Genomic DNA, 114047 nt, shown 5'->3' with positions numbered 1-114047 from the left:
CCCCCACCTCCTCAGCATAGGGGCAGGTCCAGAATAGGGGCTGCAGCTCAGGGGACCTGCTCATGCTCCACAGCCAGTGAGTTTTTAGGGCTCCCCAGACGACCTGCCCAGCTCACCCCCTCGCACCTCTCTTCACTGAGCCCCCCGGCAAGACCTCCCCTGAGCCACCCCGGCTCCTCTGCCACCTCCTGCAATGACTTGTGACCTCCAGCTCTCTCCTGGGTCTGGTTCCTCGTGTGTGCCAGGGAGATAAGCAGCTCCGGGTGCTCGGCGGGGGTTCAGGGGCTCATCTGCAGCAGGCAGGGGGGCAGGGGGCTGACTAGGCATGAGGGACAGGTGCTATTCTTAGCCAGACCACCGCTTCCTTCCCGAGCAGAGCCAGTGCAGGAGCCCTGCGTGCAGGGAGGACAGCCCACAGCAACCAGGCTCACTCCTGAGCATGGTGACCCTGAGCAAAGGGATGCCATGGCCCGGCGGGTGGGGGTGGAGTGAGACCGTCAGGAGACTGTCAGGAGGGCGCCAGTCTGGGCTGTTGCTGACATGCAGGCCAAGCCCTGCAAGCGCCCTCCATGCCTTGCCCTTGTCTGTGGCGTCCGATTCCCAGAAGCCTCAGTTCCTCCTTCGCCTTTCACCCCCTGGCCCTTCCTTGTGACATGGTGTGTCTGTTGTGGTGTCCAGGGTCCTGGACAGGAGACACTGGGACTGAGCTTGGTGCTTGTGGGTGGCACTGCCAAACTCACTCATCTAAGGCAGGCGCTTCTGCCACAGAACTACCCTGGGCCCACAGGCACACATCTGTTCACTCTTTCCTTGCCATGCCTGGGATCAGTCTCAGGGGCTCACACATGGGAGAGACGTGCTCGATGGTTGTGTCACACTCCAGCCCAGAGGTGTTTTTGTATTTACTCGATTGCTTAGAATTTTAGGTTCACAACAAAATCAAGCAAATAAGCCTTTTCATTGTTTTGGGGTCATGGTTAGTGGGGCTCAGGGGGTGCCATGTGGTGCCTCACCGCTCATGGCAGTGCTCAGGCAACCATATGGGATGCTGGGGATGGAACCTGGGTCTACTGAGGATCAAATCTGGGTTTCCTGCATGCAAGGCCTGTGTCCAGTCTGTTGATCCATCTCCTCCAGCTTCTCATGAGAAAAAAGTGAACGTGGTTGAATGAACAGACTCCTTACCCCTTCCCCCCCTTCACCCTCAATTTGGAGGCACACTCAAAAGTCTGTGCCATTATTTTGGTCTGGAGATGCAGGGAAGCTGAAGATGCCCCACAGGCCCTAGACCCTGTTAGCAACTGCTGGGCTGCCTGAGGTCGGGGGTAGTGCTGGTCTAGCTGGGCAAGGCCACCTGAGCCAACACATCAGAAGGCTATGAAGGCCTCCAGGATTAGTTATTCTCTCTCTCTCTCTCTCTCTCTCTCTCTCTCTTGCTTTTTTGGGTCATACTGGGTGATATTCAGGGGTTACACCTGGCTCTGCACTCAGGAATTACACCATATGCTGAGGAACCATATGGGATATGGGGATTGAACCTGGGTTGGCTGTGTGCAAGGCAAATGCCCAACCTGCTGTACTATCGGTCTGGCCCCTGGACTGTATCTTTTGCCAATCCAGCCAAGGTTCTTTAAGGATAAGTAGTCCTGAAACCAGGGGACACCAAACATGCCCTTTTCCACCCCATTTCAGTATCTTTCAGGGAGAAAGGCTGTAAGTTTAGTCTGAGTCCTCTGCTGCAATGAAGGGGTGAAGAAATAAAACGAAAAATGCAGACTTCTAGGGTAGTTCAATAGGTATGGGAGGCACCCAAAATCTTTTATTTTTTTATTGTTAAAAATTATTACTTTAGTTTTGGTGCCACAGCTGGCAATGCTCAGGGGTTATTCCTGGCTCTACATTCAGGAATCACTCCTGGTGGCGCTCAGGGGATCACACGAGATGCTGGGGATTGAACCCAGGTCTGCCACATGGAAGGCAAAGGCACTCCCCATTGTACTACTGCTCTGGCCCCAGGAAACTGCATCTTAAAAAGCAACCTCATTTGTTGTTGTGTGAAGTCCTAGACCACTGTTAGAGAATACACGCCACTCCTCCCCCCGCCCCCCCCCCCCCAACACACACACAGTGGCCTGAGGATTTTTTTGGGATGTGTTCAGCAGAGTTCAGTGCTCTGAGCACCAGGCCGGATATGAGGCCAGAACCAGGACAGGTTGGGCAGGTTGCCCTGAGCCTGAGGCAACAATGCTGAAGGCCAGGCCAAAGGCTCTGAGGGTGAGGTGGGCACCCCTCCTAAAAGGTACACTGTAGGGTCTGCAGAGACGGGAGAAGGGTGCTTGCCTTGCATGTAGCTGACCCCCATCTTCCACATACAGCCCCTGAGCACCCACAGGACGTGGCCTCCAAACCTCCAGACTGTTGTTGGGAGGAGACCAGCAGCAACTTGGGGGTACTCAGTGGAGCTGGCCTGGACGGTCTCTGAGTCAGAGGACGAGAAGCATGGCAGGAGGGGCTCAAATGGGGAGCAGCACATGCGCTGGGGTGTGGGCCTGAGTCAGACCCCTGAGAACGCATAATGCTGGGGAGCAACTGGTGCAGCTGGGCCCAGCGGGAAGTGAGGCCCGAGACGGTGTGTAGGCAGAGGGCCCTGATGTGCTCTTCCATGCCCATGACACCACGGAAGGAATCTGTGTCCAAAGCACTGCTCCGGGGCCCGGCAATATCAGATCATCCCTGGCAATACCTGGCCTGGCAGTGCCAGCCTGCAGATTTAGTGCCTGGACTGGCCTGCATGCCTGGTCTGGGTCAGCAGCTCTACTCCTGATGGTCATACTTGGCATACAAGGCTTTTGTATGTTTGGCATACAAGGCTTTGTATGTTTCTGAGCATCCTCCCTGCCCGGGGAGTACCGGTCTGAATTAGAAAAAGGTGAGCAATTTCTCCCTAAGTTTCTCCCACTCTCCATGCTACCAATAAACAGTGCTGGCTCTTAAATGCATTGTTCTCTCTGATTGCTGTAGTTCTGTATATGTATATTTAAAGCTACAACACTGGAAAAGCTATGCCATTAACAAACTGTAACCCGGTCATTCAGCAGCTCGGATAACAAAGTCCAGTCTGGTTTATTTCTAACCCAAATATTTCGAATATACAGAAAATTACTGGTACAAAGTTAAACACATCCAGATTTATTTACACAATGCTAAAGAAATTTGAGTTTTCATGTTGTGGACTTTTATTATTGGGGGCAGGGTCTGGCTTTGTTAGGTAACTGACAGGGTTGCTGAAACTTGAATCTCCCACCTCACATGCAAATTCTGTTCCAGAGGAGCAGAAAACTTGGGGTATTAGCGCACATGCAGTAATGATGTAATACTGCTTTACACTTTCCTTGGGAGGCAGCTGTGCCCCAGTTTGGGGAGGGGGGAGAGAAGTTACAGAGCAGGGGGCGGGGGACCACATGCTCAGAAAGGGAACAAGAGACGAGAGGGGACTGGACACCAGGCACAAGGGAACCCTGAGCATTTCTGTGCAAGAGGGTATGGAGGGCATGGCCAGACCCTCCTCCCAAGACGTCCAAGCTGGAGGTGGGCAGAACCCGGGCACATTCAAGTCACCTGACCATAAACTGAGGGCATGCGAAGGGTGCCAACAGCATCAGAGATCAAAGACTTATCAATAAATCGTTAACATGTACACTATACAGTTTATACATGTGTCTATTTACACATCTCTCTATATAAAGATACTGATTAGTTGTGTTATTCTATATAAATGCTCAAGAATGGACTTGTGTGAAAAAATGCACATAGCAAGTTGGAGACGATTTCAAATGAATGCTCTGATTCTTGTTATGATGCAATGGAATCAAGAAATGGATTACGCTCCTGCCTCCTCCAGGATCCCTGCGAGGGCAGCCCACGTCCTTCCCTGCACACCCCTGTGGCCAATCTGAAACTTTGGTTTTGTTCCAAGGACACTGAGTCCGTGTTCATTCTCCTGCCTGAGGGGAGGTAGGAGCAACTGACAAGCAGAACCTCTTCCTATTCAGGCACTTCTGGCATCCAGGCGTCTGCCCCGGAGTGAGGGACACACCAGGCCCCTGTGCAGTCTGGGGCATAGTAGCAGGAGCCAGGATCGCCGGGCCCTGGCGGCCGACAGTCCCACATTCCTTTCTCCGCTGCCAGAGGTGTGAAGGCTTCAGGAGAAAGCTACAGTTTTTGCAGCCAGCACAGAGTGGGGACTGCAGTCAGCAGGTGCCTGGGGGCACACAGAGGCCCAAAGGCGTGAGAGCCACACCAGCAAGGGACAAATGCTGGGCTCTGCTACACCTCCACTCTCCTCTGTGGCAGCCTCTGCAAGACACACTCCAGCAGGCACCTCCCGAGGCGCTGGGCTTGCTGAGAGTGGAAGGTGGAGCCTCCCTGACTTGGTCAAGTGCACTGACCACTCCTGGCGTCAAAGGCTTGTCTCTCTTACAGAGCTCTGCTCTGGTGCCAAGAGCTCCAGAAACGACCTCTCCTGCCACCATTAAGTCTGGGCATTTACATGTCACACTATTCGTTTCAAAGATAATCCTCCCAACCTTACATCAGAAGGACAGATGAGAAGTCTTTATTTTTTCTCCTTAGAAGGGCTCATGGGTTCAGCAGTTCTACTCTGGCCAAGGGCACGCATTTACATAATGGGGGAGCAGGCTCGGGCGGGCCGAAAGAGGGGCCAACCCAGCGTGCCAATCACCCTCAGCCCTGGTGGAAAAGGAGGCTCCGGGGCAGACACTCCTCATGGACACGCTCTCTACCCAGGCCCCTTCGTGAGCTGAGGGGCAGCGACTAAATACACATTTAAAATCGCCTCCAGTTTTGTTTCAGCATGATAAACGGGAGAAGAAAAGGTGGTTGACCAAGGCAGCAAAAAGGTGCGAGATCTGCTCTGAGAGAAATGTCACCGATCCCCGTCCTGAAGAACCATCTGGGAGAGTGTCTGGTGGCGCCCAGTGCTGTGGCAGTGACACATGGGGACTGCCGTGACCATCAACTTGGTGTATGCACCCAGCTCCAAAAGCATGGTGACAGTGGCCCTTGGGGACACCAGGCTGTGCCACAGGGAGGTGCAGCTCTATGGGCATGGCCAGGTTTTCCAGAAGCCCCCGAGACTAAGGGCACAGAGACCTGCTTCATCAGGGCCCACCCAGGGTGGTGCCACCCGCAGCACAGGGCACAGTGCAGAGGGCTCGGCCACCAACAGGCCTTTCCTGAGCACACTCTGGGTGCGATCCTACGGGAGTGGCTGTATCTTTGGAATTATTTTGAATTTAAAAATCAAGAAAAAAAAAAAACACAAGCTTCTTCTAAAATACTAGTACTCTGGCTCTAACACATCTTAGTTCCTCTCACAAAAACTGCCCTTTCTTCATCTCCTCACTAAAGCTCCCGACTCTACATTTCCTGCAGTTTCCAAGCCTCTAAACCCCCCGCCCCCAGTTCCTGCTTCCTCGTCTCCCTGCTGCTGTTAAACCCATTCTGGTGGGGAGAGAACAGCCATCTGCTCCTGCATTCTGACAGAAGTTAATTTGGCACATTTTACTTTTAAAAACTGACTTTCCAGCCATGAACTAGCAGCAAAGTGGCAGTTACCAAGACTGACAGTAACTGTGACCAGCACAGCAGGTACCGAGACTTCCTACTCCCCTGCAGTAACACCTGCTGCAGCTTCCCACTACTCTATGGCCACCCAACGTCACTGATGCTTTACAGTTCATTTACGTCTTACATGCCAAGGGGAAAATTTACCAAGATTTAAGTTCCATACTGAGGGTATGGCCAAGGCATCACCTGGAGTGGATATGGGTTCTTCAGGGCTTCAGTCAGCAGCCAGAAAGCGGGCAGCGGCAGGGTGAGGGGCATGTGGAGAGCCTCATGATAAAAGGGGTTTGTTTCTGAGAGGCCTCAGATCAGAAAGCATGTTCCACCCTGGCTACAACAGCAGCCTAAGAGGAAGCAAGGAAAGGACTGTCCTCAAGAGGCACCCACAAGCCAAGTAGTCAGGGAGGAGGTGGGCAGAGACTGTGCTCGCCCTCCAGGGCTGCGGCCCACACACCGCCGTCCTCCTTGCAAAGCCTGCCCGCTCTGCCTGGGCAGACGCCCAGGCTGCCTGACCCTGTCCTTGAGCAAGGCCACTGGCACACACACAAAGCGAGGCTTGAAAGACCTCGGAAGAAGCAAGAATTTCCCCTTTAATAGGTGCTAAATCTAGTCGATTCTTGACTACCCCACTTCTTCCTGCCCAAAGTTAAAAATATTGCCCTTTATGTTTTCCTGATTTAGAGTCTTGGAAGCACATGGTTAAGTTAGTGGCCAAAGGGCAATTAACAAGGGTGCTGCCTAATGAGACAGGAGAGGAGAAGGATCCCTGTGGGCATGGCCCCAACAGGCGAGGGGCTGCTGCTGCTGGCGGTGGGCTGCGCCCCGAGGGGGAGGGCGAGCGCAGCCTCCGCGTCCAGCTCTGCAGCTGCGGTCACGGCAGAGCTGGGGCAGCACCAGGAGCCGTGAGGTCTGACGCTGGAGCCAGCAGGTGCCCTGGGGTAGGCGCCATGCACGCATGCAGCAGCGGGGTGGGGAAAGCATTCCCCTCACACTCCAGTTCCTTCCCTTGGAGATCCAAGTTTAAGCCAAAAGAGCCCATACTTTGCAGAAAGACAGAATTTGAAATAAAAAGTTAAAGAATTAAAAACCTCTTCCCTCTCTTTACAGCCAAATGTAAGGAGATTTTAGGGAGCCCCACCCCCACCCCCAGATTTCCTTAGTGTCGGTCGGTCCTTTAGGCTTTGATGGAAGCAGCAGAAACGGAGCTGGGTCCCTGGAAATGGGGAATTTATTTCCCTAAGTCGTAGCCACAGGGAGTGTGAGAGGTACTGCGGTTCCACCATCCACGCTTGGCCCAGCTCCTCTGCCGAGTTATTCCAGAAGGTCCTGAAAAGAAAAACAGAACTCTTTGTGGTGCGGTGCCTTTATTGATTCAAATATCCTGTGCCACTTCCCAAGTCTCTGAGCTGGCCAGACCTTACAGGTGCCGAGTTGCTGCTTCCAGCTACCAGCCCCTGGGCTCTGAGGGATCCGGAGCAGGACTGCCAGCTGCCCTTCACCCCGCCTCCCCACGAAGAAACAGCCTCACCTCATCGGAGTCATCATGGTAACTGCGCTTGTTAGCATGGGAGGCCGCGTCCAGAGCGTCCACGCCATCCACGCCGTTGGCCTCTGCATGCTGTTGCAGCACTGAGTACCGGTGCACCAGGAACCTGCAAGGAGAGTGCATGAGACTGGCGGGCAGACCCCCCTCCGCATCGACCAATTTCTGGGTTTGCTTTCATTCTGGGGCTCTGGGGGGCATGTCTAGTAGTTCTCAGGCGCTCACCTTGGTCCTATGCTGAAAAGCGACCCATGGAGATACTGGGGGAATATATGTGGTGCCGGGATTCAAACTGGGTTGGGCTGCGTGCAAAGCCAGTGCCTTCCCTCCTGGACTCTCTCTGATCTGATTTTCTGAGTTTCATGCACTCAGAGAATATGTTATGAATGAATGATGGCAGCAAACCAAGCCAGTCAATGAAAATGACAGAACCTAAGTGGATTTGGGCCTTATGTTTCAGGAGCATCAGCTCTACAAGCTAAGTGTTGGCCCAGGAGAGCCCCACCAAGAGCCTTGGCTGACGTTCTGTTTGAGTTCAGTGACTGGAACGACATCCCTATCTCTTACCTTCCCCCACACACATATTTCTTCACAACGAGCACGCCCGCTATGACTGAGATCAGCATCAGCCCCACAGTGGCCAGGATGATTGGAACCGAATTTGACTTGGAGTGCTAGAGAAAAGCAAAGAAGAAAACACTGTTAGCTGTGCAGCTCTCAGGACTGAACCCAAACCAGCTGATCAGTGCCCTGACTTTGGTGAGCATGACCACCTGCAGACTCCGGCCTGCGGTGATGGCACTCCCACACCACCCCATGAGGAGATGTCTCAGTGCTCCTAGGAAATCACGGCTGGCCACAGGCAACCAAAGCCCCACCTGCCTTAGACAAAGGAAAATGCAGGTGCTCAGTCGGGGAGATGGCACGGCGTTGACCAGCACCACAGTGAGTAGGGCTTGTCTGCACCACACCAGACGCCAGCGTGCTGTGTGCTGAGTTTGAATGGGAGCTAATGGTTACAGTGGGCTGCTGGTGGTGGACACCAGAGGAGAATCCAGGGAACTCGGGTCATGCGCAACCAGGCCGCCCATTGCCTGAGACAGGCCTCTCCTCTGGACTTCACTTTTGCTGTTTTCACAGAGAGCGTCGGTGGGAGATGGCGCACGTGTCCTCAATGCGCTGAGGTGACAGGCCAGGATCCCAGGGCTGGCAGTTACCACCTGGGGATGAGGGTCTCCTGTGAGCCCTTCTTCCCTCTCTCCCTCTCCCTACCCCCCAGTCTCTCTCTCTCCAGGACACCGAGGAGTCTGCCAGGCGCCAGGCACACACACCTGCTTGCTCTTTCCCACTGCCTCTTAGTGTGGCCCTGGGAGGCCTCACGCAGGGCGGGACCCATACCGCATCCTCTCACCCCTCTTACAGATTAGAAAACGGGCCCAGTGTACTGCCCCAGTGGCACTGCTGCTCTGAAAGGTCTCCGCTTTGGCAGTGCTTGCTCCAGGCAGGGAGGGAGTGCTGCACCCCACCAAGCTGCCCCGTGACCAGTTTCTCGGTCAGAGCTCACCCACTGTCGCCTCGGAGCTGTGAGCCAAGTGAGTATCTTTCACCACACAGGGCAGTGGCTAAACCACATTCTAGTCTTTTATAACCAAACTTCTTTTTTGGGGTTGGAGGTTGGGGGGACACACCCAGTCAGCACTTACTCCTGGCTCTGCGCTCAGGATCACTCCTGGCAGGCCCTGGGGGAATAGATGGGGTGCTGGGGAGGGACCTGGGTCAGCTGCACACAGGCCAATGCCGTACCCTTCTGTACCTATCTCTCTGGTCCACAAACTGGGTTTTTCCCTAAATGACTGAACCTCAGAAATTCCCTCAGGTCTATGCTTAGCTCTAAGACTTATATTAACTTAATGGAGCAACAATTTCCCTCCAGCGCAAGTTTTCAGTAGGACAAGCGTATCGCTGGGTCTGTGAACTCTCCATCAGCCTAAAGGTTTGAGTGTGAAGACCACTGAGAGAAGTGGTCTGGCCACTTTGCATCCAGGAGTAAAACCCCAATGCCAGTAACTTTTGACTCTCCCTGGACTAACACAAAAGCCCTGTTGCACAAAAGCCCACAGTCTTCCACGTACTGGCTTTTCCGGACTCAGAAAGTTGCTTATGCACTTCTTTTTCAAGTCTTTGACTTCTCGAACTGGATTCACTCCGCCCTGGCACTTGTCTCCAGGAATCTTCCGGTACCTGAGAGGCAGAGACGCTTGGTTAGCAGCTCACAAGGATGCACCCCTAGATTCTTGCCTGTTTCCTGAGAACAAGGTATGAGAAAAACAGAAAAGCGTGTTGTTCCCCCACCACCTTTCAGGGTGTTTGGGGACTACTCTGGGCTGGCCTGGGCCTGGCCTTTGGCAGGGCTCACCTGCCTGTCTGTCCTCAGAGGCTGATATACCAAGCGGTAGGGCAGCCCATCCCCTGTGGTGCGACCCTGGGCACGGGACGATTTCCTGGGAGGGGAGGCGGGGGCTTGTGCAGGGGCGCTAACGTGGGGCTGTTCAAATGAGAATTCATTACAGCCACCTGGGTCCCCTGGCCATACTCTCAGTGGCCACCTGTGGCCACAGTGGCATGGCCCCAGACACAGCAGATTGGCGGCTTTTCTATCCTCACAGCAGGCGCTGGCATACGTTTTTCTGGAGAGTGCTAAAATTCTACTCAGCTCTCTGTGGAGAGGAGTCGTATCCCTGCTCCCAGTGTGGGAAAAGGCTGCCTTACCCATTGGTCGTCAGGTGCTCTTCTCGTCCATACAGACAAAACTCTAGGTCGTGGCCCTTCAACTCTGGCTGCTCCTCACACTTGGAGTCATTTTCCGGACGGAAGTAGCCAAAATCACTGTAAAAGTCAGCAAAGGGAAACAAAACCAGCCTGTCCCGTAAAGCTGCCAGGAGACAGAAAGCAGCAGGGACGTGGGTGGCGAGTGCCCAGGCTTGGGCTGCTAGGAAGCAGCTTAGGGAGCCTGACACACATCCACAAGGGAAGGGAGACCCGGGGAAACTCACAGAGAGGTCCTGGGAGGGGCCTGACACACTGCGGTGGGCTGCAGTGGGGGGCGGGCAGGAGGCTCAGGCTGAGACCCAGAGGTACGGGGCTGTCAGTGACCCATCTGGACTCGGGGCTCCTCGGCTCCCCTGTCACCTCTAGTGAGGCACCACAGTCCTTCCCACCCCGTGGCTCATGGCCACAAAATCCAAGGGAGCCTTGCCTGGTCTCGGCCACCTCGCCCAACTTCCTTCGACTCCAGGAAACTGCTCCCACTGACTGACCGTGGCACTGCAGCATTGACCTTCTGTTTGTTGTTTCTATTTGTTTGTAGGGGGAGGCGGTAGGGCGGGAGGGGCCTTTCCCAATGGCCCTGTGCGCAGGAGTGACTCCTGGTGGTGCTTGGGGGGTGCAGGAGGTGGCTAAAACCAGGGGGATGGTGTGCAGGACAAGCTGCTTACCCCCACCTCACTGTTTGGTTCTCTGTCACTGGTGCTCATCTTCCTTCCCAAGCCCTAAGCATAATGGTACAAGGTTCTCTTGCTGTGTCTGCTCTTCCCTCATGAGCTTCACTACTTGTGGCTGCGACTAATACATCAGTTTCTCCTCTCCTGTGCTCTAATCTGACACTTCCAAGTACCACCTAAAATAGCAACTTTAACACTATGTGTAGAAACACGCCCTCCCCATCACAGCCGCCTCTTAGGAACATTTCCCATGTCTGTCCGAGGAGTGACCTTCCTTCCTTCATTTCCGTTGAAGATTTGGCCCAGGCCTTCCTGTCTGGAACCTGCTCGCTCCTTTATCATGACAAGGGTGATTCTCGTGGTCTCTCGCCCAGCACACCCTCCTGACCACACTGTCCGCTGTCTTCCCTCCGGCTCTGCAGCCCCTCCCTTCCAGTTCAGGGGAGGAGGCCGACCTCTTCAGCCTCCAAACTCCCACTTCAGTGCCACAACACAGCGACATGCATGGAACCAGCAGATGGGCTGACTCTCACTGTTCTGTGCACAGCTAGTGTCCAGTCAGCATTTGGAGGTGGGAAAGATGCTGCTTATAGTTACAAAAGTGCATAAGGTACTTTTGGCAAATACCTAGCGGAGAGGATGGGGAGAATGAGGACACTGTCTTGGGACCACAGGAGAGCCTCTGGTGAGCATTCCCAGCAGGCAGTGCAAAGTTCCTGGGGCAGAGCCAACCCACTCCCAGGGCACAGGCTTTCTCGCCTCAAGCTTGCGTCACCGGTGTGCAGGTTGGGACCACCTGCCGGCATCATGTCCCAGCTCAGCCACTTCCTGGCCAGGTGTCTGTGGGCAAGTTAGTCCCTTTGTCTGCAGCTACATTCCTCACTGCAAACTGGGAATGACAGCAGTACCTACCGAGCAGGGCTGCCACGCAGTGTGACCTACTCAGGGGCGTCAGCTGTTATCACTACTACTCAATTATCAAATGCAACATGCCCTCCTCAAAGAGGCTGAATTTTATTTTAAAACATCTTTTGGAGGGGGCTGGAGTGGTAGTACAGTGGGGAGGGCATTTGCCTTGCATGCGGCCAACCCTGGTTTGATCTCCCGCATCTCATATGGTCCCCCAAGCACCACCAGGAGTAATTCCTGAGTGCAGAGCCAGGAGTAACCCCTGAGCATTGCTGAATGTGACCCAAAGAAAAAAAAAAGCAAAACATCCTCTGGATGAGGGGTTTGGTATCATACCTGGCAGCACTCAGGGTTTATTCCTGGCTCTGTGCTCAGGACTTACTTACAATGCTCAGGTCAAACTGGGGTCCACAGGCCAGGCAAGTGCCTTCACCCAAGTACTGTCTTTTTGGTCCACGAGTCTTGAGTTTGAAGGTGGAGCCAAACCTATACACCATCTTTGAAACAGTTGATCATGTCACAGGGATACTGCTGAAGGAGCAGATGGCAGGGGTAAGAGGTGAAGCCTGAGCTCAGTGCTGAAGCCAGTGCAGGGTCTCAAGGGACAGTGGGAAGGCTTGCAGGCAGGGCGGCAGCAGGTGCAACGGCATGGAGCTGAGGGGACACGGCAGAAGCTGGGTGCAGCCAGCTAGTCCCAGGGAGACTTCACAGCCTCCAGCCAACCGCAATGCCCTGGGGATGTGAGGGAGCTTCCCGAAGAACCAGAGCCGGGAGACATGTCCATATCTGTGGACCAGTGTTGATCATGGGGCTCACCCAGACCTGTACTCGGAGTCAGCTGCAGTCTGAGAGAATGTGACTGGGGAATGCAACAATCTGCTGGTATTCCTGCCAAATCCACTTTCTTCTCCTGTCAGCATTTTCAGGTTGTGTTGGGGGACTTGGATGACATCCAGCACTTTTCAGGGGCTGTTCCTGGCTTGGTGCCCTGCAGTGATCCCCGGCAGTACTCAAGGGACCATATGAGGTGCAGGGGCATCCAATGGGGGTCAGGGGTGATGCAAGGGCCTTAATCCCTGCACTCTCTCCAGTCCCATGAGACCCATCTCCCCTAAACTACCTATGAAATCCCATAAAAATATGGGAAGAAGTATGAATAGAAACTTCCTCAAAGAAGATATACAACTGGCCAAGCAGGTACATGAAAAAATGCTCTTCCATCCCTGATCATCAGGGAAATGCAAATCAAAATAATAATGAGATGCCACTTCATGCCAGTGAGACTAGCACAAAAAACAAAATCAACCAGTGTTGTCGTGGCAGTGGGGAAAAAGGACCCTCATCCACTGCTGGTGAGAATGTTGACTGGTTCAATCTTTTTGGTAAACAATATGGAAAGTTCTCAAAAAGAACGAAGGCCCTGGACTGGAGAGAGAAGATAGCTACTAAGGTGCTTTCCTTGCACAAACCTGAACCAGGTTTGATCCCTGGCACCATGTACACTTCTCTGAGTCCCATCAAGATTGACTTCTGAGTACAGAGCCAGAAGTAAACCCTGAGCAGCATCAGGTGTGGTCGAAACTACAACCCCCCCTCCTTCTTCCTCTCCCCCCCAAACAAATCCTAAGGGCCAGAGAGACAGCAGGGAGATACTTCCCTTGCATGCAGCTGACCTGGGTTCAATCCCTGGCTCAGAAGAATCAGGAATAAACCCTGAGGAATACTTCATATGACCCCCAAAACAAAGACAAACAAAAACCTTAAACCTAAGAACTGAGCTCCCATATGATCAAGAAAGTCCACTTCCTTGCATCTACCCCAAAAACTGTAATCAGAAAAGACATTTATGCTCCTACATTCACAGCAGCACTACTGACTATCATCAAAATATGAAAACAATCTAAGCGTCCAAGAACAGAAGACTGGATAAAGACTATGGTATCTGCACGCAATGGGACACTACTCGGCTATAAGTAAAGATGACAGAATGACATTTGCTGCTACACAGATGGGTCTGGAGAATATCATGCTGTGTGAAGTTAGTCAGAGGGAGATGAACAGAACAGAATGGTTTCTCTCACATGTGGGATATATAACAAATATGGCGGGTGGGAAGGGCCACAATGGAGCCTGAGATTCACAGATCTGAGCTTAGCCTGGGGCAGGGATGGGAGGGCATGAGCTGAGGGTGGGGAGGGGCACGCATTCTGTTGGAGGGAGTGGAGTTGGAACATTATCTGAAAGAAACCCTAACTTGAGCAGTATGGTGAATCACCATGGTGCCAAAAATAAACACAATACAGAATCAACAGGAAAAGACTTCAATGATATGAAGAGCTTCCTCTTCTGTGTCCTAAGATGCCTTGTTTGAGCTACCTAGAGCTTCCTTGTCCTTGTGGAGCTAACCCAAGCCGGACACATGACTGATCTTTAAGCCAGTCCTGAGGAGAATTCAGGTCCACTGGAGGTCCCTAAACAGACAGGATAGAAGGACCATAAATATGCCACACACATCCCCGTCTCAGGACAAAACCACACTTCCTCTGACTTCAGTTTCCAGGCAAGCCCAAACTCCTATTTCACTGCGGAAGTCAAGCTATGACGCTGTTCTCTGAAGCTCTACTCCACTGCTCCAGTGCCTTGTTCAGCCAACTGCTGTGCACTTTCCCCGTAGGCCCCCCTTCTTTCATTCCACTGCTCATCAGGGTTGCTGGGGCTGCTGCTACTTCTGCTTGGTAACTAAGAGGTTACTACTGATTCAGCTATTAACATCTTTCTTCCCTTTCTCTAGGCTTTAATGTCCTAAGAAGTAGCTTACTGTCATTTTGGGGAAGAAACGTAAGGGAAGGAATTAGAGAACAACTGCCTTTCCCCTCAAGGCTCCGGCCCAGGAAAGGGGCTAAAGGGTCTGAGGAAAGCTGGTACCAGAGAAAGTCCTCCAGGGAGCAGGGACAGATGGACGGCTGCTTGGTGACCACGTAGTCCCGTCCATTCTGACAGACGGATGACTTGCGGAGCCGCAGGTACTGCTCTTTGTAGCCGAGAATGCAGCCGTCACCATAGTCTCCGGGGTCGGTGGAGTGGGCCAGCCATATGGTGTAGTCCTTCTCCTCACCTGCAGGAGAGAGAGGCTGCTGAGAGCGTGCATGGCACAGTGCCCACCCACGAGAGCAAGGGGCCAGGCTCTAGGAAGAACAGGGCGTGGCAGTGTGTTTGTGTATTTGTGTGTGTGTAGGGGTGGGGGTGGGGGTTTTGTCTGATTCAAGCTATGGCTTCCATTTTGGAATTTCAAATCACATTGACCTGGAACTCTTAGCAACTGACGCCAAAGGGAGCAGTTCGCATGTCACTACCCATCTGAACATCAGGAGAAACTGCCCGAGACGGGACACTGCAGTGCGCTTTTCCTGAGTGGCTGCTGTCTGGAGGAGCTGGGCCCCGTGGCCTCAGCCTTCAATCAGCCAGTGTTGTCAGAAACTTCCAGATTGGGTTTGACTTCACCTAGGGATAGTCTGCTTTAAGCAGAAAGGAAAACTATTCCCTCCCTAGACTTTAGGTCTAGATGGCTGGCTATCAAATATATATAATATATATTTATCTCAAATATACATAAAAATATATATCTCAAATATATAAATATTTTTACCGACTCCAAGGTGAGGGCCTACTGACTGCAGGGGAGGGGCATGAGAGCAGCAGTGAGTGTAGTGAGGAGCGGGCTACATTAAGGGTACACCAAGGCAATGGTGAAATGGACCCTCTCTTCATTTCTCATAATGGAGCTGCCTATCTCGAGTTAATGGCTAAACTTATAATTAAAGGAAGACTGAGAGCACTTGCAATGCTGGGATTTGATCCTCATATCATTGTCCTCCCTGTCCCTGTGAAGGAGATCACTTCCATCTTGCCCTTTAGTGATGTTTTGCAAAGAGCTTTAGCTGATTTTTCTAGAGAATTCTCCTCCCACTATCCAGCAGGAAAAACTTGGGACTTTTTCAAACAAACTCCGTTTGTCATTTCCTCCATCATTCGCTCCTCCCCCATTCCTGAAGCCCTGGTATACTACGTTGATGGCTCTGCCTCAGGGAAAGGCGGAATTTCTGGACCCTCCCTAACTACAACAGTAAACACTTAACTATACCTCTGCCCAGCAAGTGGAACTTGCCACTTTGGTCTACTTACTCTCCCATGTGTCAGGGCCCACAAACGTTGTCTCAGACTCAGCTTATGTGGTTGGCCTCTTCCCTGATATCGTAACAGCTTCTTTAAATGCCCCAAACCCTATAGTTCAACAATTGCTTCAGCAGCTACAGGCTCTTTTACAAAAGCACTCTGAACCCATTTTTATTACTCATATCAGATCTCACTCCGGTCTACCTGGTCCTATGACTCAGGGAAATGAAGCTGCTGATCTCTTGGCGGCGCCAATTTTTACCTCTGCCACAGAAGAGCACCAGGCCTTACACACAAATGCCCGCCGCCTTCATGTTCACCATCACATCCCAATGCAAGAAGCCACGCATATTGCTTGTGCTTGCTCTATCTGTGCTCCTTTAAACTGCACCCCCCATGTGGCTGGAGCTAATCCTCGAGGCCTGCAGACCAATGAATTATGGCAAATGGATATTACCCATGTCACATGCTTCCCCAAGAAACCTTTTCTCCATGTAGCCACAGATACCTATTCTCGCTTCCTATGGGCCATCCCCACGTCTTCCAAGAGAACCAAAGTGGTTTTCTCATTTCTACTACAATGTTTTTCTGTCATGGGCGTTCCCTCTGCTATTAAAACTGATAATGGCCCGGCATATACTAGTAAAGCTTTTAAAGCTTTCTGTGAAGAATGGCAAATTAAACACATTACTGGAATTCCTTATAACCCACAAGGACAAGGCATAGTTGAGTGTGCTCATAGGACTCTCAAAACACAGTTATTAAAAAAACAAAAAGGGAGGTATGCCTCCACTTGACTCCTTGTCCTTGACTTGTTCACTTTAAACTTTTTAAGTTTACCTCAAGGAAAGCCATATACAGCAGCTGAAAGGCATTTCCAGGAAGGTGCACAGGCTCAAGAAACTACTAATTCTCCTATTTGGGTTAAAATTTACAAAGAATGGGTAGCAGGGAAACTCCTCATTCAAGGAAAAGGCTATGCTTTTGTTTCAACAGATGATAATTCAACTAAGAAACTCTGCGTCCCGTTGCGTCTCACCAGGAGTCAATTTTACCCACCTGATTTGGCCCTCAGACCATCAAAGACTCCATAACCCTCAAAAACCCAACTCCAAGCCACCGCCAAACCTGTCCTGGCTGAAAATCAAGAAACCGGAGGAGCTTCCGTCAACAGAGGATCTGCCAAAGAAGATGCGATCCCTACAGGTCGGCAGAAGAAACCCCCAGACAAAGGCCCCTAGCCTTTGTAATATATTCTGGGGTCACACCAAGGATCAGGCCTGAAAAGGAGAAGCTACCCCCCAGAGCGCCCTACACTTTCTTTTCCCTTAAAAACCTATTCCTGAGCGATCACCAACTACATTGTAGTCGAAGGCCATGTAGGGGAAGGGAGTTGCGGGCTGAATGAGGGCTAGAGACTGAGCACAGCGGCCACTCAACACCTTTATTGCAAACCACAACAGCTAATTAGAGAGAGAGAACAGAAGGGAATGCCTTGCCACAGTGGCAGGGTGGGGTGGGGGGGAGATGGGATTGGGGAGGGTGGGAGGGACACTGGGTTTACGGGTGGTGGAGAATGGGCACTGGTGAAGGGATGGGTTCCCGAACTTTGTATGAGGGAAGTATAAGCACAAAAGTGTATAAATCTGTAACTGTACCCTCACGGTGATTCTCTAATTAAAAATAAATAAATTTAAAAATTAAAAACAAAACAAAACAAAACAAAAAAACCTATTCCTGGTCATAATGGCAGTCTTGTTCTGCAGTCCTGAGGTAAGTGAAGCTAAACATGTCTATTGGACTTACATTCCTCACCCTCCACTTTTACAGGTTGTGGATTGGACCATGCCAGGACCCCATATTTTGGATTAACAATTCCTTACTTTTACCCTCTCCTTGGAATTCACAGGTGCCTCAGTTTCCAAAAGAGGAAGGAATGACTTTTAATAGGAAAACCTTTTAATTTCTCTCTAGGATAACTGTTCATGTTGGAGTTCCCCCTGTCTCTTTCTCTATCCCTAGGCCTGAGACGTACCAAACCCCAATGGTCGAAGCCTCTGATAACTTTAAAAAAGTGTTTTTTCCAAACATAAGCTAGGTTGCACATATATGACTGCCAGTGAACCTGACCAGAGAAGGCTGCATTCCCCGGCTGAAGGACTCCTGACAGAAGTTGTGATGCTCTTGTTCCAGTGCTCCCTGCCTGATTCAGTACTTCATGAAGTTCATCAGACTCCTATAGCTGCTCCCGTAGGGCTCATTGCTGTGACCACTACTGCTGCTGTTGCAGAAACAACTCTTCAATTTTGATCCAGACACTTCATTTCTTCAGAGTGGGACTAAATGACTCTCATCACTCCTGGACAGTGCAGGACAATTGGATGCTTTACTACAAGCACTGCTCTGGCCAAGGGTCGGACTGAAATTTTACTACAACTTATAAGACTGTATTGTGTTTGGAATTGTTCCTCTATTTCAAATTTTTGTGATTTTGTAAACAGAAAAGGGGGAAATGTAGGATATCACTGGTTTGTCCTTTCTCCCTTGCTATAAAGACTTTAGCTTTATCTGGTAATAATCTCTAAACAATTCTAGACTACATTGGTATGTCCTGCTTCCCTTGCCACTGGGAGCTTAGGTATATCAGTCACACCCATCAAAGTGCTCTCGAGTCACTTCCATTCCTTTGTTTATCTGTAACCACTTCTACCAGTTTATCAGCTCTTCCCCTAATCAGACTCTGTTAATCTGTAAGGTCAGACCTTTCTAGGACACTAAAATTATAAGTTAATATTGCTTTTCTCCTCTCCTTGTGTCCTTTGAATAGTTTACTTTAAAACGATGTCTTTTTGTATGGACAAAGAAAGACAGTTGTTAATATTCTTTGGCAACATGGGATTTAATTGGCTTCAAATATTATTCACTCCCGGGCATCTGCTTTCTCAACTTAAACCTCAGCTGCCCTTACTTCCTAGCACCCTCAAAAGCAGGGTCCTGACAAGGGACGGGACAGACCCAGGGCAAGCGGTGAGTTATGTGCTACCCTGGCATCGAGCTGGGCCTGGCCAAAGTGCCTAATGCTTAACTATATATTAAGAGTTTGGTCATGGACATGTCATGTCATGATCCAAAAGCAATGACGAGACTAGGACCCTGCTAGGGATAGGAAAGACTAATCTGGCCTGAGCACTGTAGTCTGAGATCGAGATGACCCCAGGAGAGCAATTCTATAAGCTTAATACATCTCTTGCTATGTCCATACAAAATTATTAATAATATGAATACTTATATGTTAGTTGGACAAGGAGAGGAGAAACACACCCATGAGATTCCGCTCTTGGGCGGGTGTCCTGCTGAAAGAGAATCTGTCCTAGAAGAAGCATCCCTTAAGGGAAAGAACTTTACCCCTATTGATTGTAAACACACCTATGTATAAGCCCTGGCCCTTGATGCTGGGGGATTTAAGGTGGCTGTATGAGGGGGTTCGGGGGAAGAAGCAGAGAGAGAGATGGGAGTGTTTAGAGAGGAAATTGGAATAAACTGCAATTGAGACCAACCAGCTTGGCTCCGTTCCTTCCTTCGCCTGCCTCATCATCGCCATCAACCTCCCCGGGGTGGGGGAAGCGGCTGGAGACTACTGAACGCGGGAGGCGGCGGGAGAGACACAGCGCCTGCTGCCCTGTGCCCTGTGCCCAGTGCGGTGAGGTGCTCCCTTCCCCTACTCTTTCTTTTTCTTTTTCTTTTTTTTCTTTTTGGGTCACACCTGGTGATGCACAGGGGTTACTCCTGGCTCTGCACTCAGGAATTACTCCTGGCAGTGCTCAGGGGACCATATGGGATGCTGGGAATAGAACCCGGGTCGGCCGTGTGCAAGGCAAACGCCCTCCCCGCTGTGCTATCACTCCAGCCCCTCTTTTTCTTTTTTGTGTTTTTACACAGACAGAAGAATTTAAACTGCAGGAATGACTATCATTTCACATCTCTTGGGCCAAGGGGGGACTGGACTGCTCTTATGACCATTCTACTGCCTGATGACCCCTCCGGAACTTTCTCCATCCTCTTTAACCTGGATTTTTTTATCCAGGCAAAAAGAGACAAAGCCAAATTGGGTATGTAAGAGAATGGGTTTACAAGTTTCTAGTAGAAGGTGTTGCAGGAGACACTCACAGTTCCTCTGAAGAATATCTTTAAAGTCAATGGTGTAGGAGATCCACTGGCGTGTCAGGAAAGATTCCGTGAAACCCCAGATGCTGATATTCATGGATCGAGCTCCAGGTTCTGAAGCCAGGCCAGTGAAGTAGATGGGTTCGCTGGTGAATGAGTAGGTCTGCCAGCACTGACCTTCATCTGTGGAATACCTAAAACCAAGTCAGAAAGTTCATGACAGAGGACCAGCATTTACGGGGTACCAGGAAATCATGCTGGCGGCTCGATCTCAACACCTCAGATTAAGGTGATGGATTACTGATTGGCAATTGCATTTTAATGCCTATAACTAATAGTGTTGGACAAAGTTATCAATCCAAGAGAATATGGAAGAAAAGTATCATCAGTAAAATTCTTCTGAAAACAGAGTGGAGACTCAGGAAGAATGGATGGCTAGATAAATTATTTTATGACTCTACACTTAAGAGGTCATTTCCCATTCAGAGTGCTTAAATACTTCCGTTATATTCTTCCTGGGAAGAGAATGAATAAGAATGAATAATATTTTTAAATGTGTGACAAAAGTGTGTTATAGGGAACTAGAGGAAAAAGCAAAGCCATTTAGTTTGCATTGTTCTAAATGCCACCCCTTCCAGCCCCTTCCCTACATTTCTGTAGAACGTGCGCTTTGGAATGGGTGTCTGGACCGCTGCCCACCATACTGACCAACACCTCCAGGTCCCACCCTGCAGAGTGCAGTGGACTGAGCTCATGCATACTTAATCACATTGATAGGATGGCTGCTGTGCTCAATGGCCACGATGATGCCCCCAGAATCCAGGATGGTGTAATAGTGGGGTCCCTCCAGCATCTTCATCCAGGAGTAACCCCCGTCATCGGAAAGGTACACGTCTGGGACCATCACTGAGATGGCATCCCCCACGCTACCTGCAACATGATCAGTACAAAGTGACAGTGAAACAGAGGGCTCTGCTGGCAGGATAACATTCAACATGCTACTCTATTATTTTTGGTTAAGTCTCATAGGGGGGAAAACGTGCTAAAATATGGGAAAGGAGAAAATCACATAATTGTCTCTGAGGAGGATCTAAGTGTCCTGTGGTGCCGGGACTCCCATAGAGGACTGTGATAGCCACAGAGGGCTTCTCTAGTACTTCTCTGTGAGGTTGCCTGGGTCTCGGGGCTGTGGGCAGCAAGGGCAGCTTACCATGGGCGATGACTATGCCCACAGCATTGGGCTCTGAGAGGGGGGTCATCGGCACGTTGAGTTTCTGGGAGATGCTGTAGGAGGCGTGGATATGAAGGCTGCACTGTGAGGAGAAAGCAGGACTGAGATTCAGACACTGTTCATTCACCTCACAAGTCTCAATCAAGCTTAGCGCATAAGTCACACCCTCAGAGGGCTGTGCAGAGCCTAGAGGCCAGACCTAGTGGGGCACGTGTATTTTAAAGGCAGACCTTGGCAGTATATGGATGTTTTTAAAGTCTGACCTCAAATATGTGTATTTTCCGTCTGTGGTGAAATATATACAATGTAAGATCAACGCTTTAACGATTTTCAGACGTGCCACAATGCAGCACCAAGTCCCTCCCCACTCTGCTCTGCAGCCACTCGCCCTGTCCCCAGAATGTCAGCACCCTGCACATCTGCAAGCTGCACTCATCACACTACACTGCTTCCTGTCCCCTGCAACCCTTCTGCTTTGGGCTACTAGAAATGCAACGACTTGAACCATCTTCTGTCTGTGGGACCATGTAGTCTTTGTCTTTTTTTGACCACCTAATTTCCTTTGGCGTAATGCCTTCCTGGGTGATCCATGTTACAGCATGTGACAGAATTCCTTTCCTTTTGAAGACTGTGTATTATTGTGTTATATAATGAAGGTATATCCCGCTTATCCATTCATTTATCAAAGGCCCGTGGGTTGCTTCTAACAAAGAATGCTGCTAGAGCAAACGTATCTTTGAAATACTGCTATTAATTCTTTTGCGTCTAAATACCAGAAATGAAACTACTGGTTCCTATGGTAACCCTACATTTAATTTTTTGAGGAACCTTCATTCTGTTTTCTACAGTTGTTGCGCTATTTTTCATTCCAACAGTGGATAAGGGTTCAAATTTTCTACATCCTGCCAAAACTTTTTATTTTTTTGTTTTATAAATTATTATTTATAGCTATCATTTAAAAGGATGAGAGGTGATATTTTGTGGTTCTGATTTATGCTTTCCTAATAATTATTGATGTTGAACATCTTGTCAAGTGCCTATATTTTAGAGAAATGTTCATTTAAATCTTTTGTCCATTTCTTTCTTTCTTTTTTTGGAGGGGGTGTGGGTGGGAGTGGGGCACACCCAGTGGTGCTCAGGGCTTACTGGGCTGGTGGGATTATATAGGGTGCCAGGATTGAACGCAATTATATAATATTTATTCATGTGCAACCTGTCTTAGTTTATTTTGCTCCTGTTTTATATCAAAGTCTCCTGTTTCACATTTAGAGTATGGCTACAGAGAGACAGTACAGGGCTTGAGGTGCCTGCCTTGCATGCGCTGATCCAAGCTCGATCCTTGGCACCATATATGGTACCCTGAATACTGCCAGGAGTGATCCCTGAGTAGAGATTCAGGAATAATCCCCGAGCACTGCTGGGTGTGGCCCCAAAGCAACAACAAAAAACCCTTTGAAGTATGAATGCACACAGAAAAACTTGATGAGCATCTCACAAATTTCAGACACTACAAGGTGTGGTATGGCTTGAAGTAAGACTCAGGGCTGGAGAGGCAGTGGAGCGGACTGGTGAACATCACAGACGCAGGAGGCGGGCTCTGTCCCTAGTACTGCCGGGTCCCCTGCACGACCTCCCAGCACAGCTGCCAGCAACAGCCCCCAAACTAAACAACAACAACAACAACAACAACAAAAACACAACAAATGAAACAAGACCCCACACTGCCTTTAAATAGCATTTCTCAGAAATTCTCTGAAGTGTCAAAGAGACTGAAGTCAGTGCTTTATTTCTTAATTTTTTAAATTAGTTTTCTGGGCCACAACTACCAGTGCTCAGGGTTTACTTCCAGCTCTGTGCTCAGGCATCACTCTGTGTGGTGTTCAGAGGAGCACAATTGGAGCCAGGATCAAACTTGGGTGGTCCACGAGCAAGGCAAACATCCTGCCTGCTATACTATCTCTCTGGCCCCGAAGTCCGTGTTTTAAAAGAAAGTCGGGGAGACAGCACAGGGGTCAAGGAACATGCCTGGATATAGCAGACCTCAGTTTGATCCTGGTACTGCATGGTCCCTGAGCACTGCCAGAGCAGCCCTGGAAGCCCCTGAACACCATGGGGTGTGGCCATGGAGAATCCCAAGCACTGCTGGAGTGGTCTACATGGTCCACAGCCCCACATGGTCTGAGCAGCACCACATCCTCATTGAACTGCCCACCTGGTTAGCCGAGAGTTGCTAGAAGGAGCCCCCAGGCATCCCAAGCACCTTTTCAGAGGCTCACTATATCACTATATCACTGTTGTTTGTCGATTTCCTCGAGCGGGCACCAGTAAGGTCTCTATTCTTCCCAGTCCTGAGATTTTAGCAGCCTCTCCTTACTCGTCTTTCCCAAAGATTGAAAGCTCTTTCAGGGTCAGGGAAATGAGACCTATTGCTATTGTTTTTGGCATATCAAATACACCACGGGTAGCTTGCCAGGCTCTGCCATGCGGGCAGGACACTCTCAATAGCTTGCCAGGCTCTCCAAGAAGTATGTATATATCTGTTACTGTATTTTATTTACTTATTTTTGCTTTTTGGGTCACACCCAGCGATGCTCAGGGGTTACTCCTGGCTTTGCACTCAGGAATTAGTCCTGGCGGTGCTTGGAGGACCATATGGGATGCCGGGGATCGAACCTGGGTCGGCCACGTGCAAGGCAAATGCCATATCTGTTACTGTATTTGGGACATGAATACACCATGGGGAGCCTGTCAGGGTCTCCCGTGCGGGCAATAAACTCTCGGTAGCTTGTCAGGTTCTTGAAGAGAGAGAACTAGGCTATTCGATGCAGCTGTGTACTTCGGGAGCTTGGTTTTATAGTCTCTGGATGTTGGCCATTGATGGGATTACACAGCAATGGGGGCAGGCTCTGGGTATGACTGCCTAGCTACTAGAAAATGGGGGATCTGGGTGGAAGAGGCCCAGTCCCGATCCAAGCAGTCTTGGAGATCTCAGCCCTGGGATCAGAGGCTCACCCAGCAAAAAAAAAAAAAAATTAATCAGCCAAAATATTGTTATGTATGTGACACTGCAACAAAAAATGAGGTTCAAGCAAACTCTTAGTGAAGTCAAGAATGATGAGCTCTTACTGAAGGTGATTATTTCTAGTTGACTAGGGGTGGAGATGAACCTGCTTTCAGGAACTACATGAGCACAGCCACAGTGTCTGGGGCTCACACATGAGTTATAGGGATAGAATTGGGGATTCAGGGGCCGAGAGTGGTGGAGAGAACCTTCTTCCATGGGTCAGAGGCATGGGCATCACTGACAGGCACAGATGAATAGTCCCGTGCTGTGAGCAAGCTGAGGGGGCTGGCACTTCAGGGTGGGAAGGCAGAGTGAGGGGGCACTGCAGCTGCCTCACCACTGTGAGGAGAGGAGGCCAGGGCAGGGCCCTGGCCCATAGGTGCACGCTATCTTACACCTGTCCGAGGCTCTTGAAATGAGAATACTAAAGCACCAATCAGTTTCAGGGATTCGAATACAGCTCCCACTATTCCCCAAAGCATTTCTCAAATCTGATCCTAAGAAACAGACACAAATTTGTTTTTTGGTCCACCCCCACTTCCTGCTCAAAAAAAACGGTGCTCAGGACTGACAAAGATCACGCCTGGTGGGCTCAGGGGATCATATGGGATGCAGGCATCAAATCTGGGTCGGCCACATGCAAAGCAAGCACCCTATCCACTATACCATAGCTCCAGCCCGTTTTTCTTTTCCCTTTCTCTTGAGTGTCAAGACTCACAGACTTCGGGCCTTCCTGGAACACCCTCTGTGTTTGCAAGTTCCTGGGTAAGTTCCTCTGCACGTGCACTGCAGGCCCCTCCCATACCCAGCCTCTGGAGCTCAATCAAGTGGACAAAGGCTGAGCTCTTTTCTGCTTTTCTGATCAGCCCAGCCCTGCTCCTGAATGACTGGCTCCTAGCTTTAAGGATGATCCCTAAGTCTCACAGCTGCTTGGCAGCCCATCTGTCCATTGATTTAATTCAGCAATACAGTGAAAGAAAATTTATTAGCTTCCAGTTTTGTTCTTCTCCTTCACATAGTGTGTTTTAATCTGCTCACCAGCGCTTGGAAACCATTGCTCCAAGCTGAGAGAAGTCAACCTGTGGTTTTCAACCTTCTGCAGAACAAAAAGGGTCAACGAGTCCACTGTTGAAAACCACTCTTTTCAGAGACAAAACAATCTCCAGAACTTGAACTTTCTCCACAGTTCCAATTTCCAACCCTATTATTTCATTATTCTCATGTCCAACTTTAGCTGTAGAACCTAATCAAGGGCAAATTATTCTCAATGCTAGCATGGAGGAGGGCAGAGAAGAATGGACTCTGCTCCCAGAACCTAACAACTATGTTAAAACAAACCTTGTTCAGGGCTGGAGAAATAGCACAGCAGGTAGGGCATTTGCCTTGCACACTGCCGACCCAGGTTTGAATCCCAGCATCCCATATAGTCCCCTGAGCACTGCCAGGGGTGATTCCTGAGTGCAGAGCCAGGAGTAACCACTGTGCAGCACTGGGTATGACCCAAAAAGCAAAACAAACAAACAAACCTCGTTCTTGTTTTTTGCTGTGGCATCACATTCGCTGTTCTCAGGCTTCCGCAGGTGCTTCCATCGTCCTCCTTGGTCAAAAGTGATCATAGTCTGGATGGAATTATCTGAATGGGAAGAAAATGGCATTGAGCTTGACACACTGAGGCACACTATTAAATTCAGGTTACCACTGCATCTCTTCTGAGACTGTAAAAAACATCATCATAGCCCTGTGGTCCCATAGGCTGGAAACAGCTGACAAAATGACCCAGGGCTGATGAGCAACTGAGCAACACTCTAAATACAAGATTTAAAAAGGGTTTTCCACCTGAACAGGCCAACCAAATCCAGAAACCATCAGACTGATAATATCCTATTCTTATAGCTGGCTTTTCTTCCTCTTCTCCTCCCCATTCCCTATTTTCAGTTACAGAATTATTTAGTTTTGCTTTTTAGGTCACATCCAGTGGTGCTCAGGGGCTACTCCTGGCTTTGTTTTCAATTTTCTAAGGGAAATAAGAAAGCAAATGAAAGAAAGTTTATTCAAGAACTATTTAAACACCCATAAAGTGAAAATTATGGTAAGTTTTTAGGAAAATATCAGTGAAGAAAATCTAAAAACCTACGAAATGTTCATTCTAGTAGAGTGAGACAAACACTAAACACTGCAAAGAGTAATTTAGTAAATACAAACATTAGTATAGAAACACCTTGAGAAAAAAGATGCACAGCAAAGGGGACTGAAGTGTGTATCTATGAGCAGGAGAAATTTACAATATGACATCAGCACAGATCTCATCCACAAAGTAATAAATAAACAGGGACTGAAAGGAGGAAGGGAAAGAGACAAGAATCTTTGGAATTCTTGGAATTTCCAAGAATGCCTTGGAAAGAGGCAAGAATCAGGTCAGTGTCACCCTCAAAACCAACACTCTGTGAACCTGGTGTAAGAACTATCAGAATGCTGGGTAAAAGGAGTGGGATGAGGAAGGAAGAGAAGGGCTGGAGGCAAGCAGGGGGATGACAGAACCTTCTAATTCACTGCAAGGTCTTCACGAAAGAACCAAAAGTGTCTCCTACCTTCTACCAAAGCATAAATACGTAAGTAAAACAAAAACTTAAAAGAGTCTTTGGACTTGAGAGGAATATGCTTGTGCCACAGTGCCCAAGTGAAGATGAGTTTTGTGGAACCACTGATACGAGAAGAATCTTAGCAGGCTCTCGCTACGCCTCTACTGGGAGGAAGCTACAGGCTGCTCAGCCAGGCTCACTCTAATAGGAATAAATTTCCTTGTCTAGAAGACTCATCTGATGAATGAATGGCATGCAAAACTCTTGCAACAGTAAGATTTCTATCTATAGTTACTTTATCCTGTTCTATTTACCATAACTTATTTAAAACAGTGAAAATCTCTTTGAATAGGCAAACACTGAATGCAGGGCGGATGAGGTCCACACTGTCCCCGACTGATTCAGCTCCCGGCATACTCGGGAAGGCCTGCTGTGGGGACCCACCTTCGGAGAGCACACTTGTTATGTAGACCCCACGGAGGGAAGTTACGTTGGTAAAGTCTGTCTCTCCACCTGTGGTGGTGTAGAGATGCCGGTCCAAGGACTTGGAATAGACAATGCCTCGGTCATCAGAAGTGAAGATTGTGCCATATCCGGTATCTGAAATAGGCAAACAAAGCACTAAGTTTTTGGAGGGAACGGGACCCAAGCAGTCGTCAAACTAACCACAGGCATGACTGACTGACAGCTCATAGCAGCCGACAATTCTCTTCACGATGGAGCCTCAAACCTGAGATTTTACTGAAACTTGAAATGCAACTTTTAAATTCAAGTATTCAGTTTAAAGGCTGGGATGCCAAATTTGTTAAATGAATAAATGAGATGCTACAGCAGTTGTATTCTGGTGGCAGATGAACTGTATTTATATTTATAACTCAGGGCTAGGGAGATAGTTCAGTGGGCTGGAGCACATGCTGAGGCATAGGTTTGATATCCAATACCACATGGTACCCCAAGAACTGCTGGGAGTGACCCCAAAAGCAAAAAAATTTTAAAAATTAGATATATACCTTAATATTTCTAAGTCCTCATACTCTAGGACAATAGTTCTCAGACTAAATGTAGCAAAGGAATATTTTATTTAAATGTCCAATATAGCAATGCTTTTGCAAAATATAATAAAAATTAGTCACTATAGGGGCTGGAGCAAAAGTATAGTGGGCAGGGTGTTTGCCTTGCATGCGACCAACCTGGGTTCGATTCTCAGCATCCAATACAGTCCCCCAAACACCGCCAGGAGTAATTCCTGAGTGCATGAGCTAGGAGTAACCCCTGTACATAGCCAAGTGTGACCCCCCCAAAAAAATTTATCACTATAAAAACAGATTAATTAATCACTATAAAAACAGACAAAACACAATCCCCAAATTTTCTATCACTGGGTAGAAAATTTTCTGTCATTAGATTTAACAGATATAAAATTACTTTATTAAATGACTATAAGAGCTTCTATACTTTAAATTTCTGTGTTTGCAAGGTAACACATCAACACCAGCCTCTAAACACACAACTACATTAGTATGTCAAAATTTTTTAGAAGCAGCCTTTTTTATCAGAGGCTATCTAGAACAATATTCAATAGAATAGCAATAAATTCCTAGGAGTAGGAGAGGGAAAAAATGTAGGCAAGAAAGCTACGCAACGTAGGGCTCAAAGCTTAAATCACCACATTTCAGAATATGCCACAAAGGCCACTGACCTCCGGGTTCATCTACGTGCATGAACACCATGTCATCATTGGCTGCCAGAATAGAATAGAATTGCTCTTGCCCCACAGAAGGAAGCTGTGCCATGCTCCATGTGGTCCCATGGTCTGTTGACACATGAATCCTTCTTGTGGTATCCTGGAACAAATAGCACGATGCCAAGTGTGGGAACATGAGTGGAAACAACATTCATTGAGAATTACAAATAGCACTGAGCATTTCCCCACTGGGACACCAGTCATTAAAATGAAAGGTTCAATATCAACAACCGAAGCAATTTCTAACCTCTAGAAAAGTTTGAGAAAATGCCACAATCCATCCTATTTTAAGAAATGCTATCCCAGTTTTCACTCCCACAGGCCCCAGAAGGTATCACCCTCCCAGCTTTTGTGTGTATGTGTGTGTGTGTGTGCTTGTTTGTTTGAGAGCCATACTTGGCAGTGCTCAGAGGTTACTCCTGACTTTGTACTCAGAAACTGCTCTGGCAGTGTGCAGTGGGGACGGTATGGGATGCCGGAGATCAAACCTCGGGTGGCCATGTGCAAGATAAACCTCCTACTCGCTGCACTATTACTCATGCCCACTGCCCTTCCAGTTCCTGACATCCCAATTTCCTTCAGTAGACTCAGGGTCTGATCATTAGCTTGCCTTCATGTAGGCATATTCATTCCTATGCTGGTTGGTTCAGGTACTTCTTGAAATAATGATTGCTGCATGAAAGTTTCGTCCCAAAAAGACAGTTCTGGCAAATTCCTCCAAATCAGATAATTAAGGGAAGGGTCTACAAAAATGGAAATACAACCCATGCTTGGGTGGTCACAAGGAAAGTCAAGATGTTGCAGGTCCCTACGGACGTCTCCGCAAACAACCACAGTGACTGGCTCAGGTGCAGGCTAGGCAGAGGTCAGGGAGAGGCAGAAATTATGAAGGAGATTGTGCAGTATTTCATTGTTAAGGAGGCAATTAGTAGCTACTTTCTGACAACTAATTTGAAAGAGATCCTAGAAAGGGTCTGGGGTGGTGGCTCAAGGGGCTGGAGAACATGCTCTGCATGCAGGAACCCCTAGTTCAAGCCCCAACATCACATGGAGACCCCGTGGACCCAGTACCATGCAGTGCCCAGAGAAGCCCCTGAGCATGGTCAGTGGTGGCCCCAAACAAAAAATATAAATAAATAAAAGAGCCAGTATGACACAGCAAGAGCATGAGAAATGGTTCTAGTTTCCTTGTGTTAAATACTCTTTAAAACTTAAAGTATGTTTAACCTTTGATCTATTTTAAAGTAACTCCAAGTAAACCTAGATGTTTACTTTGAATGTTACTATTACAGAGAGAAATTGGAGTTTTCATATTGTAGATAGCAGCACTGGAGACAGGAGACTATTTCTGGAATCCACTGATTTCCACTAAGGTGCCACACCAGGTGACCCTAGGCAATTACTTATACAACTTGAGATAATGGTATTAACTTCAAGGGTTTGGGGAAGGATTAGCACAAAATCCTTGGGACAGTTTACCTGGAGTTATTCTATCTACTTCCCCATCTCCAATTCTCTCAAATCCTCTCCAGTAAGTACCTTAAGTTCAGTAACTTATCAAAACTGCTCTCAGAAAAGTCATCAACAACTTCCCCTCTGCCAAATCCAGGGGCTAATCTCAGAATGTCTTAAACTCAACCTTTCAGTAGACCGTGACTTCTGTGATCCCATCCTCCTTCCTCCTTGGTCCACATGGCTTTCACCACCCCACGCTTCCTCCCCTGCAGCTTCTGCTGCTGGTTCCTCATCTTTCCAACCTTTCGGTGCTTTCAGGCTGCATGCAGGCCTCCCACCTCCTCTCTACCTGCTCATTCCTCCAGAAGGTATCATCCAGTCACCTGCCCTAAATGACAAATAATTTTAGGGAGACTCGTATGCCCAAACGCTTGACATTCCCACTTAGATATCTGTGAGGCACCTCATAGCCAAAGTTTGAATTCTTGATTTTCCTCCCACAGACCTGCTCCCCCTTGCTGTCTTTGCCATCACTATAGATTCAGTCACCCAATGGTTCAGCCAGAACTCTTAAATTACCTCTTTTCTCTCCCCTTCACTCACAATCCACATCTATTCCATCAACAAATTCTACTGGCAATGCATTAAAGCTTTATCACTTATCAGCACCCTCATCTGACCACCCACCTTTCCTACTGTTGAACAGCCTCTCAGCTGTTCCGGCAGCTTTCTTCATCCCTGCATGGTAGGCTACTCTGTGAACACCTTAGCTATGAAAAAAAAAAAAAAAAGAAGCAAATCCCACTACGCTCCTTTCACACTGGCCAAGCACTAGAAGAGCAAGCACCAAGCCCTTCTTCAGCCAGGGCAGTTCAGGTCTCTATGATGTGGCCACATGGCCAGGACAGCAAGCTCTCACCTGTTAGGCCTCCCAGAGTCCCTTCAAACCACCCTACCTAAACATGCACACTGCAGTTCCTGTCACTTCTACTTACTACTCTGACTCACATCTCTTCTGAGTGTCAGCCATCCCCTGAGATTACAATGGAGTATTAGTTTCAAATCTGTTTCCCTACTGGAATATAAGCTTCAAGAGTGGGATGATTTTCGGTTTTGCACAGGTGACATCCCGGGACTTAAGACCGGGGCCTGGTACCTAGCAGTCACACTCTTACTGGAGTCTATTCCTACTATTAAAGTGGCCAATGAGCAGGTGAGCAAAGCCCCAACATGGGTTTTCCAGACTCTGAAGCAAATGCCAAAATTCATGCTCTAACAACAGGTCCCAGGGCAGAGTACAGCCTGGAGGAATCAGTCTCAGAAAAATAATCACTCTCTGACCCCACAGACATTTTTTTTTCTTTTTTTGGGTCACACCTGGCGATGCACAGGGGTTACTCCTGGCTCTGCGCTCAGGAATTACCCCTGGCCATGCTCAGGGGACCATATGGGATGCTGGGATTTGAACCCGGGTCAGCCAGGTGCAAGGCAAACGCCCTACCCGCTGTGCTATCTCTCCAGCCCCAACCCCCCAGACATTTTGAATACTTCAACAAGGCAGTACTGGAATGACAGGGCGTGGAGTCAGGCAAATGACAGAAACATCAGACTCTAGAGAGAAAAGGCAAGGACCCACCTTGGCCATCACCGAGGCAAAAAGGAAACGTCCCCCAAGACCAAATGAGTAGATTTTCACACCGATGGTTTTGAAGCTTTTTCCCAAGTCTAAAGTTCTCCATAATTCCAGTGCACCAAGATCAGCTTCTTAAACAAAGCAAAGTATGAATTAAAAACTCACTTATTGGTGAGCTTCTGTTAAAAACAAACCTCTTTCGGAGCTGCCCTTGGTTTCATACTTAAGGTCCTTTTAGCTATAAGGGTTCATTTACATTGAGCTTCATTTTACTTCTATTTTTTACATATTTTTAACACTCATTTTTAGGTTTTAGGCCATGACTGGTGATGCTCAGGACTGACTCTGTGCTCAGGGGTCACTGCTGACAGGGCTCAGGGTACCATATGGGGTGCTGGGGAGGGAATCTGGTCTGCTGCACACTGTACTATCCCTGGACTTCATTTTCTAAATGAGGTTTTGCACTGAACAGACAGAGCTGATTCCAATGAAGTGTTGCCTAAAAATGACTCAGCTGTGCCATCCTTCTTCACTTTCTTCATGACTATTTAAAATTACTTTACTGTACTTGACCCTGTTTTGTTTGAATTTAGTTTTCATTTGATCACCCAATACCCCATTCTGTGCACACTTATCTAGTTAGGTTTCGTGAGAGCAGACGTTCGGTGTCTGTCCTTAGAATTTCATCATCATGGGGTTGGAGCAATAGTACAGTGTGTAAGGTGTTTGCCTTGAAAGCAGCTGACCTGGATTCAATCCCCAGCATCCCACATGGTCCCCTAAGCACCACCATGAGTGATCACTAAGTACAGAGCCAGGAGTAGCCCGAGCATCTCCAGGAGCAATTCCTCAGTGCAGAGGAAATAACCACTGAGCATCTCTAGGTGTGGTGGGGAAAAAAAGGAATTTCATCCTCAGAACTGTGTTTAGCATACTACCACAAGTGCTCAAATGAATGAGTGCATAAATAAAAATCAATTATTTCAGTAAAATTAAATAAGATTTTGCTTTATATTTTAAAACTACCACTGTACAAATTCTAACACACCACAATCCATGTTTTTCCCCCTAAAATAACTACATATTTCTATTTTTTGGGGGGGTAGGAGCCATACTTGGAGGTGCTCAGGGCTTACACCTGGTTCTGTACTCAGGGATCACTCTTGGTGGTGCTCAGGGAACCATATGGGCTTCCTGGGATTGAACCTGGGTCAGGTACATGCAAGGCAAGCATCTACCCGCTGGACTGAACTCACTCTGGCCCCTACATATCTCAATTTTTTATTGTTTGTAGTCTAGTATTTACTTTATGTAAATACATTGTTAGAATCAAGTAGGCTGTTCTATATATAGCCTGCACTTTAATTTTATCTAGCACAGTACGTATAGTAATTTGGTTTTACTTTGAAGATTAAAAACATCATTATAACATTATAGGAGCATGGGCTGGAGAGCCAGAACAAAGATTAAGATGTCTGTTGTGCAAGTCGACCCTGGTTTGATCCCTGCTACCACATATGGTCCCCTGAGCATCATCAGGGATCACTGCCGAGCACAGAGCGAAGAACAGCCCTGAGCAGCACCAGGTGTGTTCTAAGCCCCACAGAGCACATTACAGGAGCAGGGGCCGGGGAGACAGTGCCAAGAGCCAAGTGTGCACGCACAGTTTGCACATGGGAGACCCCAGCTAGATTCTTGGCTCCACATGGCCCCCTGAGCACTGCTGGGAGAGAGTCCTGACTGTACTGGGAGAAGCCCTGAGTACAGCTGGGTGGTCAAAAACAAACAAAAACAAAATTCTAGGAACACAAAAGGACCTTTGATGTTTCTACCTCAATCAGCCCAGTATATTCTACCATGAACAGATTAATAGGCTGCTTTTGTCTGTCACTAAGTATACTTACTGCAGGAGCCATTCGAAAAGGTGGTAAAGAAGATGATATTTCTTGGTCCCCTGCATTGAGGCAAAGACAGGGAAAAGACATGGTTCGAGATGGTTATTGGACTGTGTCAATCTTAGTCACAAAACTTCAAGCAAGTCTAACAAGCTTAATGTCCTGAAGCAGTCACTGGATCGACCCCCAGGATTCGAGTCACCTATTCCTGTACTGATGGCCTCAGCAGCCAAGGTTCCCCACAGTCCAGCCCCAGGCACGCCCCACCCACGAGTCCACCTCTCCTTTATGGGAACTTTTCAACTGGCAAAATGGAGCTGCTCCAGTTCTGACTCTGTCTCTTGGTTTTGCTCATCCTATTTCCTTCTTAAAATGTTTTTCTCTCGTGGAACCAAATCTCAGTGTAAAACCCAGGTCTTCTGTGAAGCTTTCCCTGTTATTCCAACCAGAAAAGCACTTTTGCTGCAGCCGTCTGTCTGGTGCAGTGGCCGTGGGTCTCCGCCAGGGGCATTTCATTCCCCAAGGAGCATCTGACAACATCTGGAGACATTTCTGGCTGGCACAACTGGGGGAGTTGTTGCAAAAATCTCATGGGCAGCGGCCAGAGATATTGCTAAACACCCTAGAATGCCCAGCGCAGCTGTGATGACAGGTGCTGCAGCTGAGGAGAGTAGCTGTGACTCCTGCAGAGCTGTGCCAATTCATGTCAGCCACCGGGCACTGGCAGGCCTACGGTCTAGTGACTTTAATTATACAGTATTTGCCATATCTTGCCTACTAAACTATAGGTTTGCTCTAGGTCAGGTATTATGTTTTATGCTTTGTTTTTTCCCCTTGGAGCCTAGTTTGATGCTTTGCGTGAGCTAAATAATTCAGCTTCTTTATCTCAAACAGACAACTGGGTCAGAGGTTGAATTATTTAAATTCTGACTTGGAAAGGGAGTTTGTAGGAAGCCAGACTTGGAGCTTAAGAGTGCTGAGAAATCACCAATAGCAAAAGGTACTGGGTCTATGCACAGCTCTTTAGAGCTTCAGATGGAGCCTTTCAGAATTATAGCTCTAAAAGTAAGTAAACAATGATCAGCAGCCCAGTTATCTTCTAAACTACACACACACACACACACACATAAGCTACAAAAGCAAAAGAACATTATAGAGAATACAAAAAATTACTCAGAAATATAGCTTTAAAGATAATTTTCTTGGCTTTTAAAAAAATGTGGCTTCTTTTACTTTTACTGGGCTATAGCATAGCACTGTCTTCCCGCTGCTCACTGATTTGCTGGAGCAGGCACCAGTAATGTCTCCATTGTGAGACTTGTTACTGTTTTTGGCATATCAAATACGCCACGGATAGCTTGCCAGGCTCTGCCGTGCAGGTGGGATACTCTCGGTAACTTGCTGGGTTATCCGAGAGGGCCAGAGGAATTGAACCCGGGTTGGCCGCATGCAAGGCAAATAAATGCCCCACCCGCTGTGCTATCGCTCCAGTACTGAGCTATATATAACTGATAACACTCTTAAGATATATTAAGTTGTGATGGTTTGGTATACAGATGTGAAGTTAAGTTTAGGACCACCAGAAGTGGAACAATCTGTTAACTAAACCACTTTAAAAAGAACTTCTTTCTGATAATACCACATAAGGTACAAAAACAATTTAAGTCCACAAAACAAAAGCAGGTGTGGTGTGGGTGCCAGTGTGGGGCTGCACAAACCTCATTTAAATCAGCATCTTCTAGAAAAGGCCACTTGATTTAAGCGATTTTTTATATTTTAGCTAATTTTGGTAAGACATATTTTAGGCACTGTCTTATAGCTCACATTTCTCTGACTCGCTCAAGGGAGGACATTAGATTCTAAACTCTTCCTTGACATGCTGGGTTGCAGTCCCTGAATGCCAGCCCAGTGGAGCTGAAACACACTGTTCCCATTAGGGGTCACTGAGGTGTGCACGTGCTCCTATCAGCCAGCTCGCCCTGGGACAGCGCTCTCTGTCTCTGCTTGCACCCAACTCGGGCAAGGACTCAGAGTCCAGCATGTGCTTCTCAGCACTCGCGGCCCCTCCCTGGCAGCAAGCTGCCCTCTACCAGGAAACCAGAGGGACAAACTTGTTCAAATTAGTCAAAGAGAAGTCACTTAAGGCTCAGAGCCTCATCAGAAGTTGAGAAGAATGAAACCTCTTCACTCAAGTCTTACTCAACATCCCCACACATTTCTAAAACAAATCACCTTTCACAGAAGGAAAAGAACTAAATCCCAGAGAGATTAAGCAACTGGCCAGCAGCAGAGCCAGGTGAGAACAAAGGGGCCTTGACTCCAAGAGCCCCCTCCACGCTAACAGCTTTAAATAGGTGTGGAGCAGGGGGAAGGGTGCCAAGAGAAGTGCCAGCGTGAACCTGGCAGTCTGGAAGCTCTGGATACTGACCCCGAAATCCACTCCCACAACAGAAATAGATCTACAGATGAGGGAGTGGAAACTGACATTGCATATAAGTCCTCAAACCAACGCTGTATTTGATCTGTCCCAACTGATATCAGTACTCATGGAGAACCTTCCTTTCGCAGGGCACAGCCCCTCAATCACTGGTGTGATCTGAGCTTTCTATTCTAGCACTGAGTGGGTAAGTCTTCTCTCCCTGTGCCTCCAGGTCAGGGGATGCGCGCAGGCATGCTCACATACCCCTTAGGGCATCCTGAAGAGTACTCAGCACACAGGAAGTGCTCAATATTGATTCCTGTGACTTCTGGCAACACTGTCAGGAAAGATCTGGGACTCTGCACAGATAGGGTCTTCTGTTACTCACCATTTGGCCAAACACACTGCTTTGTGGATTTCTTCCCATTTTCCCCCAAAATTCTTGGACACCCACAGGCCATTCTGAAAGATTATAAATGACTTATCAAAATTCCAGCTTTATCCTGTGCAGCTGCTTGCATGACCTTTAATAACTCATCTCCAGTCATTCAGGACAGTAAAAACACACACTGATGCTCCACCCAAGCTGCCGGAGCTCCACACACACATATGGTTTATGGGGCCTCTCGAGGGTCTGGGAAGTCCAAATAACAAACGCTTCTGAAGTGTCTACTATGTGCCTGGCACCGGACCGGATACTCCACTGGGGATATGAAGATGAAGAAGACACACACTTCCTGATCTCAAGAAGCAAGTGGTGCAAAAAAAAAGAAACCTTGACACCACGTGGTTAAGTGGAATGGAAACAGGCTCTGGTGTAAGAGAGGGGAGAGGAGGGAACACGAATCCAAGATGATTTGTCAGGAGGAGAGCAATGTAATCAAAAGAAGGCAAATGAACAGATAAGACACTTTTGCACAGAGACCAGTACCAGCAAAGGCAGAGAGGTGATAAAATACTGCAGTGTGTGAGGGAGCTAAAAGTCTTCAGATATTGAGGAAGCACAAAGTCCAAGGCGAGGAAAGAAGAGTTAATGTAGGGGTGATGGGGGCGGAGGAGGGGAGAGGCAGTGTTCTATGCTGTGCGGAGGAATCTGGTCTCTACTTTAAAAGAGGCACTTGGGGAAAAAATGTCAAGCAGGGGGCTGACATAGTTTTACTTTTCTTGGTGGAGCATTTGTATTACATTGGAAAAGGTGGATTTCAGAGGGTCCAAAGTAGAAGCGGGAAAAGCAATGAATAACTGCTACCTTGGTTGATTAAGAATCACTGAGGCTTATCAAATGCTTCCTTTTCAGCAGGTCCGACTTTAGGGGGGGAGAAACTCCAAACAATAATAGTGAGTTTTTGTTGAAATATTGAATGTAATCAAAGTAAAGTGAAAGTAAAGTGAAATTTATCAGTTACACAGGCGGGGTGGGGGGCTGCGGAGGTGGGGGGGGTGGGAGGAAGGTATACTGTGATTCTTGGTGGTGGAATATGTGCACTGGTGAAGGGATGGGTGTTTGAGCATTGTATAACTGAGACTTAAACCTGAAAGCTTTATAACTTTCCACATGGTGATTCAATAAAAGAATAAATTTTTAAAAAAAGGAAATGTAATTTAGAAATATATTTGTATATAATAGTAGCACTGATACCAATAAATATTAAAAGTTGGTAAAAGATAAAAAAAAATAGAATCACTGAGGCTTGAGCCATAGCAACAGGATATTGGGTAAGGGCACTTATTTGCCTTGCACATGGTCCATACGGCTTCAATCCCAGCATCCCATATAGTCCCCTCAGAGCACTGCCAGGAGTAATTCCTCAGTGCTGAGCCAGGAGTAAGCCCTGAGCACTGCTGGGTGTGGCAAGAGAAGAGGGAGAGATGGAGTGAAAGAGGAGGGGGGAGAGAGAGGGAGAGAGTATGTGTTACTGAGGCTCTAAGCCCCCCCTTTTATTTTGCTTTTTGAGTTACATCCGCCGATGCACAAGGGTTACTCCTGGCTTTGCACTCAGGAATTACTGGTGGTGCTCAGAGGACCATATGGGATGCTGGGAATCAAACCCAGGTCAGCTGCGTGCAAGGCAAATACCCTACCCACTCCAGTCCCCTCTAAACCCTAACTTCTTAAATGATGGATCATGTAAGAATTTTTCAAAAGTCTGAGAAGCCCTGCTCTAAAGCATGGTCAGGAGGAATACGTTCAAAAAGAATTTAGTAGCATGATTCAGCAGAAGTGTAAGATTTCCTGTACAGAGTGGGGCAGGAGAAAAAGGGGAGGGGGAGGAGGGGTAGAAAGAGAGAGACAGACACCCATCACCAACAGATAAGATGCACTGTGGAAACTTTAGTGAGTATTAAGGGGGAAATGTGTCAGGGAGAAGAGTACACAGTGAGTTTCAGACTGAGTCTGAGGTGCCTGAGAGTGAAACAGAGCCACTGAGGGTGGGTGGGAGCAGTCAGTGGAGTCAGTGGGGAAGCCAGTGGAGAAGCGCAGTGAGAGGGACTTAAGAACCCGGGAGTGTACTTCATGGCTGGTGCTTGGAATGGGAGGAGTGGAAGGGATGGCACAGAGTGAAATAAGCAATGGGGATCTGGGCAGGTAAGAAAGCAGCCAAGGGGAGGGTCAGGAAGGTGGGAGGGCCCTAGAAGCATGGTGCCACAGCAGGCAAGCAAGTGGGGCTGCCAGGAAGGAGGGGGTAGCCAACATTTGCAAATGCAGCGAAGACTTACAACATAGTAACAGATGAAGCCAGTTACACTGGCAACACACTGGGGACAGTGCTCCTGGGCCCGCCAGACTCGGTGTGAGGAGAGCCCGGGTAACGCTACCATGAAATGGGGCTGAGCTAGAGAGGTCCCCCCTGTGTCCCCTCTCCTCCTCCCCACTCTTGCTTTTCCTCCTCTGCTAGTGCTCATCTCCCAGCATTTCCAACTGAATAAATTCTACGTACAAAGACAGAAATGGGACTGGCATCACCACTAATGGATCCATCTTCTCCATCACATTAGCTATACTTCAACTTGCCCTCCTTTGGAAGAAATTTCAGGAATAAAAGCAGATCCTGCCTGCATGTCCCTCAGGCTAGCTGCGCTGGTGGGGGGCCTAGCTTGGGGGACTCTTGTCTCCCTGGAAGGGTCTTCAGCTCAAGCTGCTTGAGGCTGACTTCTTTGGAACCACTACTGAGGCTGAAAGCTTTCCAAGTGGGCGAGTTTCCTTTTTCTGGCTTCTGTGATCTCTCTCTCTCTCTCTCTCTCTCTCTCTCTCTCTCTCTCTCTCTCTCTCTCTCTCTCTCTCTCACTTTTTTGGCTTTTTGGGTAACACCCAGTGATGCATAAGGGTTACTCCTGGCTCTGCACTCAGGAATTAACTCCTGGCAGTGCTCAGGGGACCATATGGGATGCTGGGAATCAAACCCGGGTCGGCCGTGTGCAAGGCAAATGCCCTACCCTCTGTGCTATCACTCTAGCCCCTCCTGTGGTCTCTCCGAGTCAGTCCTTCAGCCTGACTCTGTCCATGAGGACTCAGAGCCTAGACTTCTGGTGTCCATCATCCTACCTAGGCCGCCCCTCTGCGCATCCCATTGTGTCCACAGGCCAGGACCCTGTGCTTGGTCCAGGACAGTCATCGGAGCAACTGCGCTCATATTTCAGTATGCAGTGGAGGGCATGGTTTAAAGACACCAACCACCTTTCGATCAAAGGTCACTGACTCACTGCAGTCTGGATCGGGGTGCAAGAATATATATCTTACACCCATCACCCAGGGATTATCTGATGCCACTCATCAGTAGACCACCCTCGAAGAAATGGGATGAACAGGAGCCATAGAAAGGTAGTATAATTATAGTGATCACAGCCTGGCAACTCAGCTGCCTGAATATCCATGATGACAGCCTTATCCTGCAGGAAAGGAAGAGCTGAATGAGCTTCCCAGAGGCCTTTCAGAAGAGAAGAGAGCGGGTGAGGGAGGGGCACTGGCTTCCGGGATATGTATCTGCATGTGGTATTGTCTTTGGATATTAACGCACAAGTGTCAGAGACAGAAGTTAATATCCTAATATGCTTTAAAAACTAACAACAACAAAAATCCTGACCATAGGAAGGAATCATAACAACACTGGGAACTTGACAATTTAGGTTTTTGTGCCACGTCCCCATCCCCACCCCTGGGAGTTTGAAATACATGCTTGTCCCTTGCAGGAGCAGAAAAATCACATTAAACTGTTTTTTTTTTTTTTTAGTTCATCATGCCAACAGCACACACATAAATATCCACTATAAACAAGTGAACTGATAACTAGACACCATACTTTTCTAAAACAGACAGCAAGGAAAAGTGTGCCCTTTACCAAATGGGGACACATTGCAAAAAGTTTGACTTCCTTTGACAGGAAGTCACTAGAAAGCATCACGACAAGGTCCTCTGAAACAGTGTCTCCTGAGACTATCAAACTAGACTTACTTCAGTGCTGAGAGCTAAAAGATAGTCAGAATTCTCAGGACTGTACATCATCTGAGTGAGAGGATGGAAAGGAAGATTGATCTGAACAAAGTTCTTGGCAAAATCTGATGATCGGAAGATGCGGCCTCCTCGACTTCCTCCTGACACTTCTGCTGTCAAAATCACCTGATCAGGAAGAAGGGAGCTCAGAATCAGAACAAACATGGAAAGCACAGAAAGTTCTCACTCTGTTTTCACACCAGTTAGAACATTTTAGCTCTAAACTTCTTATAAAGAGATGTAAAGGGTTATAAACTTATACAGTATTACAGAGTTATAAACACAGATTAGTTGGTTTTACATGCTCAAGTATAGTCTCCTTGTTTTGTTTTGGGCCACATCAGGCAGTGTTCATTTGGGGTGCTGGGGATCAAACCCAGGCTATGTAGAAGATGAGCATTTTATACCTGCTGTACTATCTCTGCACTATCTCTCCAGTCTTCTTAAGCACAGTATTTAAATCATTCTGAGTTGAGTTAGTGCCACACACCAATAAATCTGAGCATGACCAATTTAAAATTACCCGGTTTCCCAAGACTAAAATGCTGTCTTGCTAAGCATACACTGGAACAAAGACAATAGAAAATTATGAGTTGGTGCATCCTGGACAGGAGCCAGAAAAAAAAATGGTGTGCTAAATTCAATATGCACTGAATTATTTTTAATTTTAAAATATAACATCAATAAGGAAAATATATTGCTGTGCAGCATCATAATGGTGGGTCACCCCAACATTAGTGTCTAACAGCCCCGCCCTTGGTTGTCAAGTTCAGCTTTACCTATGCTTAAATGCCTCTCACCTTCCCAGAGTTCTCAGGACCAATCGCCATGCCAAATTCTGTCCGAATGAAGGTGTTGTTGATCAGATTTGTAATATCCTTGAAGTTCTTTCCATAGTCCTCACTGAGAGAAGAAAACAGACACAGAGAATACAGTGTTCATGGGTGCTGCTGGGCTCCTGCCCAAATTCCATTCCACCCCTCGCCCCCACCTGTGCACCCACATTCCTGAGACCTGCCCCTCCCCCACAAGGTCACCAGCGTCAGAGGAGCTATGTCCATCCTTAGCCCTGGTGGTGGCCTGAGTAGCCTGAAGGAAATTCTGTAGTTTCACCTGGTAGAGGCTAAATATCCTATAAAGCACAGGGCAGTTACCAACTTTCTAAAGAACCTGGTCCCAAACGACAGCCATACCAACGCAATGAGTCCCCAGCACTGTCATATATGGATACAAAGCAATTCTGGCAGGAGATGATGAAGATGATTCAAGCTTCGTCTACAGCTTGAAGATGAAGCCAACGAAAGTGGGGAGCAATGCTGAGGTGATTCTGGAATTCTAAAGAACAGAGACTCGGACACTGGACTGGACCGACCCTGAAACCTATCCCTCTGTACTTATTTAGTTATGAGTCATTAATTCTCTTATTTTAACTAGCTAGTTATCCTTTTGTGGCATGTGGGGAGTGGAGGAGGGGGTGCTCCCAAGCAGTGCTCAGGAGACCAGAGGCCACTCCTGGCAACACGCAGTGAGCTGATACAGAGGTCACGGCTCGGCCAGGCAGGCTGCAGCTGGCAGGACCTGGGGGCTACTTGGGGCATGAACCTCGGAGCCCTCTCTCCAGTCCTGCTTCAGCTATTTTGATTTGGGATCTCTGCTGAATGTGGCCCTGAACCAAACAATTCTGTCAATGCACAGCACTTCTGATACAGCTGGATGCTAAGAAGCAGAAACCTGCAAGTCTTCTCTTTCCAAGAGACTGCCACCCGTTTAAGGCATGCAACCCACAAAACAAACTAGGAAAAACAAATGCAATCTCAACTCTTAGATTGTCAAAGCTTTTCCTAAAAGCTCAAACAGTATCACTTAAAGGATTTTTTTTTTTGGTGGTGGTTGGTGGCGGAAGGTGGGGGGTTGTGGTGGTGGGTGGGGGTGGTGGTGTTGGGGATCGGGGCCACACATGGTGATGCTCAGGGGTTACTCCTGTCTCTGCACTCAGGAATTACTCCTGGCAATACTTGGCGACCATATGGGATCCCGGGGATTGAACCTAGGTCGACCTCATGCAAGGTAAATGCCCTACCCTGCTGGACTATTGCTCCAGTCCCTGAAAGATTTTTTGATTTTTAAAAAATAAAACAAAATAAATCAATAGCTGGGGGCTGGAGAGATAGCACAGCGGGTAGGGCGTTTGCCTTGTACGCGGCCGACCCAGGTTCAAATCCCAGCATCCATATGGTCCCCTGAGCACGGCCAGGGGTAATTCCTGCGTGCAGAGCCAGGAGTAACCCCTGTGCATAGCCGGGTGTGACCCCCCCCCAAAAAAAAAAGCAAAAAAAAATCAATAGCTATCTGACAGACTGAATATATTTTCTTAAACATGATCTGTGAAAGAATCACAGAACCACTGAACATGAGACATGCAAGAGACTGAAGAGAATACTGTGTTCAACGTTGTAATTTCACAGATGAGGAGGTAGAAGGAGGCAATTTATCAAGAGCCAAGCAGTTAGTTTTAAGAGCAAAATTGGAACTATGATCTGTTCTCTGCCACTCAACCCCAAATGAGAGACAACTTCAACTTTTTGTGAGACATTTTCCTCTACCACCCCCAGCTCTTTCCTGCCATGCATACAGCCCCCAGCCTGGGTTGGCTAGGGGGGTGCTGGAGGCAGGAGGACAGTGTCCCTGAGTGTTCACACAGAGTCCTGACAGCATGTGCTTTAGCATGTGGCTGCAGTAAGTCCAAACAATCCCAACTTTTATCAGATACCCAGGGAAAAGAATTTAGATAAGTAGAGATTTAGTATGAGCCAACATATTCCTATATTACTGCTTCTTTGGCTTTGGATCAGTTCCTATTTTCCTGTCAGCAGGTCAAAGAATGTGTATAAACAATTCTTAATTCTACAGAGAACAAATAACAAACAGCTCACACACCAGTCAAAAGGGGTTTCCAGGGGCCTGATTATCACTAACTTACCACTAACAATTTCCCTTCCCTCTGCCATCCATAGGGACTCTCACAAACCATTGGCAAACATGCTCGATTTTTAAGAACTTGCCACAACAAACATCTCCGTGTCCTTCAGAAAGAAGCAAACAACACCACCAACAACAAGAGATCAGCTATAAACCCTTGTTTCAGCACTTTCAGCTAGCTGAACGAACTGAGCACAATGGACCGGAGCATCCTGCTGGAATTTAAGGCAGGTTCAGTGGGGAACTCTGGGGCCTGGGAATGCACGGTGATCTGACCCTCTGTTTCCTGTCCATCCCAAGGCCCACCAGCACGAAACAAACAGATGAAGAGGACATCAGTGAGACACCATGAAAAATATGTTTGTCTTTCAAATTCCATGTACTAAGAATTATGAACAGCACAAATAGTTAATAAAACACAAGCCTCCTGCTTTAGAAAGCCATGATAACAATTTTAAGTAGCAGCCATAATGCATTACTGCTCATTCATAGGTCACTGAAAATAAATGACCACCTCTGCTGGTATTTGTGATCATGTGCATGCTGGTCTAGAGAAAATAGTGCTGGGACACAAATATATATATATATATTTTTTGCTTTTTGGGTCACACCTGGTGATGCACAGGGGTTACTCCTGGCTCTGCACTCAGGAATTACTCCTGGCGGTGCTCAGGGGACCATATGGGATGCTGGGATTCGAACCCGGGTCGACCGCTTGCAGGGCAAACGCCCTACCCGCTGTGCTATCGCTCCAGCCCCAGGGACACAAATATTTTTGAAAAAGAGTCTTGGGGCTGGAGCGATAGCACAGCGTTTGCCTTGTACGCGGCCGACCCGGGTTCGATTCCCAGCATCCCATATGGTCCCCTGAGCACCACCAGGGGTAATTCCTGAGTGCAGAGCCAGGAGGAACCCCTGTGCATTGCCAGGTGTGACCCAAAAAGCAAAAAAAAAAAAAAAAAAGAGTCTAATACCTCAAAAGAACAAATAAAACCTAGATTATTGATAATTTTCCATTATTAAATAAGTGGGAACAGGAAGGAATCATTGCATGGTCTTTTGTTAATAAATAACCTCAAACCCCTGGTAAGAAAAGCCATTCATATATGGGTTTCCAGAAAACTCACATACTGATACAATGCAAGTGCCCATGCAAAAACAGACATTTGTGAGACCAGAGAGATAAGATAGAGGTTAAGATGCTTGCCTTAACAAGGCTGTCTGGGGTTCTATCCCAGCACATATGATGCCCCAACACTGTCAGGAGTGATCCCTGAGCACGCACTGCAGGGTGTGGACCTCTCCACACACACAAGGAAATACATGCTTGCTTTCAAGGTTCCACATTTTTCACTTACAATATATAGGAACTTTGTGACAATGGGCTTCTTTTGGTTTTGTTTTTGGTTTGGGGCATACTAAGTTGTGCTCAGGGCTTACTCCTGGAGTGGGCAGGGATTACATAGGGAACCATACGCAGGTCTGCTGCACGTACGGCAAGCACCATACCCACTGATCTATGTCTCCATCATTACCTGAAGATAGGTAATGAGAAGGAAGTAATAGCAAGAGTTCCAAATATCTCAAAAAAAAAAAATTACATTTTACTTTTCTCAACAATCAAACAAGCCCAGAATATCCTTGCCTGGTTTGCTTATTTCTCTCTTTTTTTGGGGGGTAGGGAAGGGGGTTGGAGGTGGGGAGCCATTCCTGGCTGTGCTCAGGGCTTATTTCTGGTTCACACCCAGGCATTATCTCTGGCAGGGCTCAGGGGACCATATGGGACGCCAGGGAGCAAGCCCCATCAGCCACATGCAAAGCAAGTGCCCTACCCACTGTACGGTCTCTGGCCTGTCATTTCTCCTATTTCTTTAACTCACATTACAGGATTAGTCACTACAAAGTTCAACATGAAAGCCACAATGATGATGATAAACTCAAAGAATAATTGTTTTGTAAAAAAAAAAAAAAAAAAACCTTTTCTAAAAAAAAATTACTCAATGCCCACACCTACCTTCTTCAGGCAAACAGAAAAAACTGCTCCCCAGTTGCACCTAAGGCTATAGGGGTGGGCAATATTGTGCACTTTGAGAAACACTGATAGAGTTGATTCTCATTATTTACAGATTTCATACTTGCAAATTTGCTTACTCACTCAAATGTATTTGCTTTTGTTGTTGGTGGTGTTGTTTGCTTTTAGGCCACATCCAGTGATGCTCAGGGGTTACTCCTGGCTCTGCACTAAGGAGTCACTCCTGGTGGTGCTCAAGGGACCCATATGGGATGCTGGGAACTGAACCAGGGGCAGCCACATACAAGGCAAACGTCTTCTCCACTGTACTATTGCTCGGGTCCCTCAGTCCCATGTATTTCTTTTTTTTTTTCTTTTTCTTTTTTTTTGCTTTTTGGGTCACACCCAGCGATGCTCAGGGGTTACTCCTGGCTTTGCACTCAGGAATTACTCCTGGCAGTGCTTGGGGGACCATATGGGATGCTGGGAATCGAACCTGGGTCAGCCGCGTGCAAGGCAAACGCCCTACCCGCTGTGCTATCGCTCCAGCCCCCAGTCCCATGTATTTCTAATCTGAGTCGAATAAGCATTTTCACAGCCACCTACAGATATACACACAATGGCAGAAAACCGAGTCCCCGCCCACAAGGCCCAGCTTGCACGTGGCCTGTGGCCACGGCTCTTCCAGTCTATCTGATGCCACTTGTTTCACACTTTTTTCTTTTGCTGGTGACTCTGCTATGTGAAATAGTCCCTGTCATAGTACTAAAAAGCTGTCTGATGTCCCTACACAGAGGGGCTCCAAACTTTCATGTGCCTATGGAAAAAATACATGAGCTACACAATCTTTGGAAGATGAGCTGGTCATGAGCTCAATAAATGATTAAAAAATGTGTAAAATGTTTTAAACAGAAACACACATTACATGGCAAAAATGAGTATCATGACCAGAGGTTTGCAGGAAAATACTAAGACATTTCCTGGGAACAATGAACCACTTGTACTCATTTCATGTCCATGGGGATTTTGCAGAACATAAAGGACTTGAGAATGAAAACTGACTTCAGATTTCCAGTTAAAAGATCAATAGGCGGGATGTGGCTTATCAAACCAAAAGGTGCAGAGCCAGGAATGACCCTTGAGTACTGCCAGGTGTGGCTCCAAACTTAAATTAAAAATAAAATAAAATTTGCCAAAGGAATCACAGAGCAAAAATTGCTACCAGATAAATTTACACTAAATTTTAGTCATTTTTTTTAAACCCAACTATATAATGCACTTCGTGTATGTATGTGTTTGTGTGTGTTGAGTGTGTGAGTGTGTGTGTGTTTGGGACCACGACTCTCAGTGCTCAGGGCTACTCCTGGAGAGAAGCCTGGGGGTCAATCCTAGGAGTAGTCAGGGGATCATTTGGTGCTAGGGTTTGAATCTGGGCATGCAAAACACGAAGTAAGGCCCACTGAACTATCTCTCAAGCACAACAACTTCATGTGTTAGCTTTCTTTCTTTTCTTTTTTTTTTTTGCATGTTGGGTCACACCCAGTGATGCTCAGGGGTTACTCCTGGCTTTGCACTCAGGAATTACTCCTGGCGGTGCTTGGGAGACCATATGGGATGCTGGGATCGAACCCGGGTCCGCCACATGCAAGGCATATGCCCTACCCGCTGTACTATCACTCCGGCCCCTTAGCTTTATTTCTTACATTTCAAATATTTTTCTGGTTGTGGACCACACAAGTGGCTCTGGGGACTATTCCTGGCTCTGCTCAGGAGTTGCCCCCATCAGTGTTCAGAGAACCGTGTGGCAGAAAGGTCAAACCTGGGCCTTCCGTGTGCAAAGCAAGCCACTCAGCCCACTGAGCTCTCTTTCCACTTGTGGGTGTTTATGTTGCTGTTATATTGTATTTTATCCTTACTGAAAAAGGACGCATGTGTCCTGTTAAAAATTTGAAAATACAACTGGGAAAATAAAGAGTAAGGTTAGATACTGTAAATAAAATCACAGAACTTTTTATCAGAAGGAACATGAGCACGTATCTGGATCCCCTATTTTGATGACTGGTAAGACAATTCTAAGAATGGGAAATTAAGGGGCCAGAGTGATAGTACTTGCAAGCAGCGTTTGCATGTAGGGTGCAAGTACAGTGTTTGCCTTGAATGCAGCCAGCCCTGGTTTGATCCTTGACACTTCATATGATCCCTGAGTCCACCAGGAATGATCCCTATGCAGATCATTCCTTCCCCTCCCCCCCAAAAAAAAGAAATAATCACACACAAAACTACCTCGTGGCTCTATGTAATCAGGTACAGAATTCAACATCACTAAACCAAATTTTTAAAAAAATTTTATTCTTTTTAATTGATTCACCGTGAGAACAGTTACAGCAAATCGATCTTATACTTTAAACACAATTTTTTTTGGTTGTTTTTGGTCTATACCCCGTGATGCTCAGGGGTTACTCCTGGCTCTGCACTCAGGAATTATGCCTGCTGATACTCGGGGGACCAGACAGGGTGGTGGAGATTGAACATGGTTGGTTATGTGCAAGGTAAGCCTTACCTACTGGACTATCTCTTCAGCCCATGAACTAATAAATGAAAATTTAGACTTGAGATTACATAAGAAAAATGCTGGAAATATTGTTTCAGTTGCCAACCACCAATCTGTCACGGGCTACTACATTTATTAGTTATATAAACTAGTTTATTTCCCTTTTAACTTGTATTTTTAAATGAGAAGAAGGTATTTTATGATCTATTGTAGTATGTTCCTTAACAATCAAAATATATAGTATCCAAACATGACTTCTTAAAATTGAAGACACTGGGGCCAGGAAAATAGGTCAGGGGTCAGAGATGCAACCTTGCATGCATAAGACCTCAAATTCTCTTCCTGCACTACATGGCCAAAAGCCCCAGAACTATTTGGAATAATCCTGGAGGCATCTCTAAGCACTTCTGCTAGAACAGCGCCACACAGTGAGTCCAAGCACAGGACTATTGGCCTTAACTGTTCAAGTATTGCCAGGAGTGGCACCCAGGCCCCCTTGGCCTGTTTGGGAGTCCCCAAAGAGAGCATATTAAAATACTATACTATTTTCCCTAGCTTTTAACACTAAATTACTTTATTATATCCATATCTTTCAAAATAATTTTTTTCTGTAGCAGATCTCCCAAAATCTTCTAGCTCCAATTTGACCCAGAGACAGAGGGTTATGTCATCCTATTCCTGCGAGTTCTGGGAAAAATTCCTCAGGAGCAGGTAACCTGTGTCCAGCTGCCTCTGATTTGAATCCCAAATAAGATCTAGCAGACCAGGAAGACCCAATACACAACACAATCAGTATTGCCAAGAACAGCAGGAGGGTCTTCAGAGCAGATTCCACAGGTTCTTTGCCGCCCCGCCCCGCCCCAATTCTGAATGAACATGTGCTCTCCTCCTATGCAAACAGAGCATCTCAGACCAGGCTGGGCGAGCACAGCTGGAGACATGTTTACAGTTTCCACCTAAATTCTGAAAGAGTCTTCACTTTACACAGGAGCAAATAATGTTCAACCGCCTCTGGATAAAACATAAATAAATACTGCTGTACATCTTTGGGGGGAATAAAAGACCCTACCTAGTACCATTTTATTAGGCCAATACAAACAGAATTCTTTAGTAAAGTATATGTTGGAGTGATCCTTACAAATCTAGATAAATAAAGGATGAAAAAAGGCTGAGTCAAGGGACTGGAGTGATAGTATAGTGGGTAGGGTGCTTATGTTGCATGCAGTCATCCTGGATTATCTCCGGCATCCCATATGGTCACTTGAGCACCACCAGGAGTGATTCCTGAGTGCAGAGCCAGGAGTAAGCCCTGAGCACAGTCAGGTGTGGCCCAAAAAGCCAAAAAAGCTGAGTCAGATGGTGGTAGGTATTTAGACAGTAATAAAGTGATAAAAGTTTAGAGAAAGCATAAACATGGCCAGAGAGATAGAACAGGAGTTAGGGTACTTGCCTTGCATGTGCCAACTCTAGTTAAATCCCTAGCATTATATATGGCCCCCTGAACACAGAGCCAGGAATAGCCCCTGAGTCCCACTGTGTGTGGCCCGAACCCTGCTCCTTCCCCACAAAAGTGTACTCATCCTATCAAATAGCAAAAGAATTCGGGGGTGGGAAGGAGGAGGTAGAGGTGGGAAGAGGGGGGCCATGAAAACACATTTCATTTGCCATGAGTAGGGCTCAGGGTCCTGTCAGGCCCAGTGAGAGTGGCATGATTCAAGAGCAATGCAGGGCCAGGAACATAATGAGCACTAAAGCACTTGCTTTGAAGGCCCTGACTTGATCCCCAGCACTGCAAAGCCAATGACAACAACAAAAAGAGAAAGGTAGAGAATAAATAATAAATTCAGAAGGCAAGCAAGGTAGTGGTTGAAGCAGGTAGAGAAAAATAATTCAATCTGGGGCTGGAGTGATAGCATAGTGGGTAGGGCGTTTGCCTTGCACGCGGCCGACCCGGGTTCAAATCCCAGCATCCCGTATGGTCCCCTAAGCACCGCCAGGGGTGATTCCTGAGTGCATAGCCAGGAGTAACCCCTGTGCATCGCCAGGTGTGACCCAAAAACCAAAAAAAAAAAAAAAAGAAAAATAATTCAATCTGGAAAAGGAATGTTGTATCAGCTCTCAGGCCTGTTTATCCCTATATGTCTCAGCACAGAGGGATAACGGATCTGAGTGATACCTGTTGTTTTTTTTTTTTGCTTTTTGGGTCACACCCGGCGATGCACAGGGGTTACTCCTGGCTTTACACTCAGGAATTACTCCCAGTGGTGCTCAGGGGACCATATGGGATGCTGGGAATCGAACCCGGGTCGGCCACCTGCAAGGCAAACGCCCTACCTGCTGTGCTATTGCTCCAGCCCCCTATACCTGGGTTTTGATCCCCAGCAGTCCATGTATATCACCCAGAACGCTACCAGGAGTAATCCCTGACCACAGAGCCAGGAGTAATCCCTGTGCGCAGCTGGGTGTGGCCCCCAACCCAAACCACAAAACACGGAGGCATAAATCATAAAGGAGGATTCCATTTGCTACTACAAAATAAACTTTAGTTGGGAAGGGGCCAGAGGGATAGTACGGCAGGCAGGGTGCTTGCTTTGCACACAGCTGACCCGGTTCAATCTCTAGTACCCTACATGGTCCCCCAAGCCCTGCCAGGAGTGATTCCTGAGTTCAGAGCCAAGAGTAAACCTGAGCACAGCTGGGTTTGGCTATAAAACAAAGGACTGGGGGAGGTGGGGTCAGAGGAAGAGCATCTGTCTAGCATGTGGCTGTGACCATGGCACTAGTTCAAACACCTGGCATCACATATAGTCACACTGCCAGGTAAGACTCCTGAGCCAGAAATGGCCCGTAAGCACTTCAGATGTGCTCCAAAAGAAAAAAATAATAATTAAAAAAAAATGTTTCACTAGGACTATAGAGACAGTAGGGTGGGTAGGGCATGTGCCTTATACTCAGCTGACCCCGGTTCCATCTCGTCACCCCACATGGTCCCCCAAGCTCAGCAGGAGTGGTCAGGAGTAAGCTCTGAGTCCCATAATGTGTGGGCACCCCCTGCCCCTAGCCAAATAACTCTTCAAAAAACCAAAAAAATTTTTTTAAAGAACTGGAAGTTAGTACCTTCACTATGAAGAACCATGCGCTACTCATCACAACAGCATTACCTTGTTTTGTTATTCTCTGCTTTACTCTTCTTCACAATATCTTTAAACAATATTCTTAGGTGTTAGAGCCAGAGAGACAGTTCAGGGGATGAGGTGCTTACCTTGAATGTGACTGACCCTGATTTGATCTCCAGCCTGACATATGGTTCCCCAAGCACTCCCAGGAGAGATTCCCCTGTACACAATTAGTTGAAGATGTGGCAAAACTGTGACAAGTTCAGTCTATCAGTACCATTTCCCCCAACAGCATTTGCTCATTTTGCATCTCAGAATGTTTGAGTCACATTTACTTAAGTGAGGTATGCTGTTTCTACATTGACTAGACTACATCAGAGCATAAATGTAACTTTTATTTGCACTGGAAAGTCAAAAAGATTTGTGTAGCTGACTTTACTGCAAGACTTGCTTTATTGCAGTGTGTAGGATAACATGGGGTTTGTCCTTTTAGCCTTGCCTCAGGGAACTCAGTTTACCTTAAAGCAATGTCCTTTCTGTATGGACACAGGAAGACAGTTAATGTGCTTTGTAACTTGGGAGCTGATTGAATCCAATAATATTTACTCCTGGGCATCTGCTTTCTCAAGTCAGTTGCCCTTAGTTCCTAGCACCCCAAAAGCAGGGTCTCAACGAGGGATGGAATGGACCCAGGGCAAGCTGTGAGCTACCCTGGTATCGAAATGGGCCAGGCCAAAGTGCCACAATACTCAAGTATAAGTTGAGAGCATGGTCATAGACAAATGCTGTCATGATCCAAAAGTAACGACAAGACTAGGAGCCTGCTGGGGTTAGGAAGACTAACCTGGCCTGAGGACTGTGGTCTGGAATATATAGTGAATGTCCTCAGGAAGAACCAAACTTTAAGCTTATATCTCTTACTGTGCTCATACAGAATGACATTGCTAGAAATATAAGAAGTATATTTACTATAACTATTTAAGCGGATTACTAGCTGAGGAAGGAAGAAAAAAAACACACCCTGACACACCCTTGTTTGGACCCCACCCTTGAGCGAATCTCCTAGTAATCTCATCAAAATCCTCAGATAAGATTTTGTTACTCTCCTCAATAAATGGTTTTCTTTGTTGATTTGTTAATGTTCAACCCACCTTTGTGTCACCGGCCCTGTGTAATTTGCTATATAAACTGAGACTGAGGAGAAGACGGGGCACTGACAGGAGACAGAAGAAGAAGACAGAAGAGAGACAGAGAGGGAGACACACAGAGAGGTCAGAAGAGACCAGAGAGACTAAAGAGACAGAGACAGAGAGACAGACAGAAGAGAGCACAGCGGCACACACAGAAGCAGAGCACAAGGAGGAGCCATCCGGATCTGGTCCTTATACAGCGGCTTGAGAACACCGAACTCGAACACAAACGCAAGCGCGAACACACCGAACTCAAGGCGAGCACGAGCTGTATGAGAGAGAACTGCCCCAAGTGCCGAGGACAACAGAACAGAACAATGACATATCACATCTCATCTCCCCCTCCCACTTGCGCCGCCCTTTGTGATTTTTTTTACAGCAGTGGTCTGAAATTAAACCCATCATGTGCCCATATGCCTGTCATGAAAAGTCTATCTGGATGCCAGAGACCAATGATTATGCAAACTCTGTCAATTTACTAAAATACAGAAATCCAAAACCTTGAGGCCACTATTGTGGCCACACGACCTCATCTCTTCATTCTCAGCAATGGGAAACAAATTATCAAATGCTTCCTTTCCAGCAGGTCCGACTCTGGGATGAGGGGGTAGGGGGAACTCCAAACAATAATAGTGAGTTTTTTGTTTGAATGTAATCAAAGTGAAGAGAAAGTAAAGTGAAATTTATCAGCCACACAGGCGGGGTGGGGAGCTGGGGAGTGAAGGGGGTGGGGGAGAGGTTTACTATGGTTCTTGATGGTGGAATATGTGCACTGGTGAAGGGATGGGTGTTCAAGCACTGTGTAACTGAGACTTAAGCCTGAAAGCTTTATAACTTTCCACATGGTGGTTCAATTAAAAAAAAAAAACTCTGTCAATTTAATAAAAGTGATGGCTTATGAGCAAAGGAGATGTGGACCACCATGCTCTTACTGACCTATCAGAATGTATATAGGCCAGGATGCCAGGCATTGGTAGCATGGAGATATTGGCAGGAAAAGTGGACTATTTATAGAGTGCATGGTAGCATCTGAAGATGGGCAATCACTTTTTACTAACTGGCAGGGAAGGCCTTCAATTCATTTTAACAACTGGCACAGCAGTGCCAGTACATGCTGGCTCCATTCCATCACTGGCTGCTGGCAAGAAAGCAGCTCCTAGGGCCGTGCAATGCACTGCAAAGTGTAAGGAAAGACAACTCAAAAGAAGTCATTATTCTCATCATCTTTTACAGATGATAAAATAAATAAATAAATAAATAAATAAAGGCCGAGAGAGATTAAATGACTTGCAAGTTTCCTCTCTACTTGCAAATGACAAGGGATGAGATTTGATCCCTGGCCTATTTGCTAACAAAATCTGGCAACTTTATGTTATATCATATTGCTTCCCCAGACTAGGTAGCCATACACTAGAACATTAGCCAGGATATTAAATTTGATTAAGCTGTAGAGAAATTAAGATTATATCTGAATTACAACTTTTTTTTCTTTCTTTAAATTTCCAAATAGAGCAGGGAGATAGGACAGCAGGTGTGCACTCACCTTGTACAAGACTGACCCAAGCTTAGCCCTGTGTCCTTCCTATATGGTTCCCGAAGCCTTGCCCGCAGTGATCCCTGAACACAGAGTCAGAAGCGAGCGCTGAGAAGTGGGGTGGCTCAAAATAAATAAAATATAATTTCTAAATATTTTATAGTAAGGCTATATTGCTTTTATAATGAAAGATCAATTGCTATCAGTAAATATTTTATGATAGCTAAATTTCTTAAAAACTGGAGATTCTGAAGGTATAAATTTTTCTTTTTGGGGGAGGGCACCCACTCAGCAATGCTCAGGGGTTACTCCTGGCTCTGTAATCAGGAATTACTCTTGGTGGTGTTCAGGGGACCATATGGGACACTGGAGATTCAACCTGGGTTATCTGCACTCAAGGCAAGCGCCCTATTCACTGTACTCTCCCTCCAGCCCCACAAAATTTTCTTATGGAATTTTCTCCCCCTCCCCAAACAGGATACTTTTCTTTTGTCTGAAATGGGTCAATTACTGTTCTCATTAAATAAACAAATGCTTGAATAAATTACAGCTCTATATAGCAACAGGACTATGCATTACATTTCCACTCCCAAGAAATAAAAAATATTATCAGTTTAAAAATTATAAGAGGGGCCAAGGCATTCATTCATTCAGTCAATTAATATGCCCAGCCAACCTGCTGTGTGCCAGCCACTTGGTTGGTAGCCAGCGAGCCTTGCCTTCATGGAGCACACAGTTCCAAGATGACTACTCCAGTTCTGTTCTGTTTTGTTTTGGGGCCATACCTAGCGATGCCCATGGCTTACTTCTGTCTCTGTGCTCAGGGGACCGTATATAGTGCCTGGAACTGAACCCAAATTCCCTGTAGGCTAGACCAAGTGCCCTACCCACTAGAGTCATCTCTCCAGCCCCAGCAGTTACATCCTGACCTATCTTTTTTTGGGGGGGGCGCGGTGGGGGGAACACCTGGTGGTGCTTAGGGTTTATTCCTGGCTCTGTGCTCAGAGATTACTCCTGGTGGGGAACAATTTGGGGTGCTGAGGATCGAACCCAAGACATGCAAGGTAAGCATGCTACCTGCTGAACTATCTCTGCAGTGCCCTGACCTATCTTTCAGTCAACATCTCTGTGCTAGGCATTTGCCTTGCACACGGCCGACCAGGGTTTGATTCCCAGCATCCCATATGGTCCCCTGAGCACCACTATGGATAATTCCTGAGTGCAAAGCCAAAAGTAACCCCTGTGCATCACTGGGTGTGACCCAAAAAACAAAAACAAACAAACAAGCTCCATCAAGTAGAGAAAGGGAGAGAAGTTATATTTACAATACACTGCTCAGTGAATGCCACAGCTGTGTATGTTATGCACCTCACCTTCGATATAATTTGGATTGTCCAAAAGTCATAATGACCAGTGGCACATGGAAGGTAGTCAAAACCAAAATGACCTGCAAAGAGACAAAAGCATGTAGTCAATTTAAGAAAAAAAACAAAAACAATAAGTGTAATACATATTTCCAGTGATAGAATTAAAATTGGTGTCTGAAAGACTGCAAACAGTCTTGCTTTGTATTAGCCCCTATATTAACACTTGATTCAAAGTCTCAACCAATTTGTGACAATGGTCCCATCATCCATCACCTACTGTGAAACAATAAGGCAGAGTCCATCAACTACACATTGCAACAAAGAATTTACAACAAAGGACTGTGTCAATATTATTGTAGATCATTCTCAGAAAAAATCATTTCTTTCTGCTTACAAAAGTCAGAGTACTGTAGGTACTTAATAGGGGTCACAATGTCACATACCTGGACTTTTCTTTCTCCTACTGAAATTCTTCTTTTTTTTGGTTCTGCTTAGGGTCTTTACTCCTGGCTCTATGCTCAGAGATCACTTTTGGCTGTAGTGGGGGGATCATATGCAACTCCGCAGTTTAAACTGGGCTGGCAGCGAGCAAGGCCAGTGACTTAACCCCTTCCTATCTTTCCAACTGACATTATTTTTTTAAATCGGCAATTTTCTAGAGAAATACATGCATGAGGTGACCAATGAGAGTAAAAGAGATCCGGGTATCAAACAGTTCTATAAGGAATCTTGGTGATAGTAACTCTCTTAGATAAACTGATAAATTAGGGAAATTTAGGAAATAACTTTATTATTGATCCTGGGGTGCCCTCTCAAGCAGTGCCCAGTGAGCTCAGGAGCCACTCCTGGTGACACTCTGCCACTGGGCAGTGGTTTACTGCTAGGACTGATGTACCGGCCACCAGCTGGGGGTGCTCAAGTGGGCTCTGAAGCCACATGGTGCCTTGTGGGACCAGGCAGGGAGCACCCCGCCTCCCAGGTCACACCCAATTTTTAGAAGAAACTGGGCCATGTCTGAGCCATGTCTGTCTGATGTGAGATTCGTTAGGATACATGGATGACTTGGTGCTTGGTAGGAAAATTCTTTTTCCTTCAGCTCTGGACAGTGCTATCATGTGTCTCAGTGTTGTGATACACACCTCACAGGGCCTGCCAATCTGAGGGTCACAGGGCCTGGTGACACCAGCGCAGCTCAGCAACAATATAGCAGGGAGGGCGTATGACTTGCACATGGAAGACCCAGGTTTGATTCCCAGAATCCCAGAGGGTCCTCCGAGCACCACCAGGAGTAATTCCCTTATGCAGAGCCAGGAGTAAACCCTGAGCATTGCAGGTGTGGCCGCCAACAAAAATAAAAACAAGCAAACAAAGACTAACCCAGCTTAAGACCTGAGACTGAGGTCTTAAGGTCTTAAGGCCTCAGCCTGACCTCCTTCTGGGCAATAGCCACTCTGACTCTCCATCCCCACCTCAAGCCCATTCTTCTGCGGTAGGGGAAGGGACCACAGAACAGAGTAGAACTGCCTTGAGCCCATGCGTGCCATAGTACTTTGACACGAACTGTGGGAGCAGACACAGGCACAGCGCAGTTTAAGGGAAATGCGCCAAGATGTGTGCTGTGCAGTTTCTGCAGGGCTTCCCTGAGTGCAGGGCTCCCTCTCAGGACTCAGCTCTTTCCCCTTTCTTTGTGTTCAACTTTATGCCAAGCAGCCACCAAGGGCTAAAAAGGTGCCTATCTCCCAACAGGAGAAGGTGGTTACAAAATGTTCCCAGTTCCAAAGCAAAAAACCAAACCAACCACAAACACAAATATGCATTTTCCTACAGGTTGATAGACTGGAGATACTTTCAGAAAATAACACCATTCTGTGCTTCAACTTCCAAATCTCCATCTTCCTGTTAAGTGAATTAGAAGATACAAAACAGGGACTGGAAAGATAGCACAGCAGGTAGTGCGAATGCCTTGCCCATGGTGGACCAAGGTTCAATCCCCAGTATCCCATATGCTCCCCTGAGCACCGTAATTTCTGGGCACAGAGCCAAAAGTAACCCTTGAGCATCACCTGGTATGATCCAAAAACAAACAAACAAAAAAGACTCAAAGTATCACTTACTCCAGTGCTGTCTCCAACCCAAGACAAGGACACCGATCCACTGAGGTCATCAAACACGTGCTGTCAGGGAGGGAAGAAAGTCATTGAAAACAACATCTTTCGTTTAATCTCTGAAACAACACTACTGTTTTCAAAATAACTTAAGGTAATAATTATGAAGATGTGAATTCCCAGAATGCAAATTGGGGAGAAAAAAAACTTTATTTAACCTGAATTACAAATAACTTGGAAATTTTAATTCTCTCTCATACAAAGTCAGCCAAACAGATGAATTTTCTTCACTGCACCAGATGGGGATTGATATTCTAACTGCTTTCTCCCACAAAACTAAATATAAAGTTACAGAAAGTATTCTTAGGATGCTTTAAAACAAGAGCTCACAGCCCACACTGAGAGATATAATTGTAGCCCAATCAGCATATTTTTAATTTTTCTAGGCAGCCTTCAGAGTATAGATGAATAGCTAATAACTGGATTCCATTTGCTTCCAGGTTAACTCATTCAAAGAAACAAGGGATAAAAGCATGGGTAATTGCTCATTTCACCTTTTTATTAAATAATAATGATGATAACTAAACAACAATTTTACTGTTGCTATGGTATGAATGGTGATAAGAAAAAAAAGCTGGTGCTATATCCAAACTATGGTAAATACGCTACAGTGGCGCTCTGTAGGCACTGCAGAGACTTTGAGTTTGCATTTTCCAGTTATTTATATGGTTGTAATGTAAGATATATCCACTAGGAAAACATAATAAAGCATGATAAAAAAAACTATAAATCACTCTAACTCCTGTAACACGGGATTAACACACACACACATACACACACATGCACACACACGCACACATAGTCTCAACCATTTTGTACTTGGTAAAATATTCAACCACATAGAAATGTGTATAGTGGAGGGGCTGGAGAGATAGCACAGCGGGTAGGGCGTTTGCCTTGCATGCGGCCGACCCGGGTTCAAATCCCAGCATCCCATATGGTCCCCTGAGCACGGCCTGAGTGCAGAGCCAGGAGTAACCCCTGTGCATCACCAGGTGTGACCCAAAAAGCAAAAAAAAAAAAAGAAATGTGTATAGTGGAAAGTGAGGAGCTTCCATTTCCCCCTGTCAATGGGACCTAAGTCCCACTCCCAGAGGGTTAATAGTTCAGTATTTCTACTCAATGTTGCTTATGCTTTTCTCTGATGAAGATTTAGCTCTTTTTAAGATATCCATCTTAAGCATGCCCTGCCTTTCCAAACAGAAAACTTCTGTTCCTCAGAAGCAGAGAACATAACCAGGTATCTGTTGGTATTTCTTGTGCCTATATCAAGATCCTACATATTCAGTAAGCATTTGCTTAAAAATGATTATATATCCTTCACAAACCACAAACCGAATCTCAAAATAGAACATGTCTATAAATGGTGGAATGCCAACCACTTGGTCATCCAAGCCAATCCCAACAGAGAAGTCAGAGGAAACAGCTATAAACATGCACTGACGTGCTTCTCCTTTTCTCTGTGGTCCTCCACCGAGAATGGACCTGTTCCCCTCTGGACTGGCACTATGAGGTCTGCTCAGTTTCTGTGAAGAGCACGACAAGACCCCATCGAAACTTGCTCAGTGATGGCTGGTTAACAAGTCAGCGCTCAGGCACCGCGTTTCATGGCCTCTGAGGACAGAAAGGCTATTCATACATCTCAGAGAAAGAAGGGGAAAATGGCTGCAAGAAACAGCTTGAACCAGAAGCTTAAAAACCAACATACAAGTATATTTCCTAAGAGCATCCACATAGGACAAGATGTGTATTTTCGTGTGTGAGGCTCTGGGGTCTGAAATGACATATGTGAGTCCCTGGGGAAGTAGACGATCCAGAGCTACCACAGTCATCAAAGAGACCACATGGGCTCGGCCACCAAATCACAGGCTACCTTTCCAAGGGGGTTCCACAACAACTCATGAGGGTGAAAGGAAAATTACAGCACTGGAGCTCTAGTGCTGTGAACTGATATCAAAGAACTGGTCCTGAGCCCACCAGTCCCCATACTGTCCTTCACTTTTCAGGAGAAGGAGGAGGAGGAGGGGGAGGAGGAGGGGGAGGTGGAGGGGGAGGGGGAGAAGGGGGAAGAGGAGGAGAAAGAGGAGGATAGATTATCACATTTGGTCCTTTATCTACTTTCAGCACACAAAAAAATCCCAATTCTAATGCTGTATCAACTTTCCCAAGACAGAAATGAATAGGACATGTAAGAATCTATTCCAATGTTATTTCTTCTTTTAACCAAGACAGAGGAATTCAGATCCAGGTAACCTGCCACATGAAACAAGGGGAAAAACACAAAAGATATGAAACCATAGTTCTCAAGATACTGAACATCAGGCAGCGAAGAAAAAGACCTATGAGAGGCAGGAAACAAAGTATGGCCTTGCTCTTGGCGTGGAAAGTTTCAGGTCAGAGTGCAGGAAAGGGGAGTCCAGGGATTTCCCTTCCTCAAGTGATGAGCTAGTTGTCCGGGGACGCCAGCAAGGCTGAGCAGCAGAGGCTCCTGGGAAAATGACCTAAGAACAGGGAAATTCTGTTGGAAGAACTGAAGGGAACAATATGTCACCTCACACAGAAGCAGAAATAACTCCTGCCCAAGACAACCATAGCTGAAACCTATAGCACAAGTACTAAGGAAGAGTATGCAGAAAAACTATTCCTTGGTAGTGAAGAAAATTTAACCTAAACACTATCCTAATCTTGTCTTTAAACATTTAAATGCAAGTCCAAAAAAAAAAAAAAGAGAGAGAGAGAGAAAGAAATTCCAACGACTGTCAAATAAGCTGTGTCCCACAACTAAGTTCAAGAATTCAAGGACATTTAAATTTTTTTTAATGTTATTTATTTATTTTGGCTTTTCGGGTCACACCCAGCGATGCACAGGGGTTGCACTCAGGAATTACCCCTGGTGGTGCTCGGGGGGACCATATGGGATGCTGGGAATCAAACCCAGGTACGCCGAGTACAAGGCAAACATCCTATCTGCTGTACTATTACTCCAGCCCCAAGGACATTTTTAAAGGACTAAAAAAAAAAAAAAAAAAAAAAATCCAGGACTTAACACTGTAATATTGACAATGCCCAATTCAATTTTAAATAAGTAGGCACAAAAAGAAGCAAGACAGGACCCCAATGTGGAGAAAATCAGTCAAACTGATGCAGCAATAACACAGATAGTTGAATAGACCAAGACAATGAAACATTTAAAACTACCTCCCCACCAGAAAAGCATTACAATATAGGGGTATAGCTCAGTAGCAGAGTACTTGCCTTCCATATGTTGAGATATTTGGTTGAATCCCTGGCAAAGCATGCACACTATCACACAAAATTATAGTATCTGGTACAGAAATTACACTGGGTAGGATTAACAAGGCACTGCAAATGAACTCATAAATTTATAGATAAGCAAATGGAAACTATCCAAAGTTAAAAACAGAGAAGACATTAAAAAATGAACTGTAGAACTTCAGTGAATCTATTACATATGCAATTGAAATCTCTGGAAGATGGTGGAAGTGGAAAATTAACCTGAAAAAATAGTCAATATTTCTCAGATTTAATGAAACACATTAACCCAGGGACAGATGAAATTCACAATCCTCAAACTCAAGAAACAAAAGGAAAACAATACCAAGGCACATTACATCCAAGTTGCTTAAGACTAGTGACACTAATCTTAAAATCTCCCAGAAGAGGGGCTGGAGCAGATAGGGCACTGTCTTGTATGCAACTGACCCAGGTTCAATCCCCAGTATTCCATATGGTTCCCAAGCCCACCAGGTGTGATCCCGGGTCAGGAGTGAGCTCTGAGCACTGCCTGGTGTGCTTCCTCCTGAAATAAAAATCACCCAGGAGATAAATAAATAAAGAGGAATGAAGAGTCACAGATGACTTTTAAGAAACAGTACAAACCAGCTGAGCAACATCTTTAAAGAACAGTGGGGAGGGGACCCAGGGCTGGAGACTATAACAAGTTAGAATTCTATACCCAGAGAAAGTATCGTTTCCAATGTAGGTTGTGGTGGTCAGGAAGTATCTCAGTTGTTCTGGAGCACATGCTTTGCATGCAGGAGACCCAGGTTTTACTTGGGCATCTCATACTCTCCTGAGCATCAAGTCAAGAATGGCCCCTGAGGGGCCGGAGCGATAGCACAGCGGGTAGGGCGTTTGCCTTGCACGCGGCCGACCCGGGTTCGATCCCCGGCATCCCATATGGTCCCCCAAGCACCGCCAGGAGTAATTCCTGAGTGCAAAGCCAGGAGTAACCCCTGAGCATCGCTGGGTGTGACCCAAAAAGCAAAAAAAAAAAAAAAAAAAAAAGAATGGCCCCTGAACATTGTTGGGTGTGGCCTAAGAACCAGTAACAAAGAGAATGAACAACTTAAACACATGTTTTCAGAGTCAATTTGGATTATAGAGTATGATAAAAAAGAAATTTGGTGCTAAGTGCTCATACATTTTAAGAAGTTCAAAACCATAAATTCTAAACCTTAGTGTTGTAAACCAGTTTTCTAAAAGGTGGGGGGAGGAGGAAGAAACACAAGCTTAACAAAAGATATTTTCTTTTGAAATTGTCTGTTGTTCTTCAGCAGTTTATGATGAGTGCTTCTTTGGGAGAAAAAAATAATCTGAGACAGCTAAAATTCCATCTTTCTATGTAAAATTGATCATTCTGGTTAATAACTATCACATATTGAGGGACCTTTCCCTATATTATTTTCAGGTATTTTATCACAACACTTGTGGTCATTTCTTATACTATAATTAGTTTCATATTTGGCCACTTCTCAAATATGCCAAGAATCTTTAGATGACCGACACTAAAATCTGGTGTATCCCATCACTTCTCATATAGGCCTTATTAAACATTAAGTATTTGATAAGCATCTCCATAAAATTCTCTGTGCCATCACTTTTATCTTAATCTTCCTACCACCATAGTTACCACCATCCTGGTAAACAATGGCCACATGGGGTTTCCTCCTATAGACACTATTAGATGAGTATGTGTTCTAGGGTGTTTACACATAGAATAATAAACTTAAGCCATTCTCTCCTTGCCACTGCAGTTACCATTGACTCCACATAGTCAAAAGCTGGAAAAGATTTCCTTAAGAAATCCAAGTGTTTATGGGCCGGAGTGATAACACAGTGGGTAGAGCGTTTGCCTTGCATGCGGCCGACCCGGGTTTGATCCCCGGCATCCCGTATGGTCCCCCAAGCACTGCCAGGAGTAATTCCTGAGTGCAAAGCCAGGAGTAACCCCTGAGCATTGTAGATGTGACCCAAAAAGCAAAAAAGAAAAAGAAATCCAAGTATTTAGAGACTCTGGCCAGGACTAGACTGCAGAGAAGAGAAACTGAAATATTTCAGTGTGACTACATAAAATTCTGCCTACTACAGCTTAAGCAGAGGTTAAAGAAGTCAGAGCAGATAGATGCAATGATGAGATGATGGCAGAAGGTGTGACATAAGAACATGAGGACAGTGATAAGTATTAAAACATTGTTAAACAGTTTATATCCTAATATTACAACTAGTAAACAGTAAATGCCATTATCATTATAGTAAGTATTAATTAGAAGATCAAGATAAACAGGTAAGATGAAAACAGAAGGAGCACACAGAGGAAAAAAACATATATGGGGAAAAAAAGAAGTAGTTCTGCTAGAAATACCCAAAGAAAGCTGAGATGAGGCCATGGAATCACTTATCAAATGTGGTTTTCAATGGTTTAGTCAACTGAGCAAAATCACAATTCTAATCATTGCAACTAAAATGCATAAAAGAAATATGAGCTTTAATTTTCTAATTTACATAGGTCAAACTTATGCAGTAAACACAAACTGGCTATTACTGATTTATTTTCTGATCATTCTGTTTACCATTTTAAAAAGTTTTGTTGGAATAAGCAACAAAAAATAAATTTGTTATGTGCCTAAGGGGGCAGGTTGGGATTGGGGATATTGGTGGAGGGAAGGTCACCGGTGGTATTGGAACATTAAATGCTTGAAACAACTGTATAATGAACAACTTTGTAAATCACGTTTTTGGTTTGGTTTTTTTTTTTTTTTTTTTTTTTTTTGCTTTTCGGGTCACACCCAGTGATGCACAGGGGTTACTCCTGGCTCTGCACTCAGGAATTACTCCTGGCGGTGCTGGGGGACCATATGGGATGCTGGGAATCGAACCCAGGTTGGCCGAGTGCAAGGCAAACGCTCTACCCACTGCACTATCACTCCAGCCCCACAAATCACAGTATTTTTAATAAAAAGTTTTTAAAGGAGAAATATGAGCAAGGACAAAGCTTTGTGACCAAAGGACCTGAAAGGCAAAATAATCCCTTCTGAAGAGAATAGCCTCAAACCTCCCATATAGTATTACCATATGGCCCCTGACTCCACTAGGAGTACTCCTTCAGAGTCAGGAGAAAGCCCCAACGTTTGTGTGTCTTCCCCACCCACAGAAATAGACTGAATGTCCACTTTAATCACTGTTACAAAAGAAAAGACATTAGGTGTTAGATGCATACATGTAATATAAAAGAAAGAGGTGCGGAGAGTTGAAGCATGTAATTTCTGGTAACAACAGCTGTACTGCTCCAGTGTACTACATGGTTAAAAGGTAGATTACTGAGCACAAAGAGAGCATGATCTGGTCACCACATACATTAAGAATTGCTAAATACATGATGTAGAAAGCCAAAATGGAAACCATGGTTTTTTGTTTGTTTGTTTTAAATGCTGCTTGTGTGCTAATAATCCAAAAGCGTATCCAGAGGAGCCACAGAGTAAATACAGTAATTTACATTAATCGTACCCTAGAGTAGGAAATTCAGGAACAAAGAATTTAAGACCAACAATGCAAAATGTGGGCATGATTATACCAGGAGCAAATGAGCTGAAATGTGTCACTTCTAGAGAAATTTATTAATTCTGAGAACAGTTACTGGCACAGGATTGTACAAGATTGGTCAATGAAACAAAACAAATTCAAAAAAAGGACAAAGTTACTATTTATATAGGATAAAAATTAGGTTTTCAAGTTGATAATAAAAGAGTACTAGATGGAAAAAAAACCTTTTTAGGGAAAACTAAATGCTAGAATCCTAATTTCTTTCTTACCCCTACTCCCAAATAAATTCCACTGAGAGAAAGAGCTAAATATTTTTTAAAACTCCTAGTGGACCAGAGATATAACATAAGGGTTGCCTTGCAATCTGTTGACCCAGGCTGGACACCAACCACATATGGCCTCCCAAGCATCCTCAGCAGTGACCCCTAAGCACACAGGGCCAGGAGTAAGCCCTGAGCATAGCTCAAAAATAAATAAAAATCCTAGAAGTGTGAGTGGATATTTATAATCTTACAAGAATTAGAATACAAAAATCAGAATATATAAAAATTACTTGACTATGTAACACACTGTAAAGCACACTTGCTCTGCATGCAGTTGACCCAGGTTCGAGCCCCCTCACCCCATACGGTCCCTCTGAGCTCCGCCAAGAGTAAGCCCTGAGCACCACCAGATGTGACTCAAAACCAAAAAATTTTTCTAAGTAATATATCAAAGAGAAAGTTTTTTAAAGGACGAACTATTATACAGTAACAGAACAAAGAGTAATAAGGAGCTTTCAAAGAAAAAGAAAGTGACAAGCCCTCAAGAGTAAGGGGCAACGGACAGAAGCAAGCAACAAGGGCACGGAATGGCTGTCCAGTCGCTGAACCAGTTCGACTGGGAGAGCGTTAGACTGAAATGCTGCACACAGATGAGAAGCTACTGAATCTCAGAAGATTCAAAAGTAAATCAAAGAAAAATAATGTGATGACACATTTCCCACCTTTCAGAGAAGCCTGACAAAGGACAAAGTAGCAGGGAGGGTGTTAGAAGCAGAAGCATTGTGTGTGTGTGTGTGTGTGTGTGTGTGTGTGTGTCTGTCTGTCTGTCTGTCTGTCTGTCTGTCTGTCTGTCTGTCTCGGGGAAACAGGTGCACAGGGTGGGGTGGAAGAGGCGGGGGGGGGGGGGGGGGGGGACGGGAAAGCAAACTAGAAAACTAGTTTGTGCTGCAAGTCAGAACTGAGAGTGTCCATTTCATGGGACCCAGCATTTCCACTCCTAGAAACTGATTATAAGAAGGATAACTTAGAGGGGATGGAGTGGTAGCACAGCGGGTACGGTGTTTACCTTGCATGCAGCCAACCAGGGTTCATTCCCAGCATCCCATATGGCCCCCCAAGCACCGCCAGGAATAATTCCTGAGTGCAGAGCCAGGAGTAACCCTTGTGCATTGCTGGGTGTGACCCAAAAAGCCAAAATAAAACAAAAGGATAACTTAGAAATAATTTACAGAAGATGATATACACCCAGATGTAGTAACTTGTGCTGTCACACCACTTACTGACAGGCTAGCTGCTGTGCTAAGTAAGCATCATGCACGTATAATTATTTTATCCACATAACCACCCTACAAGAGATTACTGTATCTTTTTATTCCAAATAATCAAAGTTTTGTTAAATAAGTTATGTTGTGCAATAAAACAGTAAACTAGGGGCTACTGAAAATGTTTCTGGTATTTACAGACATTAAAAAAAAGATATTAGGATTGTGCCAGGAGTAGGCCCTGAGCACTCCCAGATGTGGACCAAAAACCAAAAAAAAAAAGAGAGAGAGAGAAAAAAAGATATTCAGAGCAGACAGCAGACAGAAGAACATGTAAAATTTCATATACATACTTATGGTTAAAAAAATATCTGGGGGCCAGGGCAATAACTCAATGAGGTGGAGCACATGCCTTGCATGCAGGAGGCATTGGGTTTAATTCTCAGCACAGGAACTGGGGGGGCCCTGGTGTTCCCAGCACTGCAGGGCAAACAGGACTATATCAGCAACTGCCAGGTCAAGTGTGACCCGCGATGGTCCCGGGGCCCTGGGGCATCCCTGTGAGGCGCCTCCCAAATAACAAAAACAATTTTTAAGGATCTACAAGCATAGATTTCAAAGTGTTTGCAGGCCAGGTTATTTACAAACATCAGAAGATGCTGACAGGGCTAGGGGCCAGGCTTTGCATGCCAGAGCCCCAGGTTCCATATCTAGCTCCACCTGGTCATCCCAGCACTGGTGAGTGTGGCTCCAAAAATACACAAAGAGATTAACGGCAACTGTCTAAGAGACAGACTTCACGGTGATGGAGCTTCTTCATAAGTTCTTCTAAAGTGAGCAAATTAATCCCCACCCAGTATCAGTATCTGTTTTTAAAAGGGAGCTGTGAAAAGTATATGTGAAATGTGTTGGTTACAGAGTAGGTCAAAGCCCCTGATCTTCAGAGCTATCCTGATACAAGCCACATCGAGTTCACACAGATATACTCAACTCAGTGGATGGTCACTGAAAATTAATCTTTTCTGAGTCATGCTCAGAGCTTCTAGCTCATTACCTGTTGAATAGTGAGTTCTTGTTTCCCACATGATATAAACAACCATTTTCTTTATTTTTTATTTTTTTATTTATTTTTTAAAACATTTTATTCTTTAATTAGTGAATCACCATGAGGGTACAGAAAAAGATTCACACATGTTAGAACTTGTTTTTCCCTCATACAATGTTCACAAACACATCCCTCCACCAATGCCCGTTCTCCATCACCAATAAACCCAGTATCCCTCCCCCCCCCATCCCATCTCTCCCCCACCCCACCCTGTCTCTGTGGCAGGGTACACTCCCTTTTGATCTCCTTTTGATCTCTCTCTCTCCAATTGGGTTAAACAACCATTTTCTTACATGGCCCCAGAAGAACTCTGATCAGAAGAATGTTACTGGCTGACATTTATAACCAAATTAGCTTTTTGTTTACAAAAAATGAAAAGACGTAGGAAAGCCTATACTACCTTATCTGAAACACATTCTGTTCCCCTCAACGTCCCCCCAACCCCGCACTGATCACCGGTAGTGATATAAGGTACATCCACAGTACATCCATACTGTCTACTTCGTAGGGGCTATTCCTATCTTGGTACTTAGCGGCTGCTTCTGGAGGGGGCTGGGGGACCATGCAATACACCAGAGATAGAAGCTGGAGCTCCATTTGCAAAGCAAATGCTCCAGCCCTTTGAGCCCCCTCAGTGCCAGAACCCTTACTGCCTACATTTAAAGCATTAAGGGCTCACATATTCAGAGATTATGAATGAACACAAATATGGTCATGAGGTGAATCCCTAGTTTTACTTAGAAAAAGAGAAAAGTCGTCACAAAACATAAAGTTCTTTATGAAAACCACTCTTCACATCCAATTAAGCCAGAAGTTGAATTCAATCCTATCATAATTTAAAAAAAGGTAAAAATGGTCCCAAGCTCACTGTAGCTTGGAAAAACTCAGTAAGGAGAACTTTCTGCTTCTCATGGCTATCACACCTGATCAAAACTAAGCCATAGACAGGGTCCAAAGTGATAGTACAACAGGTAGGAAGTTTGCCTTGCACGTGGCCTACCGGGGTTCCATCCCCAGCGCCCCATACAGTCCCCCAAGCCCAACAAGGAGTGATTCCTGAGCACAGAGATAGGAAAAGACCCAGAGCACCACCAGGGATGACCCCCAAACAAATGAACCGACCTCACGCTGTAGGGGGGTGGAGATGGGGGAGGGATTAATTAGGTCATACGGTGAGCCCAGCTCCACTGCCACCTGCAGAGGACCAGCACTCCTGCCATAAGTCACAAGCTCTCTGGCAAGTAAACAAGAGCATGAACTACAGCAGCATTCTTCAAGCTCTCCACACTGGCAGATTGGCACCAGTAGTGGACCGGTGGCTGAAGACCACTGAACTGAAGCATCACCCTGCGTACACTTTCATTCTTTCAACAAGTGCATCTGTGCACCTCCCATATGCTGGGCCTCATGGGACACTTGGGAAACAGCAGTTACAATGCAGCCATGGTTCACGGAGCTCACGCTCTAGAATTCAGACTTCTTACAGAGTCTAAAAAGAAAGGCTCAGTACATTAGACATTTTGGAGAAGATACGCCACCATAGTGAAACTATCAATTCCAAGGGCTGCAGGAGCCTCCGACTGTGGTCAGAGAGGAGACAAGGCATACAGGGTGCTTTCCTTGCAGCAGCTGACCCCAGTTTGGTCTTGGGCACTATATATGGTTCTCCCATCCTGCCAGGAGTGATCCCTAAGCACAGAGCTAGGAATAACCCCTGAACACAGCCAGGTGTGGCCCCAAAGCAAACAAACAAAAATCTACTCCTTTAACTACCTAGTTGGGAAAGTAGGCACCGACATTTTCTCTCTCGGGGATCCATTTCCTCAGGGAGAAAAAAAAATCATGCTATCTCACTCAAAGGAACAATAAGGAGCAAATGAGACAATATACAAAAAGCCAAGATACGGTTATCCTTAAAGCCGAGAATTTACTAGTAGGCTGCTGGGTCCTACCTAGGGAACCTGGAGATCACAGGAAGGAGGCAGTGATGTGCAAGAGAGAGCTGGCATAGCACCTGGGGTGAAGACCTTACAGGCAGGAAGCCAGTGGGAACAGATGACAGTTCTGTTAAATACAGCACTGCGAAGATCAGAAATAAGATCACAAATGTTCCAGTTCTCATGGAGACTATTCTTAGACATGAAAATGCTAAACATACAACACTGTAGATGTTTTCAAACCTATTTATTCAGAGTTGTCTATGAGGCAGGATGCTACTGAGGAAAGCACAGGATTAATAATCAGCCAACCTGAATTTTGTTTCCTATTCTGCCATAACTGGTGTGAATTTAAGCAGCACCATCTAACTTTATCACTAAGGTGAGGGAGGCTGGAAAGTCCATATTCCATTTTTTTATTTTCGGGTGGGATGAGGCAGCTGAGGCCACACCTGGCAATGCTCAGAGGACCATGCAGTGCTGGGGATGAAATCCAGGCTCCTTTGTGTAAAGCATACAAACCAGCACTTTGAGCTATCTCCCTGCCCCAACCTTCTTAATATCTATAAGTTTTTTAATTATATGACTCATTGAAGAGTGCTCTTGCTCATATGTGGGATACAAAGCAGCATAGTAAGGGAATAACAAATGGCCAAAGGCAACAGAACCTGAGGATTGGTATGTAGAACTGAGCTACCCTGGAGGTTGGGGAGACGCTGGAGGGGTGGAGTGGGGGGATACTGAGATGATGGTGGAGGGAAGTGACACTCTGGTAGAGGCTCTGGTGCTGAAACATTGTTTGCTGGAAACACCATCAACACTATAAGTCGTGGTGGCTCCAAAGCATTTTTTAAGTATTATTTCGCTGTCCTACAAAAAATTCAGTAACATTGGGCCAGAGCAATAGTACAGCAGTTAGGGCACTTGCCTTGCACGTGGTGACCTGGGTTCAATACCCCAGCATCCCACATGGACCCCAGGCCTGCCAAAAGCAATTCATAAGTGCAGAGCCAGGAGTAAGGCTTGAGCACTTCCATGTGTGGCCCTAAAGTACAAAAAAAAAAAAAAAAGGAAAAAAGAAACAAAGAAAGAAAGAAAGAAGGTGGGAAGAGAAAGTTCAGCAACTTTAGGAAAAAAAAAAAAGCGACATAACATTTTAACTCTTTCCCCCTTGAATATAAGTCTATTATAGTCAAGGGTGGAAAGCTGAATCAGTTCAACTCAACTATCTTTTCCTTAGGCAATGTTTAAACAAATACATGTCCTATTTTTCAAAATTCAAAAATTAAAAAAATAAAGTATGCTCTAATTTCTAAGAAAAAATTTCTGACTCATTCAAAATTAACAAGTGTGGAGGCTGGAGTGATAGCACAGCGGGTAGGGTGTTTGCCTTGCACATGCCTGACCCAGGTTCAATTCCCAGCATCCCATATGGTCCCCCAGCACCGCCAGGAGTAATTCCTGAGTGCAGAGCCAGGAGTAACCCTTGTGCATCGCTGGGTGTGACCCAGAAAGCAAAAAGCAAAATAAAACAAAACCCCCAAATTAACAAGTGTGCTTTTTTCCACTGATGTCTTTGTTTTGAAACCCATCCCCTGTCCCCCAACTCCTGAGTACTAAAAGGAGAGGGTAACAGTAATCTCCCATGTTTGTGGCTCTCAATAGCTAGGGCACCTGCTTAGAGGAAGTCAAAGGCCTCTGTGCCACTGTCTACACGCTAAAAACCCATGCACTGACCTCCAAGAGACCACCACTCTATAATTCAATTGTTAAGCTTGATAGACCTGCTTAAAATCAGTCACTTCCCCCCCGCCCTAAATTTAAAGAGAAACAGTGAATTCAGGAGAGTGTATGTAGAGTACAGAGAGTAACAAAGAAAAATGGAGTATCAAAAGACTGTTACTCAGGCAGAAATAAAAGTAAACTTAAAGTAGACCATGACACTCGATTTCTAAGCTGGGCCCTTAGACATGGGAGAGAACAGACCCACCTACTTCAACACCTGCTGGAGGGTATTTTTTGGTGAGAGCTGTGGTGGGGTGTGGGTCATACCCCGCAATGCTCCGGGGCTGTTCCTGGCTCTGTGTTCGGGAGTGACCCCTGAGGGCGCCCGGGGAACCATGCATGGTACCAGGTACAAAACCACAATCAGCTGCATACAAGGCAAGTGCTTTAACCCTGGTACCTCTCCTCCCTACTAACACTGAGGTGAATGCCATACCATACCACATTAAAATCAGTCATGCTGCAGAAAAACACAATTGTTTTTGAGTCACACTATTAAGGGAGGTTAACTAAAAAGGCCGAGCAATAATTTGGAAAATTTTCCATAAAAATGAAACAAGTAAACACAAACAACCCTTGGCATTTCAAATGACAGGCTTCGATTATGAAGAACGTGTGTTTGTGGAAAATTCATTCTAGCCCAATAAATTAGCAAATTTCAAACTGTTAGCAATTAATTGTTGTAATATAGTCTCCTTCCAAAGAAAGGCTGGTGAGCAAGGACTCGGCTGAAGCTGACCGGAGCAGAAAGGCTGACGGCTCACCCGAGGCCTGTGGGAACTGGCTCCTCGCTCCCTTGGCACCGCCTGTGCCAGGCACCCAGGCTCACCAAGCTCTTACCAGCCCCGTGCCTTCTAACATGCCACTCTCAGGGGGGACAGTCCGCTGGCAACATTATTTTTGTTCTTTTGGGGGGAGTGCAGGGACACCGTGGTTTAGACTGTTATTGGGAGGACGTCATACATGACCTATTCCGGCACCACACCCTCCACCCAGGTGTCCCCTTCCCTCCACCACTGTCCAGGTGCCCCACCCCCACCCCCATGGTGAGCTTCCTACTTAGCTTTCTACTGCAGAGGATTCTGTTTCTGTTGCCTTTAGGCCTTTGCTACTCCCCTATTGTTTCACCAGTCCTGTGTGAGAGAGATCTCTGGCGTCTCCTTCTGCCTGACTTCACTCAGCATGATCCTCCACAGCTTAGTTCATGTGGTAGCCAATCTCGTGAATTCATTTTTTTTCTTATAGCTTACAGTATTCCATTGTGTCTACGGACCACAGTTTCTTTATCCAGTCATCTGATCTTGGACATTGGGGATCGGTTGCTTCCAGATTTTGGCCATTGTGAATAATGCTCGGCAACGTTTTATAGGCATGGCCAAGGATCTGCTTAAATGATGCCTCAGCCAGACTTTCCTCAAATTTCCAGAAAAGCACCTCTGCCAATTACTCTCTTGTATTATTTCCTTCCTGGTACTTATCACATTTACAATGAGATGCTTGTTTAATGTCTATTTCCTCTATGGTCCCAAAGGTCAGAGACCTGACCTTCTGGGCTGTGCCTCAGCTCCCAGGGCCCAACCCACAAACACACACTCCAGGCACAGACAAAAGGGAAGTGGTGGGGCAAGGAGTCAAACTCCTCTTCAGGGGCTTCTTGACCTTTTCCCCCTTTGCGCTTCCCCCCCTTTTTGAAATTAAACCACCATAAGATACACAATTACAAAGTTGTTCATGAGTGGTTTTGAACATACAATGTTTCAACACCAGACCCTTCACCAGTGTACATTTCTCTCCCACCCCACCCCCACCCGAAGTAGCCTCTAGGGTAAGCCCTCTTCTCTCTTTCCTTTTGGGGATTTGCAGTACAGATACTGAAAGTTTACCATGTATATTTCTTTACCTACTTTCAGCATTCAATTCTTGTCCAGAGTTATCATTTTCAACTATCATTGTCATAGTGGCCCCTTCTCTATCCTAACTGCCCTCTCCCCACCACTTGTGGCAAGCTTCCAACTGTGGGCCAGTACTCCTGGCAGTCATTTCTACTGTCATTGGGCATTAGTCTCATACTATGATTTTTTATATTCCACAAATGAGTGCTATAATTCTATGTCTGTCCCTTTCCTTCTGACTCATTTCACTCAGCATGACATTCTCCAGGTCCATTCATTTATAAGCAAATTTAATGACTTCATTTTTCCTGGTGGCTGTATTGTGTAGATGTACCATAGTTTCTTTATCCAGTTGTCTGTTTCGGGCACCTAGGTTGTTTCCAGATTCTGGCTATTGTTGTACCCCCTTTTTGCCTAAGAAATTTTTATGTGACCTTAGGTAAATATAATAGGTGTACAAATCAAACATTTACTGATAACATTTCATTTTATTTTACTGGGGGTGGGCCACACCCAGTGATGCTCAGGAGTTACTCCTGGCTCTGCACTCAGTAATCACTCCTCGAAGTACCTGGGGGATCGTATGGGATGCCAGGAATCAAACTCAGGTCAGCTGCATGCATGCAAAGCAAATGCCCTACCTACTGTACTATCTCTCCAGTCCCTAAATTTATCTGGTTTTCAAACACTTTTATGACCCCTCTCCAGCCCCCTGCATCTGAAACTTTGTGGAGATTAGAAAAACAGATGAACAAATGCTAAACCCCTTATTATTTCTTCACCTGGAGTAAATTACTTGAACATCCATCTTATAGAAAAAAAAACTAAAGCCTTTTTAAATCTTCACTTGGAATAAGTTATCAGTACATCCATCTCATAGACCCAAACAAAATAAAACCAAACCTAAGGCTTTCAGCTGAACTTTCCTGAGCAACTGTGATACACAGGTATCACTGAATGTTACAGATGAAGGTGATTCAGTTGAGACTATGTGTCCATGATCCCCACTGAGAGTTAAATCCAGGCCTGAGATAAGGGTCCCACCTAATCACTCTTTCATACAACTCTCAGGCAAATTAACAAGATAAAATTTTGATGCAGGGCTGGGGATGAGGCTCAGAGGAGGAACACTTGCCTTGCATATATGAGGTTCTGAGTTCAATTCCTAACATCACAGGAAAAAAATTGTTGATGCACTCAAGTAGGTTGAAAGAACACATATGCTTCTTCCATTTCTGCCATTTCTGCCAATCTTGACTCATTCTCATTATTGCCACCCCCGCTCAAGCCTGCTACTCAACCTTGCCAAGTGATAAAACTAAATACATTTGTGCCTCATCTGTTTTATACATATGTTCCTCTGAAGCTGGTTCCAGGACTGTATTTATCAGATCATTTAACTGATAATTGGGTCATGTGGATTCACTAACAAGTCAATAAATCTATTAAGGAGTGACACAAATCACATGTACAGGGGCTGGAGATACAGAAGTTAAGGCACTTGTTTTGCATGTAGTCAATCCCAGTTTGATCCCTGGAACCACATATGGTTCCCCAAATGCCACCAGGAGTGATCTCTGAGCCCAGAGTCTGAAAGTAAGCCCTGAGCACATGGCATTCACGTGTCCTCTTCAAAGCTTAATGATAATTTTCTACTTTATATGACAGAGAACTGAGACTTAGAAAGCACTCTGTTGATGGTACTATGACCTTAAGGAGCAGAAAAGAATTCATAACTTACAAAATCACTTACAAACAAGAATCTACACCCTGCCTCACCCCTAGAGCAAATACATTGACTTACAACGTGTCTAGAAAACACTTCCAAATGCAGTTCCATGTTAGGACAACTGTATTCCACTCCCATCTCTTGACCTGTAAGCATGTAAGTCACTTGGCTTCATCAGTAAAAGCAGGAGATCTGATAAGCTTATCAGCCTAACCATCTATGATTCAAACTGTTAAGCACAGTTTCGGCAAGAGCAGCTTCAAGAGTTAATCTTGTCCAAAAATGTTCAGAAAGAAATCTGTCTGTGGGGACCAGAGAGGAGTGCTACAGGTAGTGCACTTACCTCACACACAACTGACCCTAGTTTGAACCCCTGGGCAGAGAGCCAGGAGCAAACCCTGAGCACCAATGAGTATGACCAAAACTTCTCCCCCCACCACGCCCCCCAAAATGAAATCTGTTCAAGGGTTTTATGATTTTATAGCTCCGGGGCATCTGATGTTTGGTCTACTTCCTCCTACAGCAGAGTCCAGGAGTTTAGGAGAGCTCCTTGAGACTTTCAGGATTTCAAGGAGAGAAGACAGTCATCCCTGCCTTCAGTTCTCTTCCCCTGCTGGGCACGCACTGGCCTAGCTCATGCAAAGGCAAGTCTTTTGGACTCCCTTTTTCTGTGAACTCAACTCTAATACTACCTATTGAATAAGTGTGTCCACTGAGTCCCAATGCCACACGCCCACCCAGTCACCTCTTCCCATTTCATACCTCGCCAAAATGTCTTCCTAGAATTCCTAGAACTTCCTACTTTTTTTTTTTTTTTTGCATCACACCTGGCAATGCACAGGGGTTACTCCTGGCTTTGCACTCAGGAATTACCCCTGGTCATGCTCAGGGGACCATATGGGATGCTGGGATTTGAACCCGGGTCCGCTGCGTGCAAGGCAAACGCCCTACCCGCTGTGCTATCTCTCCAGCCCCGAACTTCCTACTTCTTATCAACTATTTCTTCCCACTGACCAATGACCATCTGGATTTCACCTCCAAGTGTTTACAAACTCCTAGAATGCGGTCAGGCCTTGATCCTCTTCCCCAGGAGGTCTTCCCTGATGCTGTGCAGCACTGGGCATGCCCTCTGCAAACACTCTTCCCAATTTGAGCAAGCCATCCTAGCACCCGAACCCTTCTGGTGACATCAAGCAAACACTTCTACTGTTGGACTCCACTGTGGGTCATTCAGTAAGGGCTTAAATGAGTAATGTCTATACATAACTTTATATTTAATGAAATAAGATGGTAAAAATTTCTCAACTTGAGCAAGGGATTTGGTTCAAGTGGTAAAAAGCACATGACGAGCAGGCGTGAGGCCCTGAACGCCATTCCTAGAACCGCATGGCTCCTCAAGCACAAACAAGGGTAGTCCTCATGGCCCTTAAGCAGTCTTCCCAGGAACTACTGGAAGTAACCCCTATGCGAAACCCCACCACCACCTCCAAGCCCCAGACTCCTCCAGAAAAAGCAACAAACAGAAAACTTTTCACTAGACCCTTCAAATAATCCTAGAGGCCCTTTTCCAGTTTGTTTGTTTGTTTGTTTGGAGGAGGTTTGGGACCACACCTGGTAGAGCTCAGGGATGACTTTTGCTTCTCCATTTGGGGGTGGTTCTTGGCAATGCTCAGGGGGGCCATATGGTACTGGGAATAGAAGCAATGGAAGCAGGCAAGGCCAGGCAAGGCCACAGGCAAGGCCAGCGCCTTCTGCACTGTACCATCGCTCTGGCCCCCTTTTCTAGTTTAACTTTTTTTAACTAAAAGTGTCAGAGAAATGAAACAATTATTTATCATCACACAGCAACAGAGTCAGGACTCAACTCTGGGTATTAAGATAGCTTTCGGGGCTGAAGACTGGTACAGCAGGCAGGGTGCTTGCCTCGCACACACCTGACCCTGGTTTGATCCCCAGCATATGCTCCCCTGGGCACTGCCAGAAATGATCCCTAAACATAACCAGGTATGGCAAAATAACAGAAACAAAGAGACTAGCAAACTGATTCAACTATAAGCTAGAAGTTAAACTTTAAAAGCATATGGGAAGAAATTAACAAACCTGTTAACAAAAGCAAATATGAGAGACTCCTAAGTCCTAGAAGGGCAAAACATACATTTTTTTTTCTTCTTGTATTTTGATTTTGGGCCACATCCAACATTGCTCAGAATTTATTCCTGGCTCTGCACTCAGTGGGTCAGATGTATGAAGGAAAACATGTATATTCCACTGTATTATCATTCTGGCCCCACATTTTCTTTCTTCATAAAAATATAAGCTAAAATATTTTATTTTATTTTAGCATAAGATGGAAACATACATTTTTCTACTGATAAAAATGAATCATAACATCTTTCTTTTCTTTTCTTTTCTTTTTTTGCTTTTTGGGTCACACCTGGCGATGCACAGGGGTTACTCCTGGCTCTGCACTCAGGAATCACCCCGGCAATGCTTCAGGGGACCATATGGGATGCTGGGAATCAAACCCAAGTCATCCACGTGCAAGGCAAACGCCCTACCCGCTGTGCTATTGCTCCAGCCCATGAATCATAACATCTAAACATACCTAAGTTTCTAAGGACCAAAAAGATAGGACCAGAGGTAGGGCACTTGCCTTGCATGTAGCCCACCCAAGTTCTATCCCTGGCACCCTGTATGATCCCCAAAGCACAGCCTCGAGTGAATCTGGAGCACAGAACCAGAAGTAAGGCCTGAGCACAGCTGGGTGTGATTCCCCCCACAACCCCCACCCCCAAAATTCCTAGATTTCTAACTAGCTAGTTTCTAACTATCCCTGGGCAAATATGCTAATGTAAGCTGACCATCTATTTTCAAGACAGCAATAAGAAAGGGGAAAAAAGCTTTAATTTTAGCCAAGTATTCTAGGGAAAGGGAAAAACAAATTTATTGTTATACACCTATTGAGTTTGCTTTTGGACTATCTAAATTAGGAGTTTTCATTCGCATAAGGCTTTTTAGTTTACAAGGAAAAAGTACTATGATAAATATCTTTCACAATTATATTTTTAAAAAAGACTCCTATATTTAAGAAAACTCAGATTTCACCAAAGCAAGCTCTGGAGGTGGTAACAAATTACCCCCAGATGTGAAACTGATGCTATGTTCAAGTTCAACCGGGAAGCAGAACAACCACAATTTGCTTCTAAATTAGGAATCAACCAATAAACATTTGCAATCCCAACCTCGAGACTCTGCTTCTTCCAAATGAGTCACAGAACTTTTAAGAACACTTTAAATCTAGTCTAAAACTTGTAATATTGCAGATGAGGAATTGAGAGCCAGATACTGACTGAAATGCAACATAGAAAAGAAGCGTTCAGAAAACTTTCTCAGCAAAACACCACAGACTTCAATGGGAGATTTTCTCCCCTTCCCCCTTCTCTCCTCTCCTCTTCTCTCTCTCTCTCTCTCTCCCCCCCCTTCCCTCTCCTCCCCCCGACCCCCCCCCAGGTTTCCTGAGGCTAGGGTTGAGGGTACAGAGGGAAAAAGTCTCAGTCTTGGAAAAACAAAAAAGACAATTTAAATGCCTAGCATTCACTAATAACAATGTTGCTAGGGAGTGTCTGCCATAAAAATTCATTCAATTTCAGCAAACTCAGATTAGATATTACTAATCCCACAGTGATCAAAGTCACCATTACAAGAATCAATAAATCTGCTTCCAACACATAAAATTAACCAGCCTATTCTTCATGTCCCATTGCGCCCCAGACTTACATACAGATGAGTGAGGCCACACAGAGGGTGGGAAGTCTGACCAAGTTTCAAAAAGGGGATTGAAAAGGTGCAACAGAAACTGTGGTTACCAAAGCGGAACTGAACAGAATTGAGTGTGTCTAGAAATTTGTAAGCGCAGGGGCCAGAGAGGCAATACAGTGGGTACGGCGCTTGCCTTGCATGCAGCTGAGCTGGGTTTGATCCCTGTATCCCATATGGTCTTCCAAGCCCCATCAGGAATAATTCCTGAGTAAAGAGCCAGGAGTAACCCCCAGGGCACAGCTGGTATGGCCCCAAAGCAAACTAACATAAAAAAAAATAATAAATTTACAAATGCAGGCAGCCCCTACCCATAGTGGGTAGGACACTTGCCTTGCATGAGGATATGGTCTCCCAAGCCCTCCAGGAGGCAGAGCCAGGAGTAAACCCCAAGTACCAGGAGTAACCACTGGGTATGGTCCCCCCCTCAAATTTTCACAAATCCAGTATCTATGCTAAAATATTCATAATATTTTTGAAGCGATTGCCATCTAGCCCTTTGCTAGAACCCTTTGCTAGAAAAGCTATATTTCAGTGGGGGGCATATCCAGTAGAGGTGCTCAGAGCTTACTCCTAGCTCTGTGCTCTGAGATCACTCCTGGCAGTGCTGGGGGTACCATATGCAGTGCCAGGTATCAAACCCAGGTCAGCCATGTGCAAGGCAAGTGCCCTACCTGCTGTCCTATCTTTCCAGGCCTGAAATGCTGAATTGTAAACTGAATGTCAAGGTTGATGACTTCGTCTACTTCAGGATTAATATATAAAACAACTTAGCACCATCATTTTTCTTGTCTCAAAATACAGCCTGCTTAATGCAAAGGACAGTTTGCTTTATGCAGAACTGAGGGCTGGGGTAAGAGGGAGGAAAAGAAACATCACTCTGCTAACTCTGAGCACCCCAACTCAGTGTGCAAGTCTGCCCTTCACAAGAGAATCAGGCGAGGGGAACAGGCCAACTAGGACAGAGTTGGCCAGTCAGCCTCTGCAGACACCCACTGAGAAGCCAACACTTGTTGGCAAGAGCTGATGGAAATCGAAGAGAGCAGAAGAAATGGTTAATAACCTTTTGAACTTGACATGAAAGATCAGATCAAAACAGCAGGATTGGAGAGCCTACTAGTATTATTATTATCATTACAAAAAGAAAATAGTCATTAGTAACTGAGCAGAATGTAAGACTTCTTCCAATTATTTCCACAAACAGGAGACTTTCTGATTTCTAATTAAAAGTCACTCTGCACAGAGCCAAATATTTGAATCAGCAGAGAACTTACTCCCTGTTACACAGCCTTCCCTGGGAGACATTTGTGGCCTTATTTGACTAGTTCTCTGTGCTCATCCTAATCAAACCTCAGGTAAGAAAGTCTTTCTGCAATATACCAATACATCTTATTAAATCTGCTGATATTTCTTTCCTTTTTTTTTTTCCATTTTGGGGAGCCACACCTGACGGTGCTCAGGAATTACTCCTGGATCTGTGCTCACTAATGGCAGGCTGGGGGACCATATGGGTTGCCAGGGATCAAACAAGGGTTAGCCTCATGCAAGGCAAATGCCCTACCCACTGTACTATCGTTTCAGGCCCTCAATCCGCTGATATTTCTGAGATTGTTGACTCATAAGTCATTTTAGCAATCCCAGTGTGTTTAATAATAGAATTCTCATGAAGATTTTGCTCCTTCTGTTTAAACCAGATCAAACAGAATTTATTTTTTTGAGCAAAAAGAATGGATGGAACAGGATTCAAGAGAAGATCAAACGGGGGGTGGGAGGGAGATGGAAATGCTAGGAAAGGCAGGATGAAGAGAGGCTGCCTACTGGAATAAATGAGGCAGTTAGCAAGTTTCAAGGCACTTAAAGGCACTGACCTTCAAAGCTTGGGTGTTCAAAAGATACACAACAGGCTAAGAGCAGCAGCTCCTCGAAGCCTCCAGCAGGCACATTCAGTCTTGTCAGCCTGGACTCAGCCCTGCCAGCACCAGCAAACAAACACCCACATTCTTCTCTGAGCTGACATCCCATACAGCATAGCCTCTCCACAGCACCGGTTTATTTAAGAAACCAGAGGCTTTGATGCTGGAGTAGAAGTTGGGAAGTTTTGTGTCAAGGAATGAAGGGAGCAGAGAGAAGACAGAATGAGCAACAGTTCCTGGCTTTATTAATTATAAGTTTAAAAAGTTTTAAGGAAACTGTCAAATGGTCTAAACACAGGAATGGGAAGGAAATTATCTCAGCCAACACTGTAACTCTGGCCAAGACATATCATCTGTTTCTTTAAGACAGAGTTCCATGCCTAACCTCAAAGGGGTGCTTATGGGAGGAATGTTTTGAAGCAATCCAACTTAGCAACCAACATTAAAAAAAAATTTTTTTTTTAAGACTTGCTCAATTTTCTCATGTACAAAAGTTATACATGTCAAGAAAACTCCAGACACTTGAAGGAATCAGTGGCATGATCAGCCTGGGGATTTAGGGAAAGGGAAGGTTATTCATTGAGTCTAAGAAAAGAGCACTGGGGCCAGAGCGATAGCACAGCGGGTAGAGCATTTGCCTTGCACACGGCCGACCCAGTTCAATTCCCAGCATCCCATATGGTCCCCTAAGCACCACCAGGAGTGATTTCTGAGTGCAGAGCCAGGAGGTAATCCCGAGCATTGCCGGGTGTGACTCCCAAAAGCAAAAAAAAAAAAAAAAAAAGAGAAAAAGAAAAGAAAACTACTCTTGATGACACTGAGTTTCTGAGCGACACTTTTGTATACAATCTCTCTGGTGACAAGTTGTCACAGTGATACTTTCATTTCACTGTTTACAAAGAGTCCAAATAAACTAATTTCCTTAGTAAAGCTCAGGGTGATTTATTATGACTTCTGAAAACAGGACTGAAAAGCGAAATAGGTTCAGGAGGGGGAGCTGCTGCTAGTGCTCCTTGAACCAAGTATTTCTAAGGTGAAGACTTAGTATCGGCTCCACTTTTACCTTATATGCATGTTGCAAAAATGTTGCAATCTGTGAAAGGCAGATCATGAGCAAACATGAAAAGTTATTTAAAAATAAGTAAGTCTGGGAGCCAGAGCAACAGTAGAGTGGGCATGGCATTTGCCTAGTACTTGGCAGGACTAGGTTCAATCCCTGGCACTCCACATGGTCCCCTGAGCACAGCTAGGAGTGATTCCTGAGCACTGCCAGGAGTGATCCCTGAGCACTTCCAGGTGTTAATAAATATAAGGAAATAAAATTAATTTTAAAATATAAAAACACGTTAAAAACTTTGAAAGGGGGAGATGAGAAACAACAGCTAAAATATATATAATAATAAACCAAAAAAATAGCAGAACCCTTGCACTGGACTTTGAAAAATGAGTAGCTTCAGACTTCTCTTGAGTAGCTCTGGCATTAGAGTCCCTTGAGCCAGTATTTCCAAGCTCTTCCTTTAGCATGTTACAAATTACCCATCATTTCAAACTAACCATGAAAGACTTGAACTAAAGAAGAAATGTAGGAACAGGGGCAGACATAAAGGTAGGTCAACCAGCCAGAGGAAAATAAAATCCATATTGGGAGGGACATCAGGGCAACCAGACGGCTCCTGGAAGGAAGTGGTCCTGCTACATATTAAGCATCAGCGTTGCAAGAATGTTTCTGTGAAATGGAAGGGTGAAGGGTACAAGGGTTTGGGTAGTGTCTTCCCCACCCCCTGTCAAATAGGAAGTTTTCTCAGTATGCAGCTCCACCCTCCCTGTCTTTCCCAACCCGTCACACCCATCTGCACTTGCTTGGTCATCTTGAAGCAGCTGCTACTTGGACTCCATCAAGCAGAGTTATTCCTAACAGCTTGTGCTTGAACTACTGCCTGCCTGTCCCTAGGTCTAAGAATTATGCCCTGTCTAGTATAGGGGTGAGAAAGAAAGACTCAGGGAGAGACTGACCTTACTGAGGCTGACTGACAGCTTAGGTTCATACGTACAAGAACAAGGGCAGTTAACCATTCATCCCAAGCAACTCTCTCCAGAAGAGGAAAAGGACAGAGTGGAGAAAAACAGACCCAGCTGAAAATATTCCATGTTACTATGGGAAGCAACAGCTCAGTCATTCGTTTGAGCAAAACACGAGAAAGACGTCCAAATTGCACAGGGGCCAGGAGATTCTTCACAAGTGACTGTCAGCCCCGTTAAGTGTGCAATGGTTGAGCGCTTGTCCCTAGGGACAGAGTTTTAAGTTGTCGAGGAGGACCGAGATCAAAGCCGAGTATCTTCAACGCGTTTCTGAACCGCTGGAAAGCTTGCCCTAACAGGACATCCTGGCCAATCCTAAGCCACAACAGAAGGTCAAATTGCAGGCGTTAAGCGACAACCTACACAGATGTGAGCTCATGCATGTCATGCCATTATCCAAGCTCTCGTTCTTGAATCTATTAAAATTACACGCAGTCACCTGACAACGGCCCGCAGATCCCTGATCTCTACCCTGCCCACCGTTCAGGGTAAAGACCCACCGGGGCACACACTTTGGCTTGCACACAACCCAACTTCTGCAAGCACTTGAAAGGGTGACTGCACCCCCGGCTTCCCGGTGGATTAAAACAGCGCGATCGGATCAGGATTATTTATGCAAGACGGGAAATCACGACGCTCAAGGGGCTTTGACAACTCCGGTGGGTGGAAAGAACGCCCTGGAAGTCTCCGATTGCGCCCTGTGACGAAACACAACCGCGGCGCGCCGGGGGCCGCTCCCGGGCCCGACTCCGCCCGCCGCAGTTTCGGGGCCTCGGGGAGGGGGCGCGGGGCCGCGGGGCAGCGGGGTCCCGGCCGCCGGGCCTGGAGGCGCGCGGGCCCGAGCCGCAGCAGCCCTTCCCCCTCCCCCGCGGCGGCGCCCCGCGACCCCCGCGGCGGCCGGGCCGGGCGCCCGCTCACCTGGTGCGTGTTGTTGGTCAGCCTGGCCACCGAGTCCCGGATCCCGCCGCAGTCCTCGTCCCCGTCGGGGGCGCTGCGGCGCCAACGGCCGCCGCGGGGAAACGGGCCCCCGGGCGCGGCCGCGCGCAGCCCCCAGCTCACCCCGACGGGGCCAGTCCAGCGCGACAGCGGCGCCGCGGACGGCGGCGGCGCGTCCAGCCGGTCCTGGCCCAGGGAGGTCGGCGGCAGCAGCTGGAGGAGGAGGAGGAAGAGGCCGAGGCCGTGAGGCCGGCGCGAGAGGCCGTCCGCAGCTCCCCGGGGCCGCTCCATCGCCGCCGAATGCCGACGCCGCCGACACCTGCCGCCCGGCGTGCCCGCCCACCCCCGCCGGCGCCGCGCCACACCCCCGAGCCAGAGCCGGCGCTGCCTGGAGACGCGCAGCCGGGCCTCTCCGCCCCATAGGCCGCCGGCCCGTCCGTCTCCCGGCGCCCGCTCCTCATTGGCTGGCGGCGCGTCCTGCTTCGGGGGTCCTGGATTCGGATGCCAAGACGCGGGACTGATTGGCTGGAGCGAGGCCGAGGAGGCTGAGGTCATCCCCCGCCCCGCGCCGGCGTCTCCGTGGTTGGGCTTCCAGAGTTAGCGTAGGAGCTCTCCTCCTTCCCCGCAACCCCGCCCCGGCCCCGCCGCTCCCCGGGTCCCGAGCTGCTCCCTCTGGCAGCCCTCGCTTGCAGTCGAGTGAGTCCCCTCCTCTTCCCCGGAGACACCCCTGAAATTCCTAGGGCTGCAGAACGCCAGCACAGTCTTCTGGGGGAATCCCTGACGCTCGCTTCGTCCTGAACCCGAGCTTCCTTCAGCTTATGGACACCCCCTCCCCCCAGCAGAGGAGCACCCATTATCTCCCGAGGCAGTCGCCTAGCCTTTAAAACCCGATCACGAACAACCTTGTAACTGTGTATCTCACGGCGATTCCATTAAAAATAAATAAATGAATAGAAAATAATAAGATTTAAAAGTAAAAGAAGAAATAAGGGGGGGAGGAAGCCATGCGAACTGTGTGGGCTAACCCCATCGAGGGCCCGATAGACATCAGGATGTCCGTGACTCAGGCAGGCAAGAGTAGAGAAGTCTGCCCAACACGTAGAGCCTTTATTGTTCTCTTCGCGGGGAGGAAGCACAAAAATGAAATTGCGTATTGGACTTGGAAAGTAGCTAGAGTTTAGGCACAGTGGTGGGACGCCAGAGACTTTGCCCCCATTGTCTAGGTCAGACAGATCGTTCTACAGATGCTAATTTCTTTACCACACTGCCTTAACCCTGCAATGACTGCATTGCACAAGTTTGATTTTCAGTATATGATGTCTCCTAAATTAGCACCCCGCCTCCAATAAATAAAACAAACCCCCTACGCGCTGTTTCCTTTATCGTAGAAACTGTACACCTAACTTCTAGAACACGCAGCGCAAGTAAAACCAGTTCTGCATCTTAATCTTACTTGACTCTATCCCTTTACAATGCTAGAAGTCGTTCAGTAGAAGTGGCAGCAAATAGAAAGTATGCAAGTAAAAATTTTAACCATAAACTGAAGCAACCAGGAAAGAGAATATAGTCATTAAAAGGCAAAGTGCTGCAGTATGCAGACCAAGATTGACATTACAATACTTCCAGTCATATTAACTTGTAACAAAGATTTACAACTTTTTCCAGAACAAAACATGAGAAGTGAAAAATATTTTTGAATGGCACCTGAGCAAGAACGTAAAAAGACTACTCTTCTAAGGTCTCAGCTACTGAACTGACAATATATAATTCCTTGGAAACTCGACAATATTTTGCTTTCTATCATTTACCAGGTGTCAGCTTATTTTTTTAATATACCGGCTAGTTTTTAATCTACCAACTACGGAGTAGATCACAAGACAGTCAGTTCCAATAGCATGTGATTAGCTGGCTGGGAGAAGGACCATACAGGAATATTTCTTTGTTTGGGTGACACAAAGATGAATGGTCTATTGTCTTACTCCGAAAAAGAAACGTTAACTCAACAGTGCCATCTTCTGGAGAAACTACCAAATATACCTTAAAACCCAAAATTAATGTCACAAGGATGTGATACCTTAGATTTTGTTGTTGTTTTGGGGACTCACCTGACTGTGCTCAGGGATCACTCCTGGTGATGCTCAGAAAACTAGCACCGCAGATCAAACCCAGGTCCACTGCATGCAAGTGGCTTCCCCACTGTACTCTCCCCAGCCCCTGTACCTTATTTTTTAATTTGTTGCTTTTATTATTACGATTTCAGAACATGTATTTTCTCTTTCAAACTCTTGTTCGCTTTCTTCCGGCTGGAACACATACTTTGCACGTAGGTACGTGGGCTCAATCTCAGACTATGCCAAGATACTTCCCTCAGCACCACCCAGAGCTACCCTACAGAACTCCAGCACTCTTAAGTGTGGGCCCGAAACCCAACAATAACAGAGGACATAGTACTCTGGATCTGAAAATGAAAAACTGTTTAAGTAAATTACTAGTTTTTCATTTCATTAATGACACAGACACATCTTTAAGATGAAAGCTGTACTGGTCAGTTTGTCTTGTGAAATACTCCACACAGGTCTTTAAGTGCATGGTTAAAATAAGTCAATTACTAAAAACTATACTTGTCGGGGAGACTAGGTTATACCCATTGGGGGTTCAGGGAGTGTGCCGGGCCAGTGAGGCATGCCCAAGTGCGTTCTCATGAGGTCCTCAGAGGACCATGTGGTGCTGAGAATCAAAATCAGGGTTAATTCAAGGCAATTACCTTAATTCATACTTTCTCTCTGGACCCAAACTAATTTTTTCCCCATGAAAAGATGAGTAGAAAGTGATTACACATCACAAAACACTTGCATTTTCCTGGTAAGATTTCTCTGATTTGGGGCTGGACACAGTTCAGCGGATAGGGCACTTGCCTTGTTATGTGGCCGACTCAGGTTCCATCCCCAGCACCCTATGTGATATCCCCAGCTCACCCAGAGTAATCTGGGCACAGAGCCAAGAATAAGTCTTGAGTACTGTGGGATATGGGTGATCCCTCAGCCTCCAAAAAGAATTATGATGGAAGTAGTCACTCTGAAAGAAAACTGGGTACTAAAAGGATGTAATAGTACTATAAACCAGTGCCTAAAAGGGAAAAGAAAAGAAAAATAGTTAAAATGCTACCATAGAGATAGGAGGGAAATCGGGGACATTGTCATAGTGGTGAAGAGTTTGGTGTTGGAATATTGTATACCTGAAACTTAATCATGAATAACTTTGTATTTCACATTGATTCAATTAAAAAAAAAAACTTAAAGGGGAAAAAAAGATTTCTTTGATTCTACTAAATGGATACAAAAGAAAATTCTTTAATTCCCTACAATCCTCTGTTCAGGTGGTTTTAAAATTTTACAGAAAACCAAAGCTCTTTTCTTGGGGTTTTGGGCCTCACCCAGGGATGCTCAGGGGACCATTTAGGGTACAGGGAATCAAACCCAGGTTGGCTTCATGCAAGGTACTCTCTCTCCCAAATGTTCTCTTTTAATAATGCCACTGGAATTATAAAGGGCAACAAATGTGCAATTTTACCAGTTTCAGTGGTGTAAGCTCCAAATACACTGCCCAGTCAGTAAGAGAAAATACTGTAAGGGAAGCTGAAATACTCACAAGCTACTATTCTTAGAATTTTTCCCTTACACCTGTGATTCAGAGACACACTTGTCACCTCTCAAAAGAAACTTCTCTCAAGGAAATATTTCATTTTCCCCACCAGAAAGTTCCTGGAAACAGATTGTATATAGTATTTTCACAGCTCCATGCCCAATGCCTTATATATTACTTGGCATATAGTGGGTAACTCAGCAAGTCTGTTAAATTTTAGTATAGTGGTTTCATCACTAGTCTGCTAACTAAAAATAATCACCAATTTTAAGATAGAAAAGCAACAAAAATACCGATGTCCCCATAAGTAACTACAATACAGAACTGAATTTATAGGGGTGTTAACATCTATAAACCAATGGGAGGAACTGGGTACACTTGACTTGCTAAAACCAAAGGATTCGTGGATCTACTGATTTTGATAGGAAAGGGATAGAACAATCCTAATAAAAGCATTTCAAACAAAAGACATTTGAATAGTCGATTAACAAATATTTTAAAGTTTTCTTTATTTCAGAACTGCCTTTATGTACAGACGTATCATATCATAAAAAAAGCACAAACAATGGAGATTTTCCAGACAATTATAACTGGAAGTAAAAGTTAAGGGAAATATGGAGATCTGTAATTTCTCCCAGGAAAGTTCTGAGGATTACACTTCTTAAATGTCCTTGATAACCTCCTCAAGTTCTTCCTTTGTGAACATGTGGAAATTCTGGCCAGGCTGCACTGTGGCTAACTGGAAAAGAATACAAAAGGGTTAATAAGCTGGGCTCAACCCTGCTGACGGCCCAAGTGTGGTCAAAGTTGGTTCGTGATGCAGCTGTTCACTAGGAACTAAGGGATCTGCTGTCCCAAGGATATCCTTTCCAGCAGCAAGCTCTTAAAATAGCTCTGACTCCAAAATAAAATTTCTCATTGACCAAATTTCTATTTTGAGCTCAACCCACCACATTTTTGCCAAATGTCAGATATCACTATCACCTCTTTTTTAATGAGGGAAAAGGGTTGGTTTGGCCACACCTGGTGGAGCTAAGGTAGAAAGGCCAGCTTTCTACTCAGGGCCCACTTGGGGCCCCATTGAGAGGACCATATATTAATTATGCCAGGAACTAAGCCAGTGTTGGCCTTAAGTACTATCTCGTCCATCTGTCATTTCTTGATGCTATTTCAACAAGAATCACAAAGGCAACAACAAATGGGATCACTACTTTTTGCTGTTAAAGATTCCTCTAGGAATATGTTTAGAAATGTATTGTTCTGAGAAGGCTCAGAAGGCTGAAACATGCTTGGCATGCAAGGAGCCGTGGTCTGACCCCCAGCACCTCATGGTCCCCTCAGTTGTGCAGAGTGACCCACGAGAAATGCTGGGTATGACCCAAAGACATTTACTGAGACCAGAGATGTAGCTTGGCCTACATGAGGGCGTAGATTCCGTCCCTGGCATCACACACACTTGAAAGCATATTTACAGACCTGAAAGTCAAACTCATGTGTGACGCTGGAATATCTCATCACTCTGTGCCTCGTTTTCCGTGAGTAAAATGAGAATAATAATAGCATCTAACTCAGAGTAGTTGTAAAGATCAAGAATGTCAATATATGCACAGAATTTAGAATTGAGCCTAGAACACTGTAATTGTGAATATTTTGTTAACAGTTAGCTATCATTATAGTACTACCAAAATAGAGTACTATTTTCCCTAAAATGGTCCTTGTGACAACTTAGCAAAAAAAAAAAAAATTCCATTAACATTAAATCAGCTGTGACTACAGTCATTAGTAATAATCGAAGCACCAGGGTCTGAAAACAATTTCAAATAAGCCACCAGGTTTCACATCTTCTCTACGGAAAACATAGTTCCACTTTCGCTGCAATACTGAGAACAGCTGCCACTTCAAATTTGCCAAGAAAAGATTCTTTTGATGGGGACAAGCATGGACCTTCAGGACCCCCGATAGGGAGGGGCAGCTACCACAGCTGTGCGAAGGGGACCCTGTGGTGCTAGAACTCTAACTCAGGGCACGTTCTCTAGCCCAAGTAGTGGGTTCTACTTACCCCACCCCTGCCAAAATACTTTTTGTGCCTAACTCATTTTAAAGATTTAGACACAAAAGAAAAACATCTATCATCTTAAATGTCGTCCTTATTCTGTTGTTTTTGGTGATTTTTTTTTCTTCTAAATTTTTATTTTGGTTTTGGGTCACACCCAGTGATGCTTAGAAATTACTCCTGGCTTTGCACTCAGGAATTACTCCTGTCGATGCTCAGAAAACCACATGGGATGCTGGAGATCAAATCTGGGTCAGCCTCATGTAAGGTAAGTACTCTGCCCACTATACTCTCTCTCTCTAGCCTACTGCTTTGAAACATTAAAATTAAATATACTGGACAATTTTTCAGTAATACTATATTAGAAATATTCACTAGTGGGGCTGGAGCGATAGCACAGCGGGTAGGGCGTCTGCCTTGCACGCGGTCGACCCGGGTTCGATTCCCAGCATCCCATATGGTCCCCTGAGCACCGCCAGGGGTAATTCCTGAGTGCAGAGCCAGGAGTGACCCCTGTGCATCGCTGGATGTGACCCAAAAAGAAAAAAAAAAGAAATATTCATTAGTGGTATCTACTAAGGTGTTTTGTTTTTGTGGGGGTGGGGGGGGGGTGGGCCACAGGACAGCAAGTGCCCTAGGTGCTGTCCTATCACTCCAGTCTCAGTTTTCACTGAGTTTAAAATTGTCAGAAAGCTGGGAAGACAGCTTAAAGGACCTGGCATGTAAAGGATCTACTTCGAGTCCCTGCCCGGGTCCATGAATACCATGTGGGTGGCCCTCATGGGCCACAGCAGTTTCTCTGGGGATGCTCCCTCTCACCACCAGCCCTCTAAGCACTGCTCAGGAGACTACTCCCCCCACCCTCTAAGGCCAGAATCAGCACCATCCAATTATTACTGATCATCTAAAGTCTTAGATAAATCTTAGAAAATGATTATATTATCACATTACACACTGTAATATATAATTACATAACATTATTACATTGGACTGCAGCGATAGCACAGCGGGTAGGGCATTTGCCTCACATGCAGCCAATTCAGGTTTGATCCCTCCATCCCTCTTGGAGAACCCGGCAAGCTACCAAGAGTATCTCGCCCACACGGCAGAGCCTGGCAAGCTACCCGTGGTGTATTCATATGCCCAAAACAGTAACAAGTCTCACAATGGAGATGTTACTGGTGCCAGCTGGAGCAAATCAATGAACAACCTGTAGACTATGCTATGCTATGCTACACTGTTACATTATCAAACACTTAAAGATCTGATATTGGAAAAGATTAAAAATTATATATATATATATATATATATATATATATATATATATATTTTGCTTTTGCTTTTTGGGTCACTCCTGGCTCTGCACTCAGGAATTACTCCTGGCAGTGCTCAGGGACCATATGGGATGCTGGGAATCGAACCCAGATTGGCTGCGTGCAAGGCAAATGCCCTACCCACTGTGTTATCACTCCAGCCCTGGAAAAAACTAAAAATTATTTACTTTAAATATTTTTTGGTTTCTTTTAGGAACACACCCAAAGGTGCTCAAAACTTACTCCTGACTCAGGGATCACTCATAGTGGGTCTTAGGGAATCGTGTGGTGCTAGAGATGAACCTGGGCCAGGCACCAGGCAAGGCAAGCAACTCAGAGCTGTAATGTGTCTTTGGCCCCTGTTCTTTTCTCTCAACTTGAGATTTATCTAATAATAAGAAATGTCCTAAAAGCCACAAGTATACCTGCAGGGCTAAGGAGATATCTCCAAGGACTAGAACCCATGCTTTGCACAAGGGAAACTAGGTTCAGTCCCTAGCAGTACCATGTCCCCTGAGCACTGCCAGGAGTGACCCCTACACGAGTCAGGAGGGACCTCTCTCCTCAGCACTGCTGAGGCCCAAAAACAAAATAAACAAAGCAAATATATTTGCAAAGAATATTTTTTTTTTCTTTTTGGGTCACACCCAGCGATGCTCAGGGGTTACTCCTGGCTTTGCACTCAGGAATTACTCCTGGCCATGCTTGGGGGATCATATGGGATGCCGAGGATCGAACCCGGGTCGGCCACGTGCAAGGCAAACGCCCTACCCGCTGTGCTATCGCTCCAGCCCCTGCAAAGAATATTTTTAACTCATGTTCATGAATTTAGTCCAAAGAAAATATTAGTTATTCCCTTAGGGACCTGAGGAGAGATATAATGCCTACAGAATTTTTTTTTGTCAAGTCACTCATGACTCATGACTAGTCACTGCCAGCAACTGGACAAATTCTGACAGTCACAATCCTATAGAACAGGCTACAAACCAATATTAACAGGTCTTATGCCAACTGCTGCCTTCAGGAAAGGAACTTATCACTAGATAACCAAAAATAACCTCACCATTTACATAATGATACATATTTAGTTACATAATGGATGTGAAAGAAACTTTTATTATCTCAACTTCCTGCTTAGTTTGGGGGCCATTCGCAGTGCTAAGGGCTTACTCCTAGCTCTGTGCTCAAGTGATCACAAGCGGTGCCAAGAACAAAACCCAGGTCAGCCATGTGCAAAACAAGCACTTTATCTACCATACCATCTCTCTGACCCTGAGGCACTCTGTTCTTACTTGCTTATTACTATCTGCATGCCCCCTAAACTATATAGGGTACTATTTAAATTGAACTCTATTCTGTATTACTGGAATTTAGTTTAGTATTTGACATACAACAGGTTTTAAAGTTAATGCTTAGGGGCTGGAGTGATAGCACAGCGGGTAGGGCGTTTGCCTTGCACGTGGCCGACCCGGGTTCGAGTCCCAGCATCCCATATGGTCTCCTGAGTTCAGCCAGGGGTAATTCCTGAGTGCAGAGCCAGGAGTGACCCCTGTACATCGCCAGGTGTGACCCAAAAGCAAAAATAAATAAATAAATAAATAAAGTTAATGCTTATAGGGGATGGAGCGGCAGTACAGTGAGGAGGGCATTTGCCTTGCACTTGGTCGACCCAGGTTCAATTCCCGGCATCCCACAAGGTCCCCCTAGCACTGCCAGGAGTTAATTCCAGAGTGCAGAGCTAGGAGTAATTCCCGAGCATTGCCGGATATGACCCCAAAAACAAACCAAAAAAATAATAAAGTTAATGTTATATAAATTTATATTTCAAAAACTTAATTTACGTGCCTTCTCCTTGTATAATTTTTTAATCACTAACTTCTGCTTTCTTTCAACATTTTTCTATTCATTAGTTCCTTCTCAGTCTATGAAAGCATTCTGAAGTCTTTCTCATACTTAAAAGACAAAAATCCTAAAAACAATAAAATCAAACATTGTCACTGTCATCCCACTGCTCATTGATTTGCTCAAGCGAGCACCAGTAATATCTCCATTGTGAGACTTGTTGTTACTGTTTTTGGCATATTGAATATACCATGAGTAGCTTGCCAGGCTCTGTCGTGTGGGCAAGATACTCTCAGTAGCTTGCCGGGCTCTCTAAGAGGGGCAAAGGAATCTAACCTGGGTCGGCCTTGTGCAAGGCCAACACCCTTCCTGCTGCGCTATCACTCCATAAAAACAAACAAACAAACAGACAAACAAAAAATACTAAATTATTCCAAAGACAAAGGTTTTTTTTCTTTAATCTTGCCTTCTGCTGACACTAAATTTTTTTTTTTTTTTGCTTTTTTGGGTCACACCCAGCGATGCACAGGGGTTATACCTGGCTCTGCACTCAGGAATTACTCCTGGCGGTGCTCAGGGAACCATATGGGATGCTGGGATTCGAACCCGGGTCGACCACATGCAAGGCAAAACGCCCTACCCGCTGTGCTATTGCTCCAGCCCCTAAATTCTTGAGAAAACCACACAGTCTTGTTTTGTTCACTTAATTCCCTCTCACTACGGAATACAATAACACAATATATTCTCTTTTGCCATTACTTTATTAAAATTAACCCAGTGTTAGCAATAGGGGGCAGGGCAATAGTACAGAGCATAGGGCATTTGCTTTGCACACCCATATGGCCCCCTGAGCACAGCCAGGAGTAATTCCTGAATGCAGAGTTAGAAGTAAGCCCTGAGCATCACTGGGTGTGACCGAAAAAAAAAAATCAAAAAGCAAACACACAAAAAACCTGTTATCAATACTTTTTTTTGAGGGGGTAACTGGGGTTGGGCCACATGGCTCATACCTGGCAGGGCTCATATAGGGTTCTGGAGATAGAACCCTGGTCAGATGCGTGCAAAGCAGGCTATCTCTTTGGTCCCTTGTCAGTAACTTCTTAAGGAGAGAGAGCATAAAAAAAATGCAGGTATTCTGATCTCAGTAAAAGAAACGAGGACTCTGGAGTAAAGAAGCAGGAAAAGAGAGATATACCTCTATGTTAGTTGCATTCAGTTTCTCCTCCATAACTTGCTTGAGGATAATGAGTGAAGACTTGATGGCTTCTTTCAGTGTCATAGACTTGAAACAAAAGGGTCAGAGTAACCATTAACTATACAGAATCCCAGTCATCATAGAGTTCCCTGTAACTCCCCTAAAGAAATGATTTAGCAAACACTAATATAATCAAAGATTTTTTTTTTGGGGGGGTGGGGGGTGTCTACATCTGAACCAGGAAATACTCCTGGCTTGGTGCTTAGGGGCAGCCTTCGGAAGTGCTCAGGAGACCAAACACAGGCCTCCTAAATAAAAAGTATGAAATCCCAGTCTCTCGGGCTATTTCTTTAGCCCTAAATCTTAGTAAGTGGAGTGCATTACATAGGCCTCCAGAAGTCCAGTGAATGGTAAATCAGATTTCTCCAGAGAAAAGTCTTTAAACCACAACGAACTCACCAACTTTCACATAAATGATCTTTGAAGACATTGGGAAAGAGCTACAGTTCTCTATGCTTATTTTATTTTATTTATTTTTTTTTCTATGCTTATTTTAAACTATGTAATATTGTGATATCCTATGAATTCCAAACTGATCAAGAAGTTAAGTCCAATGTTTTAAAAATCCGTTATGTTTTTAAAAAAGGGGGAGGGCTGGAGCAATAGCACAGGGGGTAGGGCGTTTGCCTTGCACGCGGCCGACCCGGGTTCGATTCCCAGCATCCCATATGGTCCCCTGAGCACTGCCAGGGGTGATTCCTGAGTGCAGAGCCAGTAGTAACCTCTGTGCATTGCCAGGTGTGACCCAAAAAGAAAAAAAAAAAACAAAACAAATAAAAAAAAGGGGGGGATAGGGATACCCAAGGAGAGAGAGAGAGAAAATTCTTTTACCTTGTTTTTATACTCAATTTCCTCCCCATGTGAAAACCAACATTATTAAGGGTTACTGTGAGCAGGCATCTCATTAGGGTTCCAGACTTTTCATCTAGGTGGTTTGTCTAAATAGTAAGCCTAGAAACCTAATGAATTACCCAAAGCCAACTCTCACCACTGGACAATGATAAAAATTGAACTACTCATTTGTTTCAAAAAACTACACTAGGAAGTAAAGCTATAGAAACAGGACAAATTGTAGCACATCTATGCCATGATGTACCACTCAGCAATAAAAAGAAACTACAGATAAAACCAATCTCAAAAACAGCATGTTGTGGGACTAGAGTGATAGCACAGCGGGTAGGGCGTTTGCCTTGCGTGCGGCCGACCCGGGTTCGATTCCCAGCATCCCATATGGTCCCCTGAGCACCGCCAGGAGTAATTCCTGAGTGCAAAGCCAGGAGTAACCCCTGTGCATCGCCAGGTGTGACCCAAGAAGCAAAAAAAACAAAAACAAAACAAAACAAAACAAATAGCATGTTGAACCAAAGAAGGGAGGGAGACACAAAAATACTAACAGTATGACTCCACTTGCAGAAAGTCTAAACACAGACAAAACAAATTTATAATGGTAAACTGTGGTTACAAGGGAGAGAGACTGATTAGAGAAGACAGCACTGGGAAGGTGATAGAATTCTCTCTCTTTTTAGTTGGTGGTTACAAGGCCACATACACTGTCAAATTCACAGACTTTAACTCTTACGGTATATACATTTTATTGTATGAATTTATTATGGGGTGGGGAGCCACTCCCAGCGATATCCTAACAGTCTCAGAGGACCTATGTGTTGCCAAGGATAGAACCTGTGTCAGCTGTGTGCAAGGCAAGCACCTTACCCGCTGTGCTATCTCTCTAGACCCCCGTTTGTTTTTAGAAAATTCAATCTTCACTTAAAAAAAAATGAAAGTAGTGCAAGTGCTTAATTACCTTATGGTAAACTTCTTGCAAGGAGCTCTGGGCACCCTCTGAAGCAGAACCAATGGCTCGGGCATCACATTGCACAAAGGTTCCAGATGGATCCATATGAAACCTACAAAGCACCACCCCAAAAGGAGAAAACATTTAATAAGAATGGCAGCATTTGGGGTCAGAAATATAGTTCAAAATATATTACCTTGTATATGTGAGGCCTAGGTTCCTTCCCTGGCACCACAAAAATAAATAATCCAACAGGAATAAAAAATTGTAACAGCACCTTATGAAATAAAGCTCTCACTGAAAAATACAAGTGCTGGGTCCCAAGCAATAGTACAGTGGATAGGGTATTTGCAGCCTCTCCGGGTTCGATCCCCAGCATCCCATATGGGCCCCCGAGCATGGCCAGGAGTAATTCCTGAATGCACAGCCAGCAATAACTCCTGTGCATCGCCAGGTGTGGTCCCCAAGAAAAGCAAAAAAAAAAAAAAAAAAAAGAAGCTTGGTCCTGCAGCCAAGAAACTGAGGCACAGACTCCAAAACAGATGTTCTACAGGTGGAGAAAATAGAGCACACCTGGCAGTGCTGAGTTTTCCTGGCTATGTGATCAGGAGCAACCACGGGTATTCTGGGAACCATATGCAGAGCTAGGAACAGAACCAGGGTTAGCTAAGTGCAAGGCAAGCACTGTACCTTCAGGACAATCCCTCTGGTGCCAAAATCAACTTTTAAAATAAGAAATAATTTGATGTGGTGTAACAACAGTGTATGTCTAACATTACTGTAAATCATATTACCTCAAATTAAATAAATAAAAAAGCATAACTACTTTCCTCAGTTGGGAGTGATAGCACAGCGGGTAGGGCGTTTGCCTTGCACTCGGCCAACCCAGGTTCCATTACTCCGTCCCTCTCGGAGAGCCTGGCAAGCTACCAAGAGTTTCCCGCCTGCACAGCAGAGCCTGGCAAGCTACCCATGGCATATTCGATATGCCAAAAACAGTAACAAGTCTCACAGTGGAGATGTTACTGGTGCCCACTTGAGCAAATTGATGAACAATGGGAGGACAGTGCTACAGTGCTACTTTCCTCAGACATTTTGAACAATATAGCATACGTAAATATGATATCTGTACAAGTCTATCTAAATATCTGAGAATAGAAATGAAACCAAAATTCCAAAGCAGACTCCTAAATCTATATCCTGGCACAACAAAGTTATTACTCATTCTTTCCATAACTAGTACTGGGTCCAACAGGAAGACCTTCACAAAATTCTCACTTACCTTTGTTTAAGCAGCACAGAATAAAAGCCCTTTATCTTTTACAAAACTATAATGTCAACTGACTTAAACTACTAGTTCACCTCCCAAATTAAAGTATTTCTCACCCCCTAGAAGAAATTCTCCCAAAAAAGAAAAAAAAAGGAATATTAAAGCAAAAATAGTACTTACAGCTGAGGTCCTTTCTCATCAACTCCTCCAAATAAGAGTGCTACTCCAAAAGGACGAGACTAGAACCCAAAAAGTGAGAAATATCAAGCAACTATTAACTAAATATTAAGAAACTATTGGAGGCCCAGGGACTATCTCAGTGTCTTAGGGTGCTTGCAAGATAGTGTATGGTTGAGAGTTTAATCCCCGGTGCTGCGACATGTGCTCGCAGGGTCACAACAGCTCTGCTGCTGTGAATCCTGGCACAGAAAGCAATTTCCAGTCATCCTGCAGCCAGGTGCATGCAAGCATAAATCAAAAAGTGCATCTCCAGCCAGCACAACTAAAATAAGATTTGTATGCACCCTGCCCAGAAAATATGATCCCTTGGAATATGTGTGAGCATACAACCACCACTGGGGAGCACTAACAGAACGTGTACAAACACAACTGGAAGGGAATGTGATTCACAGCAGTGGTATGGAACTTTAGTTGTGTGTAAGCAGGACTACTGGAGTGCTCTCCCCATATCAAGCACTTGGGCTAAGTGTGTAAGCACTAAAACCCACTGGGAAAAATGTTCAGAGGACAAGTATCCTTGATGTCCCTTAGGTGAGCAAGAAAACTGACTTGAATATCACTCACCATGGCACCTGGGTCTGCATCCTCTTCTCCAAACTGAAGAGCCAAATTGGACACAGCCTGGGTTACACTCTCGACTGTCATTGTTTCATTGTAGGTAAACCAATGGTTCTAGAAGAAAAGCAAAACATGGTCCACCTTTCACATGAGGGCATTAAAGCAGCCACTCTGTCACTATACAATCCCTGGAACTGCGGTTGGAAGCTGCAGGATCGAGCTCCAGTGTGTTTTCATAAGCATGAAACTTGGAACAAAAGGAAGAAAAACAGCTCTGGTAATAAATTTATCTAAAGGACTCTAAACAATGACTAGAGGGGTGCTCCCCTGAAAAACAAAGTAAACCCATAAAATATCAAATTTAGTCTTTATAAGAAAATACTAGGGGCTGGAGCAACAGCACAACAGGTAGGGCGTTTGCCTTGCACGCGGCTGACCCGGGTTCAATTCCCAGCATCCCATATGGTCCTCTGAGCACCACCAGGGGTGACTCCTGAGTGCAGAGCCAGGAGTAACCCCTGTGCATCGCCAGGTGTGACCCAAAAACCAAAAAATAAAAAAAAAATAAGAAAATACTAGTTAATAGCCAAGAGCAACTTTCCCTTGCAAACACACAATGCTAGCATTTACTATTCTAATGGTGTTTATAAAGACTTACTCTTCCTAAGTACTAATAGAAAAGTGAGAACTAAGGGCATAGATTTTTACCAATTATTTTTTCTTATTAATTTACTCTCCAGGCAGGCAGCAGCACAGAGAAAAGAATCTCAGTATTCCTGACCTGTACATGTCTCCTAGTGTGAAGCATTGAGAGCTACTCTTTACAAGTAAAGGCAGCTGGGGAGAAAATGTCCGTTAGCTATGTTCACTTCTTGCTTTGTGGCACTCCCACAGAAAATCAATTAGAGAACAGAATGCAGTGCAAGGTGTGCTTTATAGGGTTGGTTGTTTTTTTTGAGACTATTTATCAGCACTATTTACCATGGTTTCCTTAAAGCTTCCAAGGAATGGCTAGACTTCAAGTTCAAAGTTCTAACTAGAAATTCTGACCAAAAAACACTCCCAAGAGCTACATCTGATAATAACGCAGATATTAACACAATACAACCCATGAGGCTATATCATCACTAAAGGGGAATTCAAGCATTATCAGAATTAAAAGCAAAGATTATACTGATTTTACCTGTGTCTCCACTCTGGCTTTATCAATTAAAGTCTTAGCATCAGCAATTAGCCCACTCATAGCGCAACCTGCAATGTAAAAGCAACAATGACCCACTGGTTAAACCTGGTAAGACTCTCCCATTCACTCAGGAAATACTGAAATTCTGAAGCAGAACCATAGTAGCCACTCAGCCATCCCCAAGCAATATAACTGAGACTTGATGGGAAATGATCTACACTTAACACAAGCATAGTTATGTTACAAATAAAAAACCAACAATGACACAGAAGTTCAGGTATTTAAAAAGCAACCAATCAAATACAAATTTTCACACAGTACATCATTAAGCCCAACTTGAGCACTTCTTATAAGCCAACATGCACTGACAAACTACGCAAACACAAATACCCCTAAAGGAGAAATACGGAAAAAATACCATTTCTCTATGAGCTACAGTGATCCTAGAATCTCTAAAATTCTAGGAAGATCCTAGAATAAAATACAAAGACTTTTCTACTTCCCAAACCAAGCATAAATCTACTGGTTACATTAGAAAATTTGCCTGATGGTCCCAGATGCCAAGATTATGGTTGCTACCATAATCTTAGACTCAAATCTAAGTCTCCATCATATATTTTGTGCCCAATATTTCAGTCTCATGAAACCAATGACTCCGTATTACATCTTCTTGGATACGCTACAGATTCAAGTAAATGGTAGCGATCCTTTACTTTCCATTTTCTCCTTGTCCCTCATAACCAATCGGATCCCAGATTCTATCAGTCTCTATCAAATTACCTTGTCTGGCTCTTATTTCTCTATTTTCTGACACTGCTCTATTTAAATTCCTCATCATATTAGAAGGCTGGGTTCCACTCCTGAAACCACATGGTCTATTGAGCACAGCCCCAAGTGATCCTTGAGCACAGAGCTGAGAGCAGTCCTCAAGGGGTGTCTCTAAACCAAAAAAAACTTTTACTAATGTTTCATTAATGGATTGAAGCAATAGCACAGTGGGTAGGGCGTTTGCCTTGCACGCGGCCGACCTGGGTTCGATTTCTCTGTCCCACTCGGAGAGCCTGGCAAGCTACCGAGAGCATCCCGCCCGCACAGCAGAACCTGGCAAAGCTACCCGTGGCATATTCGATATGCCAAATACAGTAACAAGTTTCACAATGGAGACGTTACTGGTGCCTGCTCAAACAAACCGATAAGCAATGGGATGACAGTGACAGTGACAGTTTCATTGATGAGTTGCCTAGATAGGTTAAGAGAACAGCGTCAGAGCAATAGTACAACGAGTACAGGACACTTGCCTTGCATGCAGTCAACCTGGCTTCAATCACCAGCACTGCATATAATCCCCCAAACTGCACTAGGAGTGATTCCTGAATGTAGAGTCAGGATTATGCCCTGATAACTGCCAGGTGCAGACCCAAAATCCAACAACAAAAAAAGAACATGAACAGTCAACTAAAATAGCATGCTATAAATAAGCAGACCTATCACCAAGTAATGCTATAATGATGCCAAAAGCTAAGACGGGAATTATAACGAAGACCAAAAAGGACAGGAGAAAGGAAAGAGAGAATAAAAAGATAAATGTGAAAAAAATATATATATATAAACTTGGACGAAGAATAAAAGAACTGATGTAGTTAAAGTCTTTTTCTGAAGATCTTTAAAAAACCCTTGGTGGTGGGGAGGGGCATGGTGATAGTACAGCCAGTACTGTGTTTGCCTTGCACGAGGCTGACCAGGTTCCATCCCCGAGCACCGCCAGGATTAATTCCTGAGCGCAGAGCCAGGAGTAACTCCTGATCCAGATATGGCAAAAAGGGAAGAAAATAATTACTTTTTTCTTGTCAGGATTTAAGGCTTAGCAGTAAAGCATTTGTCTTGCATGTGAACATCCTGAGCATCCCACAGGTGTCCTCTATTCCACCAGGATCCTCTGGCTCCCAAGAACCCCCTATAGGGTCAACACTGCAACAAAGCAGACACAGCACCCTGGCGACTGGTCTCAACCCGTGACACAGTTAATGACCATCACACTCGCCAAGTCTAAATTTGAGGGAGAAAGAAACTTTCAGATGCAGGTTAAACACAAATGAATTCTGCAACTGCTTTTACCTAACTACTGAGTAACGTGAACTGCCTATTGTCTGGGGAACAACAGTTAACAAGGAGATAAGACAAACCCCCCATGGAACAACACTCAGCCAGGTCAGCTTTCCCCTACTTCATGCTTACCTATGTGAGCATCAATCTCGACAATTTTCTCAATGCTGCTGGGCTCCATGAGCGGTGAGGTAATTCTCTTCTCCACAGCAAGGCACACACCTTCTGAAGTCTGGATCCCAATAGCTGTAGAACCAAGCTAAAGAGAAACAAATGATGGTTATCATACACAGGTCAAGCAAGGAACAGTATCATAGAAATTTGTGTATATCTTCACAGAGAAGATAATATTCTAGTATGCAGAGAGAATAAGGAGCATTCTGGTAAGTAATGTACTCTTCCTGTCAAAGACACAAGTACTGATTTACAGAATTTTGCACTTTCTAAATAGGAAGTTCAATAAAGGTCTGGGAAAGATCTGTAAAATGATCAACTCCAAAATCAGTATTTTGGAATGGGGAGATTCTAAACTTCTAAAAACTTTTAAACATACAGGGCAGGAAAGTACTAAAACTTTTTTTCCCTGCACTATTATCTGACTTAAAGAATGATTATTGCATAAATGTATGTAACTCCCAAGAACATAACTGGGAGTTAAGTAACTATGATAGAATGCATGTCCCATATATGTGACGCCCCAGGTTTGAGCCCCCAGTACTACAACCCCTGGTCCCTCAGCACTGCTGGATTTGGTCCTGGTGGCTCAACAGCATTGCTGTGAGTGGCCCCAGGGTACCCCCTAACCTGACTCAGCACTATTAGGTGTGGCCCCTCTAAAGAAATTTAACAATGTGGGCTGGAGTGATAGTACAGCAAGTAGGACGCTGCCACCACATATGGTCCCTGGAGCCCCCCATCAGAGTAAACTCTGATCACCACTGGGTGTGAGCCCCAAAACAAAAACAAAAGTAAAATAAAATAAAAATACCTATACCAAGAAAGGTAGCACAAAAAAATGCAGACTATTTTAAGTGATGCCCAGTATATCAATCAACTTAATATTCTCATCTTTAAGCTTTCTCTCCCAACTTATCTTTCATGTTATGGAAGAGTTAAAAATTGTAAGATTAGTTCGATGACTACTGGAAACAAGATTTCAGATTCTCTCCCATATGCTGGATGGCATTCCTAACCCCCATTCCTGCAGAAAACTCGGAGTGTGGAACAGAGGGTCTCTGGACAAGGGACCTCAAACTCAGGCAAGAGGAGGAGACTATAGTGGATAAGTCAATAATGACAAGCTTAAGTCCAGAAATGTGATTCAGCTGCCTAGTTTGAGGCTGTGCAGGCAACCCTGGAACCATCTCACATTGCTGGCCCCCAGGTGCACCGGGGTCATTCCCTCCCATCACAGGGGCCAAGAAAGCAGCATCACATCCTCGGCCTCTGCATTGAACCACTGGCCCAGGAGCCACTTCACTCCCTAAGGGACGGCTGAGAAAGTCTGGAGATTTTTGATTTTTACAACTACTGGTATCAAATAAGTGAAGGCCAGGGATACTGATAAACATCTGATAATACACAGGATGAATCTCCACAAGGAATTTCCTGGTTCAAACAATCATCAATCCCTAGGCTACATTTTTGGAAGGAAATGTTCTCAGAGCCTGAGAGCAAACTCCCAACTTGTTCAATTTGGCCTTCACCTAAAAACTTCTAAAGTTCCCACTCCAAAAATGGGATCACTAACTTTGAGACAGATGATTTATTTTAGTTCTGAGGGATTATTTTGAGGGAGAAGGGCAGGCAATAGGTATGGGGTGGGGGTGGAGAGGGAGTAGCATACCTGGCAGAGCTCAGGGGGATGATGTGGTGCTGGGAACTGCACCTATGCCTCATGCATGCAAAGCATGCATTCTAGCCCTCTAAGCTATCTCCCTTGAGACAGACAATTTTTATAAAACACACCTAATCAACTTAATTTTCTTTGACACAATTATCCTGCTTAACCTATTCAGCCAAAACTATTCCTTCCTTCCATCTGAATGATGGTTGGGGTGACAGAGAAGGTAAAGAAGGAGCATCTGAGAGGATTCTATGCAGTATCTCCTTAATGTAACTCATAGTAACCAAGTTGTCAGAATATTACAATAATTGACAGACTACTTTTCCCTAGAAATATATCCTAAGGGCATTTTCCCCACCTCTGCTAGCTCTATCTCACCAATGTCAACCACATAGCACTTCCAAATCATAATTTCAGTCATTTTTGGCATTTTCTCAGCTCCTCTATTATCATTCCTGATGGTAATCAAATTGTTCTTATTAACTACTCCTAAGTTGCCAAGGCAACTAAAAAGTAATCTCTAAACCTGAGAGCCTGTATTTTCACACAGGTTAAGCTCCAGCTGTATCAACATCACTACCAGGGGCTACCTCTAGCATATCACTTGCGGGAGTGGGGGGGGGTTCACACCTCAAGTTGCTTAGGAACCCATCAGTGCTGAGGATGAAATCTGGGTCTCTAGTATGCAAAACAAATGCATCAGTCCTCTGAGCTATCTCCCCAGCTCTATCTCTAGTTGTAATGCTATAGAGATCAGGTACTACCTATTATCTCTAAGCAATCTAAAAACTATTAGAGCTAATGAGTTTAAAACTGAAGATACTCTTGGCCTGTACATCTGGGCAATTTTTATTTTGAGGCTACACCCAACTATGCTCAGGGCTTATTCCTGGCTCTGCTCTCAGGGATCATTCCTGGCAGTGTTCCAGAGCTATATGCATTGCCATGGATTGCTGTGTATAAGGCAAGCAAGCACTTTACCCACTGAACTGTCACTCTGGCCCTCTGGCCCGCAATCTGGTTTCTTTTTTGGGCCACACCTGGCTGTGCTTAGGGCTTACTCCTGGCAGAGCTCAAGGGATCATATAGGATGGTGAGGACCAAACCTGAATCATCGACAAACACCTTATCCACTGTACTATCACTACAGCCCCTGCAACCTGGTTTCTTAACCGAGGTTCAAAATGGATGTGATACCTTAGAACTGATGGTTTCAAACTTTACAGTAGGTCAAAATGATCAGAAACAGAAATAGACACTTGTAGTTGGCCCTTCATTTCCACTGTTACAGTGTTTCCACCTCACTTCTAAATCTTAAACCAATCAGAAATTCTTTGCCCCTCTTCAGATTTTCATCCAACCTTTTGCCCCAATAGTCTTTCTAGAAGAGGTAACTTGGAGGAACACATTGTAACTCTCTCCAGTTACTCGAGGCACAGTCTTTGCAGAGGTTTAAACATCTTTGTGGAGACTGCTCAATGGTACAGTATCCACCTTGCCGGCATAAAATCGCCAAGTACAGCACCACCTCACATAAATGCTATTCCATTGGGGATTCTTGGTTCCACACAAAAAGTGTGTCATCTTCACAAATAACAATCAAGTGAGCAACTGATTGTGTGATCCCTGGTGGTCACTACACCAGCACCACAAAGGAAGATTTGACCAGCATATGCAAGCCCCTGTTCGTTCAATAATAGTAATGAAGGGGAAAGGAGAGAAAAAAATAAAATTACATTTACAAACATTTTATTGTAATTCGAGGGCAAAAAGTAGGACCAGCTAAAGGAATTTTCTGGAAGCCTGCTTTTTGACTCAATAAGAGGATACATTTTGGGGCTGGAGCAATAGCACAGTGGGTAGGGCGTTTGCCTTGCACGCAGCCGACCCAGGTTCGATTCCCAGCATCCCATATGGTCCCCTGAGCACCGCCAGGGTAATTCCTGCGTGCAGAGCCAGGAGTGACCCCTGTGCATCGCACAGAAAAGAAAAAGAAAAAAAAAGAAGAAGAAAAAAAGATACATTTTAAAGTATGTAGTAGTTTCTAAGAGAATGAGCTAGCTAATGAGAAAATACTGTCATCAGAACTAGATGTATATGAAGAGGGGGAAGTAAATGCACTGAATTAAGACTTAGGCTACATCAATGATTATCAACCTTTACTAGACATTAAATTCACTGAGGAAAGTCATTATAACTATGCCTGGAACTTATTCTAGATAACTGAAATCAGAATTTAGATTACCCACAATCCAACAAACATAGATTTCATATGGTAAATACAGATAGCATACTTTTTTTTTTTTTAAAGCCTGGTAAGACTATTCGATCTTGTTATTAAATTACAGGGCACATTTTTTTCGTTTGAGGTGTGGTTTCCCAAGCAATGCTCAGAAGACCCATCAACCCCTCCCTAAGATTCTCAGCCAACTGGACCAGCGATTCAATGAGTTCGGGGTTGTGGTGCTGCTTGACTCCTGTGGTGTCACAAATTAATGTCAAGCCATGCTAGTGATTTTCAGGGGCCTCCTGGTAGTAACCAGTGAGGGGGAAGGGGTAGAGGGAGGTAGTGAACTGGGGTCTGCTGCATGCAAGGCAGGTGCCTCAATCCTTTACTACCCCGTGAACACATCTTTTATTCAGTCCTGAAAGTGTCTAATTCACTATTTTCCTTACAAAAATAAATTAATCACCTAAATTTGGTCAAGGCAACAAGTAACTTCCAACTATAAATGCTGTATTCCTGTTTTTATAGCCTGGATTATAAACAGAAACTTATCCTTCCATACCACTAAGAAAAAGTCCCACACATAATTATAAAGCAATTATCTGTTCTAAAACCTTAAAATAGATGACAAGAACAGAACTAAAATTATTATAAAAATGAGTGATGATGATGGTTGATTAAAGGGCAGTAAGAATACTTCCTTTTCCTTTTTTTTTTTTTTTTTTTTGCTTTTTGGGTCATACCCAGCTATGTACAGGGGTCACTCCTGGCTCATGCACTCAAGCATTACTCCTGGTGGTGCTCAGGGTACCATATGGGATGCTGGAAATCGAACCTGGGTCGGTCGCATGCAAAGCAAATGCCCTACCCGCTGTGCTATCACTCCAGCCCCATAAAGAATATTTTCTAAGCAATAGTTATAACTCATTCATACTCCAAATGTTCTGTCAGCAAAGCATTATGTTACTTGATACTACACCTTGATAGCTTCAATGGCATATTCAACTTGAAACAGTCTTCCTTCAGGAGAAAAAGTATTCACACCCCTATAATTAAACAAACAAAAAAAAATTAAAAATAATCAGGAAAAAATAATGAGATGTTAAAATCCTTTGATATCTAGTTCAGATGGTTATAAAATATAGATGTTAATATTCTTTTATGCCCACCAAATCTGTCATTATATTTTTGTATTCAGATATTTTTACTTTTATTATTCTAATTATTGTTAAAAAAGACACCATGATTTACAAAGTTATTTATAATAGGGTTTCAGTCACACAATGTCCCCACCTCTAATATTTTTGTAGAAACATTTCTACCCCAGCCCCAAAAGTCTTCAAACTGATCAAACAATAGCTTGTGATTTTCTGCCTTGATTCTTAGTCAATCTTCTAGAGTTCCTTGAGTAAATTCCTGCCCATGAACCCTCAGGCAATCCCCTCCAAAATGTACACTATCCTCTTCACATTATGTCCACTTGATAAAAGTATCTTTTATTTTAGTAAAAGTCAGTCACAAGTGCTTCTCTTTATATATATATGAATTCAAGTAGCTTGGGGAAATAGGGGGATTTGGTTCACACCCAGAGGAATTCAAGGCTTACTCCTGGCTGTGTTCAGGAATCACTCAGGGTATTGCTAAAGGGACCACATACTCAGTACTGGGAATCAAACTGCGGTGGGCCTCCTTACCCACTGTACTCTCTCTCTAGCCCTAATTAATTTGTATGAATTTACATTGTTACATCATTGTAGTTCCTTAAGCTTAACCTAGTTCATTTACACTATATGTTTATACCAATTACAAGTCAGACTACTTCTGGAGCCAGATAGTACAGTGAGAAGGGAGTTTGCCTTGCACATGGTAGAACCAGGTTTGATCCCCAGCATCCCTGATGGTACCCCAAGCACTGCCAGGAGTAATTCCTGAGCACAGAGCCAGGAATAACCCCTGAGCATTGCTGGTCCCAAACCCAAGTCAGACTATTTCTCTAAAACACTTCTCCACCTTTCTTTGTTCCATTCTATTCAAAATTCCTAAACAAGAGGTACCAAATTTGATCTGAACTATTAAGTTTTCAACAGTGGACACTTTAAAAATATGAGGGCAGGAGCTGAAGCAATAATACAGCAGGTAGGGCATTTGCTTTGCACACGGCTAACCTGGGTTAGACCTCAGGCATCCCATGTGGTCCCCCAAGCACCACCAGTAGTAATTCCTGAGTGCAGAGCCAGGACCAGAGCCAGGAATAACCCCTGAGCACTGGCAGATGGAGAAAAACAACAATAACCTGAGGGCAGGCACTTGCCCTGCATGCAGCAGACCTAGGTTAGATCCCTGGCACCACATGGTCTTCTGAGCCAGTTGCAGGCAATCAAGCACAGAGCCACGAATATTCCCTGAGCAGCCCTACAAATGTTCAGACCCTAGCACTGGTCACTGGCTCCCTGAATCTGAACAGATGAAAAGTTGATATTACAGTATATCTTTTATATGCATGACACTGTTGTTATAACTTAATCCTCAAAATAAATCTTATGAAATACTATTCTACTGGGTAATACCAACTGATACCTGATTAAGTTAAAGCAAATAGACATTAAAATTTGCCTAAAGTCGGGCTGGAGCAATAGCACAGCGGGTAGGGCATTTGCCTTGCACGCGGCTGACCTGGGTTCGATTCCCAGCATCCCATATGGTCCTCTGAGCACTGCCAGGAATAATACCTGAGTGCAGAGCCAGGAGTAACCCCTGTGCATTGCCGAGTGTAACCCAAAAAGAAAAAAAAAAATTTGCCCAGAGTCATTCAACATATATGGCAAACTGGAATTAGAATTTAGAATTTGTATAATCTGAAGAAAGAGACCAATCACCTGTCTTGTAGTCAGGGGTGAAATGAGAATCTCACAATCACAGACTCCTATTAGTCTAGTCTTTGAGTAATATCCCTCAGGCCACTTAAGGAAGTTTAAGGGACAATTATCAAAAATCACCAAAGGAAAGTCTAGAAAAGATCTGGGATTAAATTCTGGCTTTACTATTTGTTAATTTTAATTTCCTCAAACAGAAAAAACAAAACTTACTGTCTCTGTGATTGAACAGTAAGAATTGCTCTGCATAGGATATAAAAGAATTTTATAAAGTGATTTTATTACTATAGTATTTTCACTCTAGTCCAGGAAGTTCACCCTAGTGAGGTACAGTTTCTCCCTAATACGGCTCTGCGTTAGGCCCTCTACTGAAACTTTCTCTGTGTCACTTCCTATCTCAGTTGTTATTTTAGCTAAAATCCTTACTACCAGTTTACCTCTTTCCTGATTAACATATATGCTGCCTGAGCTTTACACTTAGTAACCTGTGAGTACCAAACACAACACTTTCCAGTTTAAATTTGGGGGGGGCCACCAGGGCTTATTCCTGGTTCTGAGCTCAGGGATCATTCCTGGCGGTGCTCAGAGGACTATATGGGGTACTGGGGAATCAAACTCAGGTTAGCTGCATCCAAGGCAAGCACCCTACTCACTGTACTATCTCTCTGACCCTGAAATCTATCTTTAAATCCAGCTACCACTGTAAAATCAGCTTTATCTCTCTCCACTCCTACTTCAGTGGTAAAGCCTCTCCAAACTCCTAATTCTCCAACCTAGAAAGTTCTTAATAGGCGCATTACTCTTCTGCTTCTCCCATAATTATCCATATGCCAAAGCATATCAATTCTCTGCACAGTAACTTATACTCTCTTCTTTCCATTCTCAATGACCTCCTTACTTTTCACCTATTGTAATCACCTACCTGGCAATGACCATCTCTCTGAGCTAATCCAGTCAATCCTGTAGAATACAATTATGATTATGTAACTTTGTGAAACAAAAATCAACGCATACAAGTGCTTACACAGTAAGTCCTGAACTCCTTTAACTCTGTATTAAAAAACCACTCAGTTGTATGCATGAAATCCTATCAGTAACAATATAGTAAATAGTGCTTCCGAAAAAAAAAAAATCCATCCAGTATGAGGGTTGGAAAAATAGCACAGGGGTTAGAACATGTCCAACTCGGTTTTGACCCCATGGCCTCCTGAACCTTGCTGGGTGTAGGCCAATGGCCTTGGTGCTGAGTGGCCCCAGCACCAAGTGTGGCTGGTCTTGAAGGCCCCTAGTATGGTCAGTGGTAACCTAGTGAATCTGGGCACCGCAGGGCCTGCTCCAGCACTGAACCATACATAGGTCAACAGGGCTAAATCGTGCCAGGAATGGAACCTAGACCCCTTAACACTGCTTGAGAAGCCCTTTGTCCTAACCCCACTCCAAAATTAATAAAAATCATGATCTGGCATCATCTTACTATCCCTCTTTTGTCTGCCCAAAACTTTCTGCTCAAAACAATCAACTCTTACAATCCATACTTATTGAAATTCTTACAATCCATACTTATTGAAACTCTTTTCCAAGATTCTATTTAAATATCATTCCTTTGTGAAGCTTTCCACAATTCCATGATATTGAATGAACTCTCATCTAAACTCATGCTAATTTGAATTTCACTGATGACAACACATCTAAGTTAATTTTTTTTTTTTTTTTGCTTTTTGAGTCACACCCAGGAGTGCACAGGGGTTACTCCTGGCTCTGCACTCAGGAATTACCCCTGGCCGTGCTCAGGGGACCATATGGGATGCTGGTAATCAAACCTGGGTCGGCCGCGTGCAAGGCAAACGCCCTACCCGCTGTGCTATCACTCCAGCCCCAAGTCAAGTTAATTTCTGTTAAGAAGTTCTTTAAAAGACATGGGCCAATGGGGCTGGAACAATAGTACGGCAGGTAGGCTGTTTGCCTTGCACGCGGCGGACCCGGGTTCAATTCCCAGCATCCCATATGGTCCTCTGAGTACCGCCAGGGGTGATTCCTGAGTGCAGAGCCAGGAGTAACCCCTCTGCATTGCCAGGTGTGACCCATAAAGCAAAATAAAAGACATGGGCCAAGGCTGGAGTGATAGCATTTCAGGTAAGGCATTGCCTTGCATGCGGCCAACCTGGGTTCTAATCCCTGGCATCCCGTAATGTCGCCCAAGCACCGGCAGGAGTAATTCCTGAGTGCATGGCCAGGAGTAACCCCTGAGAATCAATGGGTGTGACCTCCCCCCACCAAAAAAAAAGACATGGGCAAGGCAGATAACACTGTGTAGGGCACTTGCCTGGCAGGCAGTCAACCCAGGATGGACCTTTGGCACCACCTAGTTATTGCTGTTCTACCAGAAGTAAGCTCAGAGCACCTCTGGGTGTGGCCCAAAAAGAAAAAAAAAAGTTGCCTGAGAAGCAGGATCATGATTTTTCTTCAAAGCTGTAAGACTAGCATCTGAAAATGTCTGCATGCAGCACATAATCATTAGCTAAGTGATTATAAGGGGCTGTTTTAATTATTAAGATACAAAAAATAAGAGTAACAAAGCATAGATGTTGAGGAAACAATCAAAAATCCTTAATACAGGGGCCAGAGATATAGTACAGAGAGTACATAGTACAGTATTTGCCTTGAATATAGGCAACCTGGATTTGATCCTTGAGATCCCATACCAATCCCCTGAGCACTTCCAAGAGTAATTCCTAAGTGTGGAATCAGGACCAATCACTGACAACCAACTGAGGCCCCAAAACAAAGCAAACAAAAATTCTAACACAAACATTTTGTTTTGGGTCAAATGGAGTAGTGGGTCAGTGGCACTGAATGTGAGAGGTGGGGGTTGAACCTGGGCCTCCCACAAGCAAAGCTGTGAGCTCAAACCTGAAGAGATATACCTCTGGTCCCAGGGCTAAGAATAAGGATAGTTAAGATAGATGGTTAAGAGTAACAATTTCTACCATATGCAGCCTAGCTCAAAGTTTATCACTCAAAGATGACTCTGTGTAGGCTCTGAAAGTTAAACCCTATAGAAGCAGGGAAAGTTTCAAAACATCCTCTGAGTCAATGACAGTTTTTTTTTTTTTAAGTGTCTTAAGTGATTAAAACTTCTGACAGGGTCACTTTACACTTGACAAGAAACTCAGCTTCTCAAGCTACTCTGCACAAAGAAAACATCTACCAAGGAGGGTTTCCAGAAAACACAGACAATGACAGACACACGCACAGCTCTGTCAGAACTCAAGTGACCAAAACAGAAACTGAAAATAAAAGAACGCCTACAAAGGGAACGTGCAATGAATGTGCAGTTTAACGTTTCCAGGCCCCGAAAGTTCATGGTTTTTTTTTTTTTTAAAAAAAAGAACATAACTACAAAATTTCAACCTTGATTCTATAGCTGAGGCCTTCAATACACACTTTTTAGTACTTTAAGTATTTTTCAATACTTGCTTTCTTAAAGAATTTTTAGGCAGGACAAAACTCCCATGACCCCTCTAAACTCCACTGGACTTTACTGGGTGTGTTTCTGCGTTTTTGCGGCCACTTTTCACCCCCAGCAGAGGGAAGGCGGTTCTTGGGTCCTGCTAAGGCGCGGGGTGGCCGGGGTGGTGCTCCTGACAGCACAACGGGGAGGCGTGTGCCTAGCTCTCTCCCTCCGCGTGCCAGGGTGACCCCTGAGAGCAGACAGGGGTACCCCAGAGCACCGCCCGGGGAGAGAGGTGTGGGGGGAGAGAGGGGGTAGGGGGGGAGAGAAACGGAAATGATCCAGCCCAGGTTAAATAAGCGCTTCAACTGTTCTTCCAGGGGCACTAGGGAAAAAGAACTTTTAAAGAAACTCTCACAAGCAGGAGGGGTATGACCCCTGACCTTCCGGGTTAAAGGTTGGAGTGTCGCGCCCCCCCCCCCCCGCCCCAGCTTCCTTCGCGGAGTACAAAGCGGAGCCTCTCGCTTCCGCAACGAAGCAGGACCCAGCAGTGGCTCAGCCGTGGTTTCGGGTCCAGCTGGGTGTCCCGGGGGCCATCGCGGCGGGCTTCGGGGCACGGGGAGAGATCCCCGCACCGGGCCTGACTCGGGCTCCCGGGGCTTCCGCATGACACGGCAGAACCCGGGCCGCAGCCGGGACCCGGCGCCGCCACAGTAACGCCAACCCGGGCCCCCTCCCCAACCGCACAGACCTGTCGTACTCAGACCGGGTGAGAAACATGATGAGGGATGGAGACGGCGGCAGCGCTTTCCGCGGCGTTTCCGAGGGGCCCACACGAGTTCGCCGGCACTCCGCTCACACCGCCACAGAACTCGGGCCCTACTCCCCACGGCGCGTGCGCCGGCGACCCTTTTAGCCCGCCCTCCTGCGCCTGCCTCCTATTGGTTGAGCCCTGGTGCTGCCGAGATGATTGGGTGAACGCACTCGCCGGAGGGCGGGACCGGGACCGTTCTTCCGCGGGAAACCGCGGTGGTTGCTAGGGCCGCTGTGAGCGGGACCTGTGAGTCTCCTTTTAGAGAAGGCGTGCACCCGCCCCAAAATTGACAACTGAGCGGACGTATCCGGAGAGAGAATCCGTCTGAACTCTGAATTGATAGGCACTCCGCGTGGGTCCCACTTCCGCCACGTTCTCCACGTTCCCAGCCCTTTGCCGGGATTCCTTGCTCTTCCCGCGAAGGCGCGACTCCTGGGAGGTTTCTCTTGGGGAGCGGCGGGACTCGAGTGGGCCTGCGATAGGCTGCGTAATGACGGTGGGTCTGGAGCAGTCGCGCGGGACTTGTCTCTTCCCTTCCTCCCTGTCCCCAGTTACCGGTTTCGGACCCGCAGCCCCGAATCCGGGACTCAAGATCATTCACTGCTTTTCCTGTTGATTCGTGAAGAATTTCCTGACAGTGCTACCCTGTTAGGTGCACTAACAGGGTCCTGCTCCCCTATCCCAAGAGCAGCCAAGCAAACGCACTGCTCCATAGACATACGTGCAAAGGTCTTGTTCTGGAAAAAAAGCACGTTGTGTAGTCACTTTAGGGATAGTGCGTGTCCGAAAAGGGAATGTGCCATTTCTGGGGAAGTCCTTACTCTAGGCTGGCAACTTTCATGTCACGTTCCTACTTGCACTTAAATTAGGGCAAATATGGAAACGTGCCGTTTGGGTATTGATCATCTGTTTCCCCATCATAATTGTTCGACCTTCGTTAATTAAGCCAGAATTTTAGGGGGTAGAGTCACACCAGCGATGCTCAGGGGTTACTCCTAGCTCTGCACTCATCATTACTCCTGACAGTGCTCCAGGGACCATATGGGATGCCCGGGATCGAAATCAGATCGCTCCAACCCCTAAACTAGAATTTCATCTCGTGGTCCCTAGTCAGTCCAGATATTTGACACTAATAAAACGGAGAAAATCCAAGGAAAAATCCTTGGGAATCAATCAGTTTGCCAGATTTCCGAGAATAGAATGGTATTCTTCTGCATTCACTGATAACCCCTTGGACAAATTGCTGTTTTTCTTTTTGTTTGCCCTAGGATGTGGAAGGAAAATAAACCCAGCACTTTTTGCCTGTCTCTTTGACAATCAGATTGAATAGGGGAGAATATCTGTGAAAGAAAAGAAAAGATATTCTTAGATTTCTAGTCTAGAAATCAAGACCACATTTCTAGTCAAAAATAAAATTGTTGCCTTCCACGTGGCTGACCCGGGTTCGATTCCCAGCATCCCATATGGTCCCCCGAACACCGCCAGGAGTAATTCCTGAGTGCAGAGCCAGGAGTAACCCCTGAGCAGCGCTGGGTGTGACCTAAAAGCAGAATAAAATAAAATGAATAAAAATAAAATTGTTGAATAATACTTGTTAAATACACTAGACTTGCTCTTCGGAGTTTTATTTTTTATGTAGGCACCAAGTTTTTTTTTAACAAAGTCATCAAAACTTCAGGCAAACTATAATTTAGCTTCACTCCCACCACCAGTGGTGTGATTTAAAATTAATATCTAGTATTGCCCAGACCACCCACCCACATAGATGACCAGTGTAAGCACATAGTCATCTCTGAGTATCTGGTGATGCAAGGTGTTCTGTGAACCCCACTAATTTTACATGTAACACGACTTTCACAGAATAACTTGAATGTTGACTCTTCTCTAAATAAATGTGATTTTGTGCTCTCTGTGGCAAGTGAAAGGGCATTATGGGAAGCCAGTCGTGTTCTCCCAAGAGGAGGAATCAATATATCATAAAAATTCAGCACTTAGAAGGGTGTCTTACCCATAATTCATTTTATTTTATTTTTTAATGGTTCAATTTGCTGTTTTTATGTTAGACTTGATGAAGAAACGAAAGACTTAGAAAGATACATAATAATGGGTATGGGGTATGACGAACACAGGAAAGCTCGGCAATGTCTCTTTCTTCAGGTCCTCACTGTGCCCTTTCATCTTCAGAAATAATCATGCTTGTTTCCTATTACATGAGGATTTTATGTCCTGCTTCATGGAAAGATTAAAATCATATCTCTACCTACTGTTTTTTAGATATCTTCAGCTTGAAATAAATACTCGATATGCTGAGGTGCTCTATTTTGGTGGTAGGAAATGAATGTGGTAAGGGAGATGGGAATGAGGAAAAGAGGAACCAAACTCTTCATCTTCCATAGTAGGAGTACTAGGTATTGAGTAGAATGGAAAACTCCAAAGTATCAACATACACCTATCGTAGTTCCCATGGGAAGGAAAAAACTGGGATGAGAAAGGGAGGGAACACTCGTAATCAACTGATTCAGGAACTTACTGCAGTCTTATACAAACACTTAACTCTTTGAAATCTATGAGTGTGTGCAAATATCCATAATTCATTTTAGTACATAGTTTTAATTAAGAGTTGAACCAGGGGGGCTGGAGTGATAGCACAGCGGGTAGGGCATTT

At 45.3% G+C, this 114047-nt stretch overlaps 2 protein-coding genes and 1 non-coding gene across 5 annotated transcripts; 1 reads left to right on the top strand and 2 right to left on the bottom strand.

Moving 5' to 3' along the window:
• Positions 1–3099: 3099 nt before the first annotated feature.
• On the bottom strand, positions 3100–83281 carry SORT1 (sortilin 1). 2 transcript variants are annotated; one of them, XM_055138058.1, is made up of 20 exons: positions 82900–83281; positions 57307–57366; positions 55199–55272; positions 41245–41347; positions 40406–40570; positions 36344–36417; positions 33546–33595; positions 31645–31772; positions 28509–28653; positions 27254–27409; positions 25757–25863; positions 21146–21248; positions 20697–20865; positions 19939–20129; positions 14524–14713; positions 9959–10075; positions 9322–9430; positions 7757–7863; positions 7175–7298; positions 3100–6972 (listed from the first exon to the last, which is right to left on the bottom strand). In XM_055138058.1, exons 1-20 carry the CDS (start codon positions 83206–83208, stop codon positions 6958–6960), a joined length of 2496 nt encoding a protein of 831 aa, XP_054994033.1. In that variant the 5' UTR covers positions 83209–83281; the 3' UTR covers positions 3100–6957. The 2 variants fall into 2 exon arrangements, with proteins under 2 accessions (XP_054994033.1, XP_054994034.1); XM_055138059.1 differs by having other exon boundaries at positions 31645–31769.
• Positions 83282–87049: 3768 nt separating this feature from the next.
• Positions 87050–111466, bottom strand: PSMA5 (proteasome 20S subunit alpha 5). Of its 2 annotated transcripts, XM_004620053.2 has the most exons (9): positions 111320–111466; positions 105224–105290; positions 100304–100430; positions 98069–98136; positions 96892–96999; positions 96268–96326; positions 94827–94929; positions 92963–93049; positions 87050–87298 (listed from the first exon to the last, which is right to left on the bottom strand). In XM_004620053.2, the coding sequence occupies exons 1-9, from the start codon at positions 111346–111348 to the stop codon at positions 87221–87223; spliced, it is 726 nt and encodes a 241-aa protein (XP_004620110.1). In that variant the 5' UTR covers positions 111349–111466; the 3' UTR covers positions 87050–87220. The 2 variants fall into 2 exon arrangements, with proteins under 2 accessions (XP_004620110.1, XP_054996703.1); XM_055140728.1 differs by lacking the exon at positions 92963–93049.
• Positions 111467–112593: 1127 nt separating this feature from the next.
• On the top strand, positions 112594–112724 carry LOC129405379 (small nucleolar RNA SNORA31). The gene has a single exon (XR_008630531.1). It is a non-coding gene; the product is annotated as a small nucleolar RNA SNORA31 (small nucleolar RNA).
• The last annotated feature ends 1323 nt before the right edge of the window (positions 112725–114047 follow it).

This window comes from Sorex araneus, chromosome 5 (assembly GCF_027595985.1).
Source record: "Sorex araneus isolate mSorAra2 chromosome 5, mSorAra2.pri, whole genome shotgun sequence".
NCBI lineage: Eukaryota > Metazoa > Chordata > Mammalia > Eulipotyphla > Soricidae > Sorex > Sorex araneus.
Note: the sequence above shows the minus strand (reverse complement) of the source record. Positions and strands in the feature narration are given on the sequence as shown.

Bases quoted from the DNA above. Each gene is read 5' to 3' on its own strand.
- PSMA5 (XM_004620053.2), bottom strand. From the start codon at position 111,348: ATGTTTCTCACCCGGTCTGAGTACGACAG. The intron at 100,431-105,223 runs GTGTAGTATCAA...GTTTCTCTTTAG, and splicing joins ATGCCATTGAAGCTATCAAG to CTTGGTTCTACAGCTATTGG. The intron at 96,327-96,891 runs GTGAGTGATATT...TTTGGGTTCTAG, and splicing joins ATGCAGACCCAGGTGCCATG to TCTCGTCCTTTTGGAGTAGC.
- SORT1 (XM_055138058.1), bottom strand. From the start codon at position 83,208: ATGGAGCGGCCCCGGGGAGCTGCGGACGGCCTCTCGCGCCGGCCTCAC. The intron at 33,596-36,343 runs GTGAGTAACAGA...GCCTCAATGCAG, and splicing joins GCAGTGTGTTTGGCCAAATG to GGGACCAAGAAATATCATCT. The intron at 9,431-9,958 runs GTAAGGCAGCCT...TCTGCCTCTCAG, and splicing joins GAGCACCTGACGACCAATGG to GTACCGGAAGATTCCTGGAG.